Source organism: Delphinapterus leucas, chromosome 7, assembly GCF_059928025.1.
Source record: "Delphinapterus leucas isolate spDelLeu-1000000601 "Yukka" chromosome 7, BTC_Dleu_Yukka2, whole genome shotgun sequence".
In the NCBI taxonomy this organism is placed as follows: Eukaryota; Metazoa; Chordata; class Mammalia; order Artiodactyla; family Monodontidae; genus Delphinapterus; species Delphinapterus leucas.
In genome coordinates, this window is record NC_143135.1 from 88828713 (window position 1) to 88945726 (window position 117014).

The 117014-nt window shown below is 39.7% G+C and overlaps 3 protein-coding genes across 9 annotated transcripts; 1 reads left to right on the plus strand and 2 right to left on the minus strand.

Annotated features, from left to right (window-relative positions):
- Positions 1-4769: 4769 nt before the first annotated feature.
- Positions 4770-97143, minus strand: ALG9 (ALG9 alpha-1,2-mannosyltransferase). 5 transcript variants are annotated; one of them, XM_022561548.3, is made up of 16 exons: positions 96704-97137; positions 95635-95773; positions 94676-94810; positions 89894-89964; positions 84191-84279; positions 81878-82013; positions 77764-77851; positions 77475-77580; positions 69949-70071; positions 67100-67254; positions 64563-64692; positions 63426-63573; positions 62138-62267; positions 30371-30501; positions 8577-8695; positions 4770-8287 (listed from the first exon to the last, which is right to left on the minus strand). In XM_022561548.3, exons 1-16 carry the CDS (start codon positions 96832-96834, stop codon positions 8250-8252), a joined length of 1869 nt encoding a protein of 622 aa, XP_022417256.1. In that variant the 5' UTR covers positions 96835-97137; the 3' UTR covers positions 4770-8249. The 5 variants fall into 5 exon arrangements, with proteins under 5 accessions (XP_022417256.1, XP_022417257.1, XP_022417261.1 ...); XM_022561549.3 differs by having other exon boundaries at positions 8530-8695; positions 96704-97136; XM_022561553.3 differs by lacking the exon at positions 96704-97137 and adding an exon at positions 96465-96663.
- Positions 97144-99480: 2337 nt separating this feature from the next.
- Positions 99481-104435, minus strand: FDXACB1 (ferredoxin-fold anticodon binding domain containing 1). Its single transcript, XM_022561547.2, has 5 exons — positions 104058-104435; positions 103667-103823; positions 102600-102803; positions 102279-102437; positions 99481-101528 (listed from the first exon to the last, which is right to left on the minus strand). The coding sequence occupies exons 1-5, from the start codon at positions 104269-104271 to the stop codon at positions 100346-100348; spliced, it is 1917 nt and encodes a 638-aa protein (XP_022417255.2). The 5' UTR covers positions 104272-104435; the 3' UTR covers positions 99481-100345.
- CFAP68 (cilia and flagella associated protein 68) lies at positions 104169-109523 on the plus strand. 3 transcript variants are annotated; one of them, XM_022561590.3, is made up of 4 exons: positions 104253-104925; positions 106944-107174; positions 107719-107785; positions 108220-109523. In XM_022561590.3, exons 1-4 carry the CDS (start codon positions 104884-104886, stop codon positions 108387-108389), a joined length of 510 nt encoding a protein of 169 aa, XP_022417298.1. In that variant the 5' UTR covers positions 104253-104883; the 3' UTR covers positions 108390-109523. The 3 variants fall into 3 exon arrangements, with proteins under 3 accessions (XP_022417299.1, XP_022417298.1, XP_089771657.1); XM_089915531.1 differs by lacking the exon at positions 104253-104925 and adding an exon at positions 104944-106156; XM_022561591.3 differs by lacking the exon at positions 107719-107785 and having other exon boundaries at positions 104169-104925.
- The last annotated feature ends 7491 nt before the right edge of the window (positions 109524-117014 follow it).

Here is a 117014-nt window from a genome sequence, read left to right on the forward strand (position 1 = left end):
CGTTGAAAAAATGACATGACTGTGACTAGACCCTGTTCTTATCTCTGCCCACCTAGCCATTCCAGACACCTGAGCACAATAGCCAAACAAGAGGTCATGAAATAGGGAGTGTACCATCATGGTTACAAGAGAGGGTCTGGAGCCAGACAGACTGTTTGCGTTTGAATCCCAGGTCTGCAACTTTCTACCCAGGTGATCTTGGGCAAGACATTTAATATCTCTGAGTATCAGTTTCCCCATCTTTAAAAAGAGGATAATAGTTACCGAGCTCACAAGGTTGTTGTGAGGATTATGTGAGGAAAAAAAGCAACTTGAAACCTTCTTGACGTATAGTAAATGCTTAATAAGTGTTAGGTATTACTCGTATTATTTCTGCACAGAGCAAATCTGATGATCTAGAGGGTAAAAAAAATTAAAGGAAAACAAGAAACCCCCCAAATGACAAAAACCCCAAACCTCAATCTATTCCCCAGATAGTTCTAAGGTTGAGTTCAAAAATGGGATAAAGAAGGGAAATCTTCCTTCTTTATCAAAGAGCTGAACTTGTCTGTCCCTAAAGGCCTAAATCTGCCTAAGTGGATACCCTATACGTTTAAATGCAAATTCTACTTCCTTCTGCAAATGTTTGCTTTTCACCCCATGACCTACACATGAGGAGAAATCAAAGGTATTCTCAGACCGTTTACTTTATAGGGGCTCAGCCCCTTCTACCTTAAGTTGAGCTACTGTGCTGTAGATAATGTGTTGGCATCTGATGGAGGGGAGAACCCTGAACATTCATATAGCCTTTGAGTTGCCTTTGATAATAAGTTAGCAGAGGAAAAGTTAAGACTGCTTTGCTCATGTCTGGAAACTTGAAAATGAGTAAATGGCTGGTAATTACCCCTAAAAGTAGCTGCTTCCCCCTCTCAACCAAACACATATCTTTTACTACCTATGAAGACCATCAAGGTCATGTCAACAGAGGTAAAATTAACTGGGAAGAATTGACCTGTGGATCATTTACCAACCAGGGAATCACTGTTAGCAGTGATGATCCAGCTGTCACAAATTATGGTCACGGTTTTCTCCAGGAAAATTTTGTAATTATAGAAATATAGGAGTGTAATTCTAAAGTATACAGATTCTCAAGAAATGCAACCCAGATATTTCAATTTACACTGGAATCTTGACACCAAGGATACAGCAATTAGTGGAACTAATTAGATTCCTAGAGGAAAAGGAGAGCTGAAATTTTTATTGAGAATAGGCTGCCCTCTGCTGGACACTAGGGCACTGCAGACAAGGCTGCCTCGAGTTTTCAGAAACTGTGATACTTGGGAGTAAAACAAAAACAAAACCCAAAAAGCATGGCAACAAATTTAAACTCTGAGTTCTATTTTTTAGAATATCACAGACTCTGGGAACACAATTATAGAAAAAAGCCCAAGGAAAGAGGAAGGGGCTGAGTTTTTTTTAAAAATTCACAAGATTCTTTTATAAATGTAGCACTGCAAAGCCAGCCTCCTTTTCTACATAACTCCACAAATATTTCACAGGCAAGAAAAAATGGGAACATATTATAGGAAATACCAAGGAGGCTTAGAGACATATTGTTAATAGGGAGACAAGGAGCAAGACCAATTCCTGAATGATACATGGTGTTTTCTTGCTGGTTGGGTGAACACATATCAGGTCATTTCTCTCAAAATGAGATTAACCTTTGCTCTCATGTCTGCAGGAGTGAGGAGGGGGAAGTAGCAGCAGCTCCAGAGAAGCTCCGAAGACCAGTGGCACAATAACAAAGGGGAAGTCTTCACTGTACTTGTCTCAAACAAACAGATAAGTATATAAGATCGACAAAGCAGCCTCCCTCAGTGTGCCCAGAGCAGGAGGGCTTAATACCCACACACATTTTTTTTTCATTCTCCTATTCAAGACAGCCACAGGTCCTTATCTGAGGGGGCCAATAGGGTTTGAAAAAGGCCAGGCAGTCTTCCTGAAGGTTGGATCTGCCAGCTGAAACTCTCTCCTCCCATATAATAAATAAATTAAATGGCCCTTGAATGGGTCTGAAATTGCCAAAATTAGTCATTCCTTTTTTCCAGATTGTTATCATTCAAATGTACTGAGATGAGAGGATCAATGAGAAGGGAACTGGAGTAAATTATTAACATCCATTAGTGTACTTCAGTACCACATTAGTTAATTGTTTCCCAGAAAGCGGGGCCCAGAAAGAATGAGAGATGGGACAGGTAAGGTTTGATAGGGCAGAAAAAGCAGAGAAAAGGGTCTGGGGAGGGGAAGAGGGCTGGGTTAACAGGGGTTGTAATTGGAAAAAGACACCAAACATTTTGCTGACTTAATTATCTTTGATCTTTCGTGTGATTGTTTGCTTTCCAGTCTCTAGTATCAATAGCAGTGGGTAGTTAGAAAAATCACCTAAGTAGTTTAAAAAAAAAAAAAAGTAACGATGACTAGGCCCATCTTGGGCCACTAACTCAGAATTCCCTGGGAGGAAGGGGGTGGGTCCAAGCAGACAGTGGCAATTTTCAAAGGGTCCCCAGGTGATTGTTTTGTGGAGCTCCAGCTGAGAATCACTGCTCTGTGGGTCACATCTTCTCCAGCATTGAGTATAATGCTGCTGAAGCGCCCTAGCAAACAGACCAGAAACCATACCCTTCTCATTTGGCAAGTTGGAATTCGAGGGTTAAAATGGCAAATTACAGTCCAATGGCACCAGTTGCCAAATACCTGCAGGCAAATAAAAGTCAAAGATAATCCTCCTAAGGCAGTAAATGGCTGGAATCCATGGTTGTGGTCTGCAAAAAACCCTTGTCAGAAGAAGTTACTTTTATCTCACACAATCTTTTGGCTGACAGGACCATCAAGAATCACCCGATTTACACTCTTATCTCTAGGCATGTCAAGGCAGAACATGCAGCCCAGAAACGAGAAGCAAAAACAAACCAAAAACCCCTACTACCTTCAAGTATTTTATAAAGACACCTTAAGATTTCCTTAAATATTTTAAAGAGATGCTCATACTTAGGTATGCTATTTAACCCAATTGTTAATCACGAGCTGTTTATTCTAAGGAGCTACAATAGGAGTTCCCAGTCTGCCTGTCGTCTCACTACAGTTCTGTATTCTCACATCCCTTATCTGAATGTCTCTCATTTCATTTACCAAATCTGTTGGTTGTAATTGGTTTCAATGCCAGGTCTGTGGTGAACTCCAGGGCTGAAGAGAGCCAAAACAGCTTTCAGCTGCAAAAAAATCACTTACTACTTGATATTATTGAATTTGAACGTATCACTACGAAGTCATCTTGCAGTTATAGACTTCCTTTTCCTAGCAGGGCATGTATCTGGTAGGAACTGAGCATCTCCTCACACCTGGAGGAGAGGCTTTCTGCTCCAAATTCATTCAGAAGGTGTTGTGGGCTGTCTGACTCTCCAAAACCAAGTAATAATAAAAATGTTCAATGAAGGTACACAATCTCTCTTTTTCGAAGGTATTCTGAGGAATCCTCCTTTGTGTGAAAGCATGTGTCCTAAAATATACATAGCATTTAGCCTCATTCACATCTTTCAAATTGCCCTTTGAGTTACTATAGGGCTCATGACTTGCTCTATTTTCTGTGGCCTAAAATCGACCAAACTGAAAGCAACAGCTGTATTTTTGTTTTGTTCAAGGTTTCTTGAAGTGTGACATGGTCTTTGCCCCCAGACGTGCCAACAATGTTCTTGAGAGACAGGCTTGCAAGGGTTGCATGTTAAGGTTCTATGTCATTAGTAAAGACACTGGGTACTCAAGAGGGTTCAGGAAGTAATCACAGGGGTCTGAAGTCTAGAAAGACTTCATAAAAGAGAGGGAGACTCGAGCTGGCCCTAAAAGTAAGAAAAATAAACAGGGAGAAGGATGGCCTTCTAGGAGGGGAAAAGAAATTCATTAGGGCTGTGGACTTCTCCCTTCTGGAATTATATTAATAAAATATCCTTCTCTAAAACAACTTGGAAGAAATAATCAAACCAAGTTTCCTGGGCATTTTGGGTCCTATGGAAAGAAAACTGGTAACCAATGGTACTAAACGAGATGGCTACTAGAAGTTATTGGCTATAAGGTGCAAGATACAGGAATGACGTTAGAAATTCATTCACAAAAAAAGTTTTATTGCTCCTGACAACCTCTGACAAAGTGGAAAATTACCTAAATGTTAGATATTACTAGATCACATTTCTATGAATATTAAGACTCTCAAAGCCCAGAGATTCTTTTTTTTTTTTTTCAGTATGTGGGCCTCTCACTGTCGTGGCCTCTCCCATTGCAGAGCACAAGCTCCGGACGCGCAGGCTCAGCGGCCATGGCTCACGGGCCCAGCTGCTCCGCGGCATGTGGGATCTTCCCGGACCGGGCCACGAACCCGTGTCCCCTGCATCAGCAAGCGGACTCTCAACCACTGCGCCACCAGGGAAGCCCGCCCAGAGATTCTTAATCCAAAAACGTAACATGGACCCAGAAACTCTCTTTTAGGCACAATGTTGACACACTGAGTAGTTCCCACTGTGCTTGGTTTTTCCACAAAATTAAACTAACCCTCACTGGGTTTTCCAATGGCTTCTTCCCAGAGTTTTCAGAATAAACATTCTGGGCTATTTGGTCTACAGAGGGCAGGTCTATACACTGAAGGAGGAAAGTGGGGGTGATGGAAGGAGTTGAGCTCCTTCAGGTTCCAATCTCCACCAAAGATTTAAAAGCTAAAAGCAAAAGAGAAAATATCAACTTAATAAAAGGAAAATCAAACTGCCAAGATTTATTTAACTTTCTCTTTCACAGAAAATACAAGTATGTAATGTAAACACTGACATGTGAAATAAAGTACAAGGATCAGGAAGACAAATGAATTGAACAATACTCTTGCTTCAACACTGCAGTGCTTCCTGATTTCACTTGCAGCATGAATCTCACGGTTAAATAGATTATATACTGGAAAAATTAAAGGCAACATTCATTTAGATTTATCAAAACACCAGAGAGCCTCTGAAATCCAACAATGCTATATGGAAGTCAGATCTTTCTTTTGCAAAAATATTACAGCTGAGCACATGTCCATTTATCTGTTTACCCAAGGCATTTAATGTAGGAGCCTAAGAATGAATTAATACATGAGCTTAATATGCCTGTGGAGGCAAAGATTAAACTGTGCCTCTTTTCGCTCTTCAGAGAAAATAAAATTAACCAAATTTAAAGCAGAGCTGCCCAACACTGGCCAGAAGACAGCACAATCACAGTGAATTCTTATTTCAATAAATCCTACAAAATGCAAAACACAATAAAGGATTTCCATTTGTGCTTTGCCCAAATGGTCAATCTGGATCTAATGCTGCAGAATTACATGGGGTTTGGAAGGTTCTTTCCCAGAACTCCAAACTAGAAAAAATGACCCAAATAAATGGTTGGGATCAAGAACCACCTTGATTTAAAACAGAGAATCAGTTTCTAAACTTGAATTCAGTAATAAAGAGTGTGGGCTTCACTTTAATGTTATAATCTCAAGAGATTAAAATGAGTGGTCTTTCTTATCAGATGACACCTACCAGTTGACAGGTATACTTTGATAGCAGATGCTACTACACAGGCTGGTTCAGTAATAGGACTCAGTGTTGTGAGATCTGGGGTTCAGACAAGGCTGCTTAAGATCCAGAGATCAGAGAGCCCTGGGACTGCCAATACACCCAACTCCCTCGCTCAGCTCTGCAATCAAAGCTTATTACCAATAAGCTGTAGACCTTCATTCATTCCCAGATAGTCAACAATCTTTGGAGAAAAACGTACCTGAGATACTTTATCCTTACAGTGAGCAAAGCGGTCAGCTCATGCTGAACACTGATTCTCTGGAGGAGAAATGCTACTCTCACCAAGTGTTTTGAAACTCTCTTCCCAGGCAAAGCTAACCTCCCTGTATTGCTGAGGTGGAGATGTTCTGTGGTTTTGTTTTTGTGGTACGCGGGCCTCTCACTGTTGTGGCCTCTCCCGTTGCGGAGCACAGGCTCCGGACGCGCAGGCTCAGCAGCCACAGCCCACTGGCCCAGCCGTTCCGCGGCATGTGGGATCTTCCTGGACCGGGGCACGAACCCATGTCCCCTGCATCAGCAAGCGGACTCTCAACCACTGCGCCACCAGGGAAGCCCAGGTGGAGATGTTTTAACGCGTTTATATATCATGTGAAAAACACCTTCACAACAAAAGACATTCATTTTTATATCCCTTACCTATCGAATTTGGCAGAGTGTTCTGCAATTTACTGTGCTCTCACTAAAGATATTCATAGAACAGAGCAAACTGAAATCAGGTTTTAAAAGGGATAGCAACTGATATTCCCAAGGAATACCTAGATTGATCATGACCTTTTTTGTGCTACATTACAGTAAGTTCTTGCTTAGAAGGCTTTTTTTTTTTTTAACATGCAACATGATAAAATGGATCAGTACTGTACCACTTTGATTAGAAAAAAACCACTCACCATGGACCTCCATTACTGTACCTTCTCATTTACCTTGGCAAAAAAAAGAGCTCTAGCCACTGTGAAGGACAGTGCACTATTACTGCAGGTATGGCAAGATCTTTCACTAGAAATTCTCTATCCCATAGTCAGACCACATGTGCCAATATCTGCCTTGGGAAACAGTAATCAAGTATTGAAAATTAAATACAAAAATCCTTAAAGCAGCAAGTGGGACCCCAGTTTATCTTCACTCTCCCGTTATCATTGTTCATGCTATCTAGACCTACTGACTCACAATTCTTCAACCCCTCCCCAGATATTCCTTTAGAGGGGATCCGAATGAGGACTCTTCATATGGTAACTAGCCATTTCTTCCCTTGTCACTTCTCCTCTCTTGGGATCAGTTCCTACTGAAAATCCCTTCTCTTTGAAAAATGAAAGATGGAAACTCTGAAAAATGAATGCATCCTATTTGCAGATACTAGACACAATCACCCTTAGGGAAATAAGGCACTATAAAGTGACCCCAGATTGACTATAGGAATGGAACTGGTATTGGATCCTGTGTGGCTGCAAAGGTGCTTGACTTCCAAACATGAGCACTACTTTCCTGCCACAGGCCAGGCTGCATCCCGGAGTACCGCTATGATGGTCTAACCAATAGGCAGACTGGAGGCTCCAAAGAACTCACAGAAACACAGATAAAATTCTTCCTTAAAATAGAAAGTTACGTTATCAATTAGGTCTCTGGCCAACCTCATCATTCTTTCAAGTAATGTTCTCATAGTCAAGTGAGGAGTAGGGACGAGCACTGGATGAGAAGTTAGGCAACCCAGGTTCTGGTCCTAGCGCTACTACTTATTGGCTGTGTGGCCTTGGGCAAGTCACCTTACCTCCCCCTGCCCCCTGCCCCCTAGTCTCAGTTTCTTCATCTGTAAAATGGGGATAAAACCACTTGCTTTGTCTACCTCACGTCATGACTGTGAGGATCGAATGAGATAATGTGAAAGTGCTTTGTAAACTATGAAATACTGTGTGTAAAAGCAAAGTAAAGTATATACTTATGTTTTAATTAAGTCCTTATCATTGCCTACTTGACTAGAGGTGCCCCATGCAGGATGTGCTTTGCAATAGACATACTCAAAAACAGGTGCCATGAATATACACTGGTCTTTTTCACTAGGGCTGTTTAAAAAAGGGAGATTCTTAATTTCCTCAGAAATGGCCTCAGAATAAATTACTTTAAAATGTGATGTCATCCAAATCTACCAACTGGTAGAGTTAATTTTCTCCACGTATGTCCTGTACAGTTATAGTCTGGTCTGTTGATACCTTTATACAGGGAAGTCTTGAATTCAAGAAACAGCATGCTAAAGCTTAAAAAACAAACAAACAAAAACCCAAACCCATATAGTTATAGTTTGTTGTAAAGGAAATAAGATGAAAGCAAGAGGCATCCTATGTAATGAAATTAAGCCACAGTTCCTCAACTGGTTGCATTTTTCCTGAGATACCTCCAGGGTAGGGTCCTGGTCCTGTGACGTGCTTTAGAAAAGCTTAGTCTTGCCGGAGGTGAAAAGGACGTGTACGTTGGCAATTAGGCTGTGCTCATTTTCAGCACTAGGATTGGAAGGAGGTCGTCTGCTAGGAGCTGCCAAAGAGCTTTGGTGGAGAAGCTCATACGGCCCAAGGGAGGCTAGTTCTTGGATGCCAAGCCAGAGTGTGTGGAACAGCTCAACACAGCCATCCAGTCCCGGGATTTTCAATTCTTCCTGAAAGTTGGTTCTACTCTTCTCCGGTCTAGTAAATAATTGAACAGAAGAAAAACAATGAGATGTGGAGCAATGTATCTACCCGGACTTTAGGGCCTTTCTCCACCTAGCTGCACAAAGTGTACATGCAGAACAGAGACACACATTAAGAAGTGAATGTGATTGACTCTGACAAGCCCAAAGAGCCCAGATTCCAGTATTCTTGTCAGACGGCTTTTATTACAAACGTTACAAACGATGACTTGGAGGGAGTCCTGTCAGTGGAATTACCAGTTAACAGGATGGTTGTCCTTTGGGGCCACAGGCATGGTGCTAACCTCCACTTTTCTTCCTGATTTGCTTTCCTTTCCGGGGTTTGAGGATGGTGTAGTTTGCATACACTGTATACTGATCTGACAGGAAGGGAACATAGAATGCCCGCAACAACTTTGAAGATCTGAAAAACAAGAGAAAAAAGAAAAGACAGAATTTTATCATTTGAGAGGATTTACTAATGTATTGAAAATGATTAAAGGAAATAAAGTGCTATGGTGAGGATATTTTATACAAGCAGCACAGAAAAGTCTGTTATTTAGCTACTAGATCTTGATGAAAGACTTAAGCAAGACCAAGTACCTTCTTACCTGCACCCAAATGATAGCCTCTCTATTAAGCCACAGGATATCCTTCAGAATAGCTCTAGGTCTGCACTTTGCATTAGAATTTGCCATAGAAAAATTCCAATTCAATCAAAGGACTGCTATTACAGAAATAAATTCTTAATACCTCAAAGGTTTCTGTACCTAAAAAACTGTAGAGATGCCAAAATGCTCAAATGATCCTGACTCTGGCTCTAAGTTTTCCTAGAGAGCTGGAGAAAACTGTGTTCTGGGCTTCCTGTGAGTACCGTTCTGGCAATTCTTAAGTCAAAGAGAGAATCTTTTTACTTTTTGCTAAAATATAGATAAGAACAGCTAAAAACCTGAATTTCTCACAAGTTTCTAAAGAATGTGAAAAATACCTCACATTTATTGAATACCTATTATTGAACAGGCACTGGTGCTTATACTTTTAAGGATATTATTTAATCCATCTGATAACCCTATGAGGAAAGTGATATTATCCCTATTTTATAGATAGGAAAATGAGACTTACATAGATTAAGTAACTTGATCAGGGTTACAAAGTAAGTGATAAAGCCCTCATTCAAATCCAGATTTGATTTCAGGTTCTGCACTCTTACCACTCTGGTTTATCCTGCATCCCAGGAACAGGCTAACAGGATTCATCACTTACTAGAAAAAGCGGCAGTGATAGTTTTAAATTCTATACGAAGTATTACTTCTTGACTATGGTTTCTGAGTCTAAAAACCAAAAGTTGGCCCTGAAACCGCCAACCTAAATAAGGTAGCTGAAGGATGTTCCACTGCCAGTCCTTTTCCAGACTCTCAACTTGTAAATGTCATGTCAACGTGGCATTTGTACTGGCAGCCTACCCCTGAGTTTGGCAGACTCCTGCAATGCCTGCACACAATGATATCGTGCTTGGCATACACACCTCTTAGAGATTCTCCCCAACTGGGATGCTGGCAGTGCTCTGTGCTCTACAGAGATGCACTTCACTTCAACAGCTAACAGCTCAAGGGCTTTGATAGAGAAAAGAGGCTTAGAAGAGAGACACATGAGATAAAGCAGGGCTCCTGCAAACAAAATGAACAGGAGGAGGAAGCACCTACCTCAGTCAAAAAGAAGTTAATTTATTCTTTCTGTCCGTGCTGCACAGATAAGGGGAAGGTCAGAACAGAAAGTTGTAAGCTGGAGCAAACTCTTGCAGGCTTCAGTGTAGAAAAGAAAGGCTAAACCGAATTAAACGTTATTTCCATTCCAGTTGACTCCACACTAAAAGCTTCACTAATACAGTCAGTATATATTTCCGGTCAACTCAGTCCTTGGTATAACATTAGGTCCATTGGGCCCAATTTTACTTTCTTTTTGGAACTATTCCTTACTACTTGGAAGGATTGTTATTTCATAATTTTATTCTTCTTAGAGTCTTCCAAACAACAAAGGGAAATTATACTTACTATCAAAAATAAAGTAAAACTCATTCTATCTTGTAACTACCATATGGGTCCAGCACAAGCTTTTATAAATTTAAGCTATATTACTGAATCTTAGTGGTCTTTTTTTTTTCCCTACATCTTGGATTATTTACAACTGTGCTTTAAAAAAAAGACAAATGGTAAGAGAAAGGAAGAGTGATGAAATCCCCAAAAAGGATGATGCAAAAGTGATTCAATTATATTATCCTTCAATTTTCTCACTGCACTGTCCAAAGTATGCATCATCTTTCAATAAGGTGCAAAAGACTTGAGACACTATCTTTGTAGTCTGCACTTAGCTTTAATTGAGCACAGCTGAGAGTTCAGAATTTTAAAATTTTCTGTCCCTAATGCCAATGAGAAGAACATTGACAGAGGAAGACATTTCACAATTAGACAAATCAGAAGATGAATGCAAAGAGACAAATTGCAGCACTTAAGACTCTAATGATGATGGTAACATTTATCATAAAGGCAAAATTTCACACTATGAGTCTTTAGATGACCACATACTAGACAAATTTTCTAACTCAAGAAGTGATGAGTGAACAGTATATTTCTAAGAACAAAAAGGAAATAGGTGTTCTCATTCAGTTAGTCATTCAACAGGAAGGACTTTGGAGGGATTCAGAATGAGCCTCCCCAAAGCATACAGCTAGCGTGCAGATTATTTTGAGTTGAAGATAAGGCCCAAGAGACACAGGAAGAACTTTCTACCTCCCCCTTAACTACCTAAAAGAATCTAGGTAGGGAAGCTGGCTCAGAGAGAGAGGTATTACCAGAGATAATTTTTTATCTGAATGACATATCTGTGTGGCAGGGAAAACATCTGCCCTTCTTACTGTCCTGTGAATGACCCTCCTCCCCTCCAAAGCCCCAGGCCTCTATCCTGTTCCTTAGCTCAGGATGGCATATAAGCCTCAAATGCCTGAGGCTTGTCTTTGGGTCTCTTATTTTTATGGGGCTCCTGTACATATGAAATTAAATTGGTTTTTCTCTTGTAAATCTATCTTACGTCAATTTGATTATTAGGCCAAACAAAAGAACCTAGAAGGGTAGAAGGAAAAGTTTTGCTCCCCTACGACTTCATCATGCAATATTTTGCAACAAGAACTTGGACTATCCTGTTACGCTAAAAGGGCATATGACTACATTCTTTTATCTTTTATGGGGTCTGTGTGCCAAATTCTATTTGATACAGTTCATGAGTGGACAAATGTTGAGGGCAGGTTAATATATGAAAGTGACTAGAAGGATACAGATAATAAAGAAATAAAAAATTCAAAGAATTGATCATTTTGATTGATGTTTATAAATCTAAAGATGAAAGTGTTTAAATTATGGAGCAAAGAAGATAGCTGTCTTCAACAAAATTACGAGCCATTTAAGGTTTCAAAAAATTCTTCAAGTTTTGCATTTTGATAATACAAATGCAGGAAGAACCAGAAGTAACAAGCTAGAACCTATTAGAGATGTATCTGAAGTCTGGAACCAGTATTTTCAAGATGTATATATTCCAGGTTCATGAATGACAGTTGATGAGTATTTAGTTGAGTTCAGAGGTGCCCATTTCAGGTATGTATATTCAAAACCAGGAGAATATGGAATAAAGATTGGGATTGCCACATTTATATTATTATTAAAATTTCAAATGAAGATTTTTAAACTGTCCTTTCATTATTCTTATAAGTTATTTTTAAAATAACTAAAATATATGAAAACAAACAGGGTCTATTGGGCCAAGACAGCAAATGGTGATGGTTATTTTTAGGCTGATAGGTCATGCCAAGGAGTTCGTTCTAAAAGATCATTTCAGAAAACTATCTTGGGCTATACATGGGACATAATCATCATCAAAAATACTGACCTCCCTAAAATGGAAGAAGGGCCACTATGCTTTACTGCTGAGTGCAAAAGGCAAGCTGAAACAAAGGTAAAAAAATAGAAGGGATTGGGACAAAATATTTACCATACATTAACAGAGGAAGAGTACCTAGAATATATAAAGTATTCCTGCATTCACTAAGACAAACAACTCAAAAGGAAAAAATGACAAAGGACATAAACAGAGAAAAGAAATGTAAATGGCCAATAACCATATGAAATAATGTCCAATTTTACTAGTAACTGGGGAAATGTAAATCTAGATACAATTTTTCAATAATCAGGTTTGCAAAAGTTGAAAAGTCTGACAGTATCAAACACTGGCGAGAAATTAGGAAATTGATATTGCCAGTAAAAGTGGAAACCTGCAAGAGCCGTTTGGAAAGGCAATTTTAACAATACCAATTAAAACAAAAATTATGCAGTCCCTATGACATAGCAGATGATTTTTATTTTGTACTTTGCACCATACTACTTTTTATTAACAACCTCCTTTGTTTTCCATTTGTTACATAGAAAATTTCAAATATATACAAAAGTACGTGAAATATGTTACTTGTAATAATTTTTAAAAACCAGTAGACAAAGTTTTAAATAAAGGAAACCTCAAATCCTTAAAATGAACAAACAAAAAAAACCCCTATGTGCTTACTGTGTGTAGAGCTTTGTGTGCTAGCCCTGAAGCCTCTGTTCTCAAAGAGCTAATAATCTATCGTTGGAAGAAACAGAATATGAACGATGTAACCATAATGTAGCATACACTAAATATTAAATAGCTGATACAGAAGTTCAAAGTGATAATACACATATTCAGAAGACAGAACAAACACTGAGGGTTGCATAGGTGTGGAAGAAGCATTTACTATACATTATTCCATTTTGTCCATCCAACATTCCAAGGTACACTAGGCAAAAAAAAGCAACTTGCCCATCCATAACCAAATCTATAGGCAACTCAGGTTAAATGCTCTGTCCACTCAGCAACAACTGGAGAATGGCTTGAATAAAATCCAAACTCTAATGATCTACAAAGCCGTAGGAGATCTAGCCCTCACTTACCTGTCTCACCTCACCTTGTGCCATTTTCTTCCTTGCCCACTACACTCTCACCACACCAGCCTCCTTTCAAGTTCCTCAAAATTACAAGTTCTTTCCTACTCTCAATGAGGATTTCAAAGTCCCACTGAATGTGTGGTTTGCAATAACCATCTTGCTAAGGACAAGCATGTGTTTGTCCCAAGAGACCCAAGAAGCACTGGGATTCTCCCATGCTTCCTCAGTGTACAAGCATAAGAAATTTGGCATCAAATTCTAGATAATGTGTTCAGGAAGCAAGGAGGCATTTCTAATTAAGCCTGAACACAAAACTATATAAGAAGTGGGAACTAAATGTAAGGAGAAGTTAAGTAAAATTTATCATCAGTGCTTCGTACTGGAAAAATCCTTACTAGAAGATGAACCTTCTTTTCTCTTGCAGATTTTGCTTGTGATTTTTAATAGCATTGTCTGTCTTTAACACCTAAAGCCACTAATTTCTTCCAGTGGATGAAGTGAGTAAACAATCAACACATACACTTCTGAGCTGGGAAGGGAAGATTCTGTGATTTTTTTTTTTAAACCAAAAGACGAAGTTGACGTGAATCCTTCATTTCTAATACTATAGCTGCTGTTCTAGATTAATTTCTTTCCCATCAGTAGCTTTAATATGTTAAGCATGACTAAGGCCTTTCAAATTGTTATATTGTACGATTGCTGGAAGAAGGGAAATCAAATTGGTTATTTGCCTTTGTGAAAGAAAAGAGCACTGGAATAACATGCATGTGCACACATTCAGACATGGGGAAACAAAGATCAGACTGAATCACAAATTAGAACAAAACTAACGCTGATCAAAACTCATACAACGTCCGTAATAATGTGAAATGCCGAAGTATTGCCCTAGGGAAGCACAGGTAGCATAATTGAGGGAGACGCAAAATATGTGCCTCTATCGTGGACACTGAAGTACTTCCCCTCCCAGTGAGAAAGTCACTCAGGCAATTCAAGGATGAAACAGACGTGAACAAAGCAATTGCCTGAATAGCATAATTAGCTGATAGCTCAGAATGTTTTCTAATTCAATTACCAGCCCTACTTATCAGGGCTGGGGAGCACTCTGCTGTGGAGATTTCAATCTGCTCTTGCTGACGTCAGTGGAAGACTGGCTGCTGGCCCCTGATGTCACCAGTTCAACAGACACAATGGAAATGCTGGGTCAATTTTTCGTTTTAAAAAGAAAACGTCCTAGTACTCAGGTTTTCTCTTTTATTTTTATCTCTCTCTCTCTCTCTCCATCCATCCATCCATCCATCCATCCATCCATCCATCCATCCATCCAAACATTACTATCCGTGTAAACCTGTAGTCTGAGCTCACTGCCAGTTCTCTTTCTTTTTAAAGTTAGTTCCCTCTCTTTTTGTCTTTGTCTCTTGTTCTCTCTCGCACTTAGTTCACAGTTCAGTGACAGACTTCCACAACCCTCAGAACAGAACTGGCCTTTCAGAGAAATCATCAGTTCTGAAGAGAGTCTCAGAATTCCCTCAAGACTTAATCTTAGTCACAGTCAGTCTTTGGTCTCCTATTAAGCCGTTTAAGAACTGCTCAAAAAGCTGATATGCAGCAAAAATGTGGCTGGTCTTTAATATTCTCTAATAGGAAATGGGGTGGGAGACATTACTCTCATGGTAAGTAAGACAGAGGTGACATTTATCCCTTCTCCAAAATAAAGAAATGGACACAGGAGTTACATGCTATATGTTAATTCTCCCCTAGAATATCAGTCCCTTGAAGACAGAACTTTACCTGTCTAACTGCTGTACTCCAGCTTTTAGAACAGTGCCACAGAAAGTGCTCAATAAATATCCTGTGAATGAATGAATGACTACACCCTGACTCTTAAATCACAGCAACTAGTTTATCTCCCTCGCTTCTGGCAATATTCATCATCTACAAGGAAAATGAAATATCAAAAATATGAAGCTCTTCGTTCTCGTCTCTTCTCAACCAATTCAGTCCTAAAGTCATCAGATGGGGCAGAGCAAAGTAGGAGTCTTCAGTGTGCACGTGGGGAGGGGGAAGCTGCAGTGGCCATTGGGATCTCAGAGCACAAGTGAGATGTGGAGGGCATCCATATCACAGCAAAGAGAATATATATATATATATATATTATTTTTTTTTTTTTTTGCGGTACGCGGGCCTCTCACCGTTGTGGCCTCTCCCGTTGCAGAGCACAGGCTCCGGACGCGCAGGTCCAGTGGCCATGGCTCACGGGCCCAGCCGCTCCGCGGCATGTGGGATCCTCCCGGACCGGGGCACGAACCCGCGTCCCCTGCATCGGCAGGCGGACTCTCAACCACTGCGCCACCAGGGAAGCCCGAGAATATATTTTTTTCCCCAAAAAGTTTTAATCTTTTTTTGGTGGGGAGGGAGGCTTCACACATCAAGGATTTAAAAAACAAAATCTGGTAAAAGTAGATGAGAAACACCTGTAGGACACACCTGTACAACACAAATGGCCTAAATGTCAGTAAAAAAGTAGCCAGGGGAACCGACAGTGACTGAAGGAAGAGGAAGAGGAGAGACAAGAGACAAAACCACAGAGAATGCCGAAGACTCTGACAAAGTGGAAAAACGCATTCAAATCCATTTTAAAGCATTGTGCTGGCCGTACAAAGCATTTCTGCAGACCTGCATTTCTCAGTCTTTGCTAGGGCTTCATGGAGCTGATCAGATTACTCTCACACTCCATGTTTCGTATCATCTTCTGGTTCCTATTTCCTTTATTGCCTCGTTTTCCTCCCCTCCAGCCTCTCACTTTATGCCCCAGCAACACAGAACTACTTGCACCCTCCCATTTCTTACCTAGCAAAGAGCACGTTAATGCAAAAGGTCAAGAAACCTCTCCAGGGACTTCCCTGGTGGTGCAGTGGTTGAGAATCCGCCTGCCAATGCAGGGGACACGGGTTCGAGCCCTGGTCCGGGAAGATCCCACATGCCGCAGAGCAACTAAGCCCGTGTGCCACAACTACTGAGCCTGTGCTCTAGAGCCCACGCACCACAACTACTGAGCCTGTGCGCCACAACTACTGAAGCCCGTGTGCCCTAGAGCCCATCTGCCACAACTAAGCCCACACGCTGCAAATACTGAAGCCTGCGCACCGTAGGGCCCACATGCTGCAACTACTGAAGCCCAGGTGCCTAGAGCCTGTGCTCCGCAACAAGAGGAGCCACCGCAATGAGAAACCTATGCACAGCAACGAAGACCAAACACGGCAGAAAGGAAGGAAGGAAGGAAGGAAGGGAGGGAGGGAGGGAGGGGGAGAGAGAGGGAGGGAGGGGGAGAGAGAGGGAGGGAGGGGGAGAGAGAGGGAGGGAGGGGGAGAGAGAGGAAGGGAGGAAGAGAGGAAGGGAGGAAGGGAGGGAGGAGGGAGGGAGGGAGGGAGGGAGGGAGGGAGGGAGGGAGGGAGGAAGGAAGGAAGAAACCTCTCCAGGTTTCAGTTTCCACAAAATTTACTAAATCATCATTACCCATGTGACCAGAATGACACTGTTTTCAGTGGGCATGTCCACAGACCCTTGAGCATTCAATGAATACATTCACAGTTTTGACTGTTTGATCCACAACTCCAAAGATCCACACTGTGGATGACCTGGAAGTTTGCTAAGGAACAAACGAATCGCATCACCGCAAGACTGGTGTATGGAGTGAATCATTTCACTGCTTTGTGGCCTTGGCCAATCATCTGACATAACAGCATAAGCTCTTGACCAGTCACCTTTCACCAATATTCAGAATGGGAGAATTGAGAAAGAATTGGTATTAAGCAAGCGGTCATTGTCTGACCTTCAGTCCCACCAAGGTTGATGGAGAAATGCTCTTGACCAGCCTTTTTCCATCTGATAGCTACTTAGATGTGAAGGTATTACATGCTCCATCCACCATTCCTGTGGAGAAGACACTAAACAGTGTTCAAGAAGGTTTCTGTCCCTACTCTTTGGACCCTCATTTGAGCTACTTCTCTGTGACAGACAGTAAGTAGCACTGGAGGTCACAACAGGTAGATGATTCCGGCAAGTTTTAGAGAGAGGAGATAATGAGTATACTTTAAAATAACTCAACAATCTTTTCTCTTCTTTTTTAGCTTAAAAAAACAATTTATTATTTCTCCCAAATCTGTGGCTGACTGACAGGTTTTCTGTTTCACTGGGCTTTGGCCGGAATGTTCATGGCCAGCCATGGGCTGCAAGTTCAGCTAGATCTACAGGCCTTCAGTCCTCCTTTATGTGGGCTCCTCTCTCCACACAGCCTTTGGATTTCCTTAAGAGGTGGTACCTGGGTCCAAAGAAGGAGCAATCCAGGAGACAGGAAATAGAAGCCAATCAGCTACTCCACAATCTTTATTTTATCAAATAAGAGCATGAGAAACTTCTGAAGAAATTCTTATTTCACCTTTTTTTTCCTTCTTGCTTTGACATAAATCCAGTTTTAAGAGCATGAAATACATCAAATAATTGATAAACATTTTCTGAGACCCTAATATGTGCTAGGAGTTGTGAGATTCAACAAGAGATGTTGTTCTAACTCACGAGAAATCTAGAACAAACACCTCTCATGATGCCAGCTGCTTGGTCTAAGCTAGCTAAACGTGGTGGCAGCTCTAAGACACTGTATGTATATACTCTTCAAGCCTGAGAGGCTCTATAGCATGGACTTGGAGAACAGACAGTGTCTTTCTGGAGAACTAACTTGACAACAATGGAAAGCAGACTCTCTGAGCTTCAGAACAACAAAATGATAATGATTAAGTTGAAGAATAAAATGAGCAAAACACCAGTGTGTTCTGAAGCCAAATCTAGCCTGAGGTAGTAGTCCTGCCAGACAAAGGGTCTCAGGAGAGCATCTGGGGAGAAGAAAAAAAGGACAGCCCCCGAACTGGTAAAGAAACAGAAAGTATAAGAGAATAATAAGGTGATAAAGAATTACAAAAGTACAGAAACTCCGATCGCTTCTTCCTTCCAGTTTCTCAGTACTCTTGGCAGAGATGAAGGGGCTGAGGGCACCACTGTGGTTGACGCGCAGGGAAAAGACAAGAGCACTTCAATCGCTGCTTGGGAGGGAGAACTAATTCCACCCAAAGGATCTGAATGCCATCGGAAGCATGTCAAACTGTTGGCCTAAAGCCAAATTCCGCCAGGGAGTGTAGCCTCCCTTTCTACCTGGGTAGCAAGAAGCTGCAGATGGAAACAGCCTGCTGGACTATTTTGGGCGCCATAGGTCTCTTCTGCAAGAAATCTCCTTCAAAACAAACTCTTTTTCAAAAATTATCTAATTCGGATAAAGAACAGCATCAAGAGCTGTGATGTTTTTAAAGCACGTCCATAAATTCTTACACCCTCCCCATCAATACGGGAAGTCTAATTCCTTTCCCCCTTGAACATGGGCTATTGGAATGCCTTGCTTTCAATGAACAGAATGATGTGGGAGTGATACTGTGTGAATTCCAAGGCTAGGTCATAAAAAACTATACAGCTCTTGAGATCCTAGCTCCTGAGAGCCAGCCACCATCCTGAGAGGAAGCACAGGCCACATGGAGAAGCCACTTGTAGGTGTTTTCGCCAACAGCCCCAGCTGAGAGCTAACCAATAGCCAGCATCAACGGCTAGACATGTGGGAAAGCCTCTGAGATGCCTCCAGTCCCCACCACCATCTGATGGCCAATGTATAAGAATCCGGAGTAGCTGAAGAACTGCCTAGCTGAGCCCAGTCAGTCCACAGACCCATGAGAGAAAACAATAATAAATAACTGTTGTCCTTTTATACCATTAAGTTTGGGATGACTTGTTACACAGCAATAACTGGAACAAGAGTTCCCAATTAATCTTCACTTTACAGTGGTTTTCCAGTGGTCTTCTTATCTTCCAGAAATAAACTGTTCTGCTTATGCTGGGGTTAGGGCTGGGGACACAATGGCTGCCATGAACTAGACTACGACACAGAACCAAAATGGATACAGGTGCCACGTACTCTTTAGGCCTCACAGCTGCTGGATTCACTTCTTGGATGTTAAAAGGAGAGTAATAGTCTCAGTAAGAAGAACCTACATGAGAATCCTGTGCTGGGCAGTGAAGGGACACAAGCTGCAGATGCTATCACCACAATCCCCACCTGGCTCTATGGAAATCCTCTGACTAGAAAAGGCCCTCTCCTACCATACTAGCTGAAGGTGTGAAGTTCTAACTCTCTGCTTGCATCTACCTGTAACCATAAATTTGGCAGGGCTTTGAAATCCTGTCCTATTTAAGTCTCCCCAAATTATCTCACATCCTTAGTCAGGCAAAGCCTAAAATCCAGCTGGATGAGGCTAACATGCTCCAAAATGGGGAAGAAGAAAATATCACAATCCAAAAACCAAAGGCGAAAGCAAAGCAAGCAAAACAAAAGGGACCTATAATGAAGGAGGAAAGAGTGGGTGGCAAGTGGCTGTGCGAAGCACTGGCAGGGCCTCCCAATTTGTTTCTAAAGCTACAAACAGGCTCTGTTGCTCAGGAGGCCAACTCCAACATCCTGGAGAGGCATTTCCCACCAGACTCCCTCAGCCAAATATTCTCACCACACTTAGAAAGGAACCCACCGTTGAGCTGGCAAGTTATTCCAACAGTCTCCCTTCACTCCTCTCTGGGGAATCTCAAAGTAAGCATTACATCCACCCACTTGTCCAGCTTTTTTACACAAGTAGCCATTATACCATGTTTCAAAGAAAGAAAAAAAAATCCTCTCATTTTAGAAACTTTGTTGTATGAGATGTCCACAGAGTAACGAATGTGTCTTGTTTAAAAAGTGGTATTTCACCTAGTTTAGCCCCCATATCTTGGAAGTTTGATAAACCTTTCTAATATTAGCCAGACACAGACATAGCAAACTCAGGGAGAGGAAGCTGCAGCTCTGGTACCAGCTATGTGCAAGGGGAGACAAGAAGATGGTTATCAAGATCTTATGCCCGGATCTTCTCTCAAACTAATGGGATCTGGGGTCTCCAGTCCTTTGATAAAGCAGAGAAGAAGCCTAACAGGAAAAGAATGGATGGGCATCTGGGCTGCTATTCTCCCAGACGGGCTAACAACATTCAGCCCTATTTGTGAGTCCTTCTCCAATAGGCCAACAGTAAGGGCCTTGCTTATCTTCCAACAAGTTCAACAGAAAACACGCCTCTTCACATATTCATAGGTATACAGAATTCCTAAATTTGCACCAGTCACAATATTGTCCTAATAAGTTTAGGTTGCTTCCCCCTGGGGCTGAGTCTCCATTGGCATACACTCAGAGTATAATTTTTTTTTTTTTTTTTTTTTTTTTGCGGTACGTGGGCCTCTCACTGTCGTGGCCTCTCCCGTTGCGGAGCACAGGCTCCGGATGCGCAGGCTCAGTGGCCATGGCTCACGGGCCCAGCTGCTCGGCAGCATGTGGGATCTTCCCGGACCGGGGCACGAACCCGTGTCCCCTGCATCGGCAGCCGGACTCTCAACCACTGCGCCACCAGGGAAGCCCCAGAGTACAATTTTTTTATGTGCTGGTACTGTCTTCAAACTAGACTCATCGCTTCCCTTTCAGAGAGCTAAGACCCAATCCACGCTACAGCACCAAGAAAGGTCCACAGATTATCAAATAAGTAAGCTATGGGCAAATCCACATGGTAAATATGGACTGTGGGGCAAAGGAACTACATCTATGTGCTCCATTCTCCCATCCTGCTTTTTGGAATAAGCTCTTGTATCCTGGCCACATTACAACAGGATGACCACCTATCTCAATTCGCCCAGGGCAGGGCCCCTTTCACTTTTAAAAGTGTTCTGATTTGGATGATATATTGCGGATCACTTTAACTAAAAGCAAATTTAAATCAAAGAGGTAAATTAAACTTTTCTTTTTTGCTTTTTTTTTTTGGGCCGTGCCTCGTAGCTTGTGGGATCTTAGTTCCCCAACTGGGATCGAACCTGGGCCATGGCAGTGAAAGCGCCGAGTCCTAACCACTGGACCGCCAGGGAATTCCCTAAACTTTTCTTTATGGACCCTCAGGCCCCTCATCCAACAGGCTTCTTTTTATTTTTATACCTGTGCTCATGCTTTCTTCTCCTTGAGTTACAGACGTGATTCTACCCTCTTTATCACTGGTACAAATCCTCTTTTTCCTTTAAGCCTCAGCTCAAGCACCACCTCCTTCAGGAAACCTTCACAGGCTACAGGAGGTTAGTACACTCTTAACCTCCACAGTTCTAGCACACAATCTGGCACCATCTATGGTCTTTCAAGGTGTTTTTGTATATGTAACTACAAAAGCTGTAAATTATTCAAGGATAAAAATCTGTGTCTAATTGCTTCTCTTATACCCCTTAAATAATCTAACTCTGTGACAAGGACATAATAGCTATTCAATAAATATTTTCTGATTTCCAAACCTGCTTAACCAGCTGGCTTCAGGACATAAGAGAAGACTCCAGGGACGTCCTGCTGCTGACTCCTTCTCTCCCAGCACCCTGTACTCTTCTCTTAAAGTACTTAACATGGGTTGTAATTCCAGATTGATCTGTATGGTTATTTGTTTAATGCCAGCCTCCCCATTATACTGTAGGGTCCAAGAGGACAGGGAATTTGTGTGTTCTGTTCACCACCATATACTTAAGCTCCATCACAGTTCCTAACAGTGTTCAAAAAATATCTGCTGATTAGATGGATGTCATTTAGATACACAGACAGATAGATGGATAAAGGAAGAAAGAAAAAATGAACTCAAAGTGAACCCTAAAGACAGCAGATTTAAATTTTAGGGACTTACACAGATGTAGAAAACAAACTTATGGTTACCAAGGGAGAAAGGGGGTAGTGGAGAGATGGATTGGGAGATTTAGGATTGACATATATACACTACTATATATAAAATAGATAACTAATAAGGACTTACTTTACATTTGGTACTGTATATATGTCAATGCTACTCTCACTTCGCCCCAGCTTACCCTTACCCTGCCCCGTGTCCTCAAGTCCATTCTCTATGTCTGCGTCTTTATTCCTGTCTGGGCCCTAGGTTCATCAGAGCCATTTTTTTTGATTCCATATATATGTGTTAGCATATGGTATTTGTTTTTCTCTTTCTGACTTACTTCACTCTGTATGACAGACTCGAGGTCCATGCACCTAACTACAAATAAGTGAATTTCGTTTCTTTTTATGGCTGAGTAATATTCCATTGTATATATGTGCCACATCTTCTTTATCCATTCATCTGTCGACGGACACTTAGGGTTGCTCCCATGTCCTGGCTACTGTAAATAATGCTGCAATGAACAGTGTGGTATATATCTGTTTTTGGATTATGGTTTCCTCAGGGTGCTAGTGGGAAGCAGCTGCATAGCACAGGGAGATCAGCTCGGTGCTTTGTGACCACCTTAGAGGGGTGGGATAGGCAAGGTGGGAGGGAGGCTCAAGAGGGAGGAGATATGGGGAAATATGTATACGTATAGCTGATTCACTTTGTTATACAGTAGAAACTGACACAACATTGTAAAGCAATTATACTCCAATAAAGATGTTTAAAAAAAAAAAAGAACCTACTGTACAGCACAGGTAACTCTACTCAATGCTCTCTGTAATGACCTGTATGGGAATAGAATCTAAAAAAGAGTGGATATAACTGATTCACTTTGCTGTACAGCAGAAAATAACACAACACTGTAAATCAACCATACCCCAATAAAAATTAATTTAATTTAATTAACACAATAAAATGAAAAAAAAAAACCTGGAAAAAATTTTAGGGGCTTCAACATTTGAGAAACTAACCTGCTTACATTTCTAAAAAGATCATGTGGTGGTACGTCACAGGCTTATGAAAACCTCCTTTCCTCAGGAAGAGCTAAATAATAAATAGGTAGGCCTGCAGCCCCACCTGATCTAGGGTCTAAGACATGAGTGACTATTACATGTGGATAGTACCATTCTCTCTCCTTGTTATATAAATAGCTAAAGTACAAAAACCATTGTTTCAAGAAGACAGAGGAAACATTAACAGCCCCATTCAATAGGCTCAAAGGCATTCCAGGGTCAATCTCCCAAGAGCCTTTCATATGCACCACCTCAGAGTGGTATCCCTGAGGCCCACAGCCTCTGACAGTACAGTCCAGCTTGACTGGCCCCAAGTCAGCAACAGGAGATGTCACAGTGCTGACAGTTACAAATTGCTGTGGCAGATGGGGCTGTAGGATCCTGCTGTTCTTGCAGTTAGGTCAGTATATACTAGGAAATGCTGAGGAAGAGAAATGTAAAGAAAATCAGCATAACTTTGGAACTTCAGGCAGCCTGCTAATTAACTGGAAGGCCTGACATTTATATAATACTTTAGAATTTAAAAACACTTTCATATTTCAGCTCTCATTTAATCCTTACAACATTCCCATAAAGTATGTAAAATATTATTATCTCTGTTTTCCCATAAAGTATGTAAAATATTATCTCTGTTTTACTGATATGGAAATTTGGGAATAGAGAAGAGCAACCAGCAAGTAACCAGGATTAAATGCACATGTCTTCTGACCCCATGCTCTTTTCACTATACTTTGCATACCTTCAAGTAACTGTACCTTTGCAGTTCTTAAACCAACTGATTTCTTTCTTTTCTCAGCATTTGGTCATGAAAAGAATTCCAGTTTAGGGGAAATTAGTACAATTTATGGGAAACTGAAAATCTGTGAAGGCATTCCCCAATAGCCTTCTCCTTCCCTCCACCTACAATAGAGGTGTGCTCAGTGGGCAAATGGGAAATGAAGCTGCACCAGGGACCCACAGGAGAACAGGACGTACAAGAGAACAGGACGTACAAGGAGATAAGCTTAGGGTCTCATCCCTCTAGCAAGTGCTGCTCAACTTGTGAAAGCTTCTGGTTAGGGACCAACCCAGCCACAGAAAGCAAACAATAAAATGATTAGTACTTCACTGCTAACAGAGCAAAGGAAAAACTTTAAAAGCTTGATACAGTTCACTGGGGAAAGTTGCAGGCTTCTGGGATCTAAACTTTGGCCTGATCTTTCTCTGCAAAAATGTGCCTCCTGAGTCCATCCATCCTTTGCAGCTGAGTTCACTCTCTCGTCACCCCTCATCTAGTCAAGCAGAATAGCCTCCCAACTTGTCTGTATGCCTCCAACGTTGCCTCCCTTCATCCACCTCCCATACTTAGCACCAGTGTGACCTTCAGATGTCACCTCCTCTTGGAGTCTTCCTTAGTCCCTCTCACCATAGCCTCCTGGAACTAACCCCTCCCTCTGATGCCCCACCAGCACCTCTCTGAACTACGGTGTACCTCCCCAAGTAAACTATAAACTCCCAGGGCAGCCATCTCGCCTGCACACAGTCTACATAGTCTTACATGTAGAAGACGTTCAACAAACGTTTATCAAACTGAGCCAGTCATGCTCTATTTCTGCCCTTAAAATCTAGCTTGTTAGGGAAGCAGGATGTTCAGTGAGGAGCAGTGAGTAGCACCCCTGGGAAAGGCCCTCATATTTCATGGTCTCCCACTGTGTCCACTGCTCCCTCTGGCTGAGGAGACGGCTGAACACAGAGGGCCCTAGAGGAGTGATGCTCAAGCACATCACTGTGTGACTGTGTGGTCATCTCTGGTCACCCTCTGCTCACCACAAGGCAGATGGGAAGGTGACCAACACCTTCTGCTCTTCCCTCAAAAGATTTCCAGTTCTCCAGTGAGAAGCATACAAGCAGCAGGCTTCTTTGCCTTGAATGGGCTCTCAGTTCATGTCTACCAGCTGTGGTGCCTGTGTGCTACCAAAAGGGGAAATGGGAAGATGAGGAACCTCACTTCAATCCTTCAAAACCAAAAGGAAAACAAATTTGCCTCAAAAATACTCCCTTGCCCCATTTGCTATAAACAGAGTTTATTCTGTGACCAAGGTACTGCTGGTCAGTATTTGTGAACCACTAAGTTTCCCTTTGTTAACAGGAAGGTTGTTTGGGATCTACTGAGCCTCCAGGGCTGGAGATATTTTCAGGCCCAGATCTCACGTCATCATAGTTTTCTTAACTCAAAAATGAAGGCACAATAGCGACCTGCCCCCCAAATACTATATCAAACAAGTCAGGCACCAAAGAATATGTGTGATGCAGAGAACTTCATACCTTCACTCCTGCTTGAAAGAGAATTTCAAGCTCTCTCCTACTACTGCCCTGATTCTGACAATTTTTTGAATATCAGGCCATGATCCTACCACCTGTCATGGTCTTCCACTCCCTCAGTGCCCTCCCCGCTCCCTCCCTACCCACTTAAGGCCATGATCAAACACTGACCTTTTCTATTGTTTTCTTTGTGTCTATTTCATTTATTTCTACTCTTACCTTTATGATTTCTTTCCTTCTACTAACTTTGGGCTTTGTTTGTTCTTCTTTCTCTAGTTGCTTTAGGTTGTAAGGTTTCGTTGTTTGAGATTTTTCTTGTTTCCTGAGGTAAAACTGTATTGCTATAAACTTCCCTCTTAGAACTGCTTTTGCTACATGCCATAGGTTTTTCTATCGTCGTGCTTTCATTTTCATTTGGTATCTAGGTTTTTCTTTTCTTTTTTTTTTTTTTTTTTTTTGCGGTATGCGGGCCTCTCACTGTTGTGGCCTCTCCCATCGTGGAGCACAGGTTCCGGACGCACAGGCTCAGCGGCCATGGCTCACAGGCACAGCCGCTCCACGGCATGCGGGATCTTCCCGGACCGGGGCACGAACCCGTGTCCCCTGCATCGGCAGGCGGACTCTCAACCACTGCACCACCAGGGAAGCCTTATCTAGATATTTTCTGATTTCCTCTTTGATTTCTTCAGTGATCCACTGGCTGCTGGATTGGCTGTATATTGTTAAGCTTCCAAGTGTTCGTGTTTTTTTAGTTTTTGCCTTGTCATTGACTTCTAATCTCATAGCGTTTGGTCAGAAAAGATGCTTGATATGATTTTAATTTTCTTAAATTTACCAAGTCTCACTTTGTGGCCCAGCATGTGATCAATCCTGGAGAGTGTTCCATGTGCACTTGAAAAGAATGTGTATTCTGCTGCTTTTGGATGGATGCTCTATAAATATCAATTAAATCCATCTGGTCCATTGATGAAAGTAGGGTGTTAAAGTCCCCCACTATTGGGCTTCCCTGGTGGCGCAGTGGTTGAGAGTCCGCCTGCCGATGCAGGGGACGCGGGTTCGTGCCCCGGTCCTGGAAGATCCCACATGCCTCGGAGCGGCTGGGCCCGTGAGCCATGGCCGCTGAGCCTGCGCGTCCAGAGCCTGTGCTCCGCAACGGGAGAGGCCACAACAGTGAGAGGCCCGCGTATCGCAAAAAAAAAAAAAAAAAAAAAAAAAAAAGTCCCCCACTATTATTGTGTTACTGTTGATTTCTCCCTTTAATGTTGTTAGCATTTGCCTTATATATTGAGTGCTCCTACACTGGGAGCATATATAGTTACAATTGTTATATCTTCTTTTTGGACTGATCCCTTGATCATTATGTAGTGTTCCTTGTCTGATATGAATATTGTTACTCCAGCTTTCCTTTGATTTCCATTTGCATGGAATACATTTTTCCATCCTCTCACTTTTGGTATGTGTCCCTTGATTTGAAGTGGGTCTCCTGTAGACAGCATACATACAGGTCTTGTTTTTGTATCCATTCAGCCAGTCTGTGTCTTTTGGTTGGAGCATTTAATCCATTCACGTGTAAGGTAATTATTGACATGTATGTTCTTATTGCCATTTTGTTAACTGTTTTGGATTTGTTTTGTAGGTCTTTGTTTCTTCCCTTCCTCTTTTGTTCTCTTCTCTTCTGATTTTATGACTAACTTTACTGTTGTGTTTAGATCCCTTTTTCTGTTTTGCGTGTGTATCCATTGTACATTTTTGGTGTGTGGTTACCATGAGGTTTTGGTATAGCAGTGTAATGTTTTAAGTTGCTGGTCTTTTAATATCAAACGCATTTCCAGTATCTTGCATTTGTGCTCTCCTCACAACTGCTGGCTTTCATATATTTGTGTGCAGATGATTTCTTAACTTTACTGTATGTCTGCCTTTACCGGTAAGCTTTTCCATTTGTAATTTTCTTGTCTCTAGTTGTGGCCTTTGTTTTCCGCCTAGAGAAGTTCCTCTAGCATTTGTTGTAAAGCTGGTCTGGTGGTGCTGAATTCTCTTAGCTTTTGCTTGTCTATAAACCTTTTGATTTCTCCACTGAATCTGAATGAGAGCCTTGCTGGGAAGAGTATTCTTGATTGTAGGTTCTTCCCTTTCATCACTTTAAACATACCGTGCCACTCCCTTCTGGCCTGCAGAGTTTCTGCTGAGAAATCAGCTGATAACCTTATGGGAGTTCCCTTGTGCGTTATTTGTTGCTTTTCCCTTGTTGCTTTTAATATTTTTTCTTTGTCTTTAATTTTTGTCAGTTTGATTAATATGTGTCTCAGCGTGTTCCTCCTTGTGTTTATCCTGCCTGGGACTCTCCGCACTTCCTGGACTTCGATGATTGTTTCCTTTCCCATGTTAAGAAAGTTTTCAGCTATTATCTCTTTAAATATTTTCTCAGACCCTTTCTTTTTCTCTTCTCCTTCTGGGACCCCTATAATGCGAATGCTGGTGCATTTAATGTTGTCCCAGAGGTCTCTTAGGCTGTCTTCATTTCTTTTCAGTCCTTTTTCTTTATTCTGTTCCATGGCAGTGATTTCCACCATTCTGTCTTCCAGGTCACTTAACCGTTCTTCTGCCTCAGCTACTCTGCCACTGATTCCTTCTAGTGTATTTTTCATTTCAATTATTGTATTGTTCATCTCTGTTTGTTTGTTCTTTAGTTCTTCTAGGTCTTTGTGAAACATTTCTTGTATCTTCTCAATCTGTGCCTCCATTATTTTTCCAAGATCTTGGATCATCTTTACTATCATTACTCTGAATCCTTTTTCAGGTAGATTGCCTATCTCCACTTTACTTAGTTGTTCTTCTAGGGTTTTATCTTGTTCCTTCATCTGGGACATATTCCTCTGCCATCTTATTTTGTCTAACTTTCTGTGATTGTGGTTTCTGTTCTGCAGGCTGCAGCACTGTATTTCTTCTTGCTTCTGCTGGCTGCCCCCTGGTGGATGAGGCTGTCTAAGAGGCTTGTGCAGTCTTCCTGGTGGGAGGGACTGGGTGCATAGTGCTGGGTCTTGTCCGTCTGGTGGGCAGGGCCATGTCTGGGAGGTGTGTTTATTATCGGGCAGCTGTTTATTCAGGAAGACTTTAAGGGACTTCTCTGGCGCTCCAGTGGTTAAGACTTCACTTTCCAATGAAGGGGGTGCAGGTTCAATCCCTGGCCAGGGAGCTAAGATCCCACATGCCTCGGGGCCAAAAAACCAAAAAACATAAAGCAGAATCAATATTGTAACAAATTCAATAAAGACTTTAAAAATGGTCCACATCAAAAAAAAAAAAAATCTTTAAAAAAAAAAAACTTTAAGCAGCCTGTCTGCTAATGGGTGAAGCTATGTTCCCACCCTGTTGGTTGGTTGGCCTGAGGCATCCTAGCACTCAGGAGCCTACAGGCTGTTGGGTGGGGTCAGGTCTTGGTGAGAAAATGGCAGCCTCCTAGAAGGCCCATGCCAATGAGCACTTGTCAGAGCCACTGCCGCCACTGTCGCTGTCCCCACAGTGAGCCACAGCCGCCCCCTGCCTCTGCAGGTGACCCTCCAACCCCAACAGGTAAACCCGGCCCAGTCTCTTATGAGGTCACCACTTTTTTCCCAGGGTCCTGGTGTGCATGACACCCAGAGTGTGCCCTCCAAGAGTGAAGTTTGTTTCCACCAGTCCTGTGGAATTCCTGTGGTCAAACACCAGTGGCCTTCAAAGTCAGACCTGGGGGCTCCTCCTCCTGTTGCCAGACCCCGAGACTGGGGAGCCCAATGGGGGGCTCAGAACTTTCACTCCTGTGGGAGAACTTCTGTGGTGTAATTATTTTCCAGGTTGTGGGTTGCCCACTCGGCATGTATGGGATTTGATTTTATTGCGATTGCACCCCTCCTACCATCTCGCTGTGGCTTCTTCTGTGTCTTTGGATGTAGGCTATCCTTTTTGGTAGGTTCCAGTGTTTTTTTGTCAGTGGTTGTTCAGCAGTTAGTTGTGATTTTTGGTGTTTCCATAAGAAGGCGTAAGCTCATGTCCTTCTACTCTGCCATCTTGCCTCCTTCCTCCCTGCTAGTTTTGCTTTGACCCCTCTAATCTCTCAAGTCCCTATGCCCCCACCATTCCACTAAAATTGCTTTTATCAGCTGCCAAATCCAATGAACAATTGTTATATTAATCAAACGGACTTGATCAGTAGGTTCTAATCACTCCCTCTTCCTGAAAATATTTTCTTCCCTGTTTCTGAGTCCCAAACCTGCCTCTCAAGACCTGGTCCTCTACCTTTTTGTTTCTGCCTGATTTCTTGGATCCTGGGCTCTGCCCACCAGGCCTCCCTGGACCTCCTTAACTTCAACTGTCTGTCTACCTGGACCTCTGCCCACAGACAACCTACACCTTTCTAACTCTCCCCCACTCCTTCACCTGGATATCCTGACTCTTATCATGAATTCTGAGGCTTTTCTGAAGAGCCAGCCAAGCACTGGTCTATTTGGTGCCACTACTACTTAAGATCTAGTAAGGCCTGGCCCCATCTCTGACTGAGCCTTGAGCCCAAAAATAATGCGGATATGAACTTCTAGCTCCTTAAAGAACATAGTCAATCTTCCTAACAGTATTAGAAAACTCTTGGTTAAGAAAGTTGAAGTTGATTGCCAAAAATAATCAAACACTTATTTGTGTTTTCTTCAGTGGATCTATCTGTTTAGATTCTGTTATTTGAAAGATACCAGAATATACTTTGCACTCTGATGCCTAGAAAAGAAGAGCACTCTTTTAGATTTCTCAGGGAACTGGACAAGAACAGAAGATGTTTGGGCCCAAATAAAAATAAAATTAAATGGCTACTAGAGTTAGCCCAGGACTGGAAGTTATTCAATCCCAGATTCCAATTTTTGCCCTTACTAATCCTAGTACATTTCTTAGGACTAAAGCCACATACCTAGATGCATCAAGGAATGGTCTGTAGGCCAAGTTGATCCATTCTTCTCTATTGGATGAATATTTTGGCTCCCGGGGTGTTTCTCTCACGGTGTCCAAATCCACTAAATAATGGCATTTATTGATGTCAATCTGCAACAGAGAAAGGCCAACTCTTCATCAGTAATTGCAAAGGTCCTTTCAGAGTAAGAAACATCAACTGTAATCCTAAGAATTCCCACAGGGTTTTAGAAGCACAAACATCTAAGTCCTCAGAAAATGTTACCAGTGCTCTCTTCACCCAGCTAAGAGTGCTGGGTGTGGGGGTGTTATTTAGGCTCCTGAGGGCAGGGGTGAGACATGCACTCACCCAACCAAAGTTCACTTTGCTGTGCACCTGAAACTAGCACAATATTGTAAATCAATGATAGTCCCAAAAAAATACAGTACACAAGTTTCTATGAGATTAAATAAAAACCCAAAGATGGAAATCATTACTGTGATATTGTGATTTATAATAAAATTTTTTTTTGGTCTTCTTCCAATGTTTCTGGTTCAGAGCACCCCAAACCCTTGTAATTTCCTAAGCCATGAGAGCAACTGGAGCATCTTTTGTTATAATATTCAGTCTCTTGTCCTCAGTTCCTGAAATCCCTTCAAAGCCATAATGGTGAAAGGGGTGTCTTGTTATTCATAACAAGCCCCTTTCAACCGCAACGGAACTTATGTTAATGAGGTGACTTTTGAAAATCCTGTAAAGCTGGGAGGGGGTGCTGGTCACCAGTTGAACTAACCATGTGAAAAGAAGGTTGGACCTTTCAGTCACTGGGGGAGGGGGGAGGGGCTGGAGATTGGCCAATGATTTAATCAATCATGCCTGTGTAATGAAGCCTCCATAAAACCCTAAAAGGACAAGTTCAGAAAGCTTCCAGGTTGGTGAACACGTGGAGATTCGGGAAGAGTGCTGCACCTGGAAAGGGCATGAAGATCCCCACTCTTCCCCTATACCTTGCCCTATTCATCTCTTCCATCTGGCTGTTCCTGAATTATATCCTTTTATAATAAACCAATAATCTAGTAAGTAAAATATTTCTCTGTGTTTGCCACTCTAGCAAATTAATCAAACACAAGGAGAGGGTCATGGGAACCTCTGCTTTATATTCAGTCAGGAGTATAGGGAACAACCTGGACTTACAACCAGCACCTAAAGTTCAAGGAGGGGGTCACGGCTCCAATCTGTAGCCAGGCAGTCAGAAACAGGTAACAACCTGGGCTTAAGATTGGCGTCTGAAGTAGGCAGGAGAAGGGGGCAGTCTTGTAGGACTGAGCCCTCAATCTGTGGAATCTGATGGTATCTCTGAGTAGACAGTGTAAGAATTGTGTTGAGTTGTAAGACACCCAGATGGTGTCTGAGAATTGCTGTTACTGTGGAGAACCCCCCAACACTCAATATTAGAAAGTGGATCCCAGAACCCTCTTAATTACTAATGTAGTCAGCTAAAGAAAAGTAAATCTCAAAGGAAAGTTGCATTTTTTACATGCAACTATGTTACACATATTATTTTTTAAATCATTATATAAAGGCCTATAGGGGATTATTAATTCCTATTTTATAAATGAGGAAGCCAAGACTCAGAGACAAATTATATAACTTCATTTTTTTCAAGATCTATATTAAGCCCCTACAATGTACTAGGCATTAATAAGTTAAAGCTAATAATACAGAATTAAATAAATAGCATGCAGTTCTTGTCCTAAAAGGATTTATAATCCTAACCAAAATCACATGAGTTTATAGTAGAGCCATATTTGGACTCAGGTCAGTGTGACTTCCAAAGTCATACATCAAGACTGCCAAAAATGACCGAATCAGAGGGGAAGTACCCTCAGGAGCTCATTTAAATGTTTCTTAAAAATTAAAACCAAAAAGGATTTGTCCTAGAAATCCAGGTTTCAGCTAAGATAAAAATCATTTGAAATACGAATAGAAATATAGCAAATCTCATATTTAACAGTGAAGGGTTGAAAGCTTTTCCTTTGGAATCAGGAATAAGTCAAGGCTGCTTATTATCATTACTCTATTCAACACTGTACTAGAGGTTCTGGTCAGCAGGGTAAGATACAAGGGAGAAACAAATGGCAGAAGAAATGAAAAGAAACAAACAAAAGTCCTTCATTCATCACAATGATTGATATATATAAAATCCAAAAGAATCAACATAAATTTTTGGGATTAAGAGAGTTTATCAAACTTTAAACTATTTATAGAATGTAAAATTAACATCATATGTTCCTATATAACAGTGGTAAACAACATATTAAATTACATTTTAAAAAATTATGTATTTTCAAATTACATTATAAAAATATCATTTAAAAGGATTTGAAAACATGTGTCTTGGAATAAATCTAACGAAATATGGGCAAGTCCTCTATAAAGAATTATAGAATTTTATTGACTAGTGTCTATCAACTGATGAATTTATAATATGGTATATTCATATAATCAAAATGTGGTATATACATGCAATGGAATATTATTCAGTCTTAAAAAGGGTACATACTACAACAAAGATGAGCCTTGAAAACATTGTGCTGAGTGAAAGAAATGAGACACAAAAGACCATATTTTGTGTGACTCCACTTAACATGAAATGTCCAGTAGAGGCAAATCCATGAAGGCAGATTAGTGGTTGCTAAGGATTGGAGGAGTGACAACTTAACGCACATGGGGTTTTTTTGGGGGGGTGTGGGGGATGATGAAATGCTCTGAAATTAGATAGTGCTGGTGGTTGTATAACATTATGAATGTACTGAAAGCCACTGAAAAAGTTCTGGAGGTAGAGAGTGGTGATGGTTGCACAACAGCGTAACTGTTCTTAACGCAACTGAAGTGTATACCTAAAAATGATTAAAATGGTAAATTTGATGATAAAATATTGTTGAAATATGAAATTTACCTCAAAAAATTTTTGGATAAACAATAAAGTAGACCTTATTACATGGAGAGATAAACCTTATTTCTAGATTTAAAACTCACTATTATAAAGATGTAAATTCTAAATAAATTGATAGATTAAATGCAATCTCAATAAAAATGCCAACAGACTTTTTTGATGAAACTTGACAAGCTGAGTCTAAAAATGTATATGGAAATGCAAAAGGACAAGGATAGCCAAGGCACTCTTAGAAAAGAACAAGGTGGGGACTTACTTACTATAAAGTTATAGTAATTAAGACAATGAGGTATTAGTGCAGAAATATAACAGACCACTGAATAGAACAGAGCCTGGAACAGATACAGGCACATTTGGACCCTGATCTATGACAGAAGTGACACCTCAGAGCAGTGGTGAGAGTATCTCTCTTCACTAACTGGTGCTGGGACAACTGGATATCCATTGGGGGAAAAATGAAATTGGACCTCTGTACACAATGAATAAACAACAAGGTCCTACTGTATAGCACAAAGAACTATATTCAATATCCCATGGTAAACCATAGTGGAAAAGAATATAAAAAAGAATATGTGTGTATATATCTATATCTATATATAACTGAATCACTTTGCTGTATAGCAGAAATTAATACAACGTTGTAAATCAACTATACATCAATAAAAAAATTGATAATGTAAAAAAAATCAACTTCAGATGGATTACAGAACTAAATGTGAAAAACAAAGCTCTTGGAAGATAATATGGCAGACTATCGTCAAAATCTTACGTATGGCAAAAGTCATTTTAGACAAACACAAAAAGTATTAACTATAAAAAAAAGATGAATAAATTTGACTACATTAAAATTGGGAATATCCGTTCATCAAAGACACCGATAAGAGAGTAAAGAGATGAGACACAGAATGAAGATACATGTGACACATTAACAATCAAGTATTCATATCTAGAATATATAAAGAACACCTGCCGATCAGTAAGACAAAAATGGACCATTCAACAGAAAAATAGGCAAATGACTTGAATAGGTACTTCATAAGAAGAAATCTAAACAGCCAAAAACAAATGAAACAGTACTCAACCTCATGAGTAACCAAGGAAATGCAAATCAAAATTACAACGAAAAATTACAATACCAAATGTAGGCCAGAATGTGGGACAATTCTTATACGTTGCTGGAGGGAGATTAAGTTGGTACAAGATTTTTAGAAAACTATTTGGCAGAATCTACTAAAATTGAACATATGCAATTCTTATGATCCAACAATTCTACTCCTAGGTATTACAATGAACCATATGGAATCATTAATATGTGACTGATCCACAAAAATGGCACTTTCAGGGACTTCCCTGGCAGTCCAGTGGTTAGGACTCTGCGCTTCCACTGCAGGGAGGCACAGGTTCGATCCCTGGTCAGGGAACTAAGAATTTGCAAGCTGCACGACACAGGGAAAAAAAAAGGTAATTTCACATGGTTCAAGGTAATGTATATCCAACGGGAATTCATGAACCAAAAGACAAGTTCAAGAATGTTCAAAGTGGGGACTTCCCTGGTGCCGCAGTGGTTAACAATCCGCCTGCCAATGCAGGGGACATGGGTTTGATCCCTGGTTTGAGAAGATCCCACATGCCGTGGAGCAGCTAAGCCCGTGAGCCACAACTACTAAGCCTACACTCTAGAGCCCACGAGCCACAACTGCTGAGCCCGCGTGCCACAGCTACTGAAGCCTGCACACTTAGAGCCCATGCTCCTGAACAAGAGAAGTCAACGCAATGAGAAGCCTGCACACCACAATGAAGAGTAGCCCCTGCTCACCACAACTAGAAAAAGCCCACGTGCAGCAACGAAGACCAAATGCAGCCAAAAATAAATAAATAAATAAATTTGTTTAAAAAAAAAGAATGTTCAAAGTGGCATTATTTACAGCTGGCTCAGACTGGAAAGAACCAAACAACTATCAAAAGTAAAATAATATAGTCATACAATGAAATACTCTAATAAAAGAGAACAAACTACAGCTATATTCAACAATGTGTAATTACAAACAAAACATTAAGTAAAAGGATCAAGACACATAAAAATGCAATATGATTCCATGTATATGAAGTTCAAAAATAGGCAAAATGAATTTATGTTGCTTAGGAATGCATATAAAAGTGGTAAATCTAAAGAGAAAAGCAAGGAGGTTATTACCATAAAAGTCAGGAGACTCCTGAAGGGGGAACTGGGTAGTGATCAAAAGGAATTGTTGGGGGAGCTTCTGGGTGCTGGTAACGTTCTAGTATTTGACCTGGGATGATTACACAGGTATTTGTTCTATTATTATTAATTATTATTAATTTACTGTACATTTATGTTTTGTGCACATTTAGGCTTATGGGTTATACACAATTGAATGTTTGAAAAAGTGCGTATAAAAACAACTTGGTCATCTCTGGCTTACAGTAAACTTGGTTCTTCCCCAACCTCTAGCTCACAGTAATGTTCTCATTCTCTCCCAGCATTATTTATATGTAAAAGAGACTTCAGTCTCACATCTGTCTCTACATATGGGCTATTCCTCCGGGGAGAGAAAGCACACTGAGAATTGACGTCAGACCCAATTCCATTCCTCATAACTCTCTAAAAATGACCCTTTGCATAAACACTCCAGGAAGCAGCCTTTTTGGTCTGAACACCCACTCTGTAGCTCCCAAGGATTTTAAAAACATGAAACAAGTTTTTAAAAGCTCTGCCAGCGCCATGTCTCTGTAATCAAATAGAACCAGCAAGGGGTAAAGATTCATGGTCTCATGCCTAGACCTCCTTTGGTGAGGGAGCTCTGAGTATGACATTTCAATACTTGACCTCAGCCTGGCCTTTTCTGGCTAGGCATACTACAGGTCTGATTATCTAGTTTTGGTGCTGGATACATGGTCTACCAGAGATGTGGGTAGTAACTAATTAATACCCAACTACACCAGTTAGCTTTAGGCTTCACTCATCACACCATCCATATGCAAATTTCATTTAAAGTTTTTAGAAAGATACTAAGGCAAAATCATATTAATTGAAATACTAATCCATTTAAAAAATGTAACCTCTTTTCGTGCTTCCTGAGAAGCAGCTGCTGAACATTCTTGTTTTCTAGGAATCAGTTACTGAACAACTAAAATACACAAGGACAAAGGTCTCTGGCAGAAAATGGTTAAGTATGATCAAGGGCAGATTCTCTAATAGAGAAGAAATACAGCGGTTAAAAAAGGAGTCCCAAATAAAAAGGCAACCTATGGAAAGAGAAAAAGTATTTGGAAACCATATATCTGATAAGGGGTTAATACCCAAAATTTATAAGGCACTCATACAACTCAACAGCAAAAAGCCAAATAATATGATTTAAAATGGGCAAAGGACCTGAATAGACCCTTTTCCAAAGAAGACATACAAATGGCCAACAGGTACACAAAAAGGTCCTCATTATCACCAATCATCAGGGAAATGCAAAACAAAACCACAATGAGATTATCACCTCATACCTGACAGAATGGCTATCATCGAAAAGACAAGAGATAACAAGCAATGGCGAATACGTGGAGAAAAGAGAACCCTTGTACTGTTGGTAGGAATGGGAACTCGCATAGCCATTATGGAAAACAGTATGGAGGTTCCTCAAAAAAATCAAAAATAGAACTACCGTATCATCCAGCAATCCCACTTTTGGTATGTATCTGAAAGAAATGAAATCACTACCCTGAAGCAATATCCGCACCCCTGATGCTGAACTCATAGAAACAAAGTAGAATGGTGGTGGCGAGGGACTGGGGGAAACGGAGAGATGTTGGTCAAATTTCAGTTATAGATGATGAAGTTTTAGGGACCTAATGTACAGCATGGTGACTACAGTTAACAATACAGTGCTGCATACTTGAAATCACCTAAGAGAGTAGACCTTAAATGTTCTCACCACAAAAAAATGGTAACTACATGAGGTGATGGATGCGTTAACTAACTTATTGTGGTAGTCATTTCACAATATATACATATACCAAATCATCACATTGTATACCTTAAACTTACACAATGTTATTTGTCAATTATACCTCAATAAAGCTGAAAAAAATTTTTATTTAAAAAATTAGAGGCTTCCGGTCAAGATGGCAGTGGGGGTGGACGTGGAGTTCGTGTCTCCCCACAACTAGGGCGCCTGCCAGACGCTAGTGGGGGACCTGACCGCCTAAGGAGACAGGAAGAACCCCTCAGCGACCAGGTAGGACATAGGGGGAGTGAGAGGGGAGGCAAAGTGGAGGCTGGACAGGACTGGCGCCCCTGAGGGGTGGCTGGGAGTAGGGAGGGGTTCCCACGCCTGGAGGAACCCTGATCCTCCGAGACATTTCCCTGCCCAATCGGGCCCGGGAAGCCTGTGGGGCTGCCAGGAAGGGTCCTCCACCATTCGAGGCCCCCTCTGGGCCACGTTGGTCCTAGGGGTGTAGGAGGGAGGTGGGGGGAGAAGAGGAGAAGCTGGCAGGAGGGGCCCTCGAGGACTGGAGGATCCAGGGAGGTGCAGAGGGCATTTCCCCCACTCACCCAGGCCTGGGAAGACTGCTGGGCTCCCAGGCCTGGCCCTCCATTCTCCGGGGTCCCCTCCAGCCTCATGGTTCCTAGGGGCATGAGAGGGAGGGAGGAGTGGGGGGAAGAGGAGGGGAAGCAGATGATGGGGGGAACCCTCCAGGACCAGAGGATCAGGGGAGGCCCAGCGGGCATTTCCCCTGCCCACTTGGCCCCGGGAAGCCTACTAGGATTCCAGGTCTGCTCCCCTGCTTTCTGAGGCCCCCTCCGCCATGTGGATCCTAGGGGCATAGGAGGGAGGGATGGGAGAAGGAGAGGCCAACAGGGAGGGATCCTCTGGGATGGGAGGATCAGGGGGAAACGCAGCTGGCTGGCGTTTCCCCCACCCACTTGGGCCCAGTGAGCCTGCTGGCATCCTGGACCTGGCCCTCTGCCCTCGAAGGCCAGAGGCACTTCTGGGCCCCTCCAGCTGAGAGGAGCCTAAGCCCCACCCCCAACCCCCCAGGGCCTTTTCCAGCCCTGTGGTCCTAAGCAAAGGCCCTGCCCACTGCCTAAACCCTGCCCCTGCCTAAGCCTCACCCTCCACAGCCAAGGCTTTTTTTCCTTTTCTCCTCTTTTTTATTATTATGGTTCTGTTTTACCTTCCAGTTCTTGTTTCATCTACATTTTTCTTTTTTTTATTCTTTGTAACATATCTGTTAGTTTTCTAATCTTATTTTATTTTTTACTCTTTGTTATTGTTCTGCTATTTTTTTTTTTGCCACCCTGCGTGGCTTGTGGGATCTTGGTGCATGAGACAGGGGTCAGGCCTGAGCTCCTGTGGTGGGAGCTCTGAGTCCAAACCACTGGATTAACAGAGAATCTCAGACACCAGGGAATATTCATAGGAATGAGGTCTCCCGGAGTTCCTAATTCTTGGCACCAGACCCACCTCTACCCAACAGCCTACAAACTCCAGTGATGGAAGCCTCAGGCCAAACAACCAGTAAGACAGGAACACAATCTCACCCATTAAAAAATATATATATATATATCACAGATGAAGGAGCAAGGTAAAAACCTATGAGACCAAATAAATGAAGAGGAAATAGGCAACCTACCTGAAAAAGAATTCAGCGTAATGATAGTAAAGATGATCCAGAATCTCAGAAATAGAATGGAGGCATGAATTGAGAAAATACAAGAAATGTTTACAAAGATCTAGAAGAACTACAGAACAAAAAAACAGAGATGAACAACACAATAACTGAAATGAAAAATACACTAGAAGGAATCAAGAACAGAATAACTAAGGTAGAAGAACGAATAAGTGAGCTGGAAGACAGAATGGTGGAAATAACTGCCAAGGAGCAGAATAAAGAGAAAAGAATGAAAAGAATTGAAGACAATCTAAGAGACCTCTGGGACAACACTAAATGCACCAACATTCACATTATAGGGGTCCCAGAAGAAGAAGAGAAAAAGAAAGGGTCTGAGAAAATATCTCAAGAGATTATAGTGGAAAACTTCCCTCACATGGGAAAGGAAATAGTCACCCAAGCCCAGGAAGCGCAGAGAGTCTCATACAGGATAAACCCTAAGAGAAACACACCAAGACATATATTAATCAAACTAACAAAAATTAAATTCAAAGAAAAAATATTAAAAGCAGCAAGGGAAAAGCAGAAAATAACATACAAAGGAATCCCCATAAGGTTATCAGCTGGTTTCTCAGCAGAAACTCTGCAGGCCAGAAGGGAGTGGCAGGATATACTTAAAGTGATGAAAGAGAAAAATCTACAAGCAAGATTACTCTACCCAGCAAGGATCTCATTCAGATTTGACTGAGAAATCAAAAGCTTTACAGACAAGCAAAAGCTAAGAGAATTCAGCACCACCAAACCAGTTTTACAACAAATGCTAAAGGAACTTCTCTAGGTGAGAAACACAAGAGAAGAAAAAGACCCACAAAAACAAACCCAAACAATTAAGAAAATGGTAATAGGAGAATACAAATCAATAATTATCTTAAATGTAAATGGATTCAATGCTCCAACCAAAAGACACAGGCTGGCTGAATGGATACAAAAACAAGACCCATATATATGCTGTCTACGAGAGACCCACATCAGACCTAGGGACACATACAGACTGAAAGTGAAGGGATAGAAAAAGATATTCCATGCAAATGGAAATCAAAAGAAAGCTGGAGTAGCAATACTCGTATCAGATAAAATAGACTTTAAAATAAAGACTGTTACAAGAGATAAGGAAGGACACTACGTAATGATAAAGGGATCAACCCAAGAAGAAGCTATAACAATTATAAATATTTATGCACCCAACAAAGGAGCATTTCAATACAGAAGGCAAATGCTAACAACCATAAAAGGGGAAATTGACAGTAACACAATAATAGTAGGGGACTTTTAACACCCCACTTACACCAATGGACAGATCATCCAAAGAGAAAATAAACAGGGAAACACAAGTTTTAAATGGCACAGTAAACCAGATAGATTTAACTGATAGTTATAGGACATTCCACCAAAAGTGGCAGAATGCATTTTCTTCTCAAGTGCACACGGAACATTCCCCAGGATCTATCACATCTTGAGTCAAAAATCAAGCCTCGGAAAATTTAAGAAAACTGAAATCATATCAAGCATCTTTTCTGACCACAACGCTATGAGATTCAAAATCAATTACAGGAAAAAAAACTGTAAAAACCACAAATATATGGAAGCTAAACAGTGTGCTACTAAATAACCAAGACATCACTGAAGAAGTCAAAGAAGAAATAAAAAAATACATAGAAACAAATGACAATGAAAACACAACGACCCAAAACCTATAGGACTCAGCAAAATCAGTTCTAAGAGGGAATTTTATAGCAATTTAATCTCACCTCAAGAAACAAGAAAAATCTCAAATAAACAATCTAACCTTACAACTAAAGCAACCAGAGAAAGAACAAAGAAAAGTCAAAGTCAGTAGAAGGAAAGAAATCATAAAGATGAGAGCAGAAATAAATGAAATAGAAATGAAGAAAACAATAGCAAAGATCAATAAAACTAAAAGTTGGTTCTCTGAGAAGATAAACAAAATTGACAAACCTTTAGCCAGGCACATCAAGAAAAAAAGGGACAGGACGCAAATCAATAAAATTAGAAATGAAAGAGGAGAAATCACAACTGACACCACAGAAATACAAAGGATTATAAGAGACTACTACAAACAACTATATGCCCATAAAATGGACAACCACGAAGAAATGGACAAATCCTTGGAAAGGTACACTTTCCAAGACTGAACCAGCAAGAATTAGAAAATATAAACAGACCTATCACAAGTAATGAAATTGAAACTGTAATTAAAACTCTTCCAACAAACAAAAGTCCAGGACCAGATGGCTTCACAGGCAAATTCTACCAAACATTTAGAGAAGAGCTAAGACCAATCCTTCTCAAACTCTTCCAAAAACTGCAGAGGGAGGAACACTCCCAAATTTGTTCTATGAAGCCACCAACACCCTGATACCAAAACCAGACAAAGAAATCACAAAAAAAGAAAATTACAGGCCAATATCACTGATGAACACAGAGGCAAAAATCCCGAACAAAATACTAGCAAACAGAATCCAACAACACATTAAAAGGATCATACACCATGATCAAGTGGGATTTATCCAAGGAATGAAAGGATTCTTCAATATACGCAAATCAACCAATGTTGATACACCATATTAACAAATTAAGGAATAAAAACCATATGATCATCTCAATAGATGCAGAAAAAGCTTTTGACAAAAATTCAACACCCATTTATGATAAAAGCTCTCCAGAAAGTGGGCATAGAGGGAAACTACCTCAAGATAATAAAGCTCATATATGACAAACTGACAGCAAACATCATACTCAATGGTGAAAAACTGAAAGCACTTCCACTAAGATCAGGAACAAGACAAGGATGTCCACTCCCCCCACTCTTATTCAACATAGTTTTGCAAGTCCTAGCCACAGCAGTCAGAGAAGAAAAAGAAACAAAAGGAATACAAATTGGAAAAGAAGTAAAACTGTCATTGTTTGCAGATGACATGATACTATACATAGAAAATCCTAAAGATGCCACCAGAAAACCAATCAACGAATTTGGTAAGGTTTCAGAATACAAAATTAAGAAATCTCTGGCATTCCTATACACTAACAACAAAAAATCAGAAAGAGAAATTAAGGAAACAATGCCATTTACCATAGCAACAAAAAGAATATAATACCTAGGAATAAACCTACCTAAAGAGGCAAAAGACTTGTACTCAGAAAACCATAAAACACTGATGAAAGAAATCAAAGATGACATAAACAGATGGAGAAATACACCATGTTCTTGGATTGGAAGAATCAATATTGTGAAAATGACTATACTACCCAAAGCAATCTACAGATTCAGTGCAATCCCTATCAAACTACCAATGGCATTCTTCACAAAATTAGAACAAAAAATTTTACAATTTGTATGGAAAACAAAAGACCCCAAACAGCCAAAGCAATCTTGAGAAAGAAAAGCAGAGCTGGAGGAATCAGGCTCTGTGACTTCAAACTATACTACAGAGCTACAGTAATCAAGACAATATGGTACTGGCACAGAAACAGAAATGTAGATCAATGGAAGAAGATAGAAAGCCCAGAGATAAACCCACGCACATATGGTCACCTAATTTATGACAAAAGAGACAAGAACATACAATGGAGAAAAGATAGCCTCTTCAATAAGTGGTGCTGGGAAAACTGGACAGCTACATGTAAAAGAATGAAATTAGAATACTACCTAACACCATACACAAAAATAAACTCAAAATGGATTAAAGACCTAAATGTAAGGCCAGACCCTATAAAACTCGTAGAGGAAAACAGGAAAAATGCTCTTTGACATAAACCACAGCAAGATCTTTTTTGACCCGCCTCCTAGAGTAATGAAAATTAAAAAATAAACAAATAGGACTAATTAAACTTAAAAGCTTTTCTACAGCAAAGGAAACCATAAACAAGACAAAAAGACAACCTTCAGAATGGGAGAAAATATTTGCAAATGAAGAACGGACAAAGAATTTATCTCCAAAATATACAAACAGCTCATGCAGCTCAATATCAAAAAAACAAACAACCCAATTAAAAAATGGGTGGAAGACCTAAATAGACATTTCACCAAATAAGACATAGAGATGGCCAAGAGGCACATGAAAAGATGCTCAAGATCACTAATTATTAGAGAAATGTAAATCAAAACTACAATGAGGTATCACCTCACACTAGTCAGAATGGCCATCATCAAAAAATCTACAGACAATAAATGCTGGAGAGGGTGTGGAGAAAAGGGAACCCTCTCACACTGCTGGTGGGAATGTAAATTAATACAGCCACTATGGAGAACAGTATAGAGATTCCTTAAAAAACTAAAAACAGAACTACCATATGACCCAGAAATCCCACTGGGTTTGCTAAGAAAACCATAATTCAAAAGGACACACGTACCCAAATGTTCACTGCAACACTATTTACAATACCCAGGACATGGAAACAACCTAAATGTCCAACGACAGATGAATGGATAAAGAAGATGTGGCACATATATACAATGGAATATTACTCAGCCATAAAAAGGAAAAAAATTGGGTCATTTGTAGAGATGTGGATGGACCTAGAGTCTGTCATACAGAGTGAAGTAAGCCAGAAAGAGGAAAACAAATACTGTATATTAACGCATATATGTGGAATCTAGAAAAATGGTACAGATGAACCTATTTGTAGGGCACGAATAGAGACGTAGATGTAGAGAACGGACATGTGGACACAGAGGGGGAAGGGGAGGGTGGGATGAATTGGGAGATTAGGTTTGACATAAGTACACTACCATGTGTAAAACAGATAGCTAGTGGGAACCTGCTGTATAGCACAGGGAGCTCAGCTCGGTGCTCTGTGATGACCTAGCTGCGTCGGATGGGGTGGGGGGTGGGAGCGAGGTCCAAGAGGGAGGGGATATGGGGATATATGTATACGTATAGCTGACTCACTTCATTGTACAGCAGAAACTAACACAATGTTGTAAAGCAATTTTACTCCAATAAAAAAAAGTACATAAAAATAAATAAATAAAATTTTTTTAAATTAGAAGAGGAACTTTAAGTCAGAGGCCTAGGTTCTGGTCTGGGCTCCAAAATAAACTAGCTGGGTGACTCACACTGATTTAAGTTTTTTATACCTCAACTTCTTCTTCAGTAAAAATTAAGGATAATACCATTTACCTCAAAGGGTTGTAATGAGGATTAAATGAGATGATTCGTTTAAAAGAAACAAGGATAATACTATTTACCTCAAAGAGTTGTACTGAGAATTAAATGAGATGATTCGTTTAAATAAAACTTGCAAACTATAAAGGACTAGTATGCAAATAGCTGTAATATTAGAAGGAATCCTAATTACTTCTGTGAAATGTGAGAACTTGACTAATATAAAAGAACCTTGGAGCATTAGAGCCCGTTACACTGAATTATTCCTGTTGTCAACCTAGATTGGTGTTTACTGTCAATTCAAGTTATGCCCAATGTGTAGGACACAACAGTTACAATATTAACGACTCATAATCCTTGATTAGCAACCTCCACTAAATAATATTGAAATGAATCTTCTGGACTCAAAGAAATAGAAAAGAAACTTATTGTTACCAAAGGGAAGAGGGAGAGGGGAGGGACAAATTAGGAGTATGGGATTAACAGATAGAAACTACTACACATAAAATAGATAAGCAACAAGGCTTTACTGTATAGCACAGGGAATTATCCCCATTATCTTGTAATAACCTATAATGGAATATAATCTGCAGAAACCCTGAATCACTATGCTGTACACCTGAAACTGATGCAATATTATAAATCAACTATACTTCAATTTAAAAAAACTGGAAAAGTCAGTCTTCTGGGCATCATCAAAGCCTTTATTAAGTACCTATACTTAGGTGAATCCTAAAGCAGGGTATATAAAATTCCTGTAAGACATGTCTCTGTTTTTAAACTTAAAATTTAGGTCAGGAAATAATATTAGCACATATGAAATACAGAAAGTATTATAAGTAGGGTTCAGAGATGAAGAAATCACTGGGGGCTACACTAGTTGAAAAGCTTTCCTGGAGACGGTGGCAAATGTTAGAACAGAGAACAAAGGCAGAAAGGAGCATGGTTTACAGAAAGGGGAAAGAGGTGGAATATCTGCTTGTCCCAGGAGGTGTGTGTTGAGAAACAAAACTAGAGACAGGCAGTCTGAGGACTGATAACCAAGGACGAAATTAGGGGAATCTGGATTTTGTGCACCAGGAATCTACTCTAGGTTTTTTAACCAAGGAGTAATATAATTAAAAACGGGTCTCAGAACGAGAGGTCCGTATTGGCTATGCTGGGGAGAGTGGGGCAAGGAAATGTTGGAGGAGAAGGCTGGAAGGACTCTAGTCACTATCACAGTATCCAGCTGTGAAGTGACCATACCTTGAAGCCCTATGGCAGGCAGAGCAAATGAAGGAAGCAGAAAGGGTAGATCTCAGGTCTATTTCAAAGGAAAGCAATGACACCAAGACTTCTAATGCAGTGAACTGGGGAAAAGAAGGAATTGCAGTGAAGAAGCAGTTTAGGTAAGATTGAGAAAAGATGATAACTTGTGTTTCATCACCTGAGGTGGGAAGAAACATGGTGTATTCAAGGAACTGAAAGAAGGCCCATGTGACTAGAATACTGAGTTAAGAATTTTCTTTTTTTTTTTTAATATTTATTTATTTATCTACCTATCTAGATATCTATCTATCTGGCTGCACCAGGTCTTAGTCGCGGCACACGGGATCTTTTAGTTGCAGCACGCGGGATCTTTAGTTGTGGCACGAGGGACCTTTTAGTTGCGGCATGTGGGATCTTTAGTTGCAGCAGAGAGATATTTTAGTGGCGGCATGCGGGATCTAGTTCCCTGACCAGGGATCAAACCCGGGCCCCCTGCATTGGGAGCACGGAGTCTTAACCGCTGGACCACCAGGAAAATCTGCTGAGTTAGAGTCTTCTGTTGCAACTGCCTGGTACACTCCCTGCTTCTACCTCAGAAATTCCTACTCACCCTTTAGATTTTAGCTAAAAATGATTTCCTAGGGAAGACTTCACTGTCCACTTAAACTGGGACAGGTCCCTAAATTACATGCTCTCATATCAACCAATACTTCTCCATTAAAACACTACTTAATTATAATTTATGAATCAATTGGGAAAATAGTAAATTCTATGGAAGCTGGAGCTGTATCTATCTCATTCATGCATGCATTCCAAAAACCTAGTACCTAGCATAGTACAAAGCACACAGTAGGTGCTAAGTAAATATATATTTAACAAATGTACCCAAGAGTGCATGAATAAAAAAGTGAAAGATGAGGGAGGAAAAGGTGAAAGGGTAGGAAAAGAGAAGAAAGAAGAGAGAGGAGCAGAAGACCCCAGAAAAAGTTTGGGGAGATACCTAAAGTACTGGGCAGAAGAAAGTGGCAGAAGTAGGGTGTGAAAAGACCCCTTAGAGAGGTCGTAGGAGAAGGATCAAAGAAGTACACTGTTTTGAAACTCGGGGAGAGTGGACTTCAAAAGCCACAGAAAGGCTGTGGAGGAGGCTGAAGACTGAGAAAAAATAACAACAGGAATGGGTTTAACAGTTGTACCAAACAATAAATTTATTACAGCTTAGAATGTCGTGTGGGGACAAAGAAAGAACTAATAGTCTAACCTCCTTTTCTCAGTGACCTTCCCTGCTGTCTATCCAGCTGCCTGAGCCAAGCCCCCACAAGTCCTAAGGCAGGAAGGATGTGAACTTGCATTCATGCATCTATCAGTTGGAAACAACAATGACGCACATAGCTGTAAAAATAGAGATCTCTGGCAAGGGCCAACGTGAAGTTCAGGGAACATCACAGAGAAACCATCTCCATGTAGAAAACATCTTATTTCTCAAATGTCACTGAAAATTCTTTGGTAAACAAATGCAATAAAGAATCCTCTAAGAGTTTAAGGTGATGATGTGAAAGATCAATCGAAATCAATCGTCCTGTAACCTCCAAGGCAAGTGGGAGGACTGAAGCTGAAAAAACTGTTTAGACGCTTTGCCCAGAGCTAAGTAAAATTTGGTTCTAACTGAAGCTACCAAACAGCAACAATGGCTGACATACACTATGAATTTAATACTTAACTTTTAAGCAGTACTCAGGATGTCCTCTTTCTTTCCTAAACATGTAATACATTTTGATTCACTAAATGTTTTCATGTCCCTCTGTGAGCAACTGTAGTGAGGCCCAGGACTCCTTATAGCTGAGCATTCTAAGCTCTGTGAAGGCAGGGACTGAGTCCCTCTTGATCAACACTGTCTCCCTGGTGCCTGATACAGTACCTGGCACACAGCAGGCAGTCACAAAATATTTGCTGAAGGAAAGAATGGTCACCAGCTGCATCAGGATGCTGGATAACTTCAAACACCAAAACTGAGACCAACTATCTGTAAGTGCCAAGAACTTCTTCCCTTAGCTTCTAAGCCCCAGGAGGACAACCTATTTCCTCCAAAACATACAATAAAGATCAAATCACATTGTGATAAATCTACTAAAAAGTCTCTAGCTATCAAAATGAGTTCAAGCTCTAGTAAACTGGCTACTAATTTTGAGTAAGGCTAGACAATTCATCATAACAAGATTTGATTTACTTAGATATTTTATAGAATAAAAAAATTAAAGTATGGGAGTTGCCTAGAAAAATCAATTTAAACAATTATTCTGGGATCCCACTACTGTGAATAGAATACGTAACTCCCTTCAGATCTATGAGTGCATTCCTGCTCTTGGGAAGGGGATTAGAGAACACAAAGAACACAGAAAATGAACAGAAGAATCACATTTAAGCGTAAACCAGGGACTTACCTGGTGGTCCAGTGGTACAGAATCCACCTTACCATGCTGGGGACACGGGTTCAATCCCTGGTCAGGGAACTAAGATCCCACATGCCGCAGAGCAACTAAGCCCGTGTGCCACGACTACTGAGCTCGCATGCCCTGGAGCCTGCGCGCCACAACTAGAGAAGAGAAAACCCGCATGCCACAGCTAGAGAGAAGCCCGTGCACCGCAATAAAAGATCCCCCACGCTTCAACAAAGATCCCGCGTGCCGCAACTAAGACCCAACGCAGCCAAAAAAAAAAAAAAAGAGTAAAGCAAAACTCCACATGGATATTCCTTGCTTATTCTCAATTCACAGACAAGATGTTAGAGACAACTAAGTCCAGTTCTACAAGCTTGCAGAACTTTCTGCATGTAAAGAATTTCTCTGAGAAGATACCTTTTGATTCCATTTTAGCCACAACGTTTCATTATAAAGAATATAAATGTATAAAGAAATCCTACTGTATATAATCCTATTATAATTAGATGTGGATTCTGCCAGCAAGGAATCATAAAACAAACAAGTATTTGAAACAGCTAAATCTCTGAAATGACACCAATAGCAAAGCAGAATAATGCTCTGAACCCCTTGACCCCAACTAAGAGCTCGTCTTATTTAAACCTGTCTAATATTACCATGCATGTCAAGAAATGGGACCTCTAAATACTCTACCTCTAGCTCTAGCTCTGTGATTTAGGGAAGTTCTTTACCTAGCCTCAGAGGTTTCACCATCTCTTCAAAGGGTTTAGGCTACAAATCACTAAAATCCCTCTCAACTCTAAGGATCACTGTAGAGAAAATAATTTCATTATAATTGTAAATATGCTCCACATTGCTGATTCTACTCTTCTCAAACTACTGCTGTTCATCATTACATGTATTTTCATATTGAAAGACATCCCTATACTAGAGGTAACAAATACACAGGGTCTGCTTTTCATATTGCCAAGACATGGGCAATTAGAAGGTCTATGTTACTACTAGCACTGAACATAGTTGAAGATACATATTTGTCAGGAATGGCAAAGGCAAAATGAGATCATTCAGTTCTCTGAACTCCTTAAATAGTCAAGGAGCTATTTAAAGCCAAGACATTATCATTGTTATTCTGACATTGTTAAATATGCAAAGGGTTAGGGAAATTTTGTGGGCTTGTGTGCTTGAAAAAATGTTAAATTTTTACAGAGCTTCTTCAATTCCAAGGGCTCTAATCAATGTACAGGCGGGTGAATACCCAGGATAGCGGTAGTGCCACTCAATGAAGCCCAATCTACGTATCTCTTAGTTCTCAAGAACACATCTCAATATAAACAAATCTACTATTTTGTACAACATGCATTTTCAGAAAACTGAGAAATCATGGGAGACTGTTTCATTTCCTTTGTTTTACAACAGCAAATTCAGGGTTTCTTCTGTAAATTTGATTTTTTTTTTCTTTTGCCCGCCACGCGGCTTGTGGGATTTTAGTTCACCTACAAGGGATCGATCGATCCCAGGCCCTCAGCAGTTAAAGTGCCGAGTCCTAACCACTGGACCACCAGGGAATTCCCTGTATATTTGATTTTTAAAAATATCAGTTGATATAAAATATTTTAAGACTACATCTATAATATAGAATGAAATTCATCAGTTTTTATGACTGAAGTCACTATCACTACCGTCTTTAAGAAAAGTCTATTAAGTGCCAAATTAGGGAAAGAAAGAAAAATCACACAACTTTCAGAAAACTTCTACTTAAGTTGAGTCATATATACAAAAAGCTATACACCATTTTTGTCAAAATTTTCCTTTTTCTCTTTAAGGTTTTTATACTGTCACTGTAATTTAAAAGAAGACCAGAGGAAGACAACATATAGATAGAAACCTACCCTTTAGGAGCTCACTACCTAAGATGGACAATACAAGATGAATAAACTTCAAATGGCATTCAGCCAAGAGAATAAAGCAATTATGCCAAAGTAGAAATAAAAAGTAACAGAAAGTTAATTTTTAATCATCCAGAGTTGGAAAACATGCTCACAATTTTTTCTATTATAATTTTCTCTGCTTAATCAGTTGATTGACATTATTATCAGTTCCTGGTATATATTTTGCATTCCAAGAAGAAAAGAAGGTTTTTAAATTCAAACCTTTCACAGTTGTTTTCATTACCCATTCAAAAGGATATAAATTCAATAAATGAAGCTCTGCCTAGGTTAATATTTGCATCAACCTATGAAATTATATAACTTGTTCTGTACATGAATGTTGGGAAAAGAGAGGTAGGGGAAACAGACTGGGAAAGGTGATAATTTTCTGGTGATTCTTATGCTGGGTTTCAATGGGTAACTTTGTTAGTTTATTTGAAATTCTGTGAATTCTCAAAATATTAAGAGCAAAATATATTCAGGAGTAGCGGTTATTTATGTACTGTTGTTTCTAGTAACATAGATAATTGAAGGGTGGCTATAAATGGATTTTTTGAAAGATTAAGATTTTTAGATTTTTCTAAAGGGAAATGGATGGTGCATAATTAATAGGGGATTGGAGAGGGTAAAGAGCCATGGGAAAATCATGTCACAATAACAAAATAAAAAGAAATATAAGACGCTCTCCTTTGCTAAATCTGCAAGAACTCCCGTAGAAAACAAGATCTGTAGTTTGAAAAGTGGTTTGGCAGACTATCTGGAGGAAAGGCAGCAGAAAAGAGTGGCATTACAGGAATAGCAAACTACCTTTGTAAAGACTCACAGGTGTAAGCGAGCCAGACAGGCCAGGTGAAAGAGACTAACTTATGTGAAGCAGCTGTGGCTCCCAGGCTTTGAATTAGTGTTTCTGTACACGACCCTGACTAGGGAGTTCAGAAGCATCCATGTGAAAACAGACCTAACATAGCTAAAAGAAAAGTAGAAAAGTATTCTATCTTCCTGCAATACATCAAACTTGATAGGGAACCAGCTAGGACACAAATCTGCCAAACACTAAGCTCTGCCAACTCACATCAGAAACAAACAACAGAAGAAAGCGACACTGTATCTTAAGTGACTCTGAGGTCACAGAGAGTATACTGAAGGTCTCTGTAACCAAGAGATGAGATTTTCAATTTCTGTCCAGGCTAAAGGTTGGGATTTTGGAAGAAAAAGATAAGGGAAGTGAACAGCAGGATATAAACAATGGAATCAAATTACAGGACAGTATTTCTGAATTATGGCTTATAGACTAGTGAGTTCTTGGCAAGGGTCAGGATACATATCACCAAGGCCAGAGTGAATGTGCTTAGAAAAACTTACAACTAAATAAAGAAAATTTTAAACTAAAATCTGAAGGAGGAAAAAAACACCCAAAGAAAATCATAAAATCAGACACTCTAGTCCAAAAGATGTGATATTAAAACACACACACACACACACACAGAAGGAAGAACTTAAGTTTCAGGAGAAAATAGAGAAGAGAATTAGAAATAGAAACCTATGGCCTCAAACATCAATGAAGCATTTAATCTAACATGTTAAAAGAAGGTGACAAAAAAAAAACCAGAGTAGGTACTTTTCCATATTCCTTCAGCTGAGTCCAGCTGAAAACCCTGGACATTATGCATGAAACAAATATAAGACAACTAGAAAGAGTAGATGAAAGAAGGCAGACTGGCTAGGAACCTCAGGACCCCAGGAACAATATTTTTAGACAGTAACCACTCTACTCCAACAGTAGATAATTAATTTTATGTGTCAACTTAGCTAGGCCACAATACCTAGATATCTGGCCAAACATCATTCTAGATGTTGCTATGAAGGTATTTTTAAGATTAGATTAACATTTAAATCAGTAGACTTTGAATAAAGCAGATTACCCTTCATAATGCGGGTGGGGTTCATCCAATCAGCTGAAGACCTTAAGAGAAAAATAAGTATTCTCTCACCCCTCTAGGAAGAGAAAATTCTGTCTCCAGACTGCCTTCCGACTGGAGCAGCAACATCGATTCTTCCCTGGGTCTTCAGTCCACCAATCAACCCTGCAGATTTCAGACTTACCAGCTCCCACAATTGTGAGTCAATTCCTTAAATCAATCTCTCTCTACTATACATAAACACACACACACACACACATACGTACATGCATGCATACATATACACACATTCTATTGATCTCTGTTTCTCTTCAGAAACCTAACATACTAGCCAACACACCATCAAAAACATGTCATTCCACCCATACCTCTGACAGTAAATGTCCAGTGGAGAGCCCAGCTTTTCACCTTCATCAGGCTGTAAGAGGGACCCCTTCTCCCAGCGTGGATGGTGTCAGAAAAGACCAAGTAGGGATCTGGGCAGTAACAAGCTTCCCCTCTCCCTCACCACCCTGTGGCAACAGTGGAAAGCATGCAGGGAGCCTGGACTCCCAGCTACCTGGCAGTAATGAGGCACCCCTCCTCTTACATGCTGAGGTGGTCTCAGAGAGGGCCTAGCGGAGAGGCCTCTCTTCAGTTCAAGAAGACTAAATGAAGGGCTATTTGAGTATTTTAGTTAAATTTTTTAAATGATCTGCTGTGTATAAGCCCTATGTGAGTGAGGTACTGTGGAGGTACATGAACTCTTGTCCTTAAATAAATGTATAATTTATCAGACAACACAGTCACACACATAGATAATGAGAATAAATGAAACAGGGAAGTAAGAAATTAAAAATGCTCTGCCCAATTACTTAAAATCTCGAAACTTCAAACCATTTCTTTTCCCTTGAACACTCGATGTTTTTTCATATTTCAAGGCTTTGCATGTGCTGTTCCCTTTGACGGAAAGGTACACTTTCCTTCCTCTGCCAGAGAACTCTCGATCTTCCTCTAAGACCCAGCTCCCCTGCCACCTCTTATGTGAAGCTGCCCCCAAGCAGAGAAGTAGGAAGAGTGCTTCCTACTTCCTCTGTGCTCCCACAGCATACTATAGTACTCATTATACTACTGAATAATATTTTAGAACTGCCTCTCCTACTAAACTCTGAGGGGAAGATTTATGTTTTTCTCTAAATTCATCTTTAGGTCTATCAAAATAATGTATGTGCATAGTTCAAAATTTAAGTAGTACAAGAAGCTTATTATGAAAAACAGCAGTACACTCTTATTCCCTGGTCCCACTTCCCAGAGGCAACAACTCACAACTCTTCCAATGTTTTCTTCTGGTAGTTCTTGATGTTTCAATTATCAAATAATAATACATGCTGACTTCTTTTGGTACTTAGTACATCTTGGTATGAATCATTTCTCATTCATCATTTTAGGTACACCTTGTGGGGTCTTTCAATCTGAAAAGCAATGTCCTTCAGTTCTTGGGGAATTTTCTCACATTATTTCTTGGGCAATTTTCTTTTCTCCATTTCACTTGGTCTCTCTTTCTGGAACTCCTATTAGCTAGATGCTGGATTCTCTGGTCTTTTTTCCTTTTCCTATTTTCTATCTCTTTGTTTTTTGGTTCTGTTTTTGTATTATTACTGTATGGAAGATTTCTTCAACTTTGTCCTCTAATCATGCTATTGATTTTTAAAATCTCTATTATCTTGTTTTTTATTTCTAGGAACTCTTATTTTCTGATTGTTCCCTTCTCAAAACATGTTTTTGTTTTATGGTCCCCAAACTTTTCTTTTAACCTATCAGGGAACACTAATTATAGAAGTTAAAATTTTTTTTCTGGTTCTTACATTGTTTTCCAAATTCTTTTCTATCCCCATAAATTTTTTCTTTCCTTTTTTACTTGTTAGGGACTTTTCTTAAATGACAGGAGACTATGTTTTTTGTCACTTTGCATCTTCAGCACATAGTCTAGAACAATAAAAAGTTAAATAATGAGTGGATGAATAAACAAAGAAGGAACAAAATAAGAAACATTTTAAAATAATTAAGAATAAAAAGATGACAGAGGATTGGAGATCACTGTTATTGTGCTGATAAGCTTTACAGGTCACTGTCTTTTTAGCCAGTGCTCTAGGACTGCTGGGGACGCACCTGCCAACAGGTGGTCTCCGGCACTCACTGGATGGACAAGGCCTTTTGTCCAAACCTCAACAATAGGCAAATTATTTAATTTTATTTACATTTTTATATAATTCTTTAACTCCCCTCCTGTCTGGAAGAATTGAACATATTACTTTATATAGTTTCTTTGCCACAGCAACATCTTCTTTTAGTTTTAGATTTAAAAAAAAATGTTTTTCCTCATAGCTTGCAATAGGTAAACCAAATTTATTTCTTTGAAGCAATCTAGATCTAGTTTGCAGAAAGAGCGGCAAAAGTAGTCTTAGATATAATGACTGAAATGACTTAAGAGGCCAGAAGGCTAAGAGGCAAAAATTACTTAATAGAAAATCTCTCTCTCAATTTTGAGGTGACAGTTCTTGTGCTCAAAGACAAAAACCTGAGGTCAGTTGACTGCATGCCGAGTACTGTTTGTAAAGCCTACCAGAGATCTTAGTAGTTTCAAAGATTTGATATCTATGGTAATTTTTTAACTTACAAAAGTAAAATATGAATTATAAAATATTTTTTAAATGCATTTTAAAAATCACCTATAATCCTACCACCCAAAGAAAATCAACATCAACCTGTTAGTTTATGTTCCAGGCTTTTCTCTTTGGAGATGAAGATTTTTCTTCATAGAATCTGGATCATGCTATATATTCTATTTTACTGTGACTATTTATAGTTTGAGATTTCTCAGTTTGAATCCCTGGTAAACCAAGTGACTACTGACCCTTAGTTCTAAGAGAATCAGAAAGAATAGTTTCTTCTCTCAATTTTATCAATGTCTCAGTGCAAAATCTGAGACCACACTCCATAACCACATCATATACAATTCAAAAATCAAAAAGCTGGATTTAAATTTAACTTAAATTGTAACCAAATAGCTCATTTTTTTGTTTCTTCAGATTTAATCATTCTTTCTTGCATCAAAAATAACAAAATTGTAGGGTGACATTAACACATGATCGTGAAACAAAAATGTGTTTCATTTCATTAGTCACAGGCTACATATCAACCAGCTGTCGAAGCTAAAAATATGTCTTAGTATAAAATTTTGTAAAATACAAGCATTTAAGAATCACTTTGAAAGAAATGTGACTTCTTTCAGTTTCTAACAATCCACTAGAAGCTTTGAAGAAGAAAATATCGGCACCTCTAAACCAAAAGAAAAAGAAAGGTGGTGGGAGGGGAATGCAAACGAATTTACTGATAATCGATATCACATTGTTTACATCTTATCAGGAAGATGTAAGGATGTTCCATATTAAGGATGACAATTTAATGCCATCTCAGATGTAAACAAAAATATAGAATCTAAGAAGAAAATAAAAGGCCTGAGATAGAGATCAAGACATCAATAATAAAAGGTGTGCGTTTTGTTGGGGGAGGAGTGGGCCAAGGGGATTAGGCAATAATAAATATTCTCACCGCTTTTCCTCATCAGCTGTTGCAGAGATTCTGCCAGGGACAGAGTCTGCAGCCATGTCTTCTCAGCTCTCAAACATCACACTCAGGTAGCATGACACAGATACTCATCTCCTCTGGGACAGAAACAGCAGACAGACTTCCATCTCTGGTCATGAGGTCATGTGGCCCAGAAATCATGTTTCAAGATAAGATTTGCTACCATGAAATATTTGATTACAAAACAGGACCAGCTGAAATCTAAACACTGCAACTGGATTTCAGATGTAGTTACAGCAAATGAGAGAGATGCAAACCTATTTCAAGGGTCTTAGAAACTCATAAAATCATATAAGAATAAAATATACTTCACTGAATTCTAGAAAAGAATCACAGGCTCTCCTAACTCCCAGCCCAGTGCTCTTGCCACTACATCATTGTGCCAGGCATCAATATTATCCTATGATAGTCCCTTTTCTTTGAAATAGGAACACTGGGGCCTAGGAGGAAACATCTGATAGGGAAAGATTTCAAGTATTTTTCGGGATTTTCATTTCTTTGATATATACTAAAATTAAATTTTAAAAAGTAGTTGTCACCCAGAGGCATAGGCTGTCGTATAGTTTTACTGTCTCTCATAAAGCCTTGCTAAATACATATTTATTGAATGAATCTTTAAATTCACAAGTAAAAATTTACTGCACTATAAAAATGTAAACTCACAGGTAAAAATTTTGGGTCATTCAATCACTAAAGATCATGAAAACATCACTTCATTTCTAAATGCCAATACAATGGATACTAGTGAATTAATCTGAAAGAAGCATTGTGAACAGCCTTAACTTAAATTCAGAGTGGATTCCAATCTTATTCTACTGCACATATTACAGCAATTTTAATCTGCTTGCTCTGCTACTCAAGGCTAATAAAAATTAGTAAGGCTATCTATAGGGCAATTAATTTTCTCCTTGAATAAGGACTTCCAGTAAGGGTAGGAGAAATGATTAAAAGAGAGAAAAAGAAGAAAGAGAGAAAAAAGAAAAGGGAGAAGACCCCAATCATTTCTTTTGATTACTACATAAAATACCTGGCATACATGTAACAGAGCTCTAGAAATGGAAAGTAACTTCTTAAAAAAGTAATGCTCAGACTTCCCTGGTGGTGCAGTGGTTAAGAATTCAAGTGCCAATGCAGCGGACACAGGTTCAAGCCCTGGTCCAGGAAGATACCACATGCTGCGGAGCAACTAAGCCCGTGTGCCACAACTACTGAGCCTACGCTCTAGAGCCCGCGTGCCACAACTACTGAAGCCCGCGTGCCTACAGCCCGTGCTCCACAAGAAGCCACCGCAATGAGAAGCCTGCGCATCGCAACGAAAAGCCTGCGCACCGCAACGAGGAGTAGCCCCTGCTCACCACAACTAGAGAAAGCCCGTGTGCAGCAACGAAGACCCAGCGCAGCCAAAAAAAAAAGTAATGCTCAACCACTTGATGTCTATTCAGCCCTGTTACATGAAAGAACAATTAACCATTACATGAAAACATATATTCAAGTGACACACCATATGGTATAAACTTGGAAGTAAGAGGAGGCGTGAAAAGAATATTGAAGAATCCTGAAACCAAGTTTCTTATCCTAGGACTAACCTTTGTCAGGTTACCACCTCTCTGAGCCTCAATTTTTTTCACCCATAAAAAGAAGAGATCATAAACTTTATGATACCTTAAGTTCCCTTCCAAAACCATAATTCTTCCCATTGGTTAAATGGTAAAGGCAGGGATAAAGAAGAAAAAGAATATACAGTCAGTTCTATTGTAACACTTGTTTTGAAAATGCAAATTTGTTCCAACGCAATTGATATATTAGGGAACAATGTGAGCTCAATTCAATTTCTGTGTTTGCTTATGTGTCATTTAATCCACAAGAAAAACTAGATGAATCCAGAAAATTACACCCAGTTGAACCAATCAGCCCAGAAATAAACAAAGTGCATAAAAGCCCACACTCAAATTATCTCCCAGCTTCTTCCGTTCACTGCCTGTTATGAGCCACACCCATTCATATCATCCATATTTGGTATTACAGCTTTCTGCCATGTTTCAAATAACCCTTATTTCACAAGCTGCAGCCCTCCCAATGCCACTTCAAGAAGCAACCTGAGGTCTTCTTCAAGGTAAACTGCCATATTATTGTAGCATTTATGTACTTTTCGCCATTTAACATATATAAAACTATGCCACGGTTTTTATTAGGTTCCTATCTTTTTTATGCGTCACTGACAAAGTTTTTGAGTATTGTGTCCCTAACTCCATTTTTCCCACAAGCCTTGTGGTTTTCCACACAATTATCTTTGGCAATTGTATATCATGTTATAGCAGAACTGACTATATTACTATTTGGGAAAAAAATTAATCAATGACCAGTTTTATTTTTTCAAAGGTAACAGATAGAAAAGCTTCCTGAAAATCTGCTTAAGCATTAAGTCAAAGTCAGGGAAAAGTCTTTATCTGTAAGATCCCTCCTGAACGCGTGTTTTTTACCCCAAACTCCATCCACTGACTAAGCAGCTCCCACATCAGACACCAGATTTGGAAACAGAAGGTTATCATTCACCTTGAAACAGTGAACAAAAATTTGGATTTGTCAAGAAGTAAAGAGGAGACACTGAATGTACCTTCTAAATTCAGACCTTGATTCTGGCAGAAAATCTTGGCAGGTACCATTGAATAATACCACCTGTTCAATAGCTACTCAGTATCTATCATGAAAGAATATGCAGCAAAAAAATATTATTGCTGCAGTATAGTTATAACAATACAGTAGAAACCAAGAGCCTTTACAAACACTCACTCCTAATTCTTGATAAACTCAGAGGTAAAAGAGCATAGGGAAATACAGGAGGCCATGCATGTTTCTTAGTTTCCACTCAGACTAGGAATAGGAGACAGACCACATCATTTAGCATTGAAGCCAAGAGTTGGCTAAAACCTGTCACTCAGAACCAAAGGGCAAATAAAAATAATGCTGCTATTTAGCATGCTCAGGAAAGACAGAGAACATAATTATTTTGTGCCTTTTTGAATGAACCCATACTTAAAACCAGGGCTGATACCAGAAGTAACAAACATAAACGTACTACAACGTGTGCTCTCACATTTCGGCCAAATGTGAGACCAAAATTATTTGGTCACTAGTCTTGATCCTGGCACCGTTTCTTAAAGAACTACGTTATTTTTCAAAATAATTGAGATTTTTATTTATATACGTATACATATATGAATGCAAGAGAAAAAAGTGAAAGAAAAAACCATCAAAATGGTAACAGTGATTTAATATTGGGGTAATTTGATTATAGCTGATTTTTTTTATTGATAGCTTTCATTATTTTACACAAGTGTTTATTATTTTTATCATCAAAGAAAAACAAATACCTTTTTAAACAGTTAACTGAAAGAAATTAATCCCTGATCATAGTTTGTGTGGAATTCACAGTAAGCCATCAAGTGTCTCTTTCCGAAGTGTCAAAGGTGAGTGGACTGGATTTGAAGGGCACTTCCCCCACCATGCAGGAAAATCCAAAGAGAGAAAGGTGTATGAGCACAGTGACAGACACTACACACTCAGAACACATATAGGACCTGTTTGTCCCTGATTTTACCAGCCAGCATTTTGATGACTCCTATAGGTATTCTAGAAAATCTTCTCCTTTTGGGTAAAGCTAATATAGTCACTTAAATTTAATAGTATCTGGTAGTGGAGAACATGGAAATATGATCTAACCAGAGACAACCTGTGACCAAACCTTAAGAAATGTACAACAGGCCACTGTAGTTTTTTTTTAATTGAAGTATAGGTGATTTATAATATTTTATTAGTTTCAGGTGTACAGCATAGTAATTCCATTTTTTCTTTGTAGATTATGTTCCATTGTAGTTTATTACAGGTATTGGATATAATTCCCTGTGCTACACAGTAAATCCTTGTTGCTTATTTATATATAGTAGTTTGTATCTGTTAATCCCATACTCCTAATTTGTCCCTCCCCACCCCCACTTTCCTCTTTGGTAACTATACGTTTGTTTTCTATGTCTGTGAGTCTATTTCTGTTTTTGTATTCATCTGTATTATTTTTAAGGTTCTATATATAAGTGATATATAGTATTTGTCTTTGTCTGATTTACTTGACTAAGCATAATATTCTCTAGGTCCATCCATGTTGCTGCAAATGGCAATATCTGGATGTGTGTGTGCGTGTGTGTGTGTGTACCACATTTCCTTAAGCCAACTGTCTGTTGATGGGCACCTGGTTTGTTTCCATATCTTGGCTATTTGTAAATAGTGCAGCTATGAACACTGGGGTGCATGTATCTTTTCATATTAGAGTTTCCGTGTTTTCCGGATATATACCCAGGAATGGGATTGCTGGATCATATGGTAAGTCTATTTTTAATTTTTTAAGGAAGCTTTATACTGTTTTCCATAGTGGCTGCACCAATTTACATTCCCACTAACAGTGTAGGAGGATTCCCTTTTCTCCACACTCTCTCCAGCATTTATTATTTGTAGACTTCTTTTTTCGGACTGCATAGGTCTTCGTTGCTGCACGTGGTGGCTACTCTTCCTTGAGGTGCTCAGGCTTCTCACTGCAGTAGCTTCTCTTGTTGCGGAGCATGGGCGCTAGGCGTGCAGGCTTCAGTAGTTGTGGCATGCAGGCTCAGTAGTTGTGGCTAGCGGGCTTCGTTGCTCCGCGGCATGTGGGATCTTCCCGGGCCAGCGCTCGAACCCGTGTCCCCTGCATTGGCAGGCAGATTCTTAACTACTGCGCCACCAGGGAAGTCCCATTTGTAGACTTTTTGATGATGGCCATTCTGACTGGTGTGAGGTGATACCTCACTGTGGTTTTGATTTGCATTTGTCTAATAATTAGCGATGTTGAGCATCTTTCCATGTGCCTGTAAGCCACTGAAGATTTTATAGCCAGCTTTCTCTCAATATCACTATCTCAACAATGATAAATATTCATCTCTCAAGTCAGAAATCATGTATAGGCTAACTACTAGATACACAGCACTATCCTAGCCACTATGGTGAATACAAAAGAAATAAGGTGCAGTCATTCTCTCCATAGCACTCACAATCTGATAGTGAAAAATATGACATACACATCAGAAATATTTAAATAGCATAAGACAACAAAATTAAATGGCTAAATGAGTTATACAGATAAATATTTAAGGCATTTAAAGAAGGACACTGCCCACTGTGGACTTTAATAGTTGGGAAAGGCTTCAGAGAGAAAGAGTTTTGATAGTATAAGAAGGTAGACAAGGGAAGTCCAGGCACTGTCACCAAGATAAGCAAAGTCACTGGGATTGAAAAAGCAACACTGAATCTGGACAGACTGTAATAAAAATCAAATTGGGAAGCAATAAAATTAATCCATGAAATACACCATTATCAAATTAAGAACATATGTGGGAAAAACTATGTACCAGACACTATGCTATATATGACAGAGATATGATATCCAATCTCCTATTATTTCTTCCAAAAGTAGGTATGGTTATTCCCACTTCACAGACAAAAAGTGAAATTAATTAAACACAGATGTTAACTAATTTGCCCAATGTCATCAAAGTAGGCAACAGAGTTGGGACTAGAATTCAGGCCTACTTGACTCCAAAGTCCATGCTCTTTTTTTTTTTTTTACTACCCTATACTATCTCTTCCCAAATTACAGCTGTGACAACAACACTCTGAATTTATTATATCCTCCCCCTATCACAGTGTATTCTCCTACCCTTCTGACTATCCAGTGTCCCCACGGTGATCCCCTGTACATCAAAGCCTGCTCTCAGGAGAATATCTGCAGCTAAAATAAAAATGACTAGCAACAGAACATACTGCCCAGGGGTATTGTCACTGTTACAGGAATCAGAGGCTTAAGTTAGAAGGAAGCTACAGGATAAGTCACTTAGTGGAATACATGTGTCACCTTCTCAGGGAACCAAGCCAAGTTTGTATTTTATCATGTCCATTTTCATAGCTTATAAGCGAAAGCTCACACAGTAAGAATCTCACTCATAAACCCTGAGGGTCTCCGTGGAAGTATAACCTGCCCCAGTCTGGGAGACAAAAAGCCAGCTGTGGCTGCAGGTTTGCTTTGGAAGAGAACTGAACGTCCTGATATTTCACTTTAAGTATATGACATAAGAAAATCTAAATGAAATGTATTTGACATTTAAATTGTTAAATGTTTCTTAACAGATAGGTTGCCAAAAAATGTGTTTTCTAATAATTCTACAAAATAGTCCTTTACTGTCTCTGGGAACCAGGAACATTATCTTTATTGCTCTCACCTTTTCCACAATCAAAGATTTTACAGGTATCAAATGACAAAGTGTCATCTTTCGAAGGAACTGAAATAAAATCCACATGGGATCTCCGAGTGCGTAAAGATGAGTGGGTAGAAGAGCACGGCCCTGACAGATATTGCTTCATGGACTCAGTGTGGGAACAGCCTTCACTGACTGTCCACTTGCTAAAACCAGAGTATACTAATAGTTAGGTCAAAGGTCCACCTATAACTTGAAAGTTCCCCATGAAGCATTTTAATGGACCAAGGAGTGATAAGAGCTGCAGAATGTGTTTCAAGATGATGATTTGAATTAAACATAGGAAATTTTCCAGCCCAGTTTAGAAAATATGTTGAATTATATATTTTACATAGAAAATAAAGGAGGTCATTTGAAAATAAAAATGATACTGTTCATCCTTTCTCAACAAAAGTCGTTATATCCCTCACCCTAAAGAAATCACTTTCTAAAAAAGTCCCATTTCATCAATGCTCTATTATGTATGCCAACAGATTTTAAGGGTAGAACTCTTTTCAAAGTAGTAAAAGGAGAATAATGCCCTTACATATCTGGATGGCTCCTCTAGGTTCTGGTCATTCATGTCAGTAGGAACAATCCGGGTGGCCAGTGGTCCCTCTGCGAATGGTTTTGGTAACTGGCCTCTGAACTCTGATGGAATGAACTGAAGCTGCCAACTGTCAGAAACACAAATAAGGAGAATAAGAAAAACACAGGGGGCTCACATTGCCAAATGTACTTGAAATACACAAGCAAAAAAAAAAAAAAATTTCATGTGAAAAACATTTCACTTGGAGACAAAATGTTTCTGCTAAAACCTCAACCAGAGAGAATAGAGACAGAGGTCACAATTCAGTCCAAAATCGTTGAGAAATTTTCAACTAGAGGTCTCTCAACCCATTTCACCAACTCTTAGCAGTGAAATCTGCAATAGTGATCATACCATCAAAAGAGAAACATCAACGTTATTGCCAATTACCTGTGATCAGAGGGACTTATCAAAACTAAAGCAAATTCATCAGGTGTGTAGAGAAAAGAGTGAAATGTAAGAACTCACTGTGGGAAAAGTACTTTGTTCCTGAGTAATCCTCAAAAGTATCTTTAGTTGTGAAACTATTTCAAATGTAAAAGGCAAATGCTAAAGTTAACGCGTAAAAACCAAGTTTTAATTAATCATTAATGACTGATACAGGATCTTTATCAATCAAAAGATACTACCACCAGCTAAGCTGCTGAAGCCAGTCCCCAAATGGAGCAACATGACTCATCTTAACCTGACTTCCCTTTTCCCTAAATAGGACTCTTCTCTGTCCAAATGAGGCAAATACAAGGGAACTCAGAGCCTACGCTATCACATCCAACAACAGACAGCATTGAGGAAAGTGGTACCGAGGTCTTAGCCACAGCTCTCCCAGTGTCCATACATTGGTAGAGAATGTTCACTGCTGTCGGACGACAAACATGTCTTCTCTAAAAACACTCTAGAAACCTAGAGTCTCTAAACCACTTTTAAAAGTGGATATCAGTTCATTATAAAAATTTAAATATGGATCCTCAGGAAGAGCCACTAGCAGAAGCCCTGAGCCCAAAATGTCTTCAGACGTCCCCAGACCTCTGTGGTCAAGGGCAGTGCAGGGTGCATTACCGGACACAGCACTCATTCTAACAAACACAGGCCATGGGTGCTCAGCACAGTTCCCACAGCTCTCTGAGATGGAAAATCATTCAAAAACTTGTGAAAAATCTAAAATGAAGGAAAAATTAAGAAGACATTGCCACAGTATTGCTATTTTTACACCTTGATTTAAAACTCTGAGAATTAAAGGGCAACTTACTTATCGGGCAGAAGGAAGCTGCTGGGAAATCGATACCACTCTTTTCCTACACAGACATTAACAGGTCGGCCTTCTGGGACAGTGTGGATGGTTGGGTCTGTGGCAATTCGGTGAAATTCTGGATACAAATCAAGGGGCCCATGATACCCTGGAAGGGAGAAAGGTTTGTGAAAGCCAAAGGTGAGGGAGATGAGATTCTGACATTTAATTATAATGCATGTTAATGTCCCACTGTGATCCATGTGAAAGGTACACCGCAACCCCAGCAGGAAGCCCACTCTACGGTGTAAAACACCTCTACAGTTAGGAAGATGATTAAAGCAGAGGCCCTATTTTTGCCAGAAATAATTTGCTTTCTTGCCCTTCTCTATACCCTTCCACCTTTTTAATTTCACGTTCTTTGAGCACAGTTCAATATTCTGGATCCAAATAATGATTATAAGAAAGAATATAATCATGGGACTTGAGCCCCAAATTTGCATCCTAAGTTTAAGGCTTCCTTAATTCATCCTTTAAAAGGAAAAAAAAAACTAGTAGGAATAGAGAAGACATTTATAGTTAATCACACTAAAAGGAATTCTCAATCTTCTCTTCAATCCTAAGGTACAGAATTCACATCCCAATCTTATTATTTTTTTGTTTTTTTTTTTTTGCGGTACACGGGCCTCTCACTGTTGTGGCCTCTCCCGTTGCGGAACACAGGCTCCGGATGCGCAGGCTCAGCAGCCATGGCTCAATTGGGGCCAAGCCCCCAATCTTAATATGAAGTCCATAGGTTCTCCCTGTAGAAAAGTCCTCCCCCTGCAGCTTAAGCTGAATTGTATTAAACAATCATGGGGGGCTTCCCTGGTGGCGCAGTGGTTGAGAGTCCGCCTGCCCATGCAGGGGATGCGGGTTCGTGCCCCAGTCCGGGAAGATCCCACATGCCACGGAGCGGCTGGGCCCGTGAACCATGGCCGCTGAGCCTGCGCGTCTGGAGCCTGTGCTCCGCAACGGGAGAGGCCACAACAGTGAGAGGCCCGCGTACTGCAAAAAAACAAAAAAAAAAAAGCAAAAAAACCCGAACCATCATGGGTCAAGCAAAACCAAGGAATAGTGCCTTGTGAGTACGGGTTAAGATATTCTCAGTACATCTACCTCTGAACAGTGCCACAGAGCGAGAAAAAGATAAGAGCCCAAACAGGAAGAGTGTTCCCAACGCCAGCCAATTCGATGTCACAGTATAGTGCTCCAGGCGGTATCGCTGAAACACGAAGTGGTAACATTTCTAGAAGGAAAGAAAACTTTATTGAAAAAAGAAGATACACCTTGCAAAATATACACAATCACAAGACACAACTGAGAGGAAGAAAGCAGAAAAAGAGGTTCTACCAAGGGTCTGAGCAGTAGCAAACAGTGAAGTACCCACTCCAAATTCTCACATTAAAGCAAATTCTGCTAAATTGTCTGTAGATCAGCCTAGCCAGAGGGCTTGCCAAGAATGAAATCTCACTAGCTTCATAGGAAAATCATTTGGATACTTCCCTAATGCTTAAAGTCCTAATAATTTATTTTTTTTAATATTTAAACAAAAATGCTTTTCCTAGGTATTTTTGATATATGAAGTATCTCAATCTATTCTGATATAACTAGTTATTAACCTTCACTTTCCTTACTAACAAGTTTTCATCTAAGTTTTTAGCAACTAACAAAATGTCTCATGACCAAACAAAAAGAAAAAAGAATTCCTCACATAGAATATTAGGAAAATTCTGTTAATTATCTGATAAACTACTTCACAAACTAGATGAATATCATTAACAATATATACACACCTGCATGAGTTCTGCAGCCTTTGAACACCTTCCCATGAGATTTCTGTCCTCCCTTCTTTCCCTCCTAGACTAGAAACTACTTTTGGAAAGCAATTTTGCAATACATAACAAGTGCCATAAATATGTTTGAACCCCTTTCATATTTTCTGGAATCTCTCCTAAGCAAACAATCCAAATACCTAAACAAAGATATTTACCCTAGCATTATTTATAATACTGAAATAAGTGAGCAATCTAAACTTTAACATAAATTATATCTAATCATTATATATAACCAATTCAGTATATTATATATTACATAATAATGTATATTATATCACCTTAGAATATTATATTGCTATTAAAATGATGGGTACAGATATGGCAATATAGAGAATGTTATAATTATATTAAGAGGGATGTAAAGTTACATGAACCTTAGATTACAATCATAATAGATTGTTATATGATCGGCAAAAATGCTAGAAGGAGATTTTGTTAGGGTAGTAGGACTGATTTAGAAAGTGGTAAAAGAAAAATTATCTGCAATAAAGTTCAGTTACTTTTATAATTAAAATTATTTTTTAAAACTATCATCCTAACATGGATGAGCTTTAAAAACATTATGCTAGGACTTCCCGGTGGCACAGTGGTTAAGAATCCACCTGCCAACGCAGGGGACACGGATTCGAGCCCTGGTCCAGGAAGATCCCACGTGCCGCAGAGCAACTAAGCCGGTGCAGCACAACTACTGAGCCTGCACTCTAGAGCTCGTCTGCCGCAACTACTGAGCCCACGTGCCACAACTACTGAAGCCCGCGCACCTAGAGGTGGTCCTCTGCAACAAGAGAAGCCACCGCAATGAGAAGCCCACGCACCGCAATGGAGAGTAGCCCCCCGCTCGCCACAGCTAGAGAAAGCCCATGCACAGCAACGAAGACCCAACACAGTCAAAAATAAATAAATAAAATAAATTTATTTTTAAAAATAAAAACATTATGCTAAATGAAAGAAGTCACAAAAGACCACATATTTTATGATTTCATTTATATGAAATGTCCAGAATAGGCAAATCTACAGAGATACAAAGTAGATTGATTGGCTGTTGCTTATGGCTGAGGAGATATGGGAGGGGGGTTATGACAGCTAAAGGGTACAGGGTTTTTGAGGTGATAAAAATGTTCTAAAATTGACTGCAGTGAGGCTTACATAGATCTGTGAATAGTCTAAAAAAGACTGTATCATACACTTTAAATGGGTAAATTCTATGGTTTGTGAATTATATCTTAACATAAATCTGTTAAGAAAAAAACTAGAAAAAAACTATCACCCTAATTATTCTTCTGCTAACTGCAAATGGTAGCAGAGGTTAAAAAAAAAAAACAGAGTCTGGCGCTTCTGAAGCCATAATTACAGAGATATTCAAGATTAGTTCTGACAGGGAATTGACCTGGACAGGTTTTAAGCCAGGATTACAAAGTGTCCCACATTGCTAACTGCCTGATGTAATCCCAAACACTTGAGCCAGTTTCATTCAGGTCTTGTAGTGGAAGAGTACACATTCCATTAGCTCTGCTGTGGTTCCACCGTTCTGTGCTAGGCCCATTCAGTGACTTAAAAAAATTCCTTTCATAGCAATTGGATTCTTATTGGCAACAGAGACAAATTAACACACAAATTAACACTGCAAATATGTAATCAGCAAATAAGAGTCAATGCAACATTTAAGCAATCAATACATAAAGCTTTATAATATCTGTATCAGGTGTAATGTACAGATAAAATATCTTAGGTGGAAGCATTCCGTAATTTGCCTATAAGCTTTATGAGCGATTTAAAGTGAAACAGAATGAAGCAGATATACATTTCCCTGAAACTCACCTGAAGTGCAGAAAGGGCCACAGCACCACAGAGACATACAAGTGGATACACAGGGAAAAGAAATCTCTCCTCTTTGTGAGGCTGGATGAAGAAAATTATAAACCAAATATACATTGGAGCCAAGGTAAGCCAATATGGGTGGCCTAAATTCTGAACTGTAAGACAGAAAAATATCCACCTTTCACCATGTTAGAACAAAACAGCATGTTTAGTTTCAATGTTCCCTTGACCTCAAACTGGGATGTATACCCTAGGGCACCCAATAAAATGTTTCAATTCTTGTATTCACACTTTCTCTGATATAATAAAGGAGTAAAGTAGAAAGAGGTATATACTCCTTAGCCCTCCCAAGAGGTCCAACATTTCAGGGGAGGCACAATACTGGATTTAGCTAGAACAGGTGAATGGGTAATAGAGCTTAATAATTTCTACACTGGATGAAGAAAAAACAGATTTCTCTTTCTAATGAGCCCTGCCACTAAGATTAAAAGTTCCTGAGATCAACCAAAAGCATAACATAAATCCATTTCTTGGATTTTAATTCCTATGCTCTGTTTACTGCATTAATCTTACTTATACACCAAATGGCTATAGATCAAAGAAAAGGAAAAAAGTAGGATTCTCAAACCCATCACTGGTTTTCCTCAAGCTATAAATGACAGAGTTTGTTTCAAAGCAAATATAAAAACACTCTTAAAGGAAGTTTACTGATCAAGTTTTCTCTCCTGTTCTGCAGTACCCATCCACTCTGTATCGCAAAATTAAAGCCAAGATGTACTTAAAAGCATGTGAAAGAATTAAAGGAATTTAATGAAAACTAAGACCTAAGCACCTACTGGAAGGTTCCTGTGGTTAGGTACATGAACACTGAGTGATAAACCTGCAACCTACAGCGAAGGCATCCCCTGCTGTGCTTATACTAGTGACAACAAGCAGTGCGCAGGAATCACTGGCCAAGGGTAGATAGATAGCGCCCCCTGGTGTCCATTATGTCTACACTGAGCAAATTTAGATAAAAAGATCAGGGTTGTCATCAAAGCCCAACTTAGCAATGTTTAACTGTGCTCCGTAGTTATCCGTGCTTTTGCAGAAACTCTTTAGGAATAAAAATTCTTGAACTGCAATAACAAGCTTATCTTTTAAACTTTTCACTCTTAAGATTTTATCATGAGATTTTAGGTTATAATTTAGGACTTATACCTTTCCAGGAGGTATTTTAGGTTGGAATTTTCTTCATCATAAGAAAAAATCTGTCTTCTATAAGTAAACAATCTCTTCCTCTTCTGTATCTTAAAAGCTAACGAATACATTTTAAAAATATGGCCTAAAATTTTGAAATGTCCTCTATAAAATGTACAAAATTATAACCAGTTGTACTACATGATGAGATAATGGGTAATTTCTTTCCTGCCTCTTTATATTTTTCTACGTTTTTTCTTTTATTATTTTTATTTCTTAATGTTTCCTCTTTTGAAAAAGTATTGTTTCCATTATAAAATACAAAAAAAAAAAAAGAAGAAAAGTACTAAAAAAGTATTTTAAAAAGTATAAAGGAAAGCCCCTAGGTAACCTAAGGATGGGGACTAGTTACTAGGTGGACATGTGGATACATTACACACTTTTAAACCAAAATTGGATTCATACTTCAGAGAACAGCTTAATATACTATTTTTATTTTAGTTTTACTGTTTTTATACTTATATCACAAGCATTTCCAAATTTTCCACAAGCATAAATATTTTTATAGTCAGGGAAAAAGTTACTTTTCAAAAAAAAAAGAAAAAATGATCCTTAAGAAATACAAGGAATGGAGGAATACATTAATACCTCGAGGGGACAAACAGCTGAATCCAAATGTGGGACACTATGCAAGATGAATGACCTGGTTTCTTTAGAAATCTCCAGGAGGAAAAAGGTGAGAGGGGGAACCTCTGAAAAAGCTTATGAAACAACACCAAGTTCACTATATGACTCTTGTTTAGATCCTGCTTTAAACAAACAAACTATAAAGAACTATAAAAACTATAAAAAGCTATTTTTCAGACAATGTAGGAATCTAAATATTACCTGGGTATTAGATGATATTAAGAAATTACTGTTAATTTTGTTAGGATAATGGCATCACGGTTATGTTACAACGAAAGTCCTAAAACAAAACAAAAGTGACTCTGAAGGCTGCTTTCATATTCTATGAACACAGTGAAGTCTTTATAAACCATTAATAGTAGAAAAGCAGAATGGGGAATGGTACTGAGGGATCATATGGCATCCAAATCAGACTAAAAATTCTGAAGTTAAATCTCCTTCCAAAGCTCAGATGCATTTCTGCTCAGATCTGTCTTCCATAAAAGAAACTATGGGCACTACATATCCAGAGCCATGACAACCTGAGAAAACACTGGCTGTGCAATACAGAATCAGAACAAGCATCAAATTTGGGGGAACCTCTATATGGTTTAGTTTTCAAATTTTTGGTTGAATTTCCCAGAGAATGTTTGCCTCTAGCATTGATTATCTTAAGCAATCTTGCATGCCAACACACAGTTCTTTAAAAAACAGAAGACTCATATAGATAGGCTTATCTCCCAAGATTTTATAAATGTTTCTGCCTCCCCAGGTGGTTCTGTAAATCATACAGACTCCTCACTTGCAATTATTAACTTTCACACAGGTTAACAACATAAGTTAAATAATCTACGAACACAAATGGAAAATGCAATAAACCAACCATTTCCATAGGAAGAAAATGGAGAATAAAGTAAGTAGATTCTTTTTCACTTCTTGGTACCCATTGTTACTTCTCTTCCCTCCCACGCCCCACCAAGTCTATCATCCGTTATGCCACTCACCATGAAATCTCTGCAGTAGGTATTCCATAAGAGAAGTCAGTGGCAAGACCAGGAGAGCCAAAGCAAAGACTACATTGAAATTCAGAAATCCATTAATTAAATAGAAATACCAGGGCTCTGTACCTGAGGGAGATAACGAGATAGGAAATCATTAGTGGATGCCTCCAATACCTATTACAACGCTTGACTCATACTGTTTTTTGTTCAAGTAATGTTGATGATCCAGTGCCTCATGTGTATGAGAGTCCACAAGCCGCCCCCCTCTCAGAAATCAGGTTTCAAATATTTAGCTGTATTTTCTATCATGACCACTATATCTAGCCCAAATGGAACTAATACTTTTCAGAACCACCAAATAACATAAATAGCTTAGTGGTGACACTATGATTTATAATAAGAAGTATTTATTTGGCCTTCACTCCCATTCCTAGTAAAAAGTTCCTAAAATTACCCTTGTAATTTGCGAAGTGGTGAGAATAATAAAGGTGTCTTTTGTTCTGTTAATGAGGGAGCTTCAGGGAAGCCCCAGGTAACCTAAGGATGAGGACTAGTTGCTAGGGGAACCAATCGAGTGACTGGAGGGTTGGAACTTTCAGTCCTGTCCTCCCCTTCTCTGGGGAGGGGAGAGGGGCTGGCAACAGGGTTTCATCAACAATGGCCAATGATTCAAGCAATGGTACTTATGTAATGAGGCCTCCATAAAAACCCAAAAGGACAGTCAGTGTTCAGAAAGCTTCTGGGTTGGTGAACAGGCAGAGGAGCCCACGGGGCTGTGGCACACCCAGAGAGCACGGCAGTGCCACGTTATCTTCCCATACACCCTGCCCTACGCATCTCTTCCACCTGGCTTGTATCCTTTATAATAAACTGGTAAACACAAGTAAATGTTTCTCTGAGTTCTGGGAGCCACTATGGCAAATTGATTGAACCTGAGGTGGGGGTTGCAGGGACTACTAATCTACAGCTGGTCAGTCAGAAGCCCAGGTGACAACCTGGACTTTGAATTGGCACGTGAAGTAGGGGCACAGGGGTTGGGGGAGGGTGAGCGTGGTAGGTGGCAGTCTTGCAGGGCTGAGTTATTAGGGCCTTTCCCATTTCCTTCCTACCTGTTTCTCCTAGTTACATTCTAGCATCCTTCCCCTTGATACACTCAACCACTATTTGATAGTGTGTATACAGGTCCCCTGTGTTCCGTAAAAAGCAACAACTTGTTTTCCTTAGGAAAACCATGTTCAGAGACCCAGACCCTGCTCGGAAGTTTTGGGGATTCAGAATGAAACAAAATGACTGAAAACACAAGCCTTACTCACACAAGTTTTGATTCTTTAACTCAAAATCCTTAAACCCAAATGATGAGAAAAAGCCCCCCTCTGCACATTTAGCAGGTTTTTCATCTGCTCTTCCCCTCCATGTGATTACTTCAATCAGGCAGTGAATGACACATGCGGGTTTTAATCACTGTGTGTTGTGACACCCGCGTTGCACCACAGCAATTTACTGCAATCAGCATTGCTTAAAAGGGTAATCAGAAGGCAGAGAAATAGGGAGAAAAGCCTGACATTTTTGCAGCTTGCACAGCAAAATAAGATTAGAAACCAAACCCTTAATGCTAGAAACATCTAAGGGAGGAGGAAGAAGAAGAGGGGGACCCTAAGGAAGGACTCAAATTCAATCGTGGGTCACCTTTTGGGAAAGCTCTCTCCTTCCTGTCTAAATACAATGATAGGGACTGTTCAGGAACAGAGATTTTGTCCCAGGCCAAGCTCATTAGAGACATTTATATCTTGTATTCTCTACAAATAACCTTTTGGGTTATAGAAAACTAATGGATGGTTTTATTTTCAAAACAGAAATACACGTCTTCTCTGGATTTTAATTACTATTTAACAACACATTTCCTAAACTGAGTTCTTTAGACATCCAGTTTCCAGAGAAGTAAGTTTTTGCACAATCCTCTCCTGACTGCCAGTGTGGTGGCAATGCTATCAACCTTGACCCACCTTTTTCTTTACAAAATTCTGGAAATCTGACCCTGAGAAGAAAAACCTGAGTGACTAGAGGAAAGGAGATCACCTTCCACATCATCTACTACAGATGCTAAACATCAAAAGAAAAAAGCCTCTTTCTCTTTGATCTTTGCAAATATATGTTTTTTTCAGGAAAGCTCTTTAGTCTTTTTGCCTTTACCACAACTTACTATGCCCTCCTGTTAGGGGTATCTTTTTACCAAGGTACACTGTACTCTGAGATGTGGAACCAAAAGCATTAAGTTGGTAAACTCAATTATTTTTACGTGTTAGGAGCTCATAGATCAAGTTCACAGCTAGGCTGTGAACATTTCGTAAGACTGTTACTTCCCTGAAGGATGGGGTAAAAATCGGGGGATAAGTCAAGATTTGGGAAGGTTCAAGTTGACAACAGTCTTAAAAACAAGAGGAAAAGGGGACAAAAACAGTGAATTCTGTTAGCCAGTGTCCTCCCCTACTTGATGAGGCATCTGCCTTCAAAGAGTAAAAACTTTTATCTCTTTCCAGGGAGATATTCAGCGCTGCTCTCAGAAAATATCAAAGCTGAACTATGTAGAAAAAAATGTGTCAGAATGACAAGCTAAGCATTTAACTGGTGCAAAATGAAAGGTGAAAGGAAGCTGGAAGCAGGGTCTTTGCAGGGAGTGACTCACCTATCTCCCTCTTTGTGGAAAGTGCCTCAATTCCTTTCATTCAAAGGAGCTAAAGGGAGCTTTGCAAGAGGCTAAGAGGGGATAATGTTTATTGTTCCACAGATTGAATGGAATCTGGAATCTTTTATAGGCCTACAATTTTATAGAACTCTAGGAACTAAATTATAGTAAATCATCCTTAAAAATGTCAAATTTGCACCACCAAGAAGAAAAAGCCACCAAGGTTCAACAGAAACGATTAACAAAAGAGGGAAGGCTCTGGAACAGCTGTGCCTGGCAGGTGACCCTGAGCACTCCCCAAAGACTCCTCTGGGGCTTCATCCTCTGCCGCTGCAGGAATGGAAAACTGTGGGCCTTTTGATAGAGGACACCAGCCCCTACCTTCTGAAATCTCCTGTCCTGTGATCTGACAGATTTGATAAAACACACAAACAGGCAGGGATCACATCCTAGGCCACCAAGTGGCATCCTTGAGCAGACCCACTGTTATTTTTGAGGGGAGAGCATTTCTTACACCTGTCCTCCCACACCTTCTCCGGGCCTGTGTCCTGCTCATCAGACAGCAGCACTGCTCTTCACTCACACACAAAAATACTTAACCTCAACATCTGAGGACTTGAAATGTTACAAGGGAAAGAGGCAAAATCAGTGCCAAGCCCAGTCACTTCCCTTTTTGCAACACTAAATTTCACCTCTTGATCTCTGACCCTATAGAGATGTTTCCCCTACAACTTTGCAACTTTATGTCTACACTACTCTAAATTTCCTAAATGCCAAGTATTCTTTACCTCATCCAAGTAATAGTTGTGAAAACTATTTCTTTCCCCTGGCTTCAAAAGTCAAGAGTCAGCCCAGATCTGGAATGTGTCATTAATATATGTTATCTGGCCAAGAAAGTATAGAAAGGTCCCTTTGAAAACCAGAAACAACAGAGAGAATAAATATTTACAGATCGTCCTCGACTTATGATGGAGTTAAGTCCTGATAAACCCATCATAAACTGAAAATATTGTAAGTCAAAAATGCATTTAATACACCTAACCTACCGAACATCACAGCTTAGCCTAGCCTACCTCAAACATGTTCAGAACACTTACACTAGCCTACAGTTGGGCAAAATCACCTAACACCAAGCCTATTTAATAACACAATGTTGACTGTCTTATGTAATTTATGGACTACTGTACTGAAAGTGAAAACAGAATGGTTGCTGGTAAAGAATGGCTGTGAGAGTTTCCATTGTTCACCCTCATGATGGAGTGGCTGACTGGGAGGTATGGCTTGCTGCCACTGTCCAGCATCACGAGAGATATCATATCGCCTACCAGAAGAAGATCCAAGTTCAAAATTCGAAGTATGGTTTCTACTGAACGTGTATTGCTGTCGCACCATCATAAAGTCAAAAAAAAATTCTAAGTTGAACCATCATAAGTTGGGGACCATTATTACAATCACAATGGAGAGACTGAAATTACCTTGCTCATGCCTGTGTAGTTCCTACCTAAAATTCAGCTAATGCTGTAAAACTACTTTAAATTTTTAAAAAAGAACTCAATATTCAATCTTTTTGTCTCAGCAGTCCCTACACTTGAAATTCTATTTTTCTACAATGTACCCGCATGGTGCCTACCTGGCAAACTCCTTCTCTTCCTTCCAGGCTCAGCTCAAAGATCACTACCTCTAAGAAGTCTTTCCTGATACTACCAGATGAACTTGCTCCTTTGATTCCCTACCTTTCCACTGTAGCACGTAATAGATTGGACTGTAATTATCTATTCATGTGTCTGCAGCCTTATTAGACAGTAAATTCTATGAGGCCACATGATAAATGCTCAAAAGCAATTGATTCAATGTTTCTTTAGCTGAAGTCATTTATCCATTCATTCAAGAAGTATTTATAGGCTTATTATGTTCTTATATGTAAGAAACAACACTAGATGTATGCAAAAACTATCAGCACAACGCATTTTAAATTTTCAGATAAAAAACTATGTGCCTGGGGCTTCCCTGGTGGCGCAGTGGTTGAGAATCTGCCTGCTAATGCAGGGGACACGGGTTCGAGCCCTGGTCTGGGAGGATCCCACATGCCGTGGAGCAACTAGGCCCGTGAGCCACAACTACTGAGCCTGCGCGTCTGGATCCTGTGCTCCGCAACGAGAGAGGCCACAGCAGAGAGAGGCCCGCACACCGCGATGAAGAGTGGCCCCCACTTGCCACAACTAGAGAAAGCCCTCGCACAGAAACGAAGACCCAACACAGCAAAAATAAATTAATTAATTAATAAACTCCTACCCCCAACATCTTCTTAAAAAAAAACAAACAAAAAAACTATGTGCCTACCATAGCTAACAAAGCACTTTAAGCAGGAGACTCTTAGAAAATAGTCAAAATAATGCCAAAAAGTGCCAAACAAGTGAAAGAGTTTCCATGACAAAAAACAGGCTGTCTGACAACTGTACAGCATATAAGTCTTTGATATTTACTGAATGGACTCAACAATTACAATAAAATTAGCTGACAATGGTAAAGTACTACTTTCACCTCTATTGTTCTTAATTTGTATCAAGATAATCCCAACCTAGCACACCACAACAGGTCTAGACAAAATAGTTCTAGGACATAATAGTGATCAGAGCACTTAAGTAATCTGATGGGTGCTCCAGAATTTGTTCATTCATTCGTTCATAAGAAATCTTTATTGAAGACCTAGAATACACAAAGACTACCTACTCCTGAAATGGAAGAAACATTCTCTGTAAGTCTGCTAAAGCAAAATGGAGTTAACATGGAAATCAGACACCCCTGAAAATTTGTCAAAGATGAGGGAAAAGCACAAAAATTCTACCATCAAGGAACAACCCCCTAAAGTCTGGCTGACTACAGCCCCGCAATCAGTCCTGTTGATACCCAGTACGACAATTCCCTCTGTCCCAACAAAGCTTTTTCTATCATTAGGAAAGTGATCAGCTCCTGCACATCCAAAATAGCAAAATCTGAACTGAAGCTAACCCAGGTTCACTAAAGCTGGCAGAACAGAGACCCAAGGACTCTTCCCCATAAAACACTGGCTGAAATGAACAGCAGATGCCAACATGCAGGGAAAGGCTGGCCACTGCTCCGCTGGATCCCAAAACCTACCCACTGTTAAACTAGAAACATAAACTTAGGTCAGAATTTACTCTTTCTTTCCTATTCTCCCTACCAACCTGCTTATCTCTAGATGTAAAATCCTCATCAATCTAGAGGACTATAAAAATTATGAAACTTTCATATACTCTCACACAAAGTTTTATTTATAAATAAGCAGTCAGAATATCAATATGTAATAACCCATTTAAAAGGTGGAGAAGCCAACTTTTCAAAATTTAACTCAAATTAACACAATTTATTCACCTATATATAATGTATATTATGTTTCCAATAGGTTCCATGTAAATCAATTTCTAATATGCAATCTGGATGTAGGAAGACAGTCCCCCTTCTATTGTCCTGTAGAATCAACTGAAGTTTTACAAGTAAACTAAAACAATGGGCAATTAAAAACATGCAACTCTCCCTAGATAAAGGGAGACATCTAGAGGCAAAAGCTTAAAATTGGGGCTTTTTCTCATAGTCTCAGCGATCTTGGAGCCACATAAAAGAGCCTTTTAAAATTCCTTCACTTAGCAATTATTCTCTAACTATGCAGTTTGTGGATTCAATTCACTGAACAAAACACTGTTTATTTTTAACCTATTACCCGCCATCTAAAATGACAACATTCCCCAAATCCCAGGAGGCCCAATTAAATCTCATTTATCTGCTTACTTTAATTCTCCTCAGTCAATCTGTTGGTTCTATTGGCAAAGTGGCACAGAAAAATGATGGGCGTGGGTTAAATTGATAAGAGACACAGAAATAATATTAACCTGCTTCATAGCAGAGCCCAAGACAGTCACATATACAGAATGCTCTAAGACCTTCAAAAGATTAAGGCAGAAGAAACTATACTTATTTAATGAGAAACTGTCTCATAAAATGTTCACTGACTTGGCTGATCTCATTAGAAAGATCTCTAACTTATCCCTCTGTAGTGGTCACTAACTCAAATGCCCTCAGGGGACCAAAAACCCAAACAAACAAACAAACAAAAAAACCAAAACAAGCTCAAGGGCTGGCTGGGAAAAAAGAAAAAAGGGGAGGGATGGAGATGGATGGAAATTGGAGAACCAACCCCAGACTAAAGGCATTCCCTTTTTTCCCCTCTTAATCCTAAACTGGCCAAACTATCCACCCTCTCATGCTGACCTCACCCCCATTTGCTACACTTTGTCTACAGATTTTCTAAACTTTCTCCCCTAATGCATAATACTAAAGTAAAACAAATTAAAAAAAGAAAAAGTAACTCCAAATGTTATACCAAATGTATAGAAAATCTCTGGAGGAATATTTTCCAAGGTGTTAACAATAGCTATCTGGAGATGATAGGATTATGAATGTTTTAATTTTCTTATTTTTGTTATCATATTGATTTTCTAATGAGAAGAGAAAAAAGTAACTTAATTTTAAACAAGTAGCATCAAAACCCAAGGCATACCCAACAGAGTCCTCACTACTCTGAAACTGAGAATAAGAGGCAGCAGCACTAACAGAAAGCCAGATCTGAACATCACGTTAATCAAGGAAAAATATTTAGTGGCTATATATCATCACTGTGCTATGTTCAAATGTCATTTATTTTTAAATAAGAAAATATTACCTGCAAAGAAAGGCTATATTTGATAAAATGTGGCAGCTGAATTAAAATTTCAAAGCTGAGGCAAATTAAGCTATCCCCTAACTCTTCCCTAATTTCATAAGGCCTTACCATAAAGATCAGGTCCATGAGGAGTAAAGACATTATACAAAACAATGTTCAGTGGTGCAATCACCAACTTCCCGTAATAGTAGCTGTCAATGACCACCACAGGCACCTAAAAGAGAGCAGAAAATATATAGCAATTGTAGAGTTTTGCTCTGGAAACATTCTCACAATGCTAATAGGATAAACTTCAGAATGAAAAACAGAATCAATTCCTAATGTTCTCTTTTCCATCCATATCAGAAGTTGCTTTCATTACAACTTTAGAACAAAACAAGATAAAAAGAAAACTCACCAGAAAGATCATTAGGGCAACCAGCGACCAATGAAAGAAACTCTTCCATCTGTGCTTCATGACCAGCAAATCAAAGGCAATAGGTAAACTATTTAACAGAGATAGAAAGTGGGGAGTTAAATACTTAGAATAGAAACTGAAACAGGTCAGATTTACACACACCTCATGCTGAACTGAGAATAAAATGTCTGTAGCAATTACAGTGAGGGAAGAAAGCTGGTATATGAAAGGATGTCTTCTCAAAAATAAAAAATGTGATCTCTTCACAGGACTCATCAGAATGAGATGCATCCCACAATGCACAAGAAATATAAATATTCATATTCGGAATGAGCTCCATTTTACACGTATTTATGTGTAATGGACATTTAAAATATATTAATTGTAAGTAAATGTACCCTATTGCCCTACTCCCACCCTGCCAAATAAATAAATACTGACTTCCCCCTTCCACGATGTATTAAGATTTTAGTAATAAAATAATATTACAAACTTTCACTTCAATTCTGATATATCCCTTTCCAATATGTAATACTGCTCCAAAATGTAATATGTAATATTTGTTCTTCTTCCTTTCACTTAAATTCCTCAAGCAAGTATCAACAGCATATGTGTGTTGTCTTCACTATTTCTTCCTTAAGGCCTAACATCAAGGTATTAAGACTGATCTAAGGTACCAGGAATCTCCTGTCCGCCAAACCCAGTATGTTTCCACAAGCTTCATCTCCCTTTGTCTTTCTGTTGCACTTGACACAAAGCATCTGCTCCTTCCTCTTTAGACTCCCTGGCTCAGATGTTCTTTTCTGGGGGCTTCCCTAGTGCTCCTTTCTAGGCTTCTTTTTCCCTGCCTCACGGTGTGCCCTACCATGGTCCTAGCTCCCAAAAGCAAGGTTGTACTTTTCTCTATATATACTCATTTTCTCGGGTGCTTCAACTCCTCTTGCATGAACAATCACCTTCATATCCATGACTTCCTAATCTAGGACACTAGTCAGAGCCCTTACCTGTGCTCCACTCACAAAGAATTCCATCCCACACCAATCTATTTACTTACACAGAATCTACCCAATGTCAATTACAGGCTCTGCTCCTGCCTCTTCCATAAAGTCTTTACGTTTATATGGCACTATCATCTCTATCATCTCTTTGGCAATGTCATGTGAACATCTCTTCTAAGATTTGAAATTCCACATTCTATTACCTAAATATTGCATTAACATTCTGTGTTTCTATTTTTTTCTCCCCAACTAGTTACATTTCCATAGCACCTGCATTTCTCCTTTGATAAGTCAATAAATGATAGTACATTGCTAACTGACTGATTAACTGTGATCCTGAAATCATTTATCTAAAGGCAGACTAATCAAAATGCGCCAACTCAGAGGTATTTGGGGAACTCATGAAGTTCAATGTAAACCCAATAGAGAGTAAAAGGAATGGAGAAACTGACAAAAGGAGGATGGAAAAGTAAAAAGGAGGGAAGAACAAGGTTTTGTGAGTCACATTAAAGTTTGGACCCCACAGAGCAGGGGTTGGCAAACTTCTTATTTAAAGGATCCAATAGCAAACACTTTAGGCTTTGCAGGCCCCATATGGTCTCTGTTGCATATTCGTGTGTGTGTGTGTGTGTGTGTGTGTGTGTGTGTGTGTGTGTGTGTTGTTTTTTAACAGCCCTTTAAAAATGTAAAAATTTCTTAGTTCTTAGGCTATACAAAACAGGCCAGCTGGATGTGTGACCCACAGGCTACAGAATGCCAACCTCTGTGACACAGAGCAATGGGGAAGCTATTACAAAGACAAAACAGAGTGATAAAATCATATTTGCATTTTAGGAAGATAACTCTAGTTTGAGCGTGGAGAGCAGATTTATAAGGATCAAGACTAGAGATGGGAAGATCATTTATGAGCCTACATAAAAGGACAGAGGGAGGTGAAGAAAAGTAGATTCAAAAGATATTCAGGGGCTTCCCTGGTGGCGCAGTGGTTGAGGGTCCACATGCCGATGCAGGGGATGCGGGTTCGTGCCCCGGTCCGGGAGGATCCCACATGCCGTGGAGCGGCTGGGCCCGTGAGCCATGGCCGCTGGGCCTGCGCATCCGGAGCCTGCGCTCCGCAACGGGAGAGGCTGCAGCAGTGAGAGGCCCGCGTACCGCAAAAAAAAAAAAAAAAAAAAAAAAAAGACATTCAAGAAGTACAAGAAATTAATAAGACATGAGAAAGAGAAAACAGTCACAGATAATTTTCAGGTCCTGGCTCAGCACAGACGGTGGTACCATTTCTGGGCTAGAAACAAAGGTAAAGGACAGATTTGGAGGGAAGATAATGAGTTCAGTTCTGTAAATGTTTAGCTATATAAATGGAGATACCCAATAGGCAGCTAGGTATACACGAGTGAAGCTTAAGAGATGACCGGACTATATAAAGATATGGGACTCATCAAGATGATGGAGAGAGCAGAAAGTACAGAAGAGGCTCTTACACAAAATATTGAGAAATATAATTAATTTGAGAATGATGTGCAGAATAGAAGATTGGAGGTGGGGAAACCAGCCTTTAAAATCCACTTAAGAAAATTTTAAATGCCTATTCTGATTTAGTAACTCCCTTATAAAAATTTATCCCATAGATAAATTTCCACAAGTGTATAGACATATGTACAAAAATGTTCACTGAAGCATTGGGTATAACAGCAAAAAAACTGAAAACCAAATGCCTACCAATAAAACAATGGTTAAATAAATTATGGACAGCCATATAATAATGGAATGTTATGCAACTGATACAAAGGACGATATAAATCTATGTACAGAAGATATACATATGTATAGGATAATTCTGTTTGTTTTAATAATTTAAGTATGTATGTATAAATGTGTATGTGTGCATTTATTCATGTAAGGATAATTTCTGGAAAGATATGTACAAAACTATCAGCAGTGACTAACTGTGAAGACTGGGTTAGGGGAGAAAAGAACTAAGAATTCTTTTTACCTCATACAATCTGGTACTTTTTTAAAATAATAAAGATATACTACTATGATAATAACCTTAACACAAACTAACATATTTTTCTAAATAACTAGTGGTACAGGCAAGAAATTAAGGCAGCACAAACTAGAGAAGTTGTGAAAACAAAAAGTACAAAAGGAATGAGAGGTACTATGGAACTTGGAAAAAAAAAAGATGCTGCAGGCAGGAGAGAAGAAGGACTGAAAGGAAACTCAGATAACAAGCCTGGGTGACCGGGAAAATGCACAGCACAGGGTGGTACAGCGTGGAAAAAACATCAGCTGTTACAGTCAGAAGGCCTGGATCCAAAGCAAACATAACCTTAAAGGCAAATTACTCAAAACCTCTCGAAGTCCACTTTCTCATTTATATAAAGCACTAATAATTGGAGGCACAGTGGTTAAGAACCTGCCTGCCAATGCAGGGGACACGGGTTCGTTCCCCGGTCCAGGAAGATCTCATATGCCACGGAGCAACTAAGCCTGTGCACCACAACTACTGAGCCTGCACTCTAGAGCCCACGAGCCACAACTACTGAACCCACGCACCACAACTACTGAAGCCCATGCGCCCTAGAGCCCACACACCGCAACTACTGAGCCCATGCACCGCAACTCCTGAAGCTCGCATGCCCTAGAGCCCACGCACCACAACTACTGAGCCCGCGTGCTACAACTACTGCAGCCCACGCACCTAGAGCCCATGCTCTGCAACACGAAAGCCACTGCAATGAGAAGCTTGCGCACCACAACAAAGAGTAGCCCCTGCTTGCTGCAACTAGAGAAAGCCCACACGCAGCAATGGAGACCCACCAAAAAAAAAAAAAGCACTAATAATTGTATTTGTCTTGCAGAGTAGGTTTAGGAATAAAGTTCATAAAGGGTTTAGCTGTGCACAGGATACAGCAGATGCTTAACAGTAACTTGCTTATTAGAATTAATCGTAACAATAAGTACTAAGAGAAATATTCTTCCAATTCCCAGAATCTTTGAATAATTAATTTCTATAACTTTAGGTCCTACCCAAAGAATATGGAGGTAACCTAACATTAGGATTGACTATATACCCAGTGATACATGGAAGATGAATCAGGTTAGTTTCTTACCCAAGAGCTGCACTGAATGGCCAGCCTAAGATAGCCCCAGCTGCTACTCCAAGCACAGCAAAGGAAGTTTTGTCCATATACCAGCCAGTCATGGCTATCAATGTAGTGTACATACAGAAGCTGCTAGGAAGGAATGCTGCAAGACAAAAGAAATGAAAAAAAACGGGGGAAAGGGACAAGAGATTGAGATTTATGAGTTATCAGTTATTAAAAATATAGCTGCACTGCAATATGTCAATAACCAGGAACATACTTTGAGCAATGCTATATTAGAAATGAGGAGTAAAGTGATACTCGTTAAAAAAAAAAAAAAAACAAAGTTCAATGATTTTATTTTCTCTCTCCTGTTTTTTATGTACCAACACATCACCCAATTATACAATGCCAACCATGCCATTTATCTCCTGGCCTGTACCCCAAGTCTAAAACTTACAGGATTCCAGGTTCCCCAGATGTACCTCCAGGTTACATTTCCAGACAGGAAGTATGCTTCAAGAAATTTAGAGCCATTGCTAACAATCTGTTTCTGAAGAAGTTTATCCTCTGATAGTCTTCTGAGACTGTCCTATTAGCAACCTGTACCCCGTAGGAATTCTCAGAAGCCTTCTCAAGGAACAAATATGTTCGATGGCAGCACTGCTTTGCATCCTTCATCCACTGACATAGATAGCTTGGCCTTTAGATGTCCCCCTAATTATTTCCGTCAAGGTAACTTTCTTGTTGCATACAGCAGAGGACTGACCACCTTCAGGGTCTCTGCAACAGTAACATTTCATCAAAACGTTTCTAACAACTCTACAAAAAATGCAGATCTGCCTCTCCCTGCTGTTTAAGTGCTTCACCTAGCACTAGAAAAATCAATACCAACTCCAACAGGGACCACAATGAACAGGCAGTGTGATTTGAGAAACTCAGCAAAGGGTTCAGAGGCTCATATCAAAGGATGCCTTTAACTTCTCTGTGCCTTAACATCCTCAGCTGAAATTATAAAACTAAAAATACTCTCAGGTATCTCCCTCACATAAGAATCAATTTTAGGAGTAGCAAAGTAACTAAAAAAACATGTGAAGGGCTTCCCTGGTGGTGCAGTGGTTGAGAGTCCGCCTGCCGATGCAGGGGACACGGGTTTGTGCCCTGGTCCGGGAAGATCCCACATGCCGCGGAGCGGCTGGGCCCGTGAGCCGTGGCCGCTGAGCCTGCGCATCCGGAGCCTGTGCTCCGCAACGGGAGAGGCCACAACAGTGAGAGGCCCGTGTACGGCAAAAAACAAAACAAAACAAAACAAAACAAAAAACATGTGAAGTACAACCTTCCCAGATAAATGCTAAATAATATGGATGCCATCCAAAGCTGTTGATTCTAGCTCCAAGGGGAGCAGAGGAATATGAGGTCTCTGCCAGCTCAGAGGGCAAAGCACAGTCTCATTTAGGACAGTGGATCTCCAAGTTATTCAGGCGTGAGGTCCTGAGATCTCTGCAGAACATGGATTTTGATACAGTCAGTGAAAAGCAAATATATACTTTTGCGCTAGATAGTATTTTTTGTGTATATTTAGTGTGTATACTAGATTCTGGTACACACAAGCAAAAATTAAAATTGAGATGATTAGTAACTTAATTTTTCTGGAAAACTGGAAACAGGCTACCTTTTGGCAACAGGCCACTTTGGCTCAGCTCATAGAACACAAATGTTCAATGGCAGCACGGTTTGAAAGCCACCACTCTACATTAACAATTTTATTCTAAATTTCCAGAAGCTTACTTTATTCTATAAAATATAGTACTTTATAGAATACTGTATTTTATAGTATACGTTTATACTTTTATAGAATACACTGCAAATAACTGGCATAAAATAGAACCATCAAGACCAGGGTTTTTAGACATAAAGTGCTTCCTTGAGCAAAATAACAAAATTATTGTCCTTCCCCTAAAAGCAAAGAAAGGCAGTGGATGCCTCTGTTTCTCAGCCCTGCTGTGATAAAAAATATAATAATGTAATAGAAAGCAACCTGATGAAAATAACAGCTCTACAACTTATGAGTTATTTGACTTTCAGTAAGTCGCTTCACCTTTCTAAGTTTCAGCGTCCTTACCTGCAAAAATGAGAAAATATTTATCTGACTTATAAATATTTATCTGACCTTACAACCACAGGATGGCTGTAAAGGTCAATCAAGATCAGGTAGATAACAGGACTGTAAATTACTGACATGTTACACAAATATAACCTACATCTGGACAAGTTCTTCTGCTTGATGCAACTGTGAAATATCAGTGAACCTTTTATGCCCTCACCTGCTCTTTTACTTACCTGATGATGAGCAAAACATGCCAGTGCTGAGAACCAAGAAGGCTAGCATCATTCGACTCACATGCAGCCCAAACTTCTTGCACACAGCCCTAGAGGAAAGGCAAAGACGATCAGCATAGCAAACCTTCGGGATGGAAATTTCAAATTAAAGGACAAAAACATGTCTGCATCACAGAGAACACTGAAGATCTAAAGTCAAATATAGAACTGTCTCAACAGGTCTGTTAGCAATTCCATGTGCATAAGAAACCCAAACATTCTTATTCCTTAAGCAGGAGAGAAGCTCTCTACCTAAGAGGAAATGTACACTTTCTGTGCTAGATTATTTCTAATATCAGTAGGAAAACAGCCTGATATAGTGGAAAAATAACAGGCCTCAGATGGGCACAGGTTAAAATCCTGGCCCTTCCACTCACTAGCAGTGGTACCCTCATCTAGTTACATAATCTGTCATATTGCTCATCTGTTAAGTGAAGATAATGATAATACTTACTGCATAAGGTTTCTGTGAGGGCAATGCATGGTAAAGTGCACAGAAGAGTGCCAGGCACAGAGTTGCTCAATAGATGGCAGTTATCAGAAAAAAAGACTAGGAGTTACACCAAAGGTTTTTTTTGTGTTTTGCGGTACGCGGGCCTCTCACTGCTGTGGCCTCTCCCGTTGCAGAGCACAGGCTCCGGACGCGCAGGCTCAGCGGCCATGGCTCACGGGCCTAGCCACTCCGCGGCATGTGGGATCTTCCCAGACCGGGGCACGAACCCATGTCCCCTGCATCGGCAGGCGGACTCTCAACCACTGCGCCACCAGGGAAGCCCCCAAAGTTTTAATAAATAGTTATCTAAGTCAATGTTTCTAAAGCAATTATATACCTCCTTTTACTTTTGTCTTACAGGCCTTTTCAACCCTATAAATAAAACATTATTAGAGGTGATCATTGCTTCATTTAGTCAGTATCTGTTCAGACTTAACTATGTGTTACCTATTTTCTTGCTCAGGTTCCTTATTGCATCTCAGACCTTCTTTCTGAAATAATTTTGTTTCTTCCTAAATATATCCTTTAGAAGGTTCTTTAGTGAGGATCTCTTAATGGTAAATTCTGGCTTTTGTTTGATCTTTCTTTATATTTTGTCTGAAAAGTCTTTATTTAACTCTTGGTCTTAAAAGGTGGTTTAGCTGAGTACATAATTTTAGGATGACAGTCATTTTCTCACAGAACTTTGAACATATTTTTTGTCTATCTGGCTTTTGAGAATGCTTTTGTTGGTCTAACTGCCTGACATTCCTTTGTAGGTTTTATATTAGTCCTCTGTCAACTTGTAAGATCTTCTTTGTCCTTTGTTTTACACAGTCTTACCAATTCCTTTTTATTTATCCAGCTCAGCATGTTAGGCTTCCTGAATCTGTGTATTAGCATATTTTCTCCTTTGATTCTGGAAAAATCTTATTAGCTATTACTTCCCTGAATCCTGCCTCTCCCTGTTCTCTCTCTCCTAGATCTGATTAGATATATATCAGATCTTTCAACTCGACTACATTTTTTTTTTTTTTTTTTTGCAGTACGCGGGCCTCTCACTGTCGTGGCCTCTCCTGTTGCGGAGCACAGGCTCCGGATGCGCAGGCTCAGCGGCCATGGCTCACGGGCCCAGCCGCTCCGCAGCAATGTGGGATCTTCCCTGACCAGGGCACGAACCCGTGTCCCCTGCATTGGCAGGTGGATTCTCAACCGCTGCGCCACCAGGGAAGCCCCCACACACATTTCTTAGCCTTTCATATTTCCTTTTTTCTGTCACTCTGTACTACATTCTTAGTAATTGCTTCAGATCAATCTTCTAGTTTACTTATTAGAAGTGTCTAATCAGTTATTTGATCTACTGAATTTTCAATATCAATTATTATGTTTTCATTTCTAGAAGTTCTGTTTGGTTCTTTTTCAAATCTGCCTGGTCATTTTTGTAGTCTCATTTGTTTTTTTTTGTTTTTAATCCTTTTAATTTTATTGTGGTAAGAACACTTAATATAAGATCTACCTTCTCTACAGATTTTTAAATGTAAAATACAGTATTGTTATCTATTGGCATAATGTTCAGCAGATCTCCACAGCTAATTCATGTCACGTAAGTGAAACTTTATACCCACTGATTAGCAACTTTCCATTTCCACCTGCCCCCAAACTGGGCAGCCACAATTCTATCCCTTTTTTCCATGAGTTCAACTATTTATTTTAGATAACTCATGAAAGTGGAATCATGCAATATTTGCTCTTCTGTGACCAGTTATTTCCCTTAGCACAATTTCCTCAAGGTTCATCCACTTCGTCACATTTGCAGAATTTCCTTCTTTTTTAAGACTGAATAATACGCCATTGTATACCACGTCCTCCACCCCATTCATCTCTCACTGGGTATTTAGGTTGTTTCCAATCTTGGCTATTGTGACTAATGCTGCAACGAATATTGGAGTGCAAATACTGCTTTGAGATCCTGATTTCAATTCTTTTATATAAATCCCCAGAAGTGGGTTTGCTGGATCATATAGTGTCTCTATTTTTTTAAATTTTCTGAGGAACCTCAAACTGTTTTCCACAGTGACAGTACCATTTTGCATTTCCACCAACAGCGTGCAAGGGTTCCAACTTCTCTACATCCTCACCAATACTTGTCTTTGTTTTTAGACAAGAGCCATTCTTTTTTCTTTTTTTTAACTGAAATATAGTTGATTTACAATGTTCTGTTAGTTTCTGGTGTAGAGCAAAGTGATTCAAAGTAGATATACATATATATATTCTTTTTCATATTCTTTTCTATTACAGTTTTTTACAGGATATTTAATATAGTACCCTGTGCTATACAGTAGGACCTTGTTTATTTTATATATATTAGTTTGTATCTGCTAATCCCAAACTCCTAATTTATCCCTCCCCCACCCCCTTTCCACTTTAGTAACCATAACTTTGTTTTCTATGTAAGTCTGTTTTCTATGTGAGTCTGTTTTCTACGTGAGTTTCTGTTTTGTAAATACGTTCATTTGTATCATATTTTAGATTCCACATATAAGTGATATCATATAGTATTTGTCTTTCTCTTTCTGACCTACTTCACTTAGTATGATAATCTCTAGATCCATCCATGTTGCATATGGTATTATTTCATTCTGTTTTATGGCTGAATAGTATTGCATTTTGTGTGTGTGTATACATATATATATATATATATATATATATGTATACACACCACATTTTCTTTATCCATTGATCTATCAATGGACATTTAGGTTGCTTCCATGTCTTGGCCATTGTAAATAGTGCTGCAATGAACACTGGGGTGCACGTATCTTTTCAAATTAGTTTCCTGTGGATATATGCCCAGGAGTGGGACCGCTGATCATATGACAATTCTATTTTCAGTTTTTTAAGGACCCTCCATACTGTTCTCCATAGTGGCTGCAGCAATTAACATTCCCACCAACAGTGTAGGAGGGTTTCCTTTTCTCCACACCCTCTCAGCATTTATTTTTTGTAGACTTTTTGATGATAGCCATTTTGACCAGTGTGAGGTGATACTTCATTGTAGTTCTGATTTGCATTTCTCTAATAATTAGCAATGTTGAGCATCTTTTCATGTGCTTACTGGCCATCTGTATGTCTTCTTTAGAGAAATGTCTGTTTAGGTCTTCTGCCCATTTTTTGATTGGGTTTTTTGTTTTTTTGTTATTGAGTTATAGGAGCTGTTTGTGTGTTTTGGAAATTAAGCCCTTGCTGGTCACATCATTTGCAAATATTTTCCCCCAGTGTGTAGTTTGTCTTTTTGTTTTGTTTATGGTTTCCTCTGCTGTGCAAAAGCTTGTAAGTTTGATTAGGTCCCATTTGTTTATCTTTGCTTTTATTTCTCTTGCCTTGGGAGACTGACCTAAGAAAACATTAGTACAATTTATGTCAGAGAATGTTTTGCCTATGTTCTCTTCTAGGAGTTTTATGGTGTCATGTCTTATATTTAAGTCTTTAAGCCATTCTGGGTTTATTTTTGTGTATGGTGTGAGGGAGGGTTCTAAATTTATTGATTTACATGCGGCTGTCCAGGTTTCCCAACACTACTTGCTGAAGAGACTGTCTTTTCTCCATTGTATATTCTTGCCTCCTTAGGCAAGAGCCATTCTAACAAATATGAAGTGATCTCACTGTGGTTTTGATTTGCATTTCCCTGATGATTAGTGATACTGTCATCTTTTCATATATGTTGGCCAGATTACTAGGTTTCTTACTATTGAGTTACAGGAGTTCCTTATACATTTTGGAAATGAATCTCTTATCAGATATATGGTTTGCAAATATTTTCTCCCATTCTGCAAGTTCTTTTTCACTCCATTAATTGTTTAGTCTCTTGTTTCTTCTTTATGTTTTCAATTCCTTCTTTTATTTCTTTAAAAATATTAAATGTAATTATTTTATATTCTTATTTTAGTAATTCCTAATAAATGAAGTTTTGCAGGTCAGCTTTCTATTGATCTGTTATCTCTGCTGGCTCTCACTCATAATGTTTTGTTCCCTTCTGTGATTTGTCATTTATTTTTACTATAAATTCTTGTTCACTAGAATTTTATCTATGGTAATGCTTTGACACCTGGATTAAGGATCCACTTCTCTAGAGAAATTTTACATTTGTTTTTGCAAGATGCCTGGGAACACTAACAACCCAGAACAATTTAAAGTAAACTCTCAACTTGGGGTTTAGGGGGCCATGTGGGTGATTTGAATTCAGTCCTGAATTCATATAAAGACCAACTTAAGATTACAATCCTCAAAGGCAGCACTGGATTTCTTTTTTTTTTTTTTTTTTTTTTTTGCAGTACGCAGGCCTCTCACTGTTGTGGCCTCTCCCATTGCGGAGCACAGGCTCCGGATGCGCAGGCTCAGCGGCCATGGCTCACGGGCCCAGCCACTCCACGGCATGTGGGATCTTCCTGGGCCGGGGCATGAACCCGTGTCCCCTGCATTGGCAGGCGGACTCTCAACCACTGCGCCACCAGGGAAGCCCTGGATTTCTTTTTTTTTCCTCTATTCTACCCAGAGTCAAGGCCAAAGAACTTTTTTATCTTATATTTTTGGCTGTTTTGCAGTGGGAAGACTTTAAATAATGATTACTAAGTCCAGATACCTTTTAAAGCATTATTAAAATAAGATGTTTCTTAGGTTTCATGTTAAAAAAGGTAGCTATTTTTATTACTGGAACACTTAACTGCTTAATACTTTCACTAATATTCATTCAACCAATAGGTACTTGGTGAAAGACAATGTACTGGGTGCAAATAAGAGCAGTGAGTTCCACACTGGGAATAATTTCCTATCAGCTCAGCTCAAAGGGAGAAGAAAGAAATCATGATCCTATCTCTCAGGACCAAAAAAGAAAAAAAAAAAAAAAGGGCCCTACTAAATCCTACCAAATAAAATACCAGTTAGATATTTATTAACAGAATTAAAGTTAATAATATGGAGATATGCCATTTATCACCTCAGGAAAGAAAGTGATAATTAGAAGCATTCCCTTCCAATGGTTCGTTTCAAACAAGAAATTGCACTTTAGATATAATATTAGAAGCTAGAAGGAAAATGTTTTCTGTTTCTAAACACTGCTTCTACTATCACAGTAATAATCTATGCTATATTGGGCTTCCTCATAGCACTTTTAGAAGCAAAGCTTTTATACTCACTTGTAAAAGTAAAGTTCACATATACAGCTCACAAAAGCCAGCAAACATCGTAAAAAGTAAAAGACAAGAATCTGAAAGAAACCCAGAACAAGAAAACAGAAGTTAAAGATAAGTTAGAAAAACTCTTAAAGATGAAACCACTCTCATTTGTCACTAATAACTATAAATTGGTATAATCCTTTTGAAAAGCAATATGTATCAAGAACCATGCAAATTTTCATGTCCCTAAATTCAAGTATAGAAGTATATCTACTTCTCTGATTCCGGCCCACAGAAGTAACTCAAAATATGGGAGGGGAGGAGTTCTATTCATAAAAATGTTAATTGCAGCTCTACTAACTTAGTAAAAACTATTTTAAAAACTATAAAATGTTCAATTACAGGGAAATGGTTAAATTATATCTATTCATGTATTATTATACACATATCAAAGTTTATGGTTACAAAGACAGTGGAAAAATTCTTATGATATAAAACTCATTTATTCAACAAGCATTTCTTAGACAATTATAACTGATTATAATTATTATCAAATTATATTACAAAATACTAAATGAAAATATATGATATAACATTATTTATACATCAGAGTTACAGCTATGGAAATCAGAAGTACTGTATATGAAAAAACTGGAAAGAAATATAGTAAAATGGTAAAAGTGGCTATATCAGGCTAGTGAGACTTAGGTACATATTTTTCCTCCTATTTTTCAAATGTCTGTAATGTGGTTTTTATTAATTGTAGGAATTGACATGAATTTTACAAATAAAAATAACAAAATAGTAAGAATTGTACCGAATAGCTTTTATACTACAGTATACTGGTATGTTTAAAAGCAATGAATACCTCTGAAAATAAGCACTATTTAAATATATTCTATGATTAATATTACTACATATAACTTAAAAGTTCTTTCAGTTTTCATCATTATGTTCAATCAAGTGATCAGCAAATGCCCAAGTTCATTCATTAATTCAATAAAACCATACTGAAAACCTACTATACATTGAGCACTCTCTAGATGCTACTAGGAATACAGATAATTTCAGTACAAGGTATCCACACTTAAGGACTCTTCATCTGGTTGAGGAGAGTACAAAAACACACTTAGAAAGTTAAAAATTAACAGAAGTTAATATAAGAACTGTATTTGGGAATAGGACAGTGATGCTCCCATAGCAACTAATATTCAACATAGTAACTGGATGTCGGGTTAGTGCAAAAAGACACAAAAAAGAAATGAGATATGAGGAATGGAACAGAAGAAACTAAACTCTACATGCACAGATGAAAGAGAATCCAGAGATTCACCTGACAAACCACTGACACTAATAAGGAAATTCAGTGAGATTTTGATCAAGATCAAAAAGCAAAAATCAACTGTGTTCCTCACAATTGTGTTCCTCACCTGCAATGACCTCCTACAAAAATTACAGAAAACAAGATACCGTTCATAACAGTAACAAAAAGTATAAAGAATCTAGTCATTATCCTAGTCAAAGAATGGATAAGCCTAAAATGGATACATTGTTTACATTTTATTAAAAGACACAGAAAACCTAACTAAGTGGATAAATACATCATTTTAGGGATGGAATGACTCAACACTCTAAATAAATATTGATTCTCATATTAATACATAAATTCAATGCAACTCCAATCAATACCTACCAGAATTTGGGAGAGGGGAAAATTGATTCTAAAATGATTTTTAAAATACAATTTTAAGGACTTCCCTGGCAGTCCAGCAATTAAAAGACTCTGTGTTCCCAATGCAGGGTAACTGGGTTCAATCCCTGGTCAGGGAACTAGGTCCCACATGCTGCAACTAAGAGTTCGCATGCCGCAACTAAAGATCCCGTGGGCAGCAACTAAGACCCAGTGCAGCCAAATAAATAAATAAATACATAAATATTTAAAAAATTAAAAATAAAACACAATTTTTAAAATGGATAGAGAAATTCATCAGCCAAATATTAACACATACTACAAAGCCATAATAATAGAAGCAATATGGTACTCTCTGACAAACTGACCAATGATACAGAATTAAAAAGGCCAGAAACATACATGGGAATGAGATGTATGATACAGATGGTATTACAAACCAGAAGGAAAAGGATGAATTATTTAGCAGATGGTGCTGGAAAATCCAGTTCGCCATATAGGAAAAAATAAAGCTGGATCTTTCCACAATTTATAAAAGATAAAATTCAAATGGACTAAAGCCTTGTATGTGAAAGATAAAATAATAAAGTTACTAGGGAAAAATACATAAGAATATCTTTGTGACCTGTGGTGACGGATTTCTTTCAGAAAGACCCAAAACCCACCAACCGTAAGTGAAAAACTAATTGGTTTGACTCTATCAAAATTAAAGATTTCTGTTCAACAAAGGACCACAGACAAAGTTAGTAGACAGGTGACAGCCTAAGAGAAAAGATTTCCAGTATCTAAAACTTACAAGGGGTTACTGTTGAGAACTTCTGCAAATCACAAGAGAAAACCACAAAACCCAACTGAAAAACAGACAAAGGATGTAAATAGGTAATTCACAGAAAAGGAAATATGAATGACCAATAAATACATGAAGAAATTCTCCACCTTACTAGTTGTCAGAGAAATGTAATTAAAATGAGAAGCATCTCATATACATGAGAAGGGCAAAAATTAGAAAGACAGAAATATCAAGTGCTCAGATATTAGGAAGCTGAAACCCCAAACATCGTTGTAGGGAGTATAAAGTTGAATAGCCATTCTGGAGAGCAATCTGGCAGTGCTCCATGAAATTAAGTAGCCCACGGATCTATGTACAGGATGCCACTCCTGAGTGTATAATTCAGAGAATTTCACACCTCAATCCATAGAGAGAACAAAGCTGTTCTTGTTTAGGGTAGCAAGTTGTAAAGGTAACCATCACTAGGGGTGCCAATTATTACCATATTGTCTCTCAGCAACAATCCACCCTTTTCTACTCTAATTATGATGATGGGGCTGGGACCCTATAAGCTACAACTCCCCCTTGCCCTGTGGCTCACACTGGCAGAACCTAAAAAGGAGGAAACTGGAAGAAAGAACAAGAGAACAGATATCTTCATTCCTGTTTTGCTTGCTGTTTGTATCACTGATGTAAGAGGTAGGACTCTGGGTTGAATGTGCCAAATTTGAAGTGACAGTGGATATCCAAATGGAGATGAAAACCTTAAGCACTGCATATTGTTATTTCTCTACTAACTCCCTCATCCTATATATCTTTCCTCTGAGACCACTTGGAGAGCCTGGACTTCCACTCCCCCAAACCTAGCAGTAATGAGGTACCTCTACCCTGACCACTAGGGTGGTATCAGTGGAGGCCTAGTTGGGAACCGGGACTTCTAGCCCCAATTGGCAGTCACAAGGTGGTGAACCCTCTCCTTTTTCCAGCTGCAGTGGTATCAAAAGAAGCCAGCTAAAAGAGAAGCAGAATAGTGCAGAGGAAGCAGGCTGGGCCCATGAATAAGATCCAGAGTCTCATACTATAATACCCAAAATGTCCAAGTTTCAACTAAAAATTACTTGTCAACCAGGAAGATCTCAAACTGAAGGAAAAAAGTCAATTAATAGATACCAAAACTGAGATGAGATATAAGAATTATCTGACAAAGTTTTAAAGGAGCCATTGTAAAAATGCTTCAATAAGCAATTAAGAACACGCTAGAAACAAATGAAAAAATAGCAAGTCTCAGTAAAGAAATAGAAGAGAAAAAGAAAAACCAAAAGGAAATTTTAGAACTGAAAAAATACAGTAACCAAAATAAAAGCTCAATGGGTAGGCTCAACAGCAGAATGAAGGAGACAGAGGAAAGCATCAATGAACTGGAAAAAAGACGACAGAAACTGTTCAATCTGAACACAGAGGAAACAGACTGGAAAAAAGTGAAGAGAGGGCTTCCCTGGTGGCGCAGTGGTTGAGAGTCCGGCTGCCGATGCAGGGGACACGGGTTCATGCCCTGGTCCGGGAAGATCCCACATGCCGCGGAGCAGCTGGGCCCGTGAGCCATGGCCGCTGAGCCTGTGCGTCCGGAGCCTGTGCTCCGCAACGGGAGAGGCCACAACAGTGAGAGGCCCGCGTACCGCAAAAAAAAAAAAAAAAAAAAAAAAAAAAAAAAGTGAAGAGAGCTTCAGGGACCCATGGGACTGTAATAAAATATCTAACATTCACATCATTGGAGGCTCAGGTGAGGAGAAACACGGCGGGACTGAAAAAGCACTTAAAAAAATAACAGCTAAAATCTTCCCAAATTTGTGAAAAGACATAAGTCTAAAGATTCAAGAAGGTGAGTAAGCTCCAAACAGGATAAACCCAAAGAAATCCATGCTAAGACACATCATAGTCAAATTTCTGAAAGGTAATCAGGTTAGGTCTCAGTTAACTCCTAATTATCCTTCAGTATTCTGTTTAAATTAAGCTCTCCCTAATATGCTAACCCACTGCACATTGTACTTTTCCTCCATGACCCACTGCATTTATAATTACTTGTTCCATGTTCGTCTTCTCCACTAAACTATAAATTCCATGAGGGCAAGGATTTGGTCATTGTTACACCCAGAGCACTTAACAAAGTGTCTACCAAATAAAAGTTGCTCCATTAATACTTGTTGAATAATGAATGAATAAATGATTCTTCTTAAAAACAATCCCCTCCTAACTATGAATATATTTGGTCCTTTTCCCAAATTGTTCCAGAGACTCACCCACCACTTGATCAGTTGTGATTGCTTCCAGGTTGGCCCGCCCTTACCTTATTAGTTTGTAAAATTCTTGCATGAAATGCAGCTGGCCAGGCGTGAAGCAACAGGTAAGCATAGGAGCGAATGGCATAAGCTGGGGAATACTCCCAAGTCTGAAACCCCTTCCCATAGATGAGGTAGTGTGTCTGAAAGTACAAAACGGATGGATTCAGGGTTATATTGGCCAAAAATCCTTGTTAAGAGGATGCAGGTGAAGTTTCTAAGCAAAAGTATTAATGAGACAAAGGTACACAAAAAAGCTGAAATTCTCAATAAGATTTGCAACTAATGGATAAGAATCAAAATGACCCAATACTGAAAAATATTAAGACATTATAAATCCTACAAGATTATTGTTTGGCCAACATTGAAAGCTTGAATTTTACCCTCTATTTATTTTTTTAAAAATACTCATTAACCAAAACAGGAAAACTCTAAATCTTGTATTTTCCTTAAACTACCTACCCTAAGCATTCCTTATTTTTTATGCAAAATGTGATCAGAAAATTTCACCTCTGCATTTCCTATAACAGGGAGTCCAACAAACTTATAGAAGTATAAATCAAGAAACAGCAATATAAGCATAGTATGTAGCAACATTGTTTATTTTACTAAACATCAGAAGAAAAAAACCAAAAATGTTTAAAGAAAGTGGTTGCCTCTGGGGACAAGGATTTGGCCATGAGAAGTGGAACAGGGAGTTTCTGCTATTCTTTTACGTTTAATATTTTTAAACTACCTCAAAGTAATATTTTGACTTAAATTTTTAAGAAAATTACAAATTACACCTTTTTTGTATAACAGCAAATTCCTATATCCTTCAATAGGAGGTAAATCATCAGTTTAGAATACAGAAATGAAAATAAGGTTATTTTACTAATAGTCACACTTGTATATTATTTGTATCTTGATTCATAACAAGGTTCCAAGCAGTGAAATCAAGAACAAAAAAACTAAAGAAATCACCTACTGGTTCCCAGTAGTTGAATGTTTCATCACAGTCAGAGATGTTGCTGAGGAGAGCAGCACATAACCTTGCTGAGAGCAGACACTTGAACGCAGTAGATCCTTCAGGTGCCCAGACTTGTCCTGCTTTGTTCCCAGATAACCTGCTCAGAAGCAAAAAAAAAGTATGTGTCAGAAAGGACCTGCTAACTAGAAGGGCTAAAACTAGACAGAAAGGACAACAAGTCAAGAGACACCAAAGCACATGAGTTAGTCACCTAAAAGGGTGAACCGTTAATTGTCCTGAGTAGAATAAATAAGGAACGAATTAAGACCTTAATCAACGTTAGTCATTACTTCCTGCTTTTAAGGTGTAAGCTAATTCATGCACTTCAGTTCTTTGCATCTATGACACTCCGCTTACCCCAAGCCAACAAATCGCTCACTTACAGGGCACAAGCTCTTATTCGTCTTTTCTTTATTCTAACAAGGTCATTACTTTCCATGGCTTTATTCATTTCCCCATCTGTTCAAATGCCCAGAAGCTAACTTGTGCAGTGGACATCACCTTTTCCAATTCCATATGCTGACAGCTCCCCAGCGCAGGCTTAACCTGCAGCCCTCCGGCTTGAAAAGAGAGGTGTTTGCTGGTGTGCAAGGTGGTGGGGCCCACACAGAAGAGTAAAGGGTCGGGACTCTGCGAGGACTGAAGGAAGCTGGGAGAGACAGCCGGAAAAGGTACTCTCTGCTCTCGCCTGCGTCCCCCACGGCGCCTCGGCCACACACACACACACACACACACACACACACAGCGACGCCAGCCCACCCTGGGCCTGGGCCGGAAGCCGCACAGACCTGCAGGGTTTCTTCACTAGCAACACGGGACCCGAGCTGGGGTATCTAATGTAAGGCGGGTGAAGACCCAGCGTCCACCCGCCCTGGAAGAGCAGAAAGAGCAGGGTGAAGAGGCTGCGGGCCCTCCCGGCGGGAAGGTCGGGCAGGACGCAGCACAGCACAGCGCGGGCGAGACCCTCTACCGGCAGCCCCGCGCCGCCCGCCGCCCGGCCACGCCCCCGCCGCGCCCGCACACCTACTCGGACCGGGGCTCTGCGCTGCCCGCCTCCCGGCTGCACAGCAGCTCCCGCAGCTTGTCGGCGGCCGAGGTCGTGTCCCCGCCGCCGCCCCCGCTTCCCTTCAGGCGCTGCCGGGCTCCTCGGCTCGCCATGGCAAGAGTGGAAAAAAAGGTAGAACTCGGCGCCCTACGAAGGCGACGAGCGCGGAGACATAGCCTTTGGCTGGCAACGGTGTCCGCCGAGGGACAAAAGACCTCGACATGCGCAGACACGACTAAATTATAGTTTTCTGGGCTAATTGGGGCAAATCCCTGGGTAGAAAAGAAATGCGACCTGAGACTTTACTTGGCCGTTATAGCTATCCCTTCCACATACTAGTAACTCTAGGCATGCCTCCCTCCCTCTCTCTCTGCCTTCACTTCTCAGCATTCTGCACTCTCCTACAAATACTGTCCTTCAGCATCCCTGTTTAAAAGAAAGCACAAATAGAGAGTAATTCCACCGAGTACGCAGATATTCAGTTAAAAATCATAGCACAGTCGCCTACAAAAGAGGAAGTTCTTTAAAGATCACTGGCACCTTGTCCTTTATATTTTGGCAAGTGATAGGGACAGCCTGCAGCTAATTAACTGCTTCAGAGAGATGAAGCCATAATGGCAGAATACAGAATGAGAAGAAAAGTGAAAGACTTGAAGAAACTCTGTGCAGCAAATTTAACCAGACACCAGTCACTGCCATTGCTACTACAGCATTATGGTAAGCATTTAATATACCTTATCCTTTTAAAATATAATACAACAACCTTGTTTTATCAAAAAGGAGACTGAGGTCCAAGGTTGCATAGCTAGGAAGTGATGGAGCCATGTTCCAACCCAGGTCTTACTACAAAATCCATGCTCTTCCAACCAGGAGATCAGGAGAAAGCTCTTGATTTCACACAGGCATTTTTACATGGGCACTTTGATGATATCATGCCTGTGACTCTCAGAGGTCATTCATCTGTTCCTGATACTCTGCCTACTCCCCCAATCACAGAGCTCTATCTCACCCTGTGAAGCTCTGTACCAGTAAGTAAAACAAGGTTATAGAGGGAGTGCTAAACTTGACAGGGTCCCAAGTTATGACTTCATATTAAAAATTCCTGAGTATTAACAATGGAGATTGATCCTATTGCTCAATTCCCACATGAAATTACTAGTTGCCAAATTCAGACATCTCAATGTAACTATATCTCATACAGCCACCTCCTTTTCATTTCACTCTAGTGCAGGCCCCTCCCTGACTCTACCCAAGTCTACTACAGTAGCATCCTTACAGGGATCTCCCATCTCAAATTAATCCTGTGCAATACTGTCCAATTAATTTTCAAAAATACTACATCCCTAACCTACTTTTCTTATCTCCCACTACTTTCCTATACACATTTTATGTTCCAACTAGCCTGTAAAGTACCCCAAATGCTCCCATATCTCTACCTCTGCTCATGTATGCCCTCTGCCTGGAATGCATGCCCTCCTTGCCTAACAATCCTTCCATCACAACCCTGCCCTTGTTTTAAGATCCAGCTCAAATGATACCTCATCCAAGTGATACCAAACCAAAATTGGGTCTGCTCACCTACACACAGAAAAGCCAATGTACTGACACCAGGTTGTGCTGAGGCAAAGTACAGTGTCTATAGCAAGGAGAAGAGGCAGCTTATGCTCAAAAGACCTAAACTCCCTGAAGCTTTCAGGGAAGGTTTTTTAAAGGCAAGGTGAGGGAAAGAGTTGAGGTGTGCATGATCAGCTCATGGACATCCTTGATTGGTTGGTGATGAGGTAACAGGTTGGTATTTCAGGGGTCAACAGCATCAACCTCCTGGGGTCTTTGTGCTGGTGATCAGCATGCAATTAACTTCTTCCACCTGGTAGGGGTTTAGTATCAATAAAACATACAAGGATATGGCTCAGAATATTATCTATGGCCCTTGAGGAGGAACTAAATGTACTTGACTTTTATGGCTAACCTACCATAATTTTGTCTTACATGACTGTTTTCCTTTGTTTCTGCATTTTCTCATTTCTCAGGTTAAATCTGCTCTTTGGTGGACTTCCCTAATGGTACAGTTGTTAAGCCTCCGCTCTTCCATTGCAGCAGACGCAGGTTCGATCCCTGGTCAGGGAATTAAGATCCCGCAGGCCACGCAGCCAAAACAAAAACAAAAAACAAAAAAACTACTCTTTAGAGTTCGGGGAAGGCCTAGGAGGCTAAAGCTTTTCTGCAAACAAGAGGCGGGAGACTCGGAGAGGGTGGGGGAATCTGTCTTCAGGAAGGCCCTGCAGGGTCTGCTTGGTTTCACATGTACCAGGCACTACTGGGGATGGAAGAAAGCTATAAATCACATTACCTGCCCTCGAGTAGCTTTAAGTCTATGTGGAGAGCTAAGCAATACATATGTCCATAAGAGATCCCTTGATTCTTCACTCCCCAAACTTACTCCCATGCCAGTTTTCCTATTCTGATTAAAAACACTTCTATTCTCCCAGTTGCTTGGGTCAAAAACCTAGGGATTCTGTTTGATTCCTCTATTTCTCTAACTCCAAAACATTCATGCATGCACATATATTTAAATCATCAGTAAGTTCTTCTAATTATTACCCAGTCCAAACACTTTTTACCACCCTGGTCCAGGTCACCATCATATCTTGGTTGCATTATTATAATAACCTCCTAATTTGTTTCTTTGCTTCAATTCTTGCCTTTCCACATGCTCTTCTCCAAATGCAAGAATAGACAACATATTAAATCAACTATACTTCAATTTAAAAAAATTTTTTTAAGGAATTAATAAGACAGTTATTTCCTTCACAGAGTTTACAATATAGCTCCAATTGGTGGAGCCTAACTATTAATTAACAGGAACATACATTAATGCACATTATAGCACCCCATTCTGCAGAGTCCTAGGCTGAGCCAATCTCCCAAAGTCCCTTAGAGATGCTTACAACAGAAGTCCCAAAATCTAGGGGGGAAAAGTGTAGAGTTAATCACAGTTCAGAGATTACTGTTGAAAAAACTATGGAAGGAAAAGTGAAGTAACAGAAAGTGGCAGAAAGAACAGGGACTTTTGAGTCAGACAGACCCAGGTGTGAGCTCTAAGTGAGACACTTACTTAGTTCCATGACTTTAACAGCAGTCAACCACAGAATAAACATGATGACGATACCAATAATACGGAACACTTGCAACTTTTACCCAAGGTAATAAATGCCGGTCTGTCTGACTCTAAAAACTATTCTCAATGATTTAGAGAGATGATATGATAGAGTTAAGGAAAGAGGAATTGACAATTCGGAAAATATATTTATAAATATATGACGAGACACTCAAATTCTACTGCTTCAGCATTACAGCATCTAGTGTATAAGATGCTGTTTTGTTTGTTTTCCTAGTCATTACTCATGAACAAAATATTGCACAACTCCAAAGGTCACCACTCACATTATAGTCTGTAAACTTTAAGTGATTGAGTCACAGATATCTTTAAAGTCAACCATAAGTAGCTATAGTCACAAAGTAAAAGATTAAAAAAAAAAAAAGTCTGGAAAGAACTACCGGTTACAAATTGGTCTTTTTCACCCACACCCGTGAGGATCACTACGTAGAGATGAATTTACTAAACTACCGAGGTATCACATGTAGTCGTTGTTGAATCTCCTTCCTTAGCTGGGACTGCATTGATGCTACCTGCTGCTGGGTGAGGGCCTTGTCACAGGTCTGGTAGGTCAATCTATAGCAGAGGCTGACCTGTTCCGTCTTTGGATGCTGAAAACGACTAAGGAATTGTATGGATATGACAGTGTCCTGTGACACTGCTCGGGCCACAGTGTGAAACTCTACTTCATCAAATCTTTTCTTTGTATCTAACCAAAAACTAACATCATGCACATAGTATGGAGGATATAGGGAATAGCTTTTAAAGGGTTCTATTTTCCCAGGGGCAAAATTCTTCAGGAAACGATTATCAAAGGTCCACAACATCCTCCAATCAGAGATACCCCAGACAAGCATGGCTAATAGGTCCAAGTTCATAGACACACACACAAAACACTGGTCTTTGTGTATGATGCTTGTAGCAGATGTGGTAACAGACCCAATAATCAAATCCTTAACACAATCTGGGCCAAAATTTTGAGACTTCACAGTAATCATATAATCTTCCCCAGGTGGTTGAAAGACAAATTCCACTGAACTGCCCAGCTTAGAGCCCTTGAGCAATGTCTGGGTCAGAAGGCTATCTAGAATGCCCTTCAGATGATCCAGTAGTGACTGAAGACAGCCATCCTTCAGATTTTTATTAAATCCAAGGATAAACAAAGTCTCATGAAATGCTGGCATTGTGAAAGGTGAGATGCGGCACTTCTGAAAGACAGGTCCACTGAGGATGTACAGAGAACCTGGGAGGAAGTCTGGTGCTTGGATTAGAGCCTGAACATGAACTAGAAGAGAAGGTCTAAGGCAGACCTTGGCCTGGCCATATGTTCCTTCCTGAGCTTCTTCCTTACTGTCTCTTCTAGGGTTCTTGGGAAGGCTGAGTTCTGAAAACGACACTAGAAAATCCTCCATGTCTTGTGTTGTCCCACCAGTGAGGGACTCAAAATTTGAGTTATCTTCATGGAGACTAATCCAAAAGGCAGATGACAGGATGTCACAGTGGCAGGAAGTGAGAACACTGGTGTCTCCCTGTGGCAGCAAAGGGGAAGAACACTTCAGCCTTTTTAGAGGGAAAGCTTTCCCCAATTCAGCAATGAGTTTCTCATTTATGGTTTTGATAGGATGATATGAAGGTGCTTCTAGGAAACCCCTGTTTAAACACACACAAAAATAAACTTTTTTAACTTAAAATTATTAATAATTATAACATAGCTAGAATTAAAAGCACAAATAGCTGTATAGAAAAGAATTATCCTTAAGTTGATCTGGAAAGGAAACAAAGAAATCATCTACCATAAAGAGAGATATCATGTGTTTCAGAACTCTGACAGCCTACAATAAACCAGAAAATACGACAATTTAAAAAAAAATTTATTAGAGTATAGTTGATTTAAAATGTTGTATTAGTTTCAGGTGTACAGCAAAGTGAATCAGTTATACATATACATATATCCACTCTTTTTTAGATTCTTTTCCCGTATAGGCCATTACAGAGTATTGAGTAGAGTTCCCTGTGCTATACAGTAGGTCCTTATTAGTTATCTATTTTATATATAGTAGTGTGGATATGTCAATCCCAATCTCCCAATTTATCACCCCACCTTATCCCCTGGTAACCATAAGTTTGTTTTCTACATCTGTAACTCTATTTCTGTTTTGTAGGTAAGTTCATTTGCACCCCTTTTTTTAGATTCCACATATAAGTGATATCATATGATATTTGCAGAAAATATGACAATTTTTAATTCTAAAGAGGCTTGTGCAGGCCAGACTGACAAGTATTCACAGCATGACATCATTAACAATTAATGTGGCATCCATTCAATGTATGGTTGCCTGATTATCAAGCCAATCAGGATACAACTAGAGATAGAAGTGATTTCTGGTAAAATCAGGTTACCTGTTCAGCTTTCCTACAAGTACTTCTGGTTCTAGAAAAGAAAACCACTGGTCACCCAGTTTGATCCTGGAAATTCTTGGTTGCAAACCTTCATAGGGTAAGCTCCGGGTAAAGATATGGTTCAAAGCACCTTCTACATGAAAGGACTTATCTTGACTCCTGGCAAAATAGACAGCAATTATTAAGACTGTCATTATTAAAGAAAGCAAGTATTTCTAGAGACTGAATCAAGAAATAGACAAGGAAAAAGTATGTCTCTGAGATTTTTTTTTATCATCAGTGAGAGAGCTGGAAAAGGCTTAGAACTCTGTTATTACTTACCTATATCCAGTGCACTTGTACCCTGGCACAGCCTCACAGCTGAAGGGATGCACATCACTTAAAATGAATCCCCCTAGAGCTGCCATAGCAACCACTTGCCAACTGTTGTGCCATTCTCTCATGGGCTTATCAGCGGGAGTCCCACCTTGTCCTCTACACAATGCCACATGGACTTCTCCTTCCTCTGCAAGAACATCTGCACAGCTAACGGGGGTAGGGAAACACCAGCCGTTTATCAGAAACAAGTAGAAGTTACCATAGGAGTTAGCTGTATATATATGGTTTGGCTGTTAAATAGTTAAAATCAAATCATATCTATTTGCAAAGGTCTATTAGACTTCAAACATGCAAAAAAAAGTAGCTGGAAGTAAACAAGAATTTAAATTCAATGTTCAACTCATAACTGATACTAGTGGCTGACAACAGAGTTATCCAACGTTGTTTTTGTATTGTACATCTATATCTCATTGAAAAGTCAATGTCTGTAAAGTTCCTATGTGTGATTCAGCGATCAGGCTGTTCTTCCCCACTTAGAAAGTTGTTCTTTTCACTCCCCTCCTGCCTGTTAACTTAAAATACTGCCTCTGTGAAAAGTTTCATGACAACTATGAGCCAAAGAGACCTCCATTAGTATCATGTGTTATTGTATAATAGTATAAAGCACTGTTTTGCGTTCACAATAATTTTATGAGGTAGTTACTGTTGATATCTTCAGTTTATGGATGAGGAAGCAAAAGCAAGTAAGGATCAAGTAAACTTAATCCCCAAAATCACAAAACTATTAAGTGGTGGGTAGGGCTTTGAATGCAGGCAGTCTGGCTCCTAAATTAGACTATACTACCATCATTTCCCATTATCAAAAATAGATGATCCTCCCTTTGCCGGCCGAACAGTACATTATTAGTACTTTTATTTAGCATTTAGGGTTAAATGTCTGCCTTTCCAACTAGATTGTGGGTTCCTTTGGAGCATTATATTCTCTTGTACGCCATATTTCCCAGACTAACATGTTTGAGCGCAGTAACTATGTAATGTACCTCTTAAACATTTCACTTTTGAGTGCTCACCTCTGGAAAAACTTGGCAAGCAGTTCCCTGTTCTTAGCTACTCCAGCTTTGCGTCCACAGTGCGGAAAGTTAAAATAAATTCGATCAAACTCTCTGTCTTGCAGTTCAAAGGCATCTACCAGCTGGGTGCAGTCCACACCAAAGCGTACCTCGGTACCTGGAACGAAATATAGACAGAAGGATGTCTTAAGACCTGGAACGAGAGAAAACCCCTCCCTAACCTGAGCCATGCAAAACAACCCAGGTCTAGGCACACAGCAGGCTCTCTGTAAATGTCCACGTAAAGACCAAGAGCAACCCCCAGATTCCTTGAATCCCCACGTGCCCACCCTTTCCACTTTGGGCGGTGCCACAGCTGGGCGGGGCTTCACGGAGGGGTGGGCCTCGCTACCTCGCTCGCGCAGGCGCTGCAGATTCTCCCGGGCCAGCGGATCCCGGGCCAAGTCGGCCGGGCGCTGGAGGCAGGTGGCAGTTATACTGGTGCTCGGATCCAGGGTCTCGCTCAGAGCGGCGGCGAAGGAGAAATTCCCCTCCCCAACCAACAGGAGGCGCCGAGGGGCCATGGCCTTAACGTGCTCCCATCTCGCGTTCTCGGGGGCGCTCATTTTTACGTCACTTCCTTCGCCGGTTTCTTGCGGCCCCACCTCTTCACCCGTCGCTGGTTGATGACGCTACAGAGCGCCCGGTTGTCTTAACAGTCTGGTGCAGCAACATCCGAGGAGGAAAATATCCCTGAGTGCAAAAGCGATACGCCGACCGCCCCGTCCCCTCACTCCCTCACCCTATCGGAAGTGTTAAAATAGATGCCTTTGGGCTTCACTGGTGGCGCAGTGGTTGAGAGTCCGCCTGCCGATGCAGGGGACACAGGTTCGTGCCCCGGTCCGGGAAGATCCCACATGCCGCGGAGCGGCTGGGCCCGAGAGCCATGGCCGCTGAGCCTGCGCGTCCGGAGCCTGTGCTCCGCAACGGGAGAGGCCACAACAGTGAGAGGCTCGCGTACCGAAAAAAAAAAAAAAAAAAAAAAGATGCCTTTGAGCCCTGAGCGACTTCATCACACCTACATGAGGTCACAAGCAGTCACTAGTGCCGAGGGACAGGTCGAAGGTGAGGCGAGTTCTGAGTGAAGGAAGCAGGGCCGGGCTGAGGCCAAGAAGAGGTTGGGCTGTGTCCTGCATCCTGACACAGAGGATTTTCTAACAGCCTTCATCTCATCCGAAATGACTGCAACCCATTGTTACTGCTCTTCGGAATTTCTCCAGGTGCTTCTATTTCCTACCTTTTATTCATTCAAGAAATGTTGAGTGTCTGTTATGTGCCAGGCCTGTGAGAGCAGTTAGATATATGGAGGAACAAGATGTGGCCTGTGATTTCACCAAGCTTGTAGTCTGGTGGAGGATGCACAGCAAAAGAGGCAATTCTGATTTAGTGGGATGCAGTGCTATGAATGGAGTAATTCAGGGTGCTGTGGGAGCACACAGAGGGGAACCTTACCAAGTTTGGGGGTGAAGTGGAAAGATTCCCTGGATGAAGTGCACCTGGGTTGAAAGCTAAAGGGAGGAAAGTACACCTTACCTGAGTCAAGAGGAGTGAAGAGGCAGAAAGAACAATACATGCACAAGCATGATGGAAAAACACAACAGCTGAGTTTGGCTGAAATGTACTTTGAGGGAGAGTGGGTAACAGATGAGACAGAAAAGTTAAGCAGGGACCAGGTCATATAGACATTTTAACAACCTTGAACCTTGCTCTGCAAACAGTGGCCAGCCAGTGAAAGATTTTAAATAGGAAGATGACACAATTAGATTTTCATTTTCAAAAATTCTGCTTTCCTATGGAGAAATGATAGGAGGAGAAAAAGGCGGATGGCAAGGAGGTCAGAGAGAAGGCTACTGCAGTAATGGAAACTAGGCTGATAGTGATCTGAATTGGAACTTGGCAGTGGAGATGGAGGGTGGTGGACTGATTCAAAAATCAACAAGACCTAGTGATTGAGAATGGATGTAGGGAGTTGAAAGAGAAATCAGAGTCTAAGATAAGCCCCAGGTTTCAGACTTGGACAACTGAGTGGGTGGTGATGTCTGTCCTTACAGCCCCAGGGACGGTGTCATCTTGGTTTGCAGTCTGAGTACTTGGTCTGTTGGGCTTTGTAGGACCAGGTACTCTTTAGTCATCATGCTGTTTGTTGACATCATTGTGTGCATCTTTCTTCACAAAGGCACATGGTGTGAGAGCAGTTACCTTTAAACCTACAGTGTTGGCTTTGTCTCTACCTGTGGAAAAGTGGGTGGGTGGTGACTCCCAAATCATGGCCATCTGGTGATCTGGGTGATCTATATTCTTTCTTTGCTTGGAGAACTGGGAGGGCCAGGTTTGGTAACATCTCTTCCTTTAAAGAACATGGAACGGCAGAGTAAGGTTTTCTGTCACTCTACTATAAAATCTTCAAACAACTCAAGCTCCTCAACTTCAAATTACTCAGCTTCAGGGAAGGTATTGTCTTGCTCCTAAGCCAAGGGACCAGACTCATCTTTTAACCAAAAGTAAACATGGTTAGGCTTCTGATTACTTACAAAAAATTGAAATTCAGACATTGGCCATCTGGTATGTGCCAAGTACTATTGATTAGGAAGGTAAACAGAAGGAGAGGATACGGTAATGAAAAAGACACAGATCGTGTCCTCAAGGGATCAGTGTAGGAGATTCCACACTTCCTTGAAGAACTCTAACATATGGTATAAATTTATAAATATATAAAGATGTGAACATAAAGTTCTGTGTGAGACAAGTGAAAGAGAAGTTAACTTGAGGGAAGGCATCATGAAAAGGGAATGGCACATCCTGAGAAGTGACATTTGATCTGGACCCAGAAGGAAGGAAACTGTCATTTATTGATCATTTATTGTATTATCTAGTTATCCAACTCTCATTTCTTCCTGTTCCCTTTGACGATAGCAATACTCTTAGTCCTTAAATTCCTACATCTCAAAATTACCAGAACATTTTCTAGTTCTCCATATAGTATTGGGGGTACTGAAGTTCTCCTGTCTTTTACGGGGCGGGGGGACATTTAACCTATATAGTCACCTACTACTGCTGATTGAGAGGGCAGGTCAAAGGATTCATGAACTTGGAGAGAAAGAAACTGAACCACAACAATTAAACTGGGAGGAAAGCCTAGATTCTTAGAAGGTGTTATGCTTGGCGAAGGAAGAGAAAGGGAGGCCTTTTCTCCTCTCTGGTTTGTGCAACAAGCTTTTCTATTCCTGCCTTTTCCCAGAGAGAGTTCCTCACCTCATTCCTTACAAACCCACACTGTGGCAGCCTCATTAATGCAGATGGCCATGCTGAAGTGTGGACAGATTGGAATGATATGTCCAAGTTTTTCCAGTATGGATGGAGATGTACCACTAATGAAGATGCCTATTCAAACCGTACCCTCATGGGCAACTGGAACCAGGAGAGATATGACCTAAAGAATATCGTGCAGCCCAAACCCTTGCCTTCCCAGGTAATCGAACTTTCTCTTCTTTGTTTCCTTCTGTTAGAAAAGGAAATACCAATGACCATTTGAGAGTCAGGAATCTGATAACTTCCAATGCTGAGATCTCTCAGACTTCTGTCCATTGAGTGGTTGGGACAGGGCAACAGTCCTCAGCTGGATTGCCTATCCCACTTTACTATCAAGTTGACCATTATATTATTGTAAGGTAGTGAAAGGATGGGTAGCATGCTTTTTCTCTTGCTTCTCTTTGGACTTCATCAATCTACAGAAAAAAATATATATATATAAAATGTCTTCTGACTCAGGGTAGCTTCTTCCCTGGTCCCTGCCTACCTAGACTTGTTGTTTATCTGCATCTTTCCCTTAAATCTCCTAAACAAACAAACCAACAAAGGATGTGAACATTAGTAGGATATAGGCTAATGACATATAGACTTATAGTCAATCTAAAATATGACACAGCCTGTTAGAATTCATGTCATTGTATCCTGTATTTCCCAGTATTGGTTATAGACTCCTGTATTTTTAATCTACTACTTTTTCTTTGCAGTTTGGACACTATTTTGAAACGACATATGATACAAGCTACAACAAAAAAATACCACTTTCAACCCATAGTAGGTGGACTATCCTTTTTTTTTTTTTTTTTTTTTTGCGTTACGCGGGCCTCTCACTGTTGTGGCCTCTCCCGTTGCGGAGCACAGGCTCAGCGGCCATGGCTCACAGGCCTAGCCGCTCCGCGGCATGTGGGATCTTCCCGGACCGGGGCACGAACCCGTGTCCCCTGCATCGGCAGGTGGACTCTCAACCACTGCGCCACCAGGGAAGCCCTGGACTATTATTTTTAATTCTTATATTCTCAGGACCTAACTCAATGCTTGGAACATAGAAGGAACACAAATAAAAGTAAATTGAATGAGTGAATAAGTGAATGAATGATTTCTCTGTTTTCTCAATTTTGACATGATTCACTGTCTATTTCCTCACTGTCTATTCCCTCAGAAATAAGAATGAGATTGGTAACTAAGACTCCTCTTTTCTCTTCCTTCAGGGTTTAAGCGAGAGCCTCACTGGTTCCCAGGACATCAACCTGAGCTGGTTCCTCCTCCATACAAATGCACAGAAAAGTCAACTTACATGAGTAGCTATTCAGAGCCTCAAATTGAGCATCACTCTGTGTGTGTGTGGAATCCTAATAACTGCCAATTTCAGAGTCCATGATTCTAAGAAAGAATAAGGTTCATTCTTCCAGTGTAGAGTGTAGGAAGGAGCACATTCTAAGAACAACTAAGAATTTAGCTGACTGTAGCAATTTTACTCTCTGAATAAATAAAGCACAAAAAAATATTCTCTATTCCTTTTTTTTAAACCAAAATTTAAATGTCAAATTTAAGTTAATTATTTCTACTCTTAGGTCTACATTACGGGTGTTGTAGGAAGGCATTAAAAAGAATTATTTCTCTCAAATCTACAGCCACTCTGCTTTTCCCTGCCTTTCATCAGGGGCGGAACTGCAGAATCCATCATGACTTAGGATACATTTGGCTAGATGCTTTCTAGATGTGAGCCTGGTAGTCATGGTCAGATAGTTTACATTTACTGTGACCTTAATGAATATATCCCCTCTTAAGGACTAGAAAAAGAAAAATAACTGTTTTTATTATTATAGAAGATTTAAAACATACAAAAGTAGACAGAATAGTATAAAAAACTCCCATGTACCATTACCTACCTTCAACAATGGTTATAACCAATCTTATCTATCCCTATCTACTTTCTCTATTTTTAAATTTTTCTCAGAAATTATATCATTTCATCTATAAATAGTTCAGTTTATATCTAAAAAAGATAAGGACTGTCCATTTTTTACTCCCCCACAAAAGTCACCGAAGAAAACTTGATCAAACAAAACGGAGTTATTTATTAAGCCTTTGGCAAGGAAGAACCTCAACTTGACACAGTCTTGATAATGATTGAAAAGGGTGATGTTAGGGTAGGGTATTTTTAGGAATTTGGGGTGACTCAGCTGCTTTAAGATGGGTCTTGCATTGTGGGGAACTGGCAGCGATTGAGAAAATGTGAATAGTTTAGGGTTGGTGAACACTGGGAGACAATAGTCTTAACATGGCTAAACATCAGTATTTTCCAATTTTTTTGCTCTCCTGTTTAAGATAACAGTATAATATTTGGGAGATATCTCCCATATATTACCTCCCAAACCTTCATTATTTTATGTTACGGGTATAAATATGGAATTTATGTTATATATGGTGTTAGGTACTGACAAAGTTTTATTTTTTTTCTGTATGGCTATCCAGTTGTCCCCATATTAGTTATTAAAAAGACCATACTTGCTTCACTGCTCTTCAAAGCCATTTTTATTATAAATCAACTATCTGTATATACTTGGAACTGTTTCTGGGCTCTCTTACATTCCATTGGCCTATTTGTCATTTTTTTAAATCCCATCTTAGCTACAATGGCTTAATTACTCCACTATCTTAATTATGATAATTGTATAAGTCTTAATATCCAGTAGATCAAGTCATTTTACCTTGTTTTTCTTCAAGAGGGTCTTAGCTATTTTTGACCCTTTGCATTTCAATATAAACTTTAGGATCAACTTGTCAAGTTCCACAAAAAGATACTGTTAGGATATTGATGGAAATTGCATTGTATTGTCAGATCAACTTTAGTATTTGAGTTGTCTCTTATTAATACTAATAATTCATTGGTGTGTGTTTTTGCAATATGAATATTTTATAGGCACATGTTTTAAGTTTATATGTTATATATCTGTCCTATACCCTAGGTATCCAGCATATTTTTTTAACATCTTTATTGGAGTATAATTGCTTTACAATGGTTTGTTAGTTTCTACTTTATATCAAAGTGAATCAGCTATACATATACATATATCCCCGTGCGTCTTGCGTCTCCCTCCCACCCTCCCTATTCTGCCCCTCTAGGTGGTCAAAAAGCACCGAGCTGATCTCCCTGTGCTATGCTGTTGCTTCCCACTAGCTATCTGTTTTACATTTGGTAGTGTATATATGTCCATGCCACTCTCTCACTTCAGCCCAGCTTACCCTTCCCCCTCCCCATATCCTCAAGTCCATTCTCTACATCTGCATCTTTATTCCTGTCCTGCCCCTATGTTCTTCAGAACCTTTTTTTTTTTAGATTCCATATATATATATTTGCATACAGTATTTGTTTTTCTCTTTCTGACTTACTTCACTCTGTATGACACACTCTATGTCCATTCACCTCCCTACAAGTAACTCAATTTCATTTCTTTTTATGACTGAGTAATATTCCATTGTATATATGGGCCACATCTTCTTTATCCATTCATCTGTCGATGGTCACTTAGGTTGCTTCCATGTCCTGGCTATTGTAAATAGAGCTGCAATGAACATTGTGGTACATGACTCTTTTTTTTTTTTTTAACATCTTTATTGGAGTATAATTGCTTTACAATGGTGTGTTAGTTTCTGCTTCACAACAAAATGAATCAGTTATATATATACATATGTTCCCATATCTCTTGCGTCTCCCTCCCTCCCACCCTCCCTATCCCACCCCTCCAGGCAGTCACAAAGCACCGAGCTGATCTCCCTGTGCTATGCGGCTGCTTCCCACTAGCTAGCTACCTTACGTTTGGTAGTGTATATATGTCCATGCCTCTCTCTCGCTTTGTCACAGCTTACCCTTCCCCCTCCCCATATCCTCAAGTCCATTCGCTAGTAGGTCTGGGTCTTTATTCCTGTCTTACCCCTAGGCTCTTCATGACATTTTTTTTTCTTAAATTCCATATATATGTGTTAGCATATGGTATTTGTCTCTCTCTTTCTGACTTACTTCACTCTGTATGACAGACTCTAAGTCTATCCACCTCATTACAAATAGTTCAATTTCGTTTCTTTTTATGGCTGAGTAATATTCCATTGTATATATGGGCCACATCTTCTTTATCCATTCATCCGATGATGGACACTTAGCTTGTTTCCATCTCTGGGCTATTGTAAATAGAGCTGCAATGAACATTTTGGTACATGACTCTTTTTGAATTATGATTTTCTCAGGGTATATGCCCAGTAGTGGGATTGCTGGGTCATATGGTAGCTCTATTTTTAGTTTTTTAAGGAACCTCCATACTGTTCTCCATAGTGGCTATATCAATTTACATTCCCACCAACAGTGCAAGAGAGTTCCCTTTTCTCCACACCCTCTCCGGCATTTCTTGTTTGTAGATTTTTTGATGATGGCCGTTCTGACTGGTGTGAGGTGATACCTCATTGTAGTTTTGATTTGCATTGCTCTAATGATTAGTGATGTCGAGCATCCTTTCATGTGTTTGTTGGCAATCTGTATATCTTCATTGGAGAAATGTCTATTTAGGTCTTCTACCCATTTTTGGATTGGGTTGTTTGTTTTTTTTGATATTGAGCTGCATGAGCTACTTGTAAATTTTGGAGATTAATCCTTTGTCAGTTGCTTCATTTGCAAATATTTTCTCCCATTCTGAGGGTTGTCTTTTCGTCTTGTTTATGGTTTCCTTTGCTGTGCAAAAGCTTTTAAGTTTCATTAGGTCCCATTTTTTTTTTTTATTTCCATTTCTCTTGGAGGTGGGTCAAAAAGGATCTTGCTGTGATGTATGTCAGAGAGTGTTCTGCCTATGTCTTCCTCTAAGAGTTTTATAGTGCCTGGCCTTACATTTAGGTCTTTAATCCATTTTGAGTTTTTTTTTGTGTATGGTGTTAGGGAGTGTTTTAATTTCATTCTTTTACATGTAGCTGTCCAGTTTTCCCAGCACCACTTATTGAAGAGGCTGTCTTTACTCCATTGTATATTCTTGCCTCCTTTATCAAAGATAAGGTGACCATATGTGCATGGGTTTATCTCTGGGCTTTCTCTCCTGTTCCATTGAACTGTATTTCTGGTTTTGTGCCAGTACCATACTGTCTTGATTACTGTAGCTTTGTAGTATAGTCTAAAGTCCAGGAGCCTGATTCAGCATATCTTTTATTGTGATAAAATATACATAACATAAAAGGTACCATTTTGGGACTCCCCTGGTGGTGCAGTGGTTAAGAATCCACCTGCCAATGCAGGGGACTCGGGTTCAAGCTCTGGCCCAGGAAGATCCCACATGCCACGGAGCAACTAAGCCCATGAGCCACAACTGCTGAGCCTGTGTGCCACAACTGTGGCCCAATACAGCTCTAGGTGCGCACCTAGAGCCCATGCTCCACAGCAAGAGAAGCCACCGCAATGAGAGGCCCACGCACCGTAACGAAGGGTAGCCCCAGCTCGCTGCAACTAGAGAAAGCCCACCTGCAGCAATGAAGACTCAATGCAGCCAAAAATAAATTTTAAAAAATGTTTTAACTTTTTTTTGTTTTGTTTTGGTTTTCTTTTTTGCGTTACTCAGGCCTCTCACCACTGTGGCCTCTCCCGTTGCGGAGCACAGGCTCTGGACGCGCAGGCTCAGCGGCCATGGCTCACGGGCCCAGCTGCTCCACGGCATGTGGGATCTTCCTGGACTGGGGCACGAACCCGTGTCCCCTGCATCGGCAGGTGGACTCTCAACCACTGTGCCACCAGGGAAACTCTTAACTGTTTTTAAGTATACAATTCAGTAGCATTAAATACATTCATAATGTTGTGCAACCATCACCACTATCCGTTTCCAGAACTTTTTCATCATCACAAACTGATTCTCTGTACCAATTAAGCAATAATTCCTCATTCCCCTCTTCTCTTGTCCATGGTAACCTCTATTTTCTGTCTCCATGAATTTGCCTATTATAAGTACCTCATATGAGTGGAATAATACAATATTTTTCCTTTTGTCTCTAGCTTATTTCGCTCAGCATGTTTTCAAGGTTAATCCATGTTACAGCATGTATCCTTTTTAAGACTAAGTCATACTCCATTGTATGTATAATACCACATTTTGCTTCTCTATTCATTTGTTAATAGACACTTGGGTTGTTTTCACCTTTTGGCTAGTGTGAATAATGCTGCTCTGAACATTGGTGCACAAATATTTGTTTGAATCCCTGCTTTCAATTCTTTTGGGTATATACCCAGAAGTGGAATTGCCGGATCATATGGTAATTCTGTTTAACAGTTTGGAAATGCCAGTTTTCCATAGTGGCTGCACTTTTTTACATTCCTACCAGTAATGCACAAGGGTTCCAATTTCTCCACATCTTTACCAACACTTATTTTCTGGTGTTTTGTTTGTTTGTTTTCACTTTATAATAGCCATCTTAGTGGGTGTAAAATGGTATCCCGCTGTGGTTTTGATTTGTATTTTCCTAATGGCTAGTGATCTTGAGCATCTTTTCATTTGCTTATCAGTTATTTGTATGTTGTCTTTTGAGAAATGTATATTCAAGTCCTTTGCTCCTTTTTGAATTGCGCTGTTTGCTTTTTTGTTGTTGAGTTGTACATGTTCTTTATATATCTTTATATATTCTGGATACTAATCCCTAACCAGATACTCTATGATTTGCAAATATTTTCTCTCATTCTGTAGGTTGTCCTTTCACTCTCTTGATAGTGTCCTTTGATGCACAAAAGTTTTCAGTTTTGATGAAGTCCAATTTATCTATTTTTCTTTTATTGCCTAAACTTTTGGTGTCATATCCAATAAATCATTGCTAAAATCAATGTTGTGAAGTTTTGTCTCTATGTTTTCTTCTTTTAGCTCTTATGATTAGGTGTTTGATCCTTTTTGAGTTAATTTTTGTATGTTATATAAGGTAAGGGTCTAATTTCATTCTTTTGCATGTGGATATCCAGTTTTCCCAGCACCATGGGAAAAGACTGTCCTTTCCCCATTGAATGGTCTTGGTGCCTTTGTCAATAATCATTTGACTATATATTCAAGAGATTATTTCTGGGCTCTCTATTCTATTCCTTGGTCTATGTCTGCCTTTATGCCAGTACCACACTTTTTTGATTATTGTATATATTTTTTGATTATTGTACTTTTGTAATAAGTTCTGAAATCAGGAAGTATGAATCTTCCAAACTTTTTCCTCTTTTTCAAGACAGTTTTGGCTAATTCAGGGTCCTTTGAGATTGCATGCGAATTTTAGGGTGGAATTTTCTATCTCTGCAAAAAACATTATTGGAATTTTGATAAGAATTGCTTTGAATCTGTAGATCACTTTAGCTAGTATTGATATCTTAACAATATTAAGTTTTCCAATCCATGCACATAGATGTCTTTCCATTTATGTCTTCTTTAATTTATTTTAGCAATGTCATATAGTTTTTAGTGTACAAGTTTTTTGCCTCCTTAGTTGAGGTTATTCCTCGACTATTCCTCGAATATTTTATTCTTCCTGATGCTATTGTAAATGGAATTGTTTTCTTAATTTCCTTTTTGGATTATTCATTGTTAGTGTATAGAAATGCAACTAATTTTTGTGTGTTTGTTGGTTTTATATCCTGCAATGTTGCTGAGCTTGTTTATTATTTGTAATTTATATTTTTGGTGAAATCTTTAGGGTTTTCTATATGTAAGATCATGTCTTTTGTAAATAGAAATAGTTTTACTTGTTTCTTTCCAACTTGGATGCTTTTCTTTTTCTTACCTAATTGCTCTGGCTAGAACTTGCAATAATATATTGAATAGAAGTGGTAAAAGTGGACATCCCTGTCTTGATCCTGGTCTTAGAGGAAAGGCTTTCAGTCTTCACCACTGAGTATGATGTTAGCTGTGGGTTTTTCATATATGGTTGAGGTAATTTCCTGATACCTACAACTGAGTTCAGTCTCAAATTTGTCCATCTTTATATTTCATATCTTGGTGAATTCCATAGTTTTCTTTTATGCGTCTTAACCACTCTTTCTTATTTTTAATATTACATATTGCATAATAAATTCACACAGTTGTCAAAAACAGAAAGCAAGGAATTATTTTGAATCCCCCTTTCTCATCCTTCCCATTAAAACAGATACCAAGCCCTATAAATTCTGTCTCCACATTATGTCTTGATTATGTCCCTCTTTGTTACATCTCTATTGCCTTTGCCATATTCCACTTTCCCATTATTTCTCACTCTTACCCTTTTGGTTGATATCTCTATTTTCCATTTTGGTCTGTATTTATCAATCACTATATTTCTCCCAGATTAAGTCTAAAAATGCAGAGTGGATCATGCTACTCTCTTGGTTAAAATCTTTCACTGGCTTTTATAGCCTTCAAAATAAATTTCAAACTCCTTAGCAGAGTTTTCTCTACTTTCTGACTCTTATTCCTCATCTCCCACATTCCCTCTCATATATCTAGTGCTCCAACCAAACATAAATATCAATACCTGCCTGGGCACTTCATGCTGTTCCGCCTTCTAGATGCATTTTCTTCCCCCTTAACCTTGCTAAGTCCTATAAACCATTAAGAATTCAGTCAGACACCCACTAGGATGTCTATAACCAAAAAGATAAATAATTATAACTGTTGGTGAAGATATTGAGAGGTTGGAACCCTCATACACTGCTGGTGAGAATTTTAAATGGGCAGCTGGACTTCCCTGGTGGTGCAGTGGTTAAGAATCTGCCTGCCAATGCAAGGGACATGGGTTCGAGCCCTGGTCCGAGAAGATCCCACATGCTGCGGAGCAGCTGAGCCCGTGCACCACAGCTGCTGAGCTTGCACTCTAGAGCCTGCGAGCCACAACTACTGAAGCCCGCATGCCTAGAGCCCGTGCTCCTCAACAAGAGAAGCCACTGCAGTGAAGCCTGGGCACTGCAATGAAGAGTGGCCCCCGCTGGCCACAACTAGAGAAGGCCCGTGCATGGCAACAAAGACCCAACACAGCCAAAAATAAATAAAAATAAAATAAATTAATTTTTTAAAAATGGGTAGCTGCCTTGGAAAATAGTACCTCAAAAGGCTAGATGGAAAGTTACCATATAATCCAGCAATTCCACTCCTAGATATATACTCAAGAGAAATGAAAACATATGTCCACACAAAAACTAGTACATGAATGTTCATAGCAGCATTATTCAAAATAGACAAAAAGTGGAAGTAACTCAAATGTCCATCAATTGATGAATGGGTAAATAAAAGACAGTAGATCCATGTAAAGAAATATTATTTGGCGATAGAAAGGAGTGAAGTACTGATACATGCAACCATATGGCGGATACTTTAAAACATTCTGCTATGTGAAAGAAGCTAGTCACATAGGGCCACGTATTGTATGATTCCACTTATATGAAATGTCCAAAATAGGCAAATACATAGAGACAGAATGTAGACTAGAGGTTGCCTAGGGCTGAGGGGTGGGCATTGGAGGGTGATAACTAATGGGCATAAGTTAGCATCTTGGCTAATGAAATGTCCTAAAATTGACTTTGGTGATGGATGTACAACTCTGTGAATATAAATAAAACCATTAAATTGTACACTTTCAATGGGTAAATAGTATAGTGATGAATATCTCAATAAAGCTGTTAAAAAATTTGGTCAGGGGTAACCATCTCCAGGATTCCTTCTATGTCCAGAGTAGGTAATCCTCTTAAGGGTCCCCATAACAGACATTTTGAGTGGACATTGTAGAAACTTGAAATCTACGTCTTTTTACTTGCCTGTTCTTCTGCTCAATTTTTAATTGTGTTAGGGCAAAAAAGCATGTCTTATTTTTGTAGCTAGCACATGGTAGGCACTCAAATAATTCTTGAATGAATAGTCATTGTAAGGGACTTCCCTGGTGGCGCAGCGGTTAAGAATCCGCCGGCCAATGCAGGGGACACAGGTTCGAGCCCTGGTCCGGGAAGATCCCACATGCCGCGGAGCAGCTAAGCCCATGCGCCACA

Excerpts from the sequence above, each read along its gene's own strand:
- CFAP68 (XM_089915531.1), top strand. The coding sequence starts at position 106,064 with ATGGAACGGCAGAGTAAGGTTTTCTGTCACTCTACTATAAAATCTTCA. Across the intron at positions 106,157-106,943 it reads ATTACTCAGCTTCAGGGAAG|AGAGAGTTCCTCACCTCATT; the intron begins GTATTGTCTTGC and ends GCCTTTTCCCAG. Across the intron at positions 107,175-107,718 it reads CCAAACCCTTGCCTTCCCAG|TTTGGACACTATTTTGAAAC; the intron begins GTAATCGAACTT and ends TTTTCTTTGCAG.
- ALG9 (XM_022561548.3), bottom strand. The coding sequence starts at position 96,834 with ATGGCGAGCCGAGGAGCCCGGCAGCGCCTGAAGGGAAGCGGGGGCGGC. Across the intron at positions 84,280-89,893 it reads TGTGAACTTTACTTTTACAA|GGCTGTGTGCAAGAAGTTTG; the intron begins GTGAGTATAAAA and ends CCTTTCCTCTAG. Across the intron at positions 82,014-84,190 it reads CATGTTTTGCTCATCATCAG|CATTCCTTCCTAGCAGCTTC; the intron begins GTAAGTAAAAGA and ends TTTGTCTTGCAG.
- FDXACB1 (XM_022561547.2), bottom strand. The coding sequence starts at position 104,271 with ATGAGCGCCCCCGAGAACGCGAGATGGGAGCACGTTAAGGCCATGGCC. Across the intron at positions 102,804-103,666 it reads CTTGCCAAGTTTTTCCAGAG|CTGTGCAGATGTTCTTGCAG; the intron begins GTGAGCACTCAA and ends TACCCCCGTTAG. Across the intron at positions 101,529-102,278 it reads CTTGTAGGAAAGCTGAACAG|GGGTTTCCTAGAAGCACCTT; the intron begins GTAACCTGATTT and ends GTGTTTAAACAG.